General features: G+C 39.3%; 2 protein-coding genes across 2 annotated transcripts; both read right to left on the bottom strand.

Moving 5' to 3' along the window:
• Window positions 1-77,695: 77,695 nt before the first annotated feature.
• On the bottom strand, window positions 77,696-127,790 carry SMG8 (SMG8 nonsense mediated mRNA decay factor). The gene is made up of 4 exons (XM_053707389.1): window positions 126,234-127,790; window positions 123,671-123,816; window positions 121,354-122,235; window positions 77,696-78,709 (listed from the first exon to the last, which is right to left on the bottom strand). Exons 1-4 carry the CDS (start codon window positions 127,759-127,761, stop codon window positions 78,512-78,514), a joined length of 2,754 nt encoding a protein of 917 aa, XP_053563364.1. The 5' UTR covers window positions 127,762-127,790; the 3' UTR covers window positions 77,696-78,511.
• Window positions 113,402-115,194, bottom strand: LOC128653854 (Golgi phosphoprotein 3). The gene has a single exon (XM_053707390.1). It carries the CDS (start codon window positions 115,052-115,054, stop codon window positions 114,182-114,184), a length of 873 nt encoding a protein of 290 aa, XP_053563365.1. The 5' UTR covers window positions 115,055-115,194; the 3' UTR covers window positions 113,402-114,181.
• Window positions 127,791-144,179: the final 16,389 nt, after the last annotated feature.

Genomic DNA, 144,179 nt, shown 5'->3' with positions numbered 1-144,179 from the left:
TATCCCAAATATGAAACTGACTGTCTGAAATAAGGAATGTTGAACATCCTGAGTCAAGGAAAATAAATGTTTGAATACATATATTTAGAACTTTATAAAAAAGTGCCCAACCATAGCTTAGAGTGTCACAGAAAATAAGACTTACTTACCCCAGGACACTCATCTACATGTTGTAGAAAGCCAAACCAGTACTGAAATGAAAATCAGCAGAGGTAATGGTATATAAATAAGAGTATATCGTCGATCTGAAAAGGGAGGTAAGAGATGAATCTCTATGACCAATAACAGAGAACCTATGAAATAGACCCCGTAGAAGGAGATCATTGAATTCAAATAGGCAATACTCTCCTCACATCCCTCTGACATTCACTGCACGCTGAGAGGAAAACCGGGCTCCAACCTGCTGCGGAGCGCATATCAACGTAGAATCTAGCACAAACTTACTTCACCACCTCCATAGGAGGCAAAGTTTGTAAAACTGATTTGTGGGTGTGGTGAGGGGTGTATTTATAGGCATTTTGAGGTTTGGGAAACTTTGCCCCTCCTGGTAGGAATGTATATCCCATACGTCACTAACTCATGGACTCTTGCTAATTACATGAAAGAAATAGCGGTTTACTCTCAATACCACTATAGAGGCTCTGAACAAACTCCTTGTCACATTGTTGCGCTTTCACAGAAGCAGACAATTTGTATATAATTTAGTCTATTATACATAAGGATTACACACTGTAACCACGGATGTTAATTGAGTGCATCCACTTAGATACATAGAGACAGAATTTGCTGTTTACATTTGGGTGTACAGATAGACTACGTTCATACACATGTTGATACACATGAGTTTGGAATTTGAGTGCTGTGAACGTTTTGGTGTTTAATTTGTCTTGAACTTAGGGACATAAGCTAGCAATCGGCTGGCTTTGTTAAATCAAAGCAGTACGCAGGTAGGAGGATGCCCTCGAGCGCATAGCTTGTTTGATATTTATGTATGAATACATGTGTCAAGTGAGGAGTTTTCCTTAATACTCTGCCGAATTGCCTATACCCTTCAGTTCTATTAGTGATATTATACACGCATACCAGGTCCACTAGCCCTTACTTTCTCATTTTAATTTTAGATGCTATGTAGGTGAGACTATAGAATACAGAATTAAGTGGTGGTAGTGATTATACCCATCCCTAATAGCCTACTCCAGCATCTACGTACTTTTTATTTTGTCTGATTATCATTAGGTGTATACTGACCCATAAGGTATACTATAAGTTTAGAAGTTTTGAGGTGAATATACCATTCTCAAAATACCCTTGGCAGTATTATTTCCTAAGGTAACGTTGGTTTAGCATATATGTCAATAAAGTGTAATTTTTAACCTCATTAATGTTTGATTTATATAGTGTATAATTCTATACTTGACTTCAATGTCACAAATCCCATTTTCTTTCCCTAACCCCCATTAATATGATTTAGAAAGAGCATGCCATTTTAAACAACTTTCTAAATTACTTCTATTATCTAATTTGCTTCATTCTCTTGATTTTATTTTCTGAAAAGCATATCTAGATAGGCTCCGTAGCTGCTGATTGGTGGCAGCACATAGATGCCTCGTGTGATTGGCTCACCCATGTGCACTGCTCTTTCTTAAAAATAGGATATCTCAAGAATGAAGCAAATTAGATAATATAAGTAAATTGGAATGTTGTTTACAATTGTATTCTCTATCTGAATAATGAAAGAATACATTTGGGTTTAATGTCCCTTTACAGAGGTCATGTGATCAGAGTGGAGAGAGCTGAACAAGCCCAAGTTAAACCTACAGCCCAGAAGAAAGCACCGCTAAGGGGCACGAAATGCATCAGCAATTTTCTGTTGGAGAAATCTGCATGTCTGTATGTATATTTTAAACGTGCAAATAAATTTTGAATTTTTTATTTAAGTACAAGCTCAGATATTGCCCTTATTTGTGACACTGTGACATTTGAGTGGGTCGATTCACCACTATCAAAGCATTTCAAGTTTGATGAGACTTTTTGTTAAGCTTTGTATTGAACCGGAGCTACGTTTTTTTCGGATACCTCCAATTGCACTAAGCTAACGTGGAGCCAGCAAAGGGTCTGGAGCTTATATAAAATACAAAATATAGAAATAAAGATATAGGTGTTCCCTGATAGATTAGACCAATCTCAGCTAACCTCTAAATTACAAATTTCCCAAAAAGTATTTGTAATATAAAAAGGGTCTGGAGCTAAATGCTGTGATCTCCAGTTGGTGAGGCTTTAAAGGGATAGGAAAGTCAAAATTTAACTTGCATGATTCAGATAGAGCATACAATTTTAAGACACTTTAAAATTTGGTACTATTTTCAAATATACTTTGTTCTCTTGGTATTCCTTGTTGAAAAAGGATACGCACATATCCTACACTAGTGGGAGATAGCTGCTGATTGGTGCCTGCACACATTTGTCTCTTGTGATTGGCTAACTAGAGGTGTTCAGCTATCTGTCAGCAGTGCAATGCTGAACTTTCAGCAAGGTATAACAAGGCAATGAAGCAAATTTGATAGTAGAAATAAATTGGAAAGCTGTTTGAAATTGTATGTTCTATCCAAATCATGAAAATAAATTTTGGGGTTTCCTGTCCCTTTAGATCGAGCCTGCTTTTCAACACTAATTCAAACTTAGTGCTGAACTAAATGTGAGTGTTCCATTTTAGGTTTTATCTGTTGCTCTAATACATTCTTGAAGTCTGGTTCACTATGAGTCGTCTGAGAAAATCTTCCCAAACAACTGGAAGTGATTTTTAAACCTTCTCCTAATCACAAGAGGTTTTGTTTCCTGTTCCTGAGGCTCTTATTAAGATAATTTTCAGACAGTGAACCAAGCCTGGTCTTCTCTTAATCCATCCTCTAAATTTAATAGGATGTTTACTTTACCAGCTTCTAATGTAGAGCTTTGGGAAACTTTTCCAGTGGTGGATGGTGCTATTCACTTTAGCCAAATGCACTACTATTCCCTTAGATGAAAGTACATTTTCAGGAATCATATGGACATGAAATTAGTAGCCTTTCATCAAAAGGCTTTTTCAACAAGCATTCACCTAGATTACGAGTTTTGCGTTAGAGGCTGTGCGGTGCTAACAAGCAGTTTTCCCTCACCGCTCACTTACCTACAGCGCTGGTATTACAAGTTTTCAGAAACCCATAGTTAAAAGACAAAAAGTGAGCGTTGAGCAAAATTTTGCTCATTACCGCACTCCAATACCAGCGCTGCTTAAGGCAGCGGTGAGCTGGTGTAACGTGCTCGTGCACGATTTCCCCATAGGAATCAACGGGGAGAGCCGGCTGAAAAAAAGTCTAACACCTGCCAAAAAGCAGCGTAAAACTCCTTAACGCAGCCCCATTGATTCCTATGGGGAAATAAAATTTATGTCTACACCTAACACCCTAAAGTAAACCCCGAGTCTAAACACCCCTAATCTTACACTTATTAACCCCTAATCTGCCGCCCCCAACATCGCCGACACCTGCATTACATTATTAACCCCTAATCTGCCACTCCGGACACCGCCGCCACCTACATTATATGTATTAACCCCTAATCTGCTGCCCCCAACATCGCTGACACCTGCATACTATTTATTAACCCCTAATCTGCCTTCCCCAATGTCGCAGACACGACATTATATTTATTAACCACTAATCTGCCACCCCCAACGTCGCCGCCACTATATTAAAGTTATTAACCCCTAAACCTAAGTCTAACCCTAAACCTAACACCCACTAACTTAAATATAATTACAATAAATCTAAATAAATATTCCTATCATTAACTAAATTATTCCTATTTAAAACTAAATACTTACCTATAAAATAAACCCTAAGCTAACTACAATATAACTAATAGTTACATTGTAGCTAGCTTAGGGTTTATTTTTATTTTACAGGCAAGTTTATATTTATTTTAACTAGGTAGAATAGTTATTAAATAGTTATTAACTATTTAATAACTACCTAGCTAAAATAAATACAAAAGTACCTGTAAAATAAAACCTAACCTGTTACACTAACACCTAACACTACACTATAATTAAATGAATTCCCTAAATTAAATACAATTAAATTAGCTAAAGTACAAAAAAAACCACTAAATTACAGAAAATAATAAACAAATTACAGATATTTAAACTAATTACCCCTAATCTAATAGCCCTATTAAAATAAAAAAGCCCCCCAAAATAAAAAAAAACTAGCTTAAACTAAACTATCAATAGCCCTTAAAAGGGCTTTTTGCGGGGCATTGCCCCAAAGTAATCAGCTCTTTTACCTGTAAAAAAAAATACAACCAACCCCCCAACAGTAAAACCCAACACCCACACAACCAACCCCCCAAAAAAATACTATCTAAAAAAACAGTTAGCTCTTTTGCCACCCAAAGTCCCTAACCTAAAAATAAAACCCACCCAATACACCCTTAAAAAAACCTAACACTAACCCCCTGAAGATCGACTTACCGGGAGACGTTTTCATCCAAGCCGGGCCGAAGTCCAAAACAAAGCCGAGAGAAGTCTTCATCCAAGTCGGGTGAAGTGGTCCTCCAGACGGGCAGAAGTCTTCATCCAGACGGCATCTTCTATCTTCATCCATCCGGCGCGGAGCATCCTCTTCTGCCGACGGACTAACGACGAATGAAGGTACCTTTAAGTGATGTCATCCAAGATGGCGTCCCTTAGATTCCGATTGGCTGATAGAATTCTATCAGCCAATCGGAATTAAGGTAGAAAAAATCCTATTGGCTGATGCAATCAGCCAATAGGATTGAAGTTCAATCCTATTGGCTGATCCAATCAACCAATAGGATTGAGCTGGCATTCTATTGGCTGTTCCAATCAGCCAATAGAATGCAAGCTCAATCCTATTGGCTGATTGGATCAGCCAATAGGATTGAACTTCAATACTATTGGCTGATTGCATCAGCCAATAGGATTTTTTTCTACCTTAATTCCGATTGGCTGATAGCATTCTATCAGTCAATCGGAATCTAAGGGACGCCATCTTGGATGACGTCACTTAAAGGTACCTTCATTCGTCGTTAGTCCGTCTGCAGAAGAGGGTGCTCCCCGTCGGATGTCTTGAAGATGGACCCGCTCCGTGCCGGATGGATGAAGATAGAAGATGCTGTCTGGATGAAGACTTCTGCCCGTCTGGAGGACCACTTCGCCCGGCTTGGATGAAGACTTCTCCCGGCTTCGTTGAGGACTTCGGCCCAGCTTGGATGAAGACGTCTCCCGTTAAATCGATCTTCAGGGGGTTAGTGTTAGGTTTTTTAAGGGTGTATTGGGTGGGTTTTATTTCTAGGTTAGGGACTTTGGGCTGCAAAAGAGCTAACTGTCCTTTTAAGGGCAATGCCCATCCAAATGCCCTTTTAAGGGCAATGGGGAGCTTAGGTTTTTTTAGATAGTAATTTATTTGGGGGGTTGGTTGTGTGGGTGGTGGGTTTTACTGTTGGGGGGGTTGTTGTTGTTTTTTACAGGTAAAAGAGCTGATTACTTTGGAACAATGGTTGCAAAAGGCCCTTTTAAGAGCTATTGGTAGTTTAGTTTAGGCTAGGGTTTTTATTTTTATTTGGGGGGGGCTTTTTTATTTTAATAGGGCTATTAGATTCGGTCTAATTAGTTTAAATATCTGTAATTTGTTTATTATTTTCTGTAATTTCGTGTTTTTTTTGTACTTCAGCTAATTTAATTGAAATTAGCTAATTGTATGTAATTTATTTAATTGTATTTAATTTAGTTAATTTATTTAATTATAGTGTAGTGTTAGGTGTTATTGTAACTTAGGTTAGGTTTTATTTTACAGGTACTTTTGTATTTATTTTAGCTAGGTAGTTATTAAATAGTTAATAACTATTTAATAACTATTCTACCTAGTTAAAATAAATACAAACTTGCCTGTAAAATAAAAATAAACCCTAAGCTAGCTACAATGTAACTATTAGTTATATTGTAGTTAGCTTAGGCTTTATTTTATAGGTAAGTATTTAGTTTTAAATAGGAATAATTTAGTTAATGATAGGAATTTTTATTTAGATTTATTTAAATTATATTTAACTTAGGGGGTGTTAGGTTTAGCGTTAGACTTAGGTTTAGGGGTTAATAACTTTAATATAGTAGCGGCGACATTGGTGGCAGCAGATTAGGGGTTAATAATATAATGTAGGTGTCGGCGACATTGGGGAAGGCAGATTAGGGCCTCTAGTTATTAAGGTCTGGCGGACCTGATCCGACACAGCGGATCAGGTCCACCAGACTTCGCTGAATACGGCGAGCAATACGCTTTCCGTATTCAGCATTACACCAGCAGCTCACAAGAGCTGCTGGTGCAACGCCGCCCCCTGCAGACTCGCGGCCAATAGGCCGCCAGCAGGGGGTGACAATCAACCCGATCATACTCGATCGGGTTGATTTCCGGCAATGTCTGTCTGCCTGCTCAGAGCAGGCGGACATGTTATGGAGAAGCGGTCTTTGTGACCGCTGCTTCATAACTTCTGTTTCTGGCGAGTCTGAAGACTCTAGAAAATTAAGGACAAACAATTGGCACAGTGTCTAATGCGAAGCTAGGAGTCTTTAAGGTATCAGTAAAACCTTGGTGCTGCCCCTTATAGTACTATTAACTTTGAGGGAAAGGAAAAGATGGGGGAATTAAGAGGGGATTGTTAGCACTCAAACTCCTAGTATTGGTATATGCTGTGTTGAAACAGCTAATACTAAGTATTTCTATAGGTATTAAAACATATGAATTTTATTAACATTATTAAAATAAATTCTATAAGTGGTGATGAAAATCACCCACCTCCACACCTTATAAGAATTAAGTATATAATAATAAAACCATTAAACTAATGTTGTTTACATGTACACCTTACAAATTACACAAGCCATAGGATGAGAGCCCCCCTGTATTCCTGGCCGATAACCGGATACTTCGGCTTCAGGTGACAGAGGCAAACCCCTAAGGCTTATAGTGTAATAAAAACTGTAAAGGTGAAAAAAAAAAAAGGAATAGAATTCGGTTCAAAGCCTCACAAACCTCACAAACGCGTTTCGGCTGTAACACTGGCCTTTTTCAATGTGTGCTGATTCAAAAATGACAAGCCAAATGTCCTGAACAGCTTCTTTATAAACCTGTCCCTATACGTTTGGTAGCCAATCGTTAGCACATATTATTCACACCCTCCTTTCCAGCTTATCAGTTGTTAGTAATTGGGTTAAACTCCCTGCACATACGTGGCGGCATCGGATTGTATAGATATCTCCAGACGTCATTACCACGCCTTCTTGATTCACGCCCTTCTGTCAGATATCTTTAAGTCCTTAATGCGTGATCGAGATACACACTCATGCCGTAATATTATCTTAGATCATTATGTACACCAGATCACTACTCTGTCTTTCATTGTGTATAGATAGTGCAACGATCGTAAACAGTGTTACAGAAAATAGTGCTCTTGCTTCATTCATTAAGATAGAGTTTTCTGCTTTCGCTCATTCTTAAAGGCACATTTTCTCTGTATCCCACAATTTACATCACCCAACATGTCAACCTGAATTTATTGCGCAAATGTTCCTATGGGAGTTACTCTAGTGCCATATGGATCAACAAATTTTCCCAAACTTCTGCGCTAAGTTAGGTATGTTGATAGTGCATAAGTGGCTATCCAACCTATCTGTTGTAACTGTTCGGGTTAAACTCCCTGCACATAAGTGACGGCCTCGGATTGGATGAATATCTCCAGACGTCATTAACACGCCTTCTTTACTCACGCCCTTCTGTCAGATATCCTTAAGTTCTCAAAGCATGATAGAGATACACTTAATGCCGTAATGAAGACTCACCAGAAACAGGGGCCATCAAGCTCCTTACAGAGATTGATAACTAGAGGCCCATGGGTTAATAGATATAATGTAGGAGTAAGCGATGTTGGGGGCAGCAGATTAGGGGTTCATAAATATAATGTAGGAGGCGGCGGTGTCCAGAGCGGCAGATTAGGGGTTAAAATTTTTATTATAGTGTTTGCGATGTGGGAGGGCCTCGGTTTAGGGGTTAATATGTAGTTTATGGGTGTTAGTGTACTTTTTAGCACTTTAGTTATTAGTTTTATTCTACAGCGTTGTAGTGTAAAACTCATAAATATTGACTTTTAAATGCGTTAGGGATCTTGACAGGGTAGGCTGTACCGCTCACTTTTTGTCCTCCCAGGACAGACTCGTAATATCAGCGCTATGGAAGTCCCATAGAAAAAAGACTTTACGAAGTTTACGTAAGTCGTTTTGCGGTAAGGCCAAACAAGTGTGTGGTACACCTAAACCTGCAAGACTCGTAATACCAGCGGGCGTAAAAAAGCAGCGTTAGGACCTCTTAACGCTGCTTTTTTACCCTAACCCACAACTCGTAATCTAGCCGATTGTTTCTGTAGCAGGAGTGTTACTAGTTTCCATTTTGTTTTTAACAGAACACAAAGCCCAAATGCCCATCCTTGTATTTAAAACCAAGACATTGAAGAGTTGTATTCAGGGTCAGACTGGGACCAAAAAGAGGCCCGGTCATTTTAGGATAAAGAGGCTCCCTCCGCTAACCCTTTAACCGCAAACTAAACATATATATGACATTGTATGTATATATACACACACAGTATAATGACTCCAATCATTACATGTAATGGGTCTTTATATGAATAGAAAAAGCAGCAGTTTAAGGATATAGTAATTTGCCTGAAGTTTTGGAATCAATACATGTTATTTCATTGGTTCTATGCAGCATTGTCTTTTCCATAATCGCTGTGATATTTAAGAGAGGTATTTATCAAAGTAAGATAAAACCAGCTAATTTCCATTGTAATAGTAGTAGGCATAAGTTTTTTTTACCAATTTACTGAGCAATCTATCAAAGGTATAAAGTCACACACATACACAGTGTACCTTGTATTTCGATCTATAGAAATTAATGATAACAATTACCTATCTATTTCTGAATTATTTATTATGAGTCACTGTCACATACTGATATTCTGATAAATTATCACAATATCAGTATGTGACAGTGACTCATAATAAATAATTCAGAAATAGAAAGGTAATTTGTATCATTATTATAATTAGTGATAATCAGATTAGGCCCATAAGAGATTATTAGATACTGGCTCAGGCAATACATGTTTAAACAAAATGTGACCTCACCTGCTGGGTGATGACCAATAACTGACAGCTACACATATAAATTATATACAGTTAACTGTTTCCCTGCAAGAATGCAAACAGTATGACAGATTTTGTTACCCACCCACCCTCGCACTTATAAACTTGGAGATCTTTCTGTCGCCATCTTCCGTCTGTCCCAGGGAATCTGGCTGACCTGCTGCTGTCCCAGTGGCACCTCTATTCATCTTGCGATTTATTCTATTTGCCCAGGAAAGATCCATCACAAAGTACAGCAAACACACTCCCAGCACCTATTTCCACAACCTGTCATCCACAGAAGTTTAAACTAAATCCAATTATTTTATGGAGGAGGGATGGTGATCCACTTAGGTCCCAGAGCAGACAGCAATAAGCTCCCCTGACTCCGCTACTGCACGATCCCTAACTTACAGACAGATGTCACACCGTCCACTGCCACCTCATGACCCAAAGTTCCCGCCACTACATCTCCGCTCACTGAGTCGAAATTCCAACCAATGAGAGTACGTGTTAAAAGTTATAAAATTATTAGAGCTACAGGACAGTCTCTTTGGTCACCTGATTTGTTTGTAGCACACAAAGGACATTTTCCATCTAAAGCGGAGGAGAGTACACTGCTTCATTCATTACTATTGGGAATTAAGAACCTGGCCACCAGGAGGAGGCAAAGACACCCCAGCCAAAGACTTAAATACCTCCCCCACTTCCCTCATCCCCCAGTCATTCTTTGCCTTTCGTCACCGGAGGGTGGCAGAGGAGTGCCGAAGTTTCTGAGTAGTCTCTTATGGAGGGTAGTACTCTTTGCAGTGGGACTGGAGTTGTAAGTAGTCCTGTCAGCCTCTCAGTGAGAGCCTGGGCGAAAGTTAGAGTCCCGAGATGCAGGGAGAGTCTTTATGCTACACCATCCAGACTCATATTAACAGCTCCATAAGCGATCAGCGTTGACGAGTTTCACTGCCTGCTTTCTTCACTCAAGTCCATGTCAGGAGCGAGGCTACTAACCTGTCACACTTGAAGGGCCATGTTCCTGTTCCACGGCGTAGATTCTGTTAAGATTGTTTCATTTTTTATTAATAATGATAATATAGAAGACAAGTTCACAGTGTGGTGCCTTTTTATCTTTACAGAATCAAGGGTTAATATTCCTGGAAGGCGGTTTATGGCACAGGAGGGTTATACATGATATTGTTTATTGTGTAATTTCTGCGTTATATGCAAGATGAGGCTCTGGCAATGTGTGGAACTTTCAGGTTACTTGTGGAAGCTTTGGGTGGCCATTTTTCGGTGTGTTTTTCCCTAGTGCAGGGGCGGTCCTGCCAGGCATTCCATGTGACTGGGTGTGGCTATCTATCCTTACTGTTGATCTGTGGTGCAGGAGATGTAGCGGTTTCCGTAGTCCGGGTTCTAGGAGGTGGTGAGTGCCCCGGCCATTGGTGGTATAAAGGTGCCTTTTTAATAAATAAAGTTAGCCTAACCAAACGCGCAAGCGATGAAGGACTCTGACGCGTTGGAAGGCTCTCCTTCCTTAATAAAATCTCATTCCTGTGTTTTTTTGTGAGGAGGTTCTGGTAGATCAGCCTGCTCAACTATGTCCCACATGCCTTGATAAAGTTACAACATCTAAGAGTAAACGGATGTCTAGTACTACTGAGCTGTCCACCTCTGAGGGTCTTCATCCCGAGAGGTGCGTTCCCTACATTCATCTCCAATTGCACATGCAGCGCCCCGGGGTCCAACCGTTACTCCTTTGGGAGAGATGTGTTGGCGTCGGACTCTGCAGACCAACTGGAATCGGTGGTTTCGAAAGTGATCCATGCCTTACCACATTCTTCTAAGCGCAAGCGTAGGGTTTATCATAGTGACCCGGCCCAGGGTTTGTCCTCGCCGATTGAAGATCCAAAGGCTCTATACGATGACAAGGCCCACTCCGACTCTTCGGTGGAGGCCCCTTCTGGGTCGAAGTCCGTGTCATCTAAACCTCCGGCTGCGGAGGAGCCTGTTTATAGGTTTAGGATGGAGAATTGGCGCTTTCTGCTAAAACAAGTGCTTGCTACTCTGGAGGTTCTGGAACCTAAGATACTGGAGGAACCTGCGATTCCTAAGCTTGACAAGGTTTACGAGGACAGGGTAGTACCTCAGTCATTCCCGTTAAGATGGCTAATATTATTAAGAACGAATGGGAGCGATTAAGTTCTTCCTTTTCCCCTTCTTCTTTTTAAAAAACTGTTCCCATTCCGGACTCTCAGCTTGAGCTGTTGGGGACCATCCCTAAGGTGGATGGGGCTATCTCTATGTTCGTGAAGCAGACGACCATTCCCCTCAAGGATAGTTCATCGTTTAAAGAGCCCATGGATAAAAAGCTGGAAAACATGTTGAGAAAGATGTTTCAGCACACAGGGTTTGTTTTTCAGCTAGCAGCAGCCATTGTGGCGGTTGCTGGAGCTGCGACATATTGGTGTGAATCCCTGTGTGAAATGGTTGAGGGGGAGTCATCCATCGACGAGATACAGGAGAAGATTAAGGCACTGAAGATCGCCAATTCTTTTATCTGTTATGCCAATATGAAAATTATTTGCCTGAATGCTAATGTGTCAGGTTTTTCTGTCGTAGCGCGCAGGGCTCTGTGGCTAAAATCTTGGTTTGCGAGGCTGAAAAGGCGAGGCTGTTGCCCCTGCCTTTTCAAGGAAAGATGCTGTTCGGTCCAGGATTGGATTTGATTATATCCATGGTTACGGGAGGCAAGGGAGCTTTCCTACCGCAGGATAAGACGGCTAAGCCTAAAGGATCTACTTTTCGTCCCTTTCGTGCGGACAAGGCCCAGTGCCAGCAACCCATCGTGAAAGCGAACCAGTCCAAGGGATCTTGGAAGCCGGCTCAATCTTGGAACGAGTCTAAGCAGAGCAAGAAGCCCCCCAAGACGAAATCGGCATGAAGGGGCGGCCCCCGACCTGTCTCCGGATCATGTAGGGGGCAGATTATCTCTATTCTCAGACACATGGTTGCAGGACATTCAGGACCCTTGGGTTCTAGAAGTGGTCTCCCAGGGTTACATGATAGGGTTCAGATCCCATCCTCCCAAGGGCAGATTCCTCCTGTCAAACCTGTCTTTAAGACCAGAGAAGAGAGAGGCCTTTCTAGAGTGTGTGAGAGATCTCGCCTCTCTCGGGGTTATTGTACCAGTACCCCTAGCAGAAAGGGGTCTAGGGTACTATTCCAACCTTTTTGTAGTTTCAAAGAAGGAAGGCACGTTCTGCCCGATTCTGGACCTAAAGTGTTTAAACAAGTTTCTGAGTGTTCCATCGTTCAAAATGGAAACGATCAGATCTATTCTGCCCCTAGTTCAAGAGGGACAGTTCATGACGACTTGAAGGACGCCTACCTTCATGTGCCAATCCACAGGGACCACTTCAGGTTCCTAAGATTTGCATTTCTGGACCAACACTTCCAGTTTGTGGCCCTTCCTATTGGTCTGGCGACGGCCCCGAGAGTCTTCACGAAGGTTCTAAGGGCACTGCTTGCAGTGGCCAGATCCAGGGGCATTGTGGTGGCGCCTTACCTGGACGACATACTAGTTCAGGCACCGTCGCTCAGCCTCGCAGTGGATCATTTGAGGGCTCTTCTTCTTCTGCTCCAATCTCACGGTTGGAAGATCAACTCAGGAAAGAGTTCCCTGGTTCCCAGCAACAGGGTGGAGTTCCTGGGCACGATAATAGACTCTATGTCCATGAAGATATTTCTCACAGATCAGCGGCGCAGGAAGCTTGCGTCCACCTGTCTTGCCCTTCAGTCCTCCACAAGCCCGTCGGTGGCTCAATGTATAGAGGTGATAGGTCTCATGGTGTCAAGCATACATGCCATCCCATTCGCCAGGTTCTATCTCAGACCTCTTCAACTGTGCATGTTGAGACAGTGGAACGGCGATCATTCAAATCTATAACCAAAAGAGAGGACCGGGCGTGAGAAGGGCTAAAAATGGTGATATCAAGACCAACAGTCTTATGTACAAGATCAAATGGTATACACTTAATGAGTCCGTAGAAATTGGGTATACGGATGAGGATGATGCACAATCCACAGTCGGGCAGTGAAAATAAAGGAAAAGGGTAAGTACCTTTTAGCTGCAGTGTCCGTAGCTTACAGCGTCCCCACTGATGAGATCTCCAACATGCAAAGATGTAATCTGCCCAAACCTAGGTAAAAGGACCCCCGTATTCTGCCATCGTGTACAGCGACACTCTCCTCCAGTCGGGTGGTCTAGATGGAACTCCACACCAATGTGCTAATCCGATACCTCTGCGCTCAGTGCAAAAACCGGAAGTCCCACTCTCACCCCTAAGATCCGTGCAGGTCACTGGGAGGCGTGTTCACAGGCTTCCAGGCAATACAGGTATCCGACAACAGTGTATCCGAGTTCCAATAGAGCCAAACAGACGGCTGTCACCGTGAAGGTAGTGCTGTTTCGATAGGCACAATGTATTCCAACCAACGAAACAAAAATGAAGATCCATGGAGGAACAAAACAGGTACTGAAATAGACAATATACCTGTTTCGGCTGAATGCCGTACTCACTACTGTTAAAGACTTTCGAAAGTCTTTAGCAATAGTGAGTACGGCATTCAGCTGAAACGTGTATACTGTCTATTTCTGTACCTGTTTTGTTCCTCCATGGATCTTTTAACGTTTTTCCAATAAATGTTATGTTTTATATATATGGACATTGCTGCTTCATTTTTGTTTCGTTGGTTAGATCATTCAAATCTATCACAGCTGATATCCAGGGATGTTCGGACTCGGGACTCCCTCTCTTGATGGATTCGTCTGGAGCAACTGTCCATGGGTACATCTTTCTTGCGACCGTCCTGGGAGATTGTGACCACGGATGCCAGTCTGACAGGATGGGGAGCTGTTTGGGGGGCCAGGATGGCACAAGGAAAGTGGTTCAAGGAGGAGTCTTTCCTTCTGATCAACATCCTACAACTACGAGCGATTTACAATGCTCTGAAGGCATGGCCTTCTCTGGAGTCGGTCAGTTGCATCAGATTCCAGACCGACAACATTACCTCGGTGGCTTACATCAACCATCAGGGGGGTACGAGGAGCATCCTCGCAATGAAAGAGGTGTCTCGGATTCTGGAGTGGGCGGAGTCCGATGACTGCTCGCTCTCAGCGATTCACATTCCAGGCGTGGATAACTGGGAAGCGGACTTTCTCAGCAGACAATCCTTCCATCCGGGGGAATGGTCTCTTCAACCAGAGGTGTTTGCGGAGATTTGTCACAGATGGGGAGCGCTGGACATAGATCTCATGGCGTCCAGACTCAATTGCAATCTACCTCGATACGGGTCGAGGTCCAGGGATCCCCAGGCAGAGCTGATAGATGTCTTAGTGGTTCATTGGGGATTCAGCCTAGCTTACATTTTTCCACCGTTACCACTTCTACCTTGCACATCAAACAGGAGTGGCCCCCGGCCATTCTGATTGCTCCTTCGTTGCTGCAGACGTGGTTTGCGGATCTGGTGGGGATGTCATCCTCTCCGCCTTGGAGGTTACTCTGTTGAAGGGATCTGCTGTCACAGGGCCCCTTTCAACATCGAAATCTAGATTCTCTGAGGCTGACTGCGTGGAGATTGAACGCCTAGTCTTAGCCTAAAGAGGCTTTTCAGAAAGTGTGATTGATACTCAGGCAAGGAAGCCACTCGTCGCATCTACCATAAGGTGTTAAGGTTTTACTTGTCCTGGTGTGAGAAGCATGGATATCCTTGGCATAAGGTGAAGGTATCCAGCATTCTGTCCTTTCTCCAAGATGGTTTGGTGAAGGGTCTTGCCGCTAGTTCCTTAAAGGGATAGATTTCGGCATTATCAGTTTTGTTGCATAGGAGACTCGCTGAGCTCCCTGACATTCAATCTTTTGTTCAGGCTCGGTCTAGAATCAGGCCTGTCTTAAGACAGTCGGCTCCACCTTGGAGCTTAAACTTAGTCCTTAAGGTTTTGCAGAGGGTTCCATTTGAACCTATGCATTCCATAGACATTAAGATTCTGTCTTGGAAGGTTCTCTTCCTGTTGGCTATTGCATCAGCACGCAGAGTATCTGAACTAGCTGCCTTGAATTGTGATCCTCCTTATCTGGTGTTTCATGCGGATAAGGCTGTACTTCGCATTGGGTTGGGGTTTCTCCTCAAGGTGGTGTCTAACTGTAACATCAATCAGGAAATAGTTGTTCCTTCTTTGTGTCCTAACCCTTCTTCAAAGGAGAGATTACTTCATAACCTGGATGTGGTTCGTGCCTTCTTTTGTGGTGTATTCTGGGAAGTGCAAGGGGTAAAGGGCCTCTGTTACTTCTTTGTCTTTTTGGTTGAGGAGCTTGATTCACTTGGCGTATGAGACATAAGCGGGACATAAGCCTCCTCAGAGGATCATGGCTCATTCAACTAGAGCTGTGGCTTCGTCTTGGGCCTTTAAGAATGAGGCTACCTGGTCCTCCTTACACACTTTTACAAAGTTTTACAAATTTGACATTTTTGCTTCTGCAGAAGCTGTTTTTGGGAGAAAGGTTTTGCAGGCTGTGGTGCCCTCAGATTAGGGTCCGCCTTTTGCCCTCCCAGTTTCATTCAGTGTCCTCTAGAGCTTGGGTATATGTTCCGAATAGTAATGAATGAAGCCATGGACTCTCTTCCCCTTTAGATGGAAAACAAAAAATTATGCTTACCTGAACATTTCATTTCCATCGAGGGGAGGAGAGATTGGTACTGATACCTCCCAACATTTAAAATGTTCAAAGAGGGACAATCTCTCCCCCCCATTATGGGCACTATATTGTATATCCTATTAGAGGACCCACACACACACATACATTTACACACACACATTTACACATGCACACACGCATACACTTACATACACACACACATTTACATACACACACACACTTACATACGCACACATTTACACACACACACACATACATTTACACACACATACACACACACATTTACACACATACACACACACACATTCAGGAAAGAGCACAAAGTGTCAGATGTTGACTGAAGATTTGTGCCTGACCTGCTTCATTGATCAAAGTTGAACGACTAAGAGCAGCTTTAAATTTACTTTGTGCATTGACTCTGAACATGTTTTGTTTTCATTTAGATTAGGGAGCTCTTGACTACAGCGTGTGTACAGGACCGACCTCCTCAAATGTGCCCTGACAGCTCAAGTGACTCTCTGAAAAATCTTAAAGGCCAAGCAAACTTTTTTGCTGGTATATTATAATTAACCCCCCACTGCGACCACTGCATTTACAATATATATCACCCAGACCTCCATTATACAATTAAATCCTAAGTGAATCCTCAGTTAAACCCTGCCCAGACCCTCTACATGTACTTTAGTGCTGGGGAAAACAGGTAAGGCTTACCGGTAAGATGTCAGTGACCGGCTTCCAGTGAGCAAGTGACTCTTGCCTGTCAGCTGAGGTCGGTCCCCTCACCCGACACAATTCTTAGCTCTGGCTTCCTGATCTTTATAAAGAAGCCTCATGGAGTCGGCAGGCAGACGGTTACTATCTATGCTAAGCAGCACACCTCACTAACTTGAGCCACATGCTGCAGCAGGTAACATTGTTGGATTACTTCTATACATCACGTGACATTTAGGATCCAATAGAAAGTCTTGTTTATATCACCACTTACTAAGTAACTTGTTTTGTGGAGCGCTGAGTGGCCCAGGGGCGAGGGCAATGCGGGACTGAAAGGTGTCTCTCCGGTGCAGTCCCACTCCCACATGAGTCACGTGTGTGTACTGTGTAGTAATATTAAACACAGGCGCTGCACCGCACACTGTATGCTTCAGCTTGACCCCCACATGATTTGTAGGTCAAGCTGAAGTACACAGCAGTGCGGTTTAGTGCCGGTGTGGATGTACAATATTACTGACTGGCAATTGGTGCAAATGCACAGAGCTACTGACTGGCCTACAGTTTTTCAGTGTGGGCGGGGCTAAGGGTACCGGCGGCCCAACAGCCGCACCAATCAGCCATCATGTCCCAATAAATAAAAATTTGGAGCAAATTAAAAGCCACGGTGAAGGGGTAATAGTGGGCGTGTCTAAGTAACCGGCAGCCCACCGGGCATATGCCCGGTATGCCCTATGGTCAGTCCAGGCCTGGTTGTATTTGATACCGGTGAGATCATCTAGTTCAGGCTGTGACTGCACTGAGAATTTTTAACTGCTCATTTTGCAAGAACACAACTTTGGACCTTTTTCCTCATAGGAGTGTGTCAGAAAGAAAGGAATCATAACGGCGGTGTCTTTGACATCTGGTATGAAGTCGGTGACTTCACAATCCACGTAGCTGCTGTGCTCCTGTTACTCCTGCCGTGAGAGTGAGTCAGCCGAGTTGCTCTGAAACCTCTGCCTGCCTGCCTGCCTGACTTGCTCTGTCTGTGCATTTGACTCTGACACTGACCGTCTTTTCCTTTTCCATTAAGAGAGAGGAGCCTACCGCATTGGATTGGGGTCATTATTACGTGTTTATTGCTATTTAGTGACCCATTGGCGTATAATTTTTCACTACGCATTTACTGTTATCAAGCCATTTGTATTTCGTTTTTTGAGCGCACCTCTGACCCAATATTATGTAGCAGTTGCATCTACTCCTTTGGTGTGACATTTTTTTCTTAGCGAATTTCAGAAGACTCTGTGGATGAAGATTTTTAAAATTGTTTGAAACATCTTAAAGGTATAGTATAGTCAAAATTAAACTTTCATGATTCAGATAGCGCAAGCACTTTTAAGCAACTTTCTAATTTACTCCTATTTTTAATTTTTCTATGTTCTCCTTGTATCTTTATTTTAAAAAGCTGGAATGTAAGCTTAGAAGCTGGCCCATTTTTTGTTCAGCATCTGGTGCTTGCTGATTGGTGTCTAAATGTAGCCATCCAATCGCTACCCAGGTGTTGAGCCAAAAACAGGCCCGCTCCTAAGCTTACTTTCCAGCTTTTTAAAATAAAGATACCAAGAGAACAAAGAAAAAAATATAATAGGAGTAAATTAGAAAGTTGCTTAAAATTGCATGCTCTATCTGAATTATGAAAGTTTATTTTTGACTAGACTATCCCTGTAAGTTGACTAATGCACTTATTTGTGGTCCCATTGTTGACAAAGTGTGTGTGTATCCAATCAGCTCAAACCTATTGGCTGATTGGATCAGCCAATAGGATTAAAGCTCAATCCTATTGGCTGATTGCATCAGCCAATAGGATTTTTTAGCCTTTAATTCCGATTGGCTGATAGAATTCTATCAGCCAATCGGAATTCAAGGGACGCCATCTTGGATGACGTCCCTTAAAGGGAACCTTCAGTGTACGGCTGGGACCGTATGAAGAGGATGCTCCGCGCCTGATGTCTTGAAGATGGAGCTGCTCCGCGTCGGAAGGATGAAGATAGAAGATGACGTCTGGATGAAGACTTCTGCCCGCCTGGAGGACGACTTCTTGCTGCTTGGACTTCTCCCGGCTGGATGAGGATGGATGTCCGGTCTTCAAAAACTGTAAGTGGATCTTCAGGGGGGACGTTGGGGGCGGCAGATTTGGGGTTAATACATTTATGTAAGTGGCGGTGACATTGGGGACGGCAGATAAGGGGTTAATAAGTGTAGGTAGGTGGCGGCAGATTAGGGGTTAATAAGTGTAGGTAGGTGGCGGCGACAGATTAGGGGTTAATAAGTGTAGGTAGGTGGCGGCGACGTTGGGGGCGGCATATTAGGTGTTAATAAGTGTAATGTAGGTTGTGGCAATGTCGGGGCGGAACATTAGGGGTGTTTAGACTTAGGGTTTATGTTATGTGTAAACGTACCTTTTCTTTCCCCATAGACATCAATGGGGCTGGGTTACAGAGCTTTACGCTCCGTCATTGCAGGTGTTAGGCTTTTTTTTAGCCGGCTCTCCCCATTGATGTCTATGGGGAAATCGAGCACGAGCACGTCAAAGCAGCTCAAAGCAGCGCTGGTACTTGTGTGCGGTATGGAGCTCAACGCTGCTATATTGCCCGCAAACGCTGTTTTTTTGCAAACCTGTAATAGCAGCGCTATTAAAGGTGAGCGGTGAAAATAACTTTTAGTTAGTAGCGAGCCAGCCATAACGCATAACTTGTAATCTAGCCAATTGTTAGCTGTAGTTTAATTTTTGGAACAAGGCCAATTATTTTACTCCATCATTTTGGACCAATTTTGGACTTAATGAGTTTAAACAAATTTCGCAGAGTTCCTGTTTTTAAAATAGTAACAATTTGGACAATTTTACCACTTATTCAACAGGGTCAATTTATGTCACTTTTTTAATTTATTATTTATTTTTGAATCAGGCAGGGTACAAAAGACAAAAAGGGAGAAAAAGAGTACAACATTCTTGTAATAACAGTAAGTCCAAATAATTTCCAATTAAAGGTTGTATGTGAACCTTCTTTAATATATTGTTCCTCTTTTGTCAAAGCACTAATAAAAATGGACCATTTCCTAAAAAAACTAATGAATTTGCAATACTGAATTTATCTCTGTGTCTTTCTGTTCAATAATGAATTGCTTTTTAGTAAATTATATTGTTTCTGAAATTTTTTACTCCTGTTTTTCTTTCCACTTATGAAAAATTAAACTTCTTGCAGATAGTATTATAGAATGGATAAATGTATTCTCTTCTGGATTTTTACTATGGGGGGATAGAAAAATAATCTGCCATAGGGAGAATTTAAAATCTGGCTTGTTTATTGCATTTTTAGCCCAGTTTTCAAGTTTAAACCAAAATTGTTTTATCTTAGGGCATTCCTAAAGCATATGTAATAGGTCTGCCCCCTGTAGCTGACAATTTGGGCATCTATTGACATTTACATTATGCCATTTATAGCCCTCCTTGGGTGTGTAATATGTCATAAGTAATGTCTTCAATTGTGACTCTCCAGGATGCTGACAACGTGGCTTCATAGACTTTCATTATGGAGCTCCCAATAAAATTAGCATCTACATCTTCAATTATATTTTGCCATTTATAGGCAAAATTACCTAAATTGTTATCTCCTTTTACTTTGTACCATGGGGACAGTTGGTTATTAGAAATATTATAGTTAATGCCTAATAGTGAGCAGATCTTATGCCAGGCTGTCAATAAATTATATATAGCTTTTTAATTGTTTTTGGGAGGGATTTGGGATTACAGTGGACAATTGAGATAGGTGAATAAGGATAAATTGCATTTTCTTCTAATTCAAGATGTAAAAAGTAATTGCAATTCCCCAACAAAAACAAAATTTATGCTTACCTGATAAATTTATTTCTCTTGTGGTGTATCCAGTCCACGGATCATCCATTACTTGTGGGATATTCTCCTTCCCAACAGGAAGCTGCAAGAGCATCACCCACAGCAGAGCTGTCTATATAGCTCCTCCTCCAACTGCCACTACCTGTCATTTGACCGAAGACAAGCAAGAGAAAGGAGAAACCATAGGGTGCAGTGGTGACTGTAGTTTAAAAATAAAACACACCTGCCTTAAAATGACAGGGCGGGCCGTGAACTGGATACACCACAAGAGAAATAAATTTATCAGGTAAGCATAAATTTTGTTTTCTCTTGTAAGGTGTATCCAGTCCACGGATCATCCATTACTTGTGGGATACCAATACCAAAGCTATAGGACACGGATGAAGGGAGGGACAAGGCAGGTGCTTAAACGGAAGGCACCACTGCCTGCAAAACCTTTCTCCCAAAAATAGCCTCCGAAGAAGCAAAAGTATCAAATTTATAGAATTTTGAAAAAGTATGAAGCGAAGACCAAGTCGCCGCCTTACAAATCTGTTCAACAGAAGCCTCATTCTTAAAAGCCCATGTGGAAGCTACCGCTCTAGTAGAATGAGCTGTAATCCTTTCAGGAGGCTGCTGGCCAGCAGTCTCATAAGCTAAGAGTATTATACTCCTTAGCCAAAAAGAAAGAGAAGTTGCCGAAGCCTTTTGGCCTCTCCTCTGTCCAGAGTAGACAACAAACAATGCAGATGTTTGATGAAAATCTTTAGTAGCTTGTAAATAAAACTTTAAAGCACGAACCACGTCAAGATTGTGTAAAAGACGTTCCTTCTTTGAAGAAGGATTAGGACACAGTGACGGTACAGCAATCTCCTAATTGATATTTTTATTAGATACCACCTTAGGTAGAAAACCAGGTTTGGTACGTAACACTACCTTATCAGAATGAAAAATGAGATAAGGAGAATCACATTGTAAAGCAGATAACTCCGAAACTCTTCAAACCGAGGAGATAGCTACTAAAAACAAAACTTTCCAAGATAAGAGCTTAATATCTATGGAATGCAAAAGTTCAAACGGAACCCCTTGAAGAACCTTAAGAACTAAATTTAAACTCCAAGGCGGAGCAACAGCTTTAAACACAGGCTTAATTCTGACTAAAGCCTGACAAAACGCCTGCACGTCTGGAACCTCAGCCAGACGTTTGTGCAAAAGAATAGACAGAGCAGAAATCTGCCCCTTTAAGGAACTTGCTAACAAACCCTTCTCCAATCCATCTTGGAGAAAAGATAATATCCTAGGAATCCTGACCTTACTCCATGAGTAACCCTTGGATTCACACCAATGAAGATATTTACACCATATCTTATGATAGATTTTCCTGGTGACAGGCTTTCGCGCCTGTATTAAGGTATCAATGACCGACTCGGAGAAACCACGCTTTGATAAAATCAAGCGTTCAATCTCCAAGCAGTCAGCCACAGAGAAATTAGATTTGGATGGTTAAAAGGACCCTGAAGTAGAAGGTCCTGCCTCAGAGGCAGAGTCCATGGTGGAAAGGATGACATGTCCACCAGATCTGCATACCAAGTCCTGCGTGGCCACGCAGGTGCTATCAAAATCACCGATGCTCTCTCCTGCTTGACCTTGACAATCAGACGAGGGAGCAGAGGAAACTGTGGAAACACATAAGCCAGGTTGAAGGACCAAGGCGCTGCTAGAGCATCTATCAGCGCTGCCTTGGGATCCCTGGACCTGGATCCGTAAAAAGGAAGCTTGGCGTTCTGGCGAGACGCCATGAGATCCAGTTCTAGTTTGCCCCAACGTTGAATCAACTGTGCAAACACCTCCGGATGGAGCTCCCACTCCCCCAGATGAAAAGTCTGTCGACTTAGAAAATCCGCCTCCCAGTTCTCTACTCCTGGGATATGGATAGCTGATAGGTGGCAAGAGTGAATCTCTGCCCAACTAATTATCTTTGTAACCTCCAACATCGCTAGGGAACTCATTGTTCCCCCTTGATAGTTGATGTAAGCTACAGTTGTGATGTTGTCCGACTGAAATCTGATGAACCTCACTGCCGCTAGCTGAGGCCAAGCCTGAAGAGCATTGAATATCGCACTTAGTTCTAGAATGTTTATCGGAAGGAGAGCCTCCTCCTGAGTCCATGATCCCTGAGCCTTCAGAGAGTTCCAGACTGCCCCCCCCCCCCCAGCCCAGAAGGCTGGCATCTGTTGTTACTATTGTCCAATCTGGCCTGCGGAAGGTCATACCTTTAGACAGATGGACTCGAGATAGCCACCAGAGAAGAGAATCCCTGGTCTCTTGATCCAGATTTAGTAGAGGGGACAAATCTGTGTAATCCCCATTCCACTGACTGAGCATGCAGAGTTGCAGCGGTCTTAGATGTAGGCGGGCAAACGGCACTATGTCCATTGCCGCTACCATTAAGCTGATTACTTCCATACACTGAGCCACCGAAGGGCGAGACGTAGAATAAAGAACACGGCAGGAATTTAGAAGTTTTGACAACCTGGCCTCTGTCAGGTAAATCCTCATTTCTACAGAATCTATCAGAGTTCCCAGGAAGGAAACTCTTGTGAGAGGGGATAGAGAACTCTTCTTTTCGTTCAGTTTCCACCCATGAGACCTCAGGAATGCCAGAACAATGTCCGTATGGGACTTGGCAATTTGGAAATTCGACGCCTGTATCAGAATGTCGTCTAAGTAAGGGGCTACTGCTATGCCCCGCGGCCTTAGGACCGCCAGAAGCGACCCCAGAACCTTCGTAAAGATTCTTGGTGCCGTAGCTAACCCAAAGGGAAGACCCATAAACTGGTAATGCCTGTCTAGGAAGGCGAACCTGAGAAACCGATGATGATCTTTGTGTATCGGAATGTGAAGATAAGCATCCTTTAAGTCCACGGTAGTCATATATTGACCCTCCTGGATCATAGGTAGGATGGTTCGAATAGTCTCCATCTTGAAAGATGGGACCCTGAGAAATTTGTTTAGGATCTTGAGATCTAAGATTGGTCTGAAGGTTCCCTCTTTCTTGGGAACCACAAATAGATTTGAATAGAATCCTTGCCCCTGTTCCTCCTTTGGAACTGGGTGGATCACTCCCATAACTAGGAGGTCTTGAACACAATGTAAGAATGCCTCTCTCTTTATCTGGTCTGCAGATAATTGTGAAAGGTGAAATCTTCCTTTTGGGGAAGAAGCTTTGAAGTCCAGAAGATATCCCTGGGACACAATATCCAACGCCCAGGGATCCTGGACATCTCTTGCCCAAGCCTGGGCGAAGAGAGAAAGTCTGCCCCCTACTAGATCCGTTACCCGATCGGGGGCCAATCTTTCATGCTGTCTTAGAGGCAGCAGCAGGCTTCTTGGCCTGTTTACCTTTGTTCCAAGCCTGGTTAGGTCTCCAGACCGGCTTGGACTGGGCAAAATTTCCCTCTTGTTTTGTATTAGAGGAAGATGATGCCGCACTCGTCTTAAAGTTTCGAAAGGCACGAAAATTAGTTTGTTTGGTCCTTAATTTGTTAGACCTATCCTGAGGAAGGGCATGACCTTTTCCTCCAGTAATATCTGAAATGATCTCCTTCAGTCCAGCCCCGAATAGGGTCTGCCCCTTGAAGGGAATATTGAGAAGCTTAGACTTTGAAGTAACGTCAGCTGACCAGGATTTAAGCCATAGTGCCCTACACGCCTGAATAGCAAAACCTGAGTTCTTAGCCGTTAGTTTAGTTAAATGAACAACGGCGTCAGAAACAAATGAATTGGCTAGCTTAAGCGCTTTAAGCTTGTCAAGTATATCATCCAATGGAGTTTCTACCTGTAAGGCCTCTTCCAGAGACTCAAACCAGAAGGCCGCAGCAGCAGTGACTGGGGCAATGCATGCAAGAGGCTGGAGAATAAAACCTTGTTGAATAAACATTTTCTTAAGGTAACCCTCTAACTTTTTATCCATTGGATCTAGGAAAACACAACTGTCCTCGACGGGGATAGTTGTAAGCTTAGCTAGGGTAGAAACTGCTCCCTCCACCTTAGGGACCATTTGCCATAAGTCCCGTGTAGCGGCATCTATTGGAAACATTTTCTTAAAAATAGGAGGGGGAGAGAACGGTACACCTGGTCTATCCCATTCCTTAGTAATAATTTCTGAAAACCTTTTAGGTATTGGAAAAACATCAGTGTAAACAGGCACTGCATAGTATTTATCCAATCTACCCAATTTCTCTGGCACTATAATGGTGTCACAGTCATCCAGAGTAGCTAAAACCTCCCTGAGCAACATGCGGAGGTGTTCAAGCTTAAATTTAAATGTTGACATATCAGAATCAGGTTGAAGCATCTTCCCTGAGTCAGAAAAATCACCCACAGAAAGAAGCTCTCCTGCCTCAGCTTCTGCATATTGTGAGGGGATATCAGACATAGATACTAAAGCGTCAGAGTGCTCTGTATTTTTTCTAGCACCAGAGCTGTCTCGCTTTCCTTGTAACCCTGGTAATTTGGAGAATACCGCTGTAAGGGTATGATCCATAACTGCCGCCATGTCTTGTAAAGTAAACGCCATGGGCGCGCTAGATGTACTTGGCGCCTCTTGAGCGGGAGTCCCTTGAGCGGGAGTCAAAGGTTCTGACACGTGGGGCGAGTTAGTCGGCATAACTTCCCCCTTGTCAGTTTTCTCTGGTGATAAATCTTTTAAAGACAGAATATGATCTTTATAACTTAAAGTAAAATCAGTACATTTGGTACACATTCTAAGAGGGGGTTCCACAATGGCTTCTAAACATAATGAACAAGGAGTTTCCTCTATGTCAGACATGTTTAAACAGACTAGCAATGAGACCAGCAAGCTTGGAAAACACTTTGATAAATGTAAACAAGCAAAAAATAAAAACGGTACTGTGCCTTTAAGAGAAACAAATTTTGTTAGAAATTGAAAAACAGTGATAAAAAGCAGTAAATCTTACGAAATGTTTACAGTGTGTATAATAGACTAACAGAGCATTGCACCCACTTGCAAATGGATGATTAACCCCTTAGTTTCAAAACCGGATCAAAAAAACGATATAAACGTTTTTCAACAGTCACAACAAACTGCCACAGCTCTGCTGTGGCCCTACCTGCCCATATAACGACTTTGAAAGGCACAAAAACCCTTTAGAGAGGTCCTAAGTGTTCAGGGGACTCCTTCAGGGAAACTGGATGTCTCAAGCTGCAAAATCTAATGCGCATTTAGGCGCGAAAATAGGCCCCTCCCAACCTGTATTCACAGTGAGAGGGCCTAACAAAACTATCCCTAGGCAAAATCTAGCCAGCCATGTGGAAAAAACTGGGCCCCAATAAAGTTTTATCACCAATATGTATAAAAAAACGTTTAAACACTTCCAGCAAACGTTTCATTTTTCAGTAATGTGAGAAAGTAATAAGAATATTACCTTTTACATCAAGCATGATACTAGTCGTTATTAAATCACTGTAATCAGGCTTACCTTAAATAAATCCGGTATTAACAGCATTTTCTAGCATATTCATTTCTCTAGAAAAATTTAAACTGCACATACCTCATAGCAGGAGACCCTGCACGCCATTCCCCCAGCTGAAGTTACCTCTCTCTTCAGTTATGTGTGAGAACAGCAATGGATCTTAGTTACAACCTGCTAATATCATCAAAGACCACAGGCAGACTCTTCTTCTACTTTCTGCCTGAGGCTAAAATAGTACAACTCTGGTACCATTTGAAAATAACAAACTCTTGATTGAAGATAAACTAAATAAAAACACCACATCTCTCTAGCTACTTCCTTTCTTGTCGAGAGCTGCAAGAGAATGACAGGTAGTGGCAGTTGGAGGAGGAGCTATATAGACAGCTCTGCTGTGGGTGATCCTCTTGCAGCTTCCTGTTGGGAAGGAGAATATCCCACAAGTAATGGATGATCCGTGGACTGGATACACCTTACAAGAGAAATCAGATTATATATCTCTAGATCTGGTAATGCCAACCCCCCCCCCATATTTTTTAGGGAGAAAAAGTTTTTTTAACGCTATTCTTGGTTTTTTGCCCTGCCAAATAAAATATGATAGGTCTGAGTAAAAAGCTTGTATGTCCTTTTTCTTAAGACACATAGGAATGTTCTGTAGTATACAGAGAATTTTTGTAAGAGAGATCATTTTAAAGAGCGCTATTCGTCCTGACAAAGACAAGGTAAGGTTGTGCCAGTTATTCATGTTCTCCCTAATTTTCATAAGTGTACTTGTAACATTTAGTCTATACCAACTGTTCGGTTCTAATGAAATATGAATTCTAAGGTATTTAAAAGAGTTAATTGCAATTTCAAATGGTATTGTTATCTTAGAGTTATAAAAAAAAATTTACCAAAATATTTCTGATTTTGCTGTATTTATCTTGTATCTTGAAAATGAGGTGAATTGTTCAATGCTTTGTAAAAGCTGTGGAATATTTTTAGAGGGATTGGAAATATATACTAAAAAAGATCATCTGCGTAGAGAGCAACTTAAACTTCTTTTTTACCTATTTTGATACCATCAATTTGTTGTTGTATTGTAATTCCAAGAGATTCTATAGCTAAGATGAACAAAAGTGGAGAGAGTGAGCAGCCTTGTCGTGTACCTTTATCTAGTGTAATACTCTGAGATAATTGGCCATTTATTATTAATGACATTTTAAAGTTACTATAAATATTTTACACAAATTGTGTGAAATGACCAGGATAGCCAAAAAAATTTAAAGAAAAAAAATAGATGTTCCTGAATTACCGAGTCGAACGCCTTCTCTGCATCCAATGAGACAACATACATATCTTGCAGTGTGGTCTGGTCTATTGTTTCTTTTGTTTGAAGGTAGTCTATCATAAGTAATAGTTCTCTTATGTTTGCAGAAGCATTCCTACCTTTCAAAAACCCTGCCTGATCTAGATAAATAATCTGATTCAGAGAATTTTGCATTATTTTGGCTAAAATTGATGTTAAAATTTTGTAATCAGAATTTAGCAAAGCAATTGGCCTGTAAGATCCCATGTCACATGGGTTTTTCCCCTGTTTCAGTATCAACATTGTCCAGGATGCAGAGCAGTCGCTCGAGCATGGCTCGCCATCTACATAATAACTTTTAGAGATTTTTTAAATATATGATAATGTTAGGTTTTAAAATCTTATAAAATTAATTGGAGAGAAGATCCGGCAAAGGGGATTTATTTAAAGAGTTTTGATCTATCCTTTTCTGTAATTGGAGTATTAATTTTGGATAACAGTCGCTCAGAGATTAATGGATTCCTAATTCTTTACAAAAATTTAGTTTTCATAGTGAGTTTCCTTGTGGGAATATAGATCTGAATAATAAGCTATAAAAGCTGATAACATTTCTTTAGAATTCTTCTGTAGAATACCTTCTGATTGTATAACCTCAATACCTTAAGTTTTAGATTGATTTTTAACCAGCTTGGTCATAAGTTTGCCGAATGTATTCCCGTATCTATAATATTTTGCTTGTAATTTTAATTATTTTTGTGTATTAGAATAGATTAAAAATATATCTTTTTTGGCCTTAATATATTTGTACCAATTTTCACTAATAGGTCTTAGAAGATAGCTTTTACAGTATATGAGTTAAAGGGACAGTCTAGTCCAAAATAAACTTTCATGATTCAGATAGAGAATGTCATTTTAAACAACTTACCAATTTTGCTTTTTTTTCTTGGTATTCTTAGTTGAAAGCTAAACCTAGGAGGTTCAAATGCAAATTTCTAAGCCCTTGAAGGCCGCCTCTTCTCTCAGGGCATTTTGTCAGTTTTTCACCACTAGAGGGTGTTAGTTCGTGTGTGTCATATAGATAACACTGTGCTCAAGCACTTGGAGTTCAAGTGAGCCAGCTCTGATTGGCTAAAATGGATTTCTGTCAAAAGAACTGAAATAAGGGGGCAGTTTGCAGAGGCTTAGATACAAGGTAATCACAGAGGTAAAAAGTGTATTTCTATAACAGTGTTAGTTACGCAAAACTATGGAATGGGTAATAAAGGGATTATCTATCTTTTTAAACAACCACAGCTTCATCAATTACTGTTGGGAATATCACTCCTGGCCAGCAGGAGGAGGCAAAGAGCACCAAAGTCAAACTGTTAAGTATCACTTCCCTTCCCACAACCCCCAGTCATTCTCTTTGCCTTCAGTGCAAGGAGGATGTGAAGTTTTTTGGTGTCTGAAGAAGATTGGATTTATTCACTTCAATTAAGATTTTATTATTTTGAAAACCAGATTAGGTTTACTCTGATCTTTCCTTCCAAATTTTGGTCTAGCTGTACTCCACGTTAGTCTCTTCAGTAAGGGCAGTGGTTGGCTTCAAAGCAGTTAGGGACTTGTAAGGTTGGCCTTGCTGTGTTTTCCTAACATATTTGCTGCCCATGGTATAGAAAGCCAGAGTAGGTTTGCTCTGAACTTTCTTTTCTCTACAGGTCTCTGTGAGGAGTGGCTTCCTCTCATACCGGGTAGGTTGTCCTCCTGCCGGACGGCTAGATACAGGTAAGTGCCTTTTTGTCTTCTAAGTATGGGAGGCTGTGCACTTTTAAGAGCCCTGCAGATTTTCTTGGGACACAGAATATCCTAGCTAGGATATTAATGATGACAGTGTACAGGCACTTATTGTGAGATGGGAGAGAAACTGTTTCCCCTTTAGTGGTGAAAGGAGTTAACAGTTACATGAGGCTATAATTGTAAATATGCATATGTGTGATCGCTTTATATTTTTTGCGATCTTGTGACTGGATTACTGATTTGCTTATGTGAACTCTGCTCCGTTTTTTTGGAAAGGCGCCATTTGCTACCTTTTACATGTAAGTTAGCTATAGAATATTTTTCATTAGTCTCTACTAAATTCCTATAGTTGAACTTGAGACTACTAATTTAACAAAGTTCTTCTCAGGTGGTACAAGATGTTGTGGCTCCTAAACATGACTTTGGTCAAGGACATCACTGCTAAAAATCTCAGAGAAATAAGAGCATTTTAAATTTTTAGCGCAACGTTTTTAATTTCAGCTGCACAAGTATGGCTTCACCTTTCATTCTTCGCCTCCTTGTTGTAGGATTGGAGCAGAGCCATTTCTGTCATTTTTCTGTGCGCTCACGTGACCCGGGCTCCTTCTCCGAATGAGAATGGGGTGGCGGGCAGGTATACAGGCTCAACCTGTTTGGAGACTGTATGTTTTTCATTCCAGTGGATCGATAGCGAACTGTTAGGTGCTGGGGTGGAGGAGCTTAAGCAAATGGCTGACTTTTCCCGTTTATTTTAGAAGATATCTTGAATTATGAAGAGACTTCTTTTCTGTTTTTCCTTTTAATAAATGCCCCAATATTGTCCTTTTATAATGAGAGGGACTTGGGTTTTTTGTTAGTGTCCGTTTTTAGGTGACCTCCTTGTACATGTTATTTTTAAGGATTTCCTTTACCTTAAGGAATGATTATTTTACTACACGAGTGTATTTTAGAACTGAGTTCTGTTCTTATGTATATAGGTATTTACTGTTTCATTGAAAGTCTATACACCCTTAAAGTGACAGTTTTAATTTTCAAGTGTTTTTATTTTTCAAAATTTTTGCAAAAATATTTTGCTAGCCTCATATCTCTCAGGACGATGCAGTTTAGGCAATGCTACAGCTTTCTCCTCAGAAGTCCCAAGCTCTTTTCTGGTGTCACATACAGTGCCCTGCGGTTTCTCTCAATCTCCTAGAGGAGTTATTTGCTTACAGAATTGTACTCAGGTATCCTCTGGGTACCCGTGGTATTATCTGCTTTTACTATACTTAAGGGAAATCGCAAGTGGAATATTACAGATCAGATAATAGGTTTCTGCTCCACATTCTGCTACTCAGACTGCTCTCTTTCCTATCCCAAAAATCTGTAGAAAAACAAAGCGCAAACAGACTCAAGTGTGGATTGGTAAGGCAAAAAATACCACGCTATTAAATTGCACTTACAGTGTTAAAAGTTTAATCGGGCATTTGTTTAAAACATCAGGGTTCCGGATGAATCATACATAGACAATAAAATCGATATCAGTCCATAAAACAAACTGTGCGAGTCCCTCAGGATAGTCGTCACAGAACTGGATAGTTCAAACCCTTGCTGGCTTCCGTAGTTGCGGCTCTGGTTGCAATAGCCGTGTCAGAGTTTCAGATGCCAATAACTTCTCCACAGAGCACTACGGGTCCTCGGGTAGTCCAAACTGAGCCTCAACGCGTTTCAACCGCCAGCGTGCGGTCTTTCTCAAGAGGTAGGGTGAAACTACCCTGAGAAAGACCGCACGCTGGCGGTTGAAACGCGTTGAGGCTCAGTTTGGACTACCCGAGGACCCGTAGTGCTCTGTGGAGAAGTTATTGGCATCAAACTCTGACACGGCTATTGCAACCAGAGCCGCAACTACGGAAGCCAGCAAGGGTTTGAACTATCCAGTTCTGTGACGACTATCCTGAGGGACTCGCACAGTTTGTTTTATGGACTGATATCGATTTTATTGTCTATGTATGATTCATCCGGAACCCTGATGTTTTAAACAAATGCCCGATTAAACTTTTAACACTGTAAGTGCAATTTAATAGCGTGGTATTTTTTGCCTTACCAATCCACACTTGAGTCTGTTTGCGCTTTGTTTTTCTACAGATTTTTGGGATTCTATTGTACTCCGGGAGGCACGCAGGACACCACCGGTAAAGCGGCAGCAGCAGGTCTCGTATTTAATTATATTTATTTCGTTCATTGGGGTTTTTATGATATTGTTCTCCATTTTGGGTTGCATCTTATTATTCGCATACAACTTGCAGCATTTATTATTTTTTATTTAACTCATATGTATTGTATGTTTAGTATTATATATTTATTCCTTTAGTGTTTTATACTACAACTGATTTCTGCTTTTACATTACTGTGTTATTGATCACCCTTAAGTAGCAGTTAGCGCTGTTCAATCTGTGTGTTTGCTCTCTTTCCTATGTTTGGTGAGCGGTGCCTTAAGAAGTAGGGCATTTGTACTCTGGTAAGAGAATTATGATTCCTAGAGAGGATAGCTGTTCTTTTCAGGATCAATGGACTAAGCTGGTGGCTTACATGGGAGTTTGTATTTCCACTGTGTCAAGTGCGCCATCTTATTGGTGCGATGCCTTGTCTGTTTCCAATTTGGTAGAGATTAATTTGAAGGAGATCCATTTCAGAATTAAGGCTCCTAAGCTAGCCAATTCTTTATTTCTGATGCTACCATGCAAGTTTTTCAGCCAGGAGCCAGGATATCTGGTTTCGCTGTGTTAGCTGCGGGGCGTTGTGGACAGTGGATTTTTCCTCTAAATCCAAGTTCTGGTGCTTCCATACAAGGGTAAGACCTTATTTGGTCCTGGTCTGACAGGAAAAGTTCTGATATACGGGTGGAAATGGGTCTTTTCTACCACAGGGCAAGAGGCATAGACCTAAAGGAGTTAATCCCCAATCTGGGTTTGGTCCAAGTGGGGGGTTGAATCTCTCTGTTTGTCATTAAACATGTATACAAGATGTCCCAGATAGGCTGTGGACATAGTACCTCAGGGTTACTACATAGTAGTAATTTCTTCCCTCCCTAAGGCAGGTTCCACCTCTCAATTGTATATGCTAGTCAGATAACTATGAGGCATTTTTGTAGTGCGTTTGGGATTCCTCTTCCCTGTGAATAGTTCCAGTTCTTGTAAGGAAACAGGGTCTGAATTTTATTTATTCCTGTTTGTGGTTCCCGAAAATGAGGCAATTTTTCGTCTTAAAGTAGACCTAAAATGTCTCAACAAGTTGTCTCAAGATACCGTTCTTCAAATGGAAACCAGTGGTTCCATTCTTCCTTTGGTCTGTCAGTATGTACCAGGGTTATAATACAATGTATTTGTTATTATTCTTTAAAACAACCTCAAATTAAAATGTATATACAAAACAATTTAAATTAATATTTATTCCTAAATTCTTGAGATAAATTTATAAACACATTGAAATATATTTATATAGAAAAGAGATTAGATTATGAATAGACTATACACGCTTATGCTGTTATAATATTCTTTACAAAGATCATAAAAGATATACCTTTAAAATTAACTTTACTCACAATGAATCACATTAAAATACCACAATAGAATACCAGAGTATGGACCGTTAGCTTAACAGTGTTTAGTTAAACAGTATAACAAAAATACTTTAACATCCAAATGATATGCCAATTTAGCTGAGCTGAAATAATCTCTTATTTAGCCACCATAAAATAAGTTTTAAAATATATCACAATAGCTACAAATAACTTAATACACCAGAGTAATTTTACTGCAATAATAAGCCTGACTTAAAGATATAAAATACAAAAAAACTTTTATCTAGCAAACAAGATTGTCTAGCATTGAATATGACTGGTTCTAATTTACACAGGACTATGGATATAACTTAAAATACAAAGTGCCCTCTTAAATACACCAGCTTTAATTAAACTATAGCTATAGAATACCTTTGAATTAAAATAAAAGTATGAAACAACCCTTTATACGTTGCAAAATACCAAATTGAAGTTTCAGTTCTTTTTAGATAAGTCTGGTTCACCTCATAAATTAAGAGAGGTATTTTTCAATATGGATAAGGAAGTTAGCCCAATTTTTGCTTATAGTGACTGTGTACCAAAAAGGCATCAAGGTTATCAGTCAAAATGTTAGCAAGCAAAGACTTCTATTCCCTTGCATGAGGTTATATCATGTGATACACCCCACACATTTTTATTCTAATCATTGGTGAATATGGGATACAACCTTACTGAAGCTTGTCTGATAGGCGCTTCGAAGCTGAACATCTCATAGGCTATTTGGGAAATGCTACCCTGAGCAATCATCACTTTTGGTTGCAATACCATCTTTGAACTATAGGTGGCAGCAGACAAACAGAAATGCAGTTTTACCATCACATATTGCTGCAGTTTGAATAGCTCACCTTAAAATGTTTATTAAATATACTTTAATTTCCAGTATTAACAAGCAGCATGTTCCATGTGTATTGGATTATGTCATACTATTTACCCTGAGTATTTCAAGACTAAATATGATATATATATTTCTCATAATATCTTAGAAGATGCCTTTAAAGTTGCATTTGATTATTATCCCATATTAATACAAATACAGCACATTTCACATTCAATACATCTCTTGATAGTGTTATTTTGAGTGTATGAAAAACACAATTTATATATAATTTCTGGGACAATTTACTGTTTTCTCCTCGGTCTGAAATGAAAGAAACAATGTTGTTATTCTGAAGTAATTTGGTTAAACACTTAAAATAGACAGTTATATATTCACTTTAGATTTAAAGGTATCTTATGCGTTAGACACATCTCCCAGGTTCATATATATATATATATATATATATATATATATATATATATGTTATTTGAATATTTTAAATAGATTTGAATATTATAGACAAATCATTTATATGACTAAGTATACATTCTGCTATTTAAAATCTAAGTTGTCACCAAGTCTGGTAAACAGGAGATCCTGTGTATCCACTCAGCAGGGGATAATCAACTCTTGTATGTAAAGTGGTTCCCCTCCTGAAAAACCTGTTTCTTTTGCATATATTTAGGCTTCAGTCCCAGACCCAGCGACTGCTCCTTCCAGGGGCCTGTAAGTTTATTACCCATCTTGGGCAGGAAACCCATATATGGGCATACATATCTGAGGGCTCCATAATGCTAATATTTACTTTGAAGTGGCCCATTGGTCTTATCTATACAAAGGTCTAAATCCTTTGTTCTCTCCTGCGTAACCAAGAAGAAGGGGGGGTTGGTCTGTTATGGCTACAGCCCACACAACTCATGTCAAGGGAGACATTAGCTGACCTGAAATATCAAAATTTATTTGATACATATGTAGTTTATTTAATGCTATTCACAGATACCCTGACAGGTCTAGGAGGGTCAGTTCATGGTGACCTTAGACCTGGGGGACGTGTATTTTCAAGTTCCTGAGTTTTGCCTTTCGGTCAAACTCTTTTATTTTGTGGCTCTTCCCTTTGGCCTTGCCATGGCTCTCAGAGGGGGCTATATTGAGCCATCTTTTCAACAAACAAACTCTCTTTCAGAGATCTTGTTTTCTTTCTTCATTCCCTCGGATGGAAGTGAATCTGAAAATGAGTTCCCTTGTTCCAGCTACAGGTGTAGTTTCTTAGGGACCATATTAATTTTCTTATCTCTGAAAATATTTTTGACAAAGGTCAGAAAATAGAGGATTCTTCCTCTTGCCTCTTTCGGCACTCTACTGTTTGGCCCTTCTGTGGATCAATGTATGGAGGTAATTGGTCTGATGGTTGCTTCAATGGACATAATACCTTGCTCGATTCCATCTGAGAGTCTGCTGTTATGCATGTTCAGATAGTGGACCGGTAATCTTGTGGCTCTGTCTCGGAGGATAGATCTAGATCTGGCGACATGAGATTCTTCTCTGTGGATCAGAAAGGGGAATTAGTGGTAGAACGCTCGCTTACCTTGCGAGAAGAAGTGGGATCATTGTCCGTATTTTCCAGAATCTTCTTGGTTTTCTCGAGGATCTGTTTCGGGGCACATGCTTCCGGAGACCTTCCTGAGTAATGGTGACCATGGTTGCTAGCCTGTTGGGTTGGTGACTATGGACCTGGGAGGAGTCTGCTCTTCCCATAACCATTTTGGAGTTGAGAGCAATCTTCAATGCTCTGATGGCTTGGCCTCAGTTGTCTTAACTGGCTTTTCAGATTTTAGTTGAACAATTTCATCTCAGTGGTTACATTAACCACCTGGAAGGAACCTGGAGTTCATTTGCCATGATTGGCGTGGATTGTTCGGTGGGCGGACACTCACATTCATTGTTTCTCCACTATTCACATTTCAGGAGTGAATACTGGGAGCAGAGTTCTGGAGCAGTCAGATTTTTCATCCTGGGGAGTGGGCGCTTCTCCCGGAGGTGTTCTCCATGTTATCCCTCAAATGGGGGGTGCTGGAGTTGGAAATGGCAGTACGCCAAGCTTCCAAGTTATGTTAAAGGTCAAGAAATCAGCAGGCTGCTCTGTTATATACCCTGGCGGTTCCTAGGGATTTCCGTCTGAGATCCCTGTTCCTCAGTTTGTTCTCCTTCCATGGGTCAATGCTTGTATCATATGGGAGTGAGCATCGGTATTCTAATAGTTCCTGCATAGTCGCAGGATCTAGGATACTGACCTAGCGGAGATGTAATTCTTCCACCCTGGTGGTTGTTCTTTGAGGTAGGACCTTCTAATTCAGGGTCCGTTCTTTCATTCAACTTTTTTTTTTAAACTTTCTGTTTGGAATTTGAATGCTTAGTTTTGTCTAAGCATGGTTTTTCTGTATCTGTCTTTGAGACCATGATTCAGGCTTGCAAGCCTCGTTACTGGTGTCTTTTCCCATAAGGTATGGCGTAAATTCCCTGATTGGTGTGAATCCGAGGACTACTCTTGGAAGTAGGGTCAGATTCCTAGGGGTTTTGTCCTTTCTCCGGGAAGGGCTGGAGGATGGTTGGTCAGTCAGTTCTCTGAAGTTTCAGATCTCTGCGTTCTTTTTTTCTACACAAGTGTCTGGCGGCTGTGCCAGACGTGTAATCTTTTTGTCATACCCTGGTTAGTATCAGATTTTAACCTTGTTTTAAGGTTTTGCAGCAGGCTCAGTTTGAGCCATAGCATTCCATAGATTTTAAGAAATTTTATCTTGCAAGTTTTCTTTTCTTGCTATATCTTCTGCTCTGAGAGTTTAGGTACTCTTGACTTTTCAGTGTGATTTGCTTTATCTTATTTCAGATAAGGTGGTTTTTTTTATCCTAAGTGGAAATATTGTCTGGGAATTTGTTGTTCCCTCTCTGTGTCCTCTTTCTTATCTCTTGAGAAACGTGTGTGCAGAATTTGGATGTTGTATGTGCTTAATATTTTTTCTTCTGTTTTTGTTTGTTTTCTCTGTACCAGAAAACTACTGCTACTTCTCTTTTCTCTGGTTGAGAAGTTTAATTCTTTGATTTTCAGACTGCGGGGCTGCAGTCTCCTGAGAGAGTTATGCCTCATTATTTGAGGGCTGTCTCTTTTTCTTCGGCTTTCAAAAATGTAGCTTCTGTGGAACAGATTTGCAAGGCGGCAACTTGGTCTTCTTTGCATACTTTTTCCAAATTTTATAAATTTGATATTTTTTCTTCGGCTGAAGATTTTTTTTTTCTTTTGGAGTAAGGTTATATAAGCGGTGGTGCCTTCTCTTTCGGTCTACCTGTCTTGTCCCTCCCTATTCATCTGTGTCCTCTAGCTTGGGTATTGATTCCCAACATTAATTGATAAAGCCGTGGACTCACCGTATCTTAGGAAATTAAAGAAAATGTATGTTTACCTGATAAACCTCAGGCAACTCTACACCTTGTGTTACTCCTTTTTTCTCCATTTACCTTCAGCCAAATGACTGGGGGTTGTGGGAAGCAGGGCCAGCGCCAGTGTAAGGCAAACTAGGCAGCCGCCTTATTGTGCCCTCAGCAGGGGGCGCCAGATCTGCCTATCGGCATATGCAAATTAGCTTGAGGTTTTTTTTTAATTTTTTTTTATGTGCACAAGTGCGCACAGCACACACAGAGTCAAGACACTGTTGCAGGCAGAGGCAGCAGCACGCGCCAGCATTTATGCATGAAGGGAAGTGATACTTAAAGTGTCAGTAAACCTAAAAAATAATGTTATATAATTCTGCACATAGTGCAGAATTATATAACATTATATTAGTGGTATCGTTATTAAAACTTAATATTGCCTTTGAAGTGCAGCTCGCTCCTGCTCTGTCTGACAGCAGGCTGTGACTATACAGCTGGCCCGATGCGCTGTGGAATAAAAACAGACCCGCTCAACAGAGTACAGAGAGTGGGTCTGAGAAACTGTCATATTTATAAAAAAATCAAAGGCAATATTAAGTTTTATAATGATACCACTAATATAATGTTATATAATTCTCCACTATGTTCAGAATTATATAAGATTATTTTTTAAGTTTACTGGCCCTTTAACAGTTTGACTGTGGTGCTCTTTGCCACCTCCTGCTGGCCAGGAGTGATATTCCCAACAGTAATTGATAAAGCAGTGGACTCTGTATCCGGAAATAAATATATTTATCAGGTAAGCATACATTTTCTTTTTTTAGAGCCTTCATATAAGGCTTATATAAATGCTCTAAAAAAAGAAAATTTATGCTTACCTGATAAATACTGTATATTTATTTTGGGATAAAGTGAGTCCGCTGCTTTATCAATTACTGTAACAAAAGCCATAGTGTCTCTTGTTAAAACTGCTTTAGCAGTTTGCCAAAAAAGCATTTTTTAGTGAGCAATTCTTTAAATTTAAAATCCTTAAAGGGACACTGAACCCAAATTTTTATTTCGTGATTCAGATAGAGCATGCAATTTTAAGCAACTTTCTAATTTACTCCTATTATCAAATTTTCTTCATTCTCTTGGTATCTTTATTTGAAAAGCAAGAATGTCAGTTGAGATGCCGGACCATTTTTGGTGAACAACCTGGGTTGCCCTTGCTGATTGGACAGCACCAATAAACAAGTGCTGTCTAGAGTTCTGAACCAAAAATTAGCTGGCTCCTTAGCTTAGATGCCTTCTTTTTCAAATAAAGATAGCAAGAGAATGAAGAAAAAATGATAATAGGAGTAAATTAGAAAGTTGCTTAAAATTGCATGTTCTATATGAATCACAGAAGAAAACATTTGGGTTCAGTATCCCTTTAAGTAAGAATATTGGAAAGTGGAAACGGCGAAAAAACAGAATTTATGCTTACCTGATAAATTACTTTCTCCAACGGTGTGTCCGGTCCACGGCGTCATCCTTACTTGTGGGAATATCTCTTCCCCAACAGGAAATGGCAAAGAGTCCCAACAAAGCTGGCCATATAGTCCCTCCTAGGCTCCGCCCACCCCAGTCATTCGACCGACGGACAGGAGGAAAAATATAGGAGAAACCATATGGTACCGTGGTGACTGTAGTTAGAGAAAATAATTCATCAGACCTGATTAAAAAACCAGGGTGGGCCGTGGACCGGACACACCGTTGGAGAAAGTAATTTATAAGTAATTTTAGGTAAGCATAAATTCTGTTTTCTCCAACATTGGTGTGTCCGGTCCACGGCGTCATCCTTACTTGTGGGAACCAATACCAAAGCTTTAGGACACGGATGAAGGGAGGGAGCAAATCAGGTTACCTAAACGGAAGGCACCACGGCTTGCAAAACCTTTCTCCCAAAAATAGCCTCTGAAGAAGCAAAAGTATCAAATTTGTAAAATTTGGCAAAAGTGTGCAGTGAAGACCAAGTCGCTGCCTTACATATCTGATCAACAGAAGCCTCGTTCTTGAAGGCCCATGTGGAAGCCACAGCCCTAGTGGAGTGAGCTGTGATTCTTTCAGGAGGCTGCCGTCCGGCAGTCTCGTAAGCCAATCGGATGATGCTTTTAAGCCAAAAAGAAAGAGAGGTAGAAGTCGCTTTTTGACCTCTCCTTTTACCAGAATAGACGACAAACAGAGAAGATGTTTGTCTGAAATCTTTTGTAGCTTCTAAATAGAATTTTAGAGCACGGACTACGTCCAAATTGTGTAACAAACGTTCCTTCTTTGAAACTGGATTCGGACACAAAGAAGGTACAACTATCTCCTGGTTAATATTTTTGTTAGAAACAACCTTTGGAAGGAAACCAGGCTTAGTACGCAAAACCACCTTATCTGCATGGAACACCAGATAGGGCGGAGAACACTGCAGAGCAGATAACTCTGAAACTCTTCTAGCAGAAGAAATAGCAACCAAAAACAAAACTTTCCAAGATAACAACTTAATATCTATGGAATGTAAAGGTTCAAACGGAACCCCTTGAAGAACTGAAAGAACTAGATTTAAACTCCAGGGAGGAGTCAAAGGTCTGTAAACAGGCTTGATCCTAACCAGAGCCTGAACAAATGCTTGAACATCTGGCATAGCTGCCAGTCGTTTGTGTAGTAAGACAGATAAAGCAGAAATCTGTCCCTTTAGAGAACTCGCAGATAATCCTTTATCCAAACCTTCTTGCAGAAAGGAAAGAATCTTAGGAATTTTTACCTTATTCCAAGAGAATCCCTTGGATTCACACCAGCAGATATATCTTTTCCATATCTTATGGTAAATCTTTCTAGTTACCGGTTTTCTGGCCTGAACCAGAGTATCAGTCACCGAATCTGAAAACCCACGCTTTGATAGAATCAAGCGTTCAATCTCCAAGCCGTCAGCTGGAGGGAGACCAGATTTGGATGTTCGAATGGACCCTGAACAAGAAGGTCCTGTCTCAAAGGTAGCTTCCATGGTGGAACCGATGACATATTCACCAGGTCTGCATACCAAGTCCTGCGTGGCCACGCAGGAGCTATCAAGATCACCGAGACCCTCTCCTGTTTGATCCTGGCTACCAGCCTGGGAATGAGAGGAAACGGTGGGAACACATAAGCTAGGTTGAAGGTCCAAGGCGCTACTAGTGCATCCACTAGAGTCGCCTTGGGATCCCTGGATCTGGACCCGTAGCAAGGAACCTTGAAGTTCTGACGAGACGCCATCAGATCCATGTCTGGAATGCCCCATAATTGAGTCAACTGGGCAAAAATCTCCGGGTGGAGTTCCCACTCCCCCGGATGGAATGTCTGACGACTCAGATAATCCGCTTCCCAGTTTTCCACACCTGGGATGTGGATCGCAGATAGATGGCAGGAGTGAATCTCCGCCCATTGTATTATTTTGGTTACTTCTTTCATCGCCAAGGAACTCCTTGTTCCCCACTGGTGATTGATATACACAACAGTCGTCATGTTGTCTGATTGGAATCTTATGAATCTGGCCTTTGCAAGCTGAGGCCAAGCCCTGAGAGCATTGAATATCGCTCTTAGTTCCAGAATGTTTATCGGGAGAAGAGACTCTTCCCGAGACCATAGTCCCTGAGCTTACAGGGATTCCCAGACCGCACCCCAGCCCACTAGACTAGCGTCAGTCGTGACAATGACCCACTCTGGTCTGCGGAAGCTCATTCCCTGGGATAGGTGGTCCAGGGATATCCACCAACGGAGTGAATCTCTGGTCTTCTGATCTACTTGAATCACTGGAGACAAGTCTGTATAGTCCCCATTCCACTGTTTCAGCATGCACAGTTGTAATGGTCTTAGATGAATTCGCGCAAAAGGAACTATGTCCATTGCTGCAACCATCAACCCTACTACTTCCATGCACTGAGCTATGGAAGGACGTGGAACAGAATGAAGAACTTGACAAGCGCTTAGAAGTTTTGACTTTCTGACATCTGTCAGAAAGATCCTCATTTCTAAGGAATCTATTATTGTTCCCAGGAAGGGAACTCTTGTTGACGGAGACAGAGAACTTTTTTCTATGTTCACCTTCCATCCGTGAGATCTGAGAAAGGCCAGAACGATGTCTGTATGAGCCTTTGCTTTTGAAAGGGACGACGCTTGTATTAGAATGTCGTCCAAGTATGGTACTACTGCAATGCCCCTTGGTCTTAGAACCGCTAGAAGGGACCCTAGTACCTTTGTGAAAATCCTTGGAGCAGTGGCTAATCCGAATGGGAGGGCCACAAACTGGTAATGTTTGTCCAGAAAGGCGAACCTTAGGAACTGATGATGTTCTTTGTGGATAGGAATATGTAGGTACGCATCCTTTAGATCCACGGTAGTCATAAATTGACCTTCCTGGATAGTGGGTAGAATCGTTCGAATGGTTTCCATTTTGAACGATGGTACCCTGAGAAATTTGTTTAGGATCTTTAAATCCAGAATTGGTCTGAAGGTTCCCTCTTTTTTGGGAACTACGAACAGATTTGAGTAAAATCCCATTCCTTGTTCCGTCATTGGAACTGGGTGTATCACTCCCATCTTTAGCAGGTCTTCTACACAATGTAAGAACGCCTGTCTCTTTATTTGGTTTGTGGATAAGTGAGACATGTGGAACCGTCCCCTTGGGGGTAGTTCCTTGAATTCTAGAAGATAACCCTGAGAAACTATTTCTAGCGTCCAGGGATCCTGAACATCTCTTGCCCAAGCCTGAGCAAAGAGAGAGAGTCTGCCCCCCACTAGATCCGGTCCCGGATCGGGGGCTACTCCTTCATGCTGTTTTGTTAGCGGTAGCAGGCTTCTTGGTCTGCTTACCCTTGTTCCAGCCTTGCATCGGTTTCCAGGCTGGTTTGGACTGTGAGGCATTACCCTCTTGCTTAGAGGATGCAGAATTAGAGGCCGGTCCGTTCCTGAAATTACGAAAGGAACGAAAATTAGACTTATTCTTGGCCTTGAAAGGCCTATCTTGTGGGAGGGCGTGGCCCTTTCCCCCAGTGATGTCTGAGATAATCTCTTTCAATTCTGGTCCAAAGAGAGTTTTACCCTTGAAGGGGATGTTAAGAAATTTTGTCTTGGATGATACATCCGCTGACCAAGACTTTAGCCAAAGCTCTCTGCGCGCCACAATTGCAAACCCTGAATTTTTCGCCGCTAATCTAGCTAATTGCAAAGCGGCATCTAAAATAAAAGAGTTAGCCAACTTAAGTGCGTGAACTCTGTCCATAACCTCCTCATATGGAGTCTCTCTACTGAGCGACTTTTCTTGTTCCTCGAACCAGAACCACGCTGCTGTAGTGACAGGAACAATGCACGAAATGGGTTGTAGAAGGTAACCTTGCTGTACAAAAATCTTTTTAAGCAAACCTTCCAATTTTTTATCCATAGGATCTTTGAAAGCACAACTATCTTCGATAGGAATAGTAGTGCGCTTGTTTAGAGTAGAAACTGCCCCCTCGACCTTAGGGACTGTCTGCCATAAGTCCTTTCTGGGGTCGACCATAGGAAATAATTTCTTAAATATAGGAGGGGGAACAAAAGGTATGCCGGGCTTCTCCCACTCCTTATTCACTATGTCCGCCACCCGCTTGGGTATAGGAAAAGCGTCGGGGTGCACCGGAACCTCTAGGAACTTGTCCATCTTGCATAATTTTTCTGGAATGACCAAGTTGTCACAATCATCCAGAGTAGATAACACCTCCTTAAGCAGTGCGCGGAGATGTTCTAATTTAAATGTCACAACATCAGGTTCAGCCTGTTGAGAAATTTTTTCTGAATCTGAAATTTCCCCATCTGACAAAACCTCCCTCATGGCCCCTTCAGATTGGTGTGAGGGTATGACAGAACAATTATCATCAGCGCCCTCCTGCTCTTCAGTGTTTAAAACAGAGAAATCGCGCTTTCTCTGATATGCAGGCATTTTGGATAAAATATTTGCTATGGAGTTATCCATTACAGCCGTCAATTGTTGCATGGTAATAAGCATTGGCGCGCTAGAAGTACTAGAGGCCTCCTGCGTGGGCAAAACTGGCGTAGACACAGAAGGAGATGATGTAGAACCATGTCTACTCCCTTCACTTGAGGAATCATCTTGGGCAATTTCATTATTTGTGGCAGTACTGTCCTTACTTTGTTTGGACGCTATGGCACAATTATCACACAATTTTGAAGGGGGAGACACATTGGCTTTCATACATATAGAACATAGCTTATCTGAAGGCACAGACATGTTAAACAGGCTTAAACTTGTCAATAAAGCACAAAAACCGTTTTAAAACAAAACCGTTACTGTCTCTTTAAATTTTAAACAGAGCACACTTTATTACTGAATATGTGAAAATATATGAAGGAATTGTTCAAAATTTACCAAAATTTCACCACAGTGTCTTAAAGCATTAAAAGTATTGCACACCAGCTTTAACCCTTAAAATAACGAAACCGGAGCCGGTTACAGATTTAACCCCTATACAGTCCCAGCTACAGCCTTTGCTGTGACTTTACCAAGCCCAGAGGGGAATACGATACCAAATGACGCCTTCTAGGAACTTTTCCAACTACTCTCAGGTCCTCACACATGCATCTGCATGTCTTGCACTCAAAAACAACTGCGCAGTAATGGCGCGAAAATGAGGCTCAGTCTACAACTGGGAAGGCCCTTCCTGACTGGAAAAGGTGTCTAACATAGTGCCTGACGTTAAAAAACGTTCCCCAAGTTTATAAGTGTGAATTATCAGCATAAACATGTATAAAATGTCCAAATAAAGCAATCGATTTAGCCCATGAAAGTGTCTACCAGTTTTATAGCCCATATTAAGCCCTTTATTCTGTTTGAGACTAAGAAAATGGCTTACCGGTCCCCATGAGGGGAAATGACAGCCTTCCAGCATTACACAGTCTTGTTAGAAATATGGCTAGTCATACCTTAAAGTGACAGTCGGGGGGCGGAGCTAGCCGCTGAGAGAGAAAGACGCACTAGTGAGGAGCTCTGCCAAACAGCCTAAATCACAGTTTATTTAACCGGCCAAATCTAGCTAATACTGTTACTAAATATACCCCTGGGACAGTTAGAGGCCAACGAACACTGACAGAAGTTTTTTTAGACCCTGAAACTTGGCACTTTTGGCCCTCACTGCTGCCAGTCACCCTACTGGGGAACATTTGTTTTTTCCTGGCCGTCTTCACCGCCACGGCCTCGGAGGGCCGGGGCTCCGCTCCGAGGTTCAGACGGAGTGCGGCTAACAGAACTAAGAACCAGGTGTCCGTGGCGCCTACAACACCCTACCACCGCTCCCCAATAACAGGGCTAAGGCCGTAAGAGGTTCCGGCGGGCCGACGATAGGCCCCAAGTAAAGCCCACGCACCGCATTGACCAGGAGGCTTGAGTGTCGGCTGACAAGTTCTTTACAACCCAGCGGGAGTCAGTAGAGATCTCCTACCTCTCACCACTGCTGCCCGGAGGGTCGGGGCTCCGCTCCGGAGCAGCAGTTTACATTTGCCTGTAACCTACTGGGGGCTAAATCGGTGGCCGCTTACCTTGGAGGCCCCCCTCTGGCACCGGACCTGTGTTGGACCTGCTGCCCTGCCGACCACGGAAGCTGGTCCGGGCAGGCTGAAGAGAGGTGCCTGTGGGGAAGAAAAGTTTAGAGTATCAAGTGCGCCATTCCTGCAGAGGCGCGAACACCCGCCATTTTGGGGCCCATGCTCCTCGCTCCACTTGAGACCTTCAGCAGCGGAGAGGCACATACTTTGGACTGCAAGGGTAAGATTTAATTGGCTAAAGTGAAAGAACTGTATGCACTCACCCGGTGTCTCCCTAAGCCTTCCCTTGTTGCACTGCATTATCTACCTGATTTGGGAAATTTATACAGAGCCTCATCTCAGATTTTTTGGAGTGTGACACTTTAGAGTCCCTGCACCCCTGGCCTTTGTGTATCTGTATCTCTATCCAAGTACCCCTAATAATCTAGGAGCACCTACACCCAAACCTAAATTCCCTGGAGCCTCCCAGCAACTACTATTACTTTTTATTCCAGGCTGCAGCCTCACATACCTATTAGAGGTTAGCTTTGAAGGGATCTCAGACGCTCTCCATACTTAGCAGCAAGGCACACTGAATATCCTTGCTCTTACATCTTTCCTCAAGGCCATACCTAAATAATCTTAATAATAAAAACCAAAAACTTTTACTGGAACTGCACTTGGACTTAAGGTTACATTTGCAACGCTACATCTCAGGACACTTCCAAGCCCCTTTAAGCACATTACCTACTGGGAGGTAGACTTTGCTCTTAGTCAGTGCTGATCCCATTGACTGAGGCCATTGTCATAGAATTGTTATCCATTGTTCTGCTGCTGCGTCAGCTATTGTTCCTCTGTGGCCCAGCTCAGAGTGGAGTGTTTTATTTTATTTTGCTTGAGTGTTGTGAGCTTACATAACTTGCATTTTTCCTTTCACAGGACGATTGGTATTTCAATATTTAGGCCCCAGTTGCTCCTGCCTGTTTGTCGCACTTATGTAAATCGTTAGCTAATAGAGAAAGCAAACTTAGCCTCTCACCCTGTGCGCTGACCGGCAGAAGTCACTGTACCAGGTACTCTGGGCTTATCTGCCCATTTGTGTGTTAATATCTTTTTCTATCATTGAACCCCCCCCTCTCGGACTCATCCTTTCCGGCCTGCTCACGTGGGCTGGTCACCACCACTCTCCTTTTCCCCTTCCTTCAGGTCGTATCCCTCCTTCCCTGAGTCCGAAGGGCATACCCCCCCTTAAAAATTATAGAAGTGCCTCCCTACATGTAAAAGGGTAATCTAAATAAGGCGCCCGCCTGGCCTCTTTATCCACCTGAGCTGGCACCTTTTGATACATACAAAGTGTTATAGGGTAGCATTCTGCCCATAAACGCCGCTATGGGGAGATAGAGGTTACAGGTGGACGGATGGCCCTACTCCGTTATGTAATACTAATGTGCACGTGTATTATCCTCTTTTTATTTTGTTAGCCTGTTGGGTCCAATAGCCTCCTTAACTATCCCTAATTCAAGCTCATCTGTTCAGTTGGAGGTACTCACTTCTCATACGAAAATGCCACACAACGCCAGGAGACACTCGAAAACACCAGGCTCTGTGAAAAAAACGGTCCTGGATCATTTCACGCAACCTCCCAAAGACCAGATTGAGGATTCCAATGAAGGGCTGAGTGATTCTGAGTCTCTGGGAGATGTATCCCAACCTGACCATATGTCTCAAGCGAGCTCACAACACCTAATAACGGAGGCAACTCTTAAAAAAATGCTTGCAAACCAAACTATCTCCATAACCAAGGAAATTCAGCGCAATCATGCCGAACTCCGTAAAGACATATCTGAGATCGGTGACAGAGTGGACTCTCTGGAAAGAAAACAGGACGATCTTGCCACTGACCATACAAATTTATTGTCCTACTCGGAATCTCTTGTGGACCAAATTAGCCAGCTGGAGTTCAAACTTGCTGATGTTGAGGATAGGGCACGCAGAAACAACGTAAGGTTTAGAGGAATACCAGAGGACATCCAACCGGCAGAGATTCAAAACTTCCTGAAAGATCTCTTTAAAGACCTGCTGGGCCCAACAGAGGGGCTGACAGACACCATGGAAAGGGCACACAGAGCCCTACGTCCTAGAACCGTCTCACAGGAGAAACCGAGAGATGTCATAGTCTGCTTTCACAGTTTTATCTTTAAGGACAGACTCATGCAGGCGGCCTTTCGGAAGCCGCAGACATCAGAAAGATTTAAGGACATACAACTGCTGCCCGATTTATCCGCACACACCTTACAGCACCGGAGATACTTCCAGCCAGTTACGCAAATCCTCCACAGGGAAAATATTAAATACAGATGGGGTTACCATACTAAACTAATAATTACAAAGGACAACAAATCATTCACTGTGACTTCTCTTTCTCAAGGGACTTCTCTCCTTGGTCAATGGGGCCTCATGCCAGTGGACCCACGGGGACCTCCGGCTGCTCAATCTAAGCTGAGAGTCACAGCCCCTGAATGGTCTGTTAAGGAACAAAGGCCAAAGAGGATGAGAACATAACAGCCTACGGATGAAACCCAATTTGAGCCTCCATCCTCTTGACTTTGAGCTTACTTACGCTATAGTCTTCAGACCTGATAGGATAAAATTTGCCTACCACTACCCCTACTCTCATTACCTTGTGTTGTTATGTTAACATGTAACGGAGTAGGAGCTGTATTATCTGAAAAATGTGACTTTTTACTCATATGTGCCCACTTTCTACTGTTTCATGTTAGATTTATGTGTTTACACCGTTCATTGCTTTTTGAAGTTTTAGGTTAGGCCCCTAGGCTCACCTAGTCTTATATATTACAGACATGACACAATAGAATGTTCCTATCTCTGCTCTCGCTACCTTTTGCTGATACGCTGACGCGCCAGGGAGTAGGGTCTGTATTGATTGAAACTAATTGTTCACACTGTTCATTACATTCTGTCGTTTCATGTCATACCTCTGTGTTCACCTAGTTTTATATCTCACAAGTATGATACGATTCATGTTAGGCCCCTGTGTTCACCTAGTCTTATATATTACAGACATGACACGATAAAATGTTCCTATCCCTGCTCCCCCTACCTTTTGCTGATACGCTGACGCGCCACGGAGTAAGGTCTGTATTGATTGCAACTAAGTGCTTACACTGTTATTACATTCTGTCGTTTCATGTCATATCTTTGTGGTCACCTAGTTTTATATTTCACAGGTATGATAAGATAAAATGTCCATATTTCCACCTTCCTCACCTTTTGTTGATATTCTAAAGTGTCACGAAGTATGGTCTGTATTGACTAGAATATGCAACTTCTGATCATATGTAACCACATTCTATTGTCTAATGTCGGCATGTATGTGTAGATTGTTTATTGTATTTACTGCTTCCTATCAGGTTCCTGTGTTCATTTGGTCCATTATGTTTTGGTTACGCCCTCCTCGGGGCCAACAGGTTTACATTTACTTGCACTTTAGTTTACCCTCCCATTATCTATTCACTCAGCTAGCGGAGTGGGGCTGGACCTTCCAGCTCCTCTCATACATTTGCTCTTAGCTCCCCCCCCTATAGGTTAACCCACACCAGGGTTCCACCTAGGTGGACTATTTCCACCTGTGCTGTCGGTACATTTCCGCCTTAAATTCTGATTAATCCCCTCCCTTCCCAACCCCTACATACCTCATACCAAGACTTCGACCTAAGCCTTCCAGATATCCCTCTTGCCCACCCACTCCCCTGGGTTAGTAGTGGACAATGTCCCGATTACGGGTATGCACACATAATTCCAGAGGCTTAAACTCTCCCTTCAAGAGGAGCCTACTCACCCGTATGCTTAGCCACCACAACCCCGACGTTGTGTTTCTGCAAGAAACGCACTGGATGTTAGACGCTCCCCATAGATTCCACTCTCGCTCATATACGACCATAGAGTGCTCTTCATTTACAAAAAAAGCTCGAGGGACTGCGGTCCTGATTCACAGGAGGGTAGCTTACGAGGAAATCGAGGTAATAAGGGACCCCCAGGCTAGATACACTATAGTAGTCTGTAAGCTTGATCATATCACACATACCCTAGTTTCAGTATACCTACCCAATTCCCAACAGCCCGCCTGCCTCAGAAAAATTCTGAGATCAATCGACCAACACAAACAGGGCAGAGTCATAATAGCGGGGGATTTCAACATGATCTGGGACACTAAATTAGACCGCAAGACGTTATCCCCAACCAAGACCTCCTCCCAACTAACTCTCCTCTCCACACGCTTTAAATCAATCATGTCTGAATTTGGATACTATGACATCTGGCGTTCATTACACGCTACAGACAGGGATTTCACCCACTTCTCCCAGGTACACAAAACCTATTCTAGGTTAGACCATATTTTCTGCTCGGCGACGACCTTGGACTCAGTACTCCAATCTAGTATCCCCCTCTGCTCATGGTCCGATCATGACCCAGTTCTGGCGGACCTACACACCAGCGACCCCTGTCTTCATAAAAGCAGGTGGTCTCTTCCGCGCAATATCCTTGCAGACATTCCCTTTAGGGAAGAGCTACGAAGAGATCTTATAGAACTTATTCAACTTAACGACAATGGTCAGACAACTGATGATACACTTTGGGGAGAAATTAAAGCGGTTTCCAGAGGCTATATCATCCGCAAGCAAGCTCGCCTTAGGAAATTGGCTGGACTTTCCTTAGCCCAAGCCCATTGTAAACTTAGGCTGCTTGAATCCACCAACAGAGCTAACGTCTCTGAAGCACTGACCTCTCAGATCACAGCCGTGCGCGCACATATTAATCATTTAGAGTTGCAACGTACTCAAGAGAACCTCACAAAACTTAAGCAGTTATTTTATTATAAAGGCAACAGGGCTGACACTCTGTTAGCACACAAATTGCGCCAGCGGAATAGCACTTCTCGCATACACCAAATTTTTCACAACAACAAGACCCATAAACTCCCCTCACAGATAGGGGACTGCTTCTCAGACTACTACTCTAAACTCTACAATCTTGAGGGCACTGAAATTAAAAACCCCGCCTCCACACAGCAGATTAAAACATTTTTAGAGTCCCTAAACCTACCGTCCCTGACGACGGATCAACAAGAGTCTCTGTCCAACCCATTCACCCAGCTGGAAATTAAGCAGGTCATCCAGCACCTCAAATCCCTTAAGGCCCCCGGCCCAGACGGATTCCCTGCACAGTTCTACAAAACTTATAGTCAAGAACTGACACCGCTGCTCCTTAGGTTTTTTAACACTGCCAGGCACGAGGGAAGAAAGAGAATTCTTGGAGGCCGAGATTATCATGATTCCCAAGCCAAACAAAGACCCCTCCTACTGCCCCAACTATAGGCCCATCTCGCTTATAAACGTGGATATAAAAATCATTTCCAAACTTCTCGCCAACCGAATATGCAAACTTCTGCCTACCCTAGTCAACCCAGACCAAGTGGGATTCATACATAATCGTGAGGGCCCAGATAACACTAGGCGCCTTATCAATATTGCTTGCGAATCGACGAGAATGAACAAGCCTTTCTCGGTTATCTCTCTGGATGCCGAGAAGGCTTTTGACAGGGTCAGATGGAGTTACCTTTGGGAGACTCTTGACGCCTTCAAATTTCCCTCTGACATACGCCTCGCGATCCAAGCATTATACTCCAACCCCACGGCAACGGTCAGGGGGATAGGGTTTCATTCATCTCCATTTCCCATTTTTAATGGCACGAGGCAGGGCTGCCCACTTTCTCCGCTCTTGTTTGCGCTGGCAATCGAGCCTCTGGCAGAAACAATACGTACTGACAGGGGCATGGTAGGAATTACACTTTCTGGCTCCAAACACAACATCGCCTTGTTTGCGGATGATGTGACGGTGTTTTCCGCAGATCCACTTCGCACAATACCCAGACTTCTGGAAACCCTGGAGGCCTTTGGCTCTCTTTCCTTCTATAAGCTAAACACCCCCAAAACAGAAATTTACATGTGGGGTTTCCCCCAAAAATATGTCACAGCCCTCCAAAGACAATTTGACTTCAAGTGGTCTAGCAAAGGGATTACCCACCTTGGAGTTCAAATTTCTAATGACTTGAAACAGATGGTTAAGGACAACTATATACCCCTCTTGGCAGACCTGAGAGCGTTAAAACATGTTTGGGATCATAAAAACATCTCTTGGATGGGCCGTATAGCGTCCCTTAAGATGTCGTTCCTCCCTCGGCTCACCTATATATTTAGATGCCTTCCAATCAGAATACCCACTCACCTTTTGCTACAGTTTCAAAGTGAGTGTACAAAATTTATTTGGCAAAACAAAACTCCCAGAATAGCTCATAAAACTCTACAGTTTTCTGTCCAGCTTGGGGGTCTGGCTTCCCCATCCATAGTAAAGTACTACGAGGGCGCCATGCTCACGCACATCTCCCAGTGGGGAGTGCTTCACTCACAAGACAGGTGGAGAGACATTGAACAAGCCTCACTACCGTTTGATATACACCTAAAAGATCTAATCTGGACTCCGGTCCATAGCCGCAGAACCCTAAAGATACATAACTCTGTAGTTTTGGAGTGCCTGGCAATCTGGGATAAGATCCGGCACCGTAAACTAATTGCGCCGCACCCTTCCCCGATCACCTCTATCCCAGGCCTCTTTACAGGCCTCGCAGAAACACACCCCAATACGTGGGCTAGGTTGGGTGTAAAGCAAGTTTCTGACTTTTGGTCAGAGACAAGTGACGATGGATATCTCTCGTTGTCTAAGGACAGACCAGGGGAAGACATTCCGCCCTACCTCCTATTCGAATTCACTAGGATCAAGAGTTTCCTCTCTAGCTGGGGATTTTTTCCCTCTGCTCCACGTCAGCTTACCCCTTGGGAGTCTGTGTGGAAGGGAGGACGTAGACTCCACAAACCTCTTTCAAGACATTACAGTCTGCTGGACGGTACTGTGCCTCCAGACTTGGCCCCACACTTGCGTAAGTGGGACACTATTCTTCACTCTCGAATCTCGGCTAATGCCTGGCAGGGGTCCCTCACCTTAACCAAAAAATCATTACATTGTGTGACAATGTTCGAAACCTATTATAAAGTTATTTCCCAATGGTATCTAGTCCCCGCGTGGCTATCTAAGATGTTTCCGATATCTTCTCCGAAATGCTGGAGGGAATGTGGCTCCCACGGAAATATGCTTCACGTATGGTGGGAATGCCCTAGGTTGACTCCCCTGTGGAACACATGCTTTCGTACTCTATCTGCTCTTAGGATTCAGCTACCAAAAAATCCTGCCACTGCACTTCTACACCTAAACTTGCAGGCCCTTCCTAAACATCAGCAGATTCTCTGCGTTTATCTCCTGTCATCAGTTAAAACCAATATTGCCAGACATTGGAAAAAAACATCCCCCCCTTGTTGGCCTGATATTCTCAAAACAATGGCTTACTTACACGCTATGGAAAAGGACATATTCTATAGTCTGGACAGAAGTGACCTTTTTGAAATGGTTTGGGCTGACTGGACAGACACATATGACACCACATGGCTTCCCCAAGTTAGAGTATAAGAATTCACGTTTCGTACGCCTCAGGCAATCCCCGGCAGGAATCCCCCCCCCTCTCCCATCCTTATAGATGAACCCCTCCCCCCCCTCTCACCCTTGTTTGATAACTGTTTGGAAATGTATCGTCTTCTATCTCTGAAACTTGAATGTCTCAGCTGTAATCTTTCCATAATACTTCTCCACATGTTATCCAATGAAAAATGCAGGGGTCCTGCGAGTCCCCATTTATTGTTATACATTGTTCAAAATCAATAAAAACTATTTGAAAAAAAAAAAAAAAAAAAAAGTGACAGTCTACACCAACATTTTTCTTACTTAAAAAGATAGATAATCCCTTTATTACCCATTCCCTGTTTTTGCATAACCAACACAGTTATATTAATATACTTTTTACCTCTGTGATTAACTTGTATCTAAGCCTTTGCAGACAACCTCCTTATCTAAGTGCCTTTGACAGACATGCAGTGTAGTCAATCAGAGAAGACTCCCAAATAACTTCACGGGAGTGAGCACAATGTTATCTATATGACACATGTGAACTAGCACAGTCTAACTGTGAAAAACTTTAAAAATGCTCTGAGCTAGGAGGCGGTTTTCAACTGTTTAGAAATCAGTTTGAGCCTAGCTAGGTTTAGCTTTTCAAAAACACCACCAAGGGAACAAAGCAAATTTGATGATAAAATTAAATTGGAAAGTTGTTTAAAATTGCATGCCCTATCTGAATCATGAAAGTTTAGTTTTGACTAGACTGTCCCTTTAAGCAGAAAAGTCTGCTAACTGTTTCCCCCAACTGAAGTTACTTCATCTCAACAGTCCTATGTGGAAACAGCAATCGATTTTAGTTACTGTCTGCTAAAATCATCTTCCTCTCACAAACAGAAATCTTCATCTTTTTCTGTTTCAGAGTAAATAGTACATACCAGCACTATTTTAAAATAACAAACTCTTGATAGTAGAATAAAAAAAACTACAACTAAACACCACATACTCTTAACCATCTCCGTGGAGATGTTGCCTGTGCAACGGCAAAGAGAATGACTGGGATGGGCGGAGCCTAGGAGGGACTATATGGCCAGCTTTGCTGGGACTCTTTGCCATTTCCTGTTGGGGAAGAGATATTCCCACAAGTAAGGATGACGCCGTGGACCGGACACACCAATGTTGGAGAAAAAAAAAAAGTTAAAAGAAAACCAGGAAATAGCCAGTCCAATTGGAGCATGATCTGACAGACAAAAAGGATGGATTGTTGAATTAATTAAAATGTTTATTAAACTGTTACTGACTAAAAATAAGTCTATTCTTGAGAATTAATTATATTTTTTGGACATACAGGAATATCCCTTAATGTCCTGGTTCTGTTCCCTCCAAATGTCTTTTACTCCCAAGTTATTGTAACGTTTCCTAAATTGTCTGTTTTAAATTTTATAGTGCTTGGTGTTATTATACTGATGCAGATACCACTGATCCTATAACCAGCCCTCCTCTGGCTATACCCATGAGCCAGTGTCACTACTGTGTCATTATATAGTGCTGGGTGTTATTATACTGATGCAGATACCACTGACCCTATAACCAGCCCTCCTCTGGCTATACCCATGTGCCAGTGTCACTACTGAGTCATTATATAGTGCTAGGCGTTATTATACTGATGCAGATACCACTGATCCTATAACCAGCCCTCCTCTGGCTATACCCATGTGCCAGTGTCACTACTGTCTCATTATATAGCGCTGGGTGTTATTATACTGATGAAAATACCACTGACCCTATAACCAGCCCTTGTCTGGCTATACCCATGAGCCAGTGTCACTACTGTGTCATTATATAGCGCTGGGTGTTATTATACTGATACAGATACCACTGATTCTATAACTAGCCCTCTTCTGGTTATACCCATGAGCCAGTGTCACTACTGTGTCATTATATAGCGCTGGGTGTTATTATACTGATGCAGATACCACTGATTCTATAACCAGCCCTCCTCTGGCTATACCCATGAGCCAGTGTCACTACTGTGTCATTATATAGTGCTGGGTGTTATTATACTGATGCAGATACCACTGATCCTATAACAAGGCCTCCTCTTGCTATACCCATGAGCCAGTATCACTACTGTGTCATTATATAGTGCTGGGTGTAATTATACTGATGCAGATACCACTGACCCTATAACCAGCCCTATTCTGGCTATACGCATGTACCAGTGTCACTACTGTGTCTTTGTATAGAGCTGGGTGTTATTATAGAGATGCAGATACCACTGATCCTATAACCAGCCCTTGTCTGGCTATACGCATGTTCCAGTGTCACTACTGTGTCATTATATAGTGCTGGGTGTAATTATACTGATGCAGATACCACTGACCCTATAACCAGCCCTATTCTGGCTATATGCATGTATCAGTGTCACTACTGTGTCTTTGTATAGAGCTGGGTGTTATTATAGAGATGCAGATACCACTGATCCTATAACCAGCCCTTGTCTGGCTATACGCATGTGCCAGTGTCACTACTGTGTCTTTGTAGAGCTGGGTGTTATCGCTAGCAGTCTCTTGCCAAGCCACTAACTTTATTCACAATACATATTTTTTTTAATGACTATTATTTAATCAGAAATAAAATATATACTAAGGTTGTGGTGGACATTGCATGGGCTAGTCACGGACACCAGTGTCTGTGTACGGACACCTTGCCTATCCCTGGAGGTGATTTCCCCCCCCCCAGATTCCGAGATGTAATTACTAACTTAAGCTCTTTATTAATCAGTTATCTTAATCAGTAGGTAGATGAAAAACAAAATTTATGCTTACCTGATACATTTATTTCTCTTGTGGTGTATCCAGTCCACAGATCATCCATTACTTGTGGGATATTCTCCTTCCCAACAGGAAGCTACAAGAGTATCACCCACAGCAGAGCTGTCTATATAGCTCCTCCTCTAACTGCCACTACCAGTCATTTGACTGAAGACAAGCAAGAGAAACGAGAAACCATAGGGTGCAGTGGTGACTGTAGTTTAAAAATAAAACACACCTGCCTTAAAATGACAGGGCGGGCCGTAGACTGGATACACCACAAGAGAAATAAATTTATCAGGTAAGCATAAATTTAGTTTTCTCTTGTAAGGTGTATCCAGTCCACGGATCATCCATTACTTGTGGGATACCAATACCAAAGCTATAGGACACGGATGAAGGGAGGGACAAGGCAGGTGCTTAAACGGAAGGCACCACTGCCTGCAAAACCTTTCTCCCAAAAATAGCCTCCGAAGAAGCAAAAGTATCAAATTTATAGAATTTTGAAAACGTATGAAGCGAAGACCAAGTCGCCGCCTTACAAATCTGTTCAACAGAAGCCTCATTCTTAAAAGCCCATGTGGAAGTAGACATGTGCGGTTCGTTTCGGATTAATTCGGTAAATTCGGAGATTCGGATCGATTCGGATTTCCGAATTAAAATACTTCCGAATCTACCGAATGAATCCGAAATAGCTGCCGTATCTCCGAATAAATCCGAATTAGCTCGTTAAAATTCGGCATTTCCCCATAGGAAACAATGGGAGTTTCGGCTGAAAAAAAACTAACACCGCAGCCCCATTGTTTCCTATGGGGAAACACTAAGTCTGCACCTAACACCCTAACATGTACCCCGAGTCTCTAAACACCCCTAATCTGACACTTATTAACCCCTAATCTGCTGCCTCCGCTATCGCTGACACCTGCATTATTTTATTAACCCCTAATCTGCCGACCGAATATCGCCGCCACCTACATTATAACTATTAACCCCTAATCTGCTGTCCCTAACACCGCCGACCCCTACATTATAGTTATTAACCCCTAATCTGCCCCCCCCAACGTCGCCGCAATCTAACTACAAGTATTAACCCCTAATCTGCCGACCCGATATCGCCGCCGCCTACATTATAGCTATTAACCCCTAATCTGCTGTCCCTAACACCGCCGACCCCTACATTATAGTTATTAACCCCTAATCTGCCCCCCCCAACGTCGCCGCAATCTAACTACAAGTATTAACCCCTAATCTGCCGACCCGATATCGCCGCCGCCTACATTATAGCTATTAACCCCTAATCTGCTGTCCCTAACACCGCCGACCCCTACATTATAGTTATTAACCCCTAATCTGCCCCCCCCAACGTCGCCGCAATCTAACTACAAGTATTAACCCCTAATCTGCCGACCCGATATCGCCGCCGCCTACATTATAGCTATTAACCCCTAATCTGGTGTCCCTAACACCGCCGACCCCTACATTATAGTTATTAACCCCTAATCTGCCTCCCCCCAACGTCGCCACAATCTAACTACAAGTATTAACCCCTAATCTGCCGACCGCAAATCGCCGCCACTATAATAAATGTATTAACCCCTAAACCGCCGCACTCCCGCCTCGCAAACACTATAATACATTTTATTAACCCCTAATCTGCCCTCCCTAACATCGCCGCCACCTACCTACAATTATTAACCCCTAATCTCCCGCCCCCAACGTCGCCGCTACTATAATAAGGTTATTAACCCCTAAACCTAAGTCTAACCCTAACACTAACACCCCCTAACTTAAATATAATTTAAATAAAACGAAATAAGTTTACTATAGTTAAATAAATGAATCCTATTTAAAACTAAAGACTTACCTGTAAAATAAACCCTAAGATAGCTGCAATATAACTAATAGTTACATTGTAGCTATTTTAGGATTTATTTTTATTTTACAGGCAACTTTGTACTTATTTTAACTAGGTACAATAGTTATTAAATAGTTAATAACTATTTAATAACTACCTAGCTAAAATAAATACAAATTTACCTGTAAAATAAATCCTAACCTAAGTTACAATTACACCTAACACTACACTGTCATTAAATTAACTAAATAAATGACTCATATTTAAAACTAAATACTTACCTGTAAAATAAACCCTAATATAGCTGCAATATAACTAATAGTTACATTGTAGCTATTTTAGCATTTATATTTATTTTACAGGCAACTTTGTATTTATTTTAACTAGGTACAATAGCTATTAAATAGTTATTGACTAATTAATAGCTACCTAGTTAAAATAATTACAAAATTACCTGTAAAATAAATCCTAACCTAAGTTACAATAAAACCTAACACTACACTATCATTAAATAAATTAACTACAAGTACCTACAATTATCTACAATTAAATAAACTAAAGTACAAACCCCCCCCCACTAAATTACAAAAAATAAAAAACCACTAAATTACAAAAAATAAAAAAATATTACAAGAATTTTAAACTAATTACACCTAATCTAAGCCCCCTAATAAAATAACAAAGCCCCCCAAAATAAAAAAAAATGCCCTACCCTATACTAAATTACAAAAGTTAACAGCTCTATTACCTTACCAGCCCTGAACAGGGCCCTTTGCGGGGCATGCCCCAAAGAAAACAGCTCTTTTGCCTGTAAAGAAAAAAACACAATCCCCCCCCCCCACATTACAACCCACCACCCACATACCCCTACTCTAACCCAAACCCCCCTTAAATAAACCTAACACTACCCCCCTGAAGATCTCCCTACCTTGAGTCGTGTTCACCCAGGCGGGCCGAAGTCTTCATCCGATGGGGCAGAAGAGGACATCCAGACCCCTAAATTATTAACCCCTAAACCTAAGTCTAACCCTAACACTAACACCCCCTAACTTAAATATAATTTAAATAAAACGAAATAAGTTTACTATAGTTAAATAAATGAATCCTATTTAAAACTAAAGACTTACCTGTAAAATAAACCCTAAGATAGCTGCAATATAACTAATAGTTACATTGTAGCTATTTTAGGATTTATTTTTATTTTACAGGCAACTTTGTATTTATTTTAACTAGGTACAATAGTTATTAAATAGTTAATAACTATTTAATAACTACCTAGCTAAAATAAATACAAATTTACCTGTAAAATAAATCCTAACCTAAGTTACAATTACACCTAACACTACACTGTCATTAAATTAACTAAATAAATGACTCATATTTAAAACTAAATACTTACCTGTAAAATAAACCCTAATATAGCTGCAATATAACTAATAGTTACATTGTAGCTATTTTAGCATTTATATTTATTTTACAGGCAACTTTGTATTTATTTTAACTAGGTATAATAGCTATTAAATAGTTATTGACTAATTAATAGCTACCTAGTTAAAATAATTACAAAATTACCTGTAAAATAAATCCTAACCTAAGTTACAATAAAACCTAACACTACACTATCATTAAATAAATTAACTACAAGTACCTACAATTATCTACAATTAAATAAACTAAAGTACAAACCCCCCCCACTAAATTACAAAAAATAAAAAACCACTAAATTACAAAAAATAAAAAAATATTACAAGAATTTTAAACTAATTACACCTAATCTAAGCCCCCTAATAAAATAACAAAGCCCCCCAAAATAAAAAAAAATGCCCTACCCTATACTAAATTACAAAAGTTAACAGCTCTATTACCTTACCAGCCCTGAACAGGGCCCTTTGCGGGGCATGCCCCAAAGAAAACAGCTCTTTTGCCTGTAAAAAAAGAACACAATCCCCCCCCCCCACATTACAACCCACCACCCACATACCCCTACTCTAACCCAAACCCCCCTTAAATAAACCTAACACTACCCCCCTGAAGATCTCCCTACCTTGAGTCGTGTTCACCCAGGCGGGCCGAAGTCTTCATCCGATGGGGCAGAAGAGGACATCCAGACCGGCAGAAGTCTTCATCCAAGCGGGGCAAGAAGAGGTCTTCCATCCATCATACAAGTACCAAAATACAAACAAACACTAAATTACCAAAAATAATAAAATATTACAATAATTTTAAACTAATTACACCTAATCTAAGCCCCCTACTAGCTATTAATATAGCTTCAATATAACTAATAGTTACATTGTAGCTATTTTAGGATTTATATGTATTTTACAGGCAACTTTGTATTTATTTTAACTAGGTACAATAGTTATTAAATAGTTAATAACTATTTAATAACTACCTAGCTAAAATAAATACAAATTTACCTGTAAAATAAATCATAACCTAAGTTACAATTACACCTAACACTACACTATCATTAAATTAACTAAATAAATGAATCCTATATAAAACTAAAGACTTACCTGTAAAATAAACCCTAATATAGCTGCAATATAACTAATAGTTACATTGTAGCTATTTTAGCATTTATATTTATTGTACAGGCAACTTTGTATTCATTTTAACTAGGTTCAATAGCTATTAAATAGATATTGACTATTTAATAGCTACCTAGTTAAAATAATTACAAAATTACCTGTAAAATAAATCCTAACCTAAGTTACAATTAAACCTAACACTACACTATCATTAAATAAATTAACTACAAGTACCTACAATTAAATACAATTAAAAAAACTAAACTAAAGTACAAACCCCACCCCACTAAATTACAAAAAATAAAAAAATATTACAAGAATTTTAAACTAATTACACCTAATCTAAGCCCCCTAATAAAATAACAAAGCCCCCCAAAATAAAAAAAAATGCCCTACCCTATACTAAATTACAAAAGTTAACAGCTCTATTACCTTACCAGCCCTGAACAGGGCCCTTTGCGGGGCATGCCCCAAAGAAAACAGCTCTTTTGCCTGTAAAGAAAAAAACACAATCCCCCCCCCCCACATTACAACCCACCACCCACATACCCCTACTCTAACCCAAACCCCCCTTAAATAAACCTAACACTACCCCCCTGAAGATCTCCCTACCTTGAGTCGTGTTCACCCAGGCGGGCCGAAGTCTTCATCCGATGGGGCAGAAGAGGACATCCAGACCCCTAAATTATTAACCCCTAAACCTAAGTCTAACCCTAACACTAACACCCCCTAACTTAAATATAATTTAAATAAAACGAAATAAGTTTACTATAGTTAAATAAATGAATCCTATTTAAAACTAAAGACTTACCTGTAAAATAAACCCTAAGATAGCTGCAATATAACTAATAGTTACATTGTAGCTATTTTAGGATTTATTTTTATTTTACAGGCAACTTTGTATTTATTTTAACTAGGTACAATAGTTATTAAATAGTTAATAACTATTTAATAACTACCTAGCTAAAATAAATACAAATTTACCTGTAAAATAAATCCTAACCTAAGTTACAATTACACCTAACACTACACTGTCATTAAATTAACTAAATAAATGACTCATATTTAAAACTAAATACTTACCTGTAAAATAAACCCTAATATAGCTGCAATATAACTAATAGTTACATTGTAGCTATTTTAGCATTTATATTTATTTTACAGGTAATTTTGTAATTATTTTAACTAGGTATAATAGCTATTAAATAGTTATTGACTAATTAATAGCTACCTAGTTAAAATAATTACAAAATTACCTGTAAAATAAATCCTAACCTAAGTTACAATAAAACCTAACACTACACTATCATTAAATAAATTAACTACAAGTACCTACAATTATCTACAATTAAATAAACTAAAGTACAAACCCCCCCCCACTAAATTACAAAAAATAAAAAAACACTAAATTACAAAAAATAAAAAAATATTACAAGAATTTTAAACTAATTACACCTAATCTAAGCCCCCTAATAAAATAACAAAGCCCCCCAAAATAAAAAAAAATGCCCTACCCTATACTAAATTACAAAAGTTAACAGCTCTATTACCTTACCAGCCCTGAACAGGGCCCTTTGCGGGGCATGCCCCAAAGAAAACAGCTCTTTTGCCTGTAAAAAAAAAACACAATCCCCCCCCCCCACATTACAACCCACCACCCACATACCCCTACTCTAACCCAAACCCCCCTTAAATAAACCTAACACTACCCCCCTGAAGATCTCCCTACCTTGAGTCGTGTTCACCCAGGCGGGCCGAAGTCTTCATCCGATGGGGCAGAAGAGGACATCCAGACCGGCAGAAGTCTTCATCCAAGCGGGGCAAGAAGAGGTCTTCCATCCATCATACAAGTACCAAAATACAAACAAACACTAAATTACCAAAAATAATAAAATATTACAATAATTTTAAACTAATTACACCTAATCTAAGCCCCCTACTAGCTATTAATATAGCTTCAATATAACTAATAGTTACATTGTAGCTATTTTAGGATTTATATGTATTTTACAGGCAACTTTGTATTTATTTTAACTAGGTACAATAGTTATTAAATAGTTAATAACTATTTAATAACTACCTAGCTAAAATAAATACAAATTTACCTGTAAAATAAATCATAACCTAAGTTACAATTATACCTAACACTACACTATCATTAAATTAACTAAATAAATGAATCCTATATAAAACTAAAGACTTACCTGTAAAATAAACCCTAATATAGCTGCAATATAACTAATAGTTACATTGTAGCTATTTTAGCATTTATATTTATTGTACAGGCAACTTTGTATTCATTTTAACTAGGTTCAATAGCTATTAAATAGATATTGACTATTTAATAGCTACCTAGTTAAAATAATTACAAAATTACCTGTAAAATAAATCCTAACCTAAGTTACAATTAAACCTAACACTACACTATCATTAAATAAATTAACTACAAGTACCTACAATTAAATACAATTAAAAAAACTAAACTAAAGTACAAACCCCACCCCACTAAATTACAAAAAATAAAAAAATATTACAAGAATTTTAAACTAATTACACCTAATCTAAGACCCCTAATAAAATAACAAAGCCCCCCAAAATAAAAAAAATGCCCTAACCTATACTAAATTACAAAAGTTAACAGCTCTATTACCTTACCAGCCCTGAACAGGGCCCTTTGCGGGGCATGTCCCAAAGAAAACAGCTCTTTTGCCTGTAAAAAAAAAACACAATCCCCCCCCCCACATTACAACCCACCACCCACATACCCCTACTCTAACCCAAACCCCCCTTAAATAAACCTAACACTACCCCCCTGAAGATCTCCCTACCTTGAGTCGTGTTCACCCAGCCGGGCCGAAGTCTTCATCCGATGGGGCAGAAGAGGACATCCAGACCGGCAGAAGTCTTCATCCAAGCGGGGCAAGAAGAGGTCTTCCATCCATCAGAAAAGTACAAAAAAACAAACAAACACTAAATTAGCAAAAATAATAAAATATTACAATAATTTTAAACTAATTACACCTAATCTAAGCCCCCTACTAGCTATTAATATAGCTACAATATAACTAATAGTTACATTGTAGCTATTTTAGGATTTATATTTATTTTACAGGCAACTTTGTATTTATTTTAACTAGGTACAATAGCTATTAAATAGTTAATAACTACCTAGCTAAAATAAATACAAATTTACCTGTAAAATAAACCCTAACCTAAGTTACAATTACACCTAACACTACACTGTCATTAAATTAACTAAATAAATTAATCCTATATAAAACTAAATACTTACCTGTAAAATAAACCCTAATATAGCTACAATATAACTAATAGTTACATTGTAGCTATTTTAGCATTTATATTTATTTTACAGGCAACTTTGTATTTATTTTAACTAGGTACAATAGCTATTAAATAGTTATTGACTAATTAATAGCTACCTAGTTAAAATAATTACAAAATTACCTGTAAAATAAATCCTAACCTAAGTTACTATTAAACCTAACACTACACTATCATTAAATAAATTAACTACAAGTACCTACAATTAAATACAATGAAATAAACTAAACTAAAGTACAAAAAAAACAAACACTAAATTACAAAAAATAAAAAAAATTACAAGAATTTTAAACTAATTACACCTAATCTAAGCCCCCTAATAAAATAACAAAGCCCCCCAAAATAAAAAAATGCCCTACCCTGTACTAAATTACAAAAGTAATCAGCTCTATTACCTTACCAGCCCTTAAAAGGGCCTTTTGCGGGGGCATGCCCCAAAGAAAACAGCTCTTTTGCCTGTAAAAAAAAAACACAATACCCCCCCCCCACATTACAACCCACCACCCACATACCCCTACTTTAACCCAAACCCCCCTTAAATAAACCTAACACTACCCCCCTGAAGATCTCTCTACCGTGTCTTCACCCAGCGGGCCGAAGTCTTCATCCGATCGGGCAGAAGAGGACATCCAGACCGGCAGAAGTCTTCATCCAAGCGGGGCAAGAAGAGGTCTTCCATCCATCAGAAGTCTTGATCCAGGCGGCATCTTCTCTGTTCATCCATCCGGAGCGGAGCGGCAGCATCCTGAAGACATCCCACGCAGAGCATCCTCTTCTTTCTTGATCCGACGACTAGGTGACTGTACCTTTAAGTGACGTCATCCAAGATGGCGTCCCTTGAATTCCGATTGGCTGATAGGATTCTATCAGCCAATCGGAATTAAGGTAGGAAAAATCTGATTGGCTGATTCAATCAGCCAATCAGATTCAAGTTCAATCCGATTGGCTGATGGAATCAGCCAATCAGATTGACCTCGCATTCTATTGGCTGTTCCGATCAGCCAATAGAATGCGAGCTCAATCTGATTGGCTGATTGGATCAGCCAATCGGATTGAACTTGAATCTGATTGGCTGATTGAATCAGCCAATCAGATTTTTCCTACCTTAATTCCGATTGGCTGATAGAATCCTATCAGCCAATCGGAATTCAAGGGACGCCATCTTGGATGACGTCACTTAAAGGTACAGTCACCTAGTCGTCGGATCAAGAAAGAAGAGGATGCTCTGCGTGGGATGTCTTCAGGATGCTGCCGCTCCGCTCCGGATGGATGAACAGAGAAGATGCCGCCTGGATCAAGACTTCTGATGGATGGAAGACCTCTTCTTGCCCCGCTTGGATGAAGACTTCTGCCGGTCTGGATGTCCTCTTCTGCCCGATCGGTGAAGACTTCGGCCCGCTGGGTGAAGACACGGTAGAGAGATCTTCAGGGGGGTAGTGTTAGGTTTATTTAAGGGGGGTTTGGGTTAGAGTAGGGGTATGTGGGTGGTGGGTTGTAATGTGGGGGGGGTATTGTGTTTTTTTTTACAGGCAAAAGAGCTGTTTTCTTTGGGGCATGCCCCGCAAAAGGCCCTGTTCAGGGCTGGTAAGGTAATAGAGCTGATTACTTTTGTAATTTAGTATAGGGTAGGGCATTTTTTTATTTTGGGGGGCTTTGTTATTTTATTAGGGGGCTTAGATTAGGTGTAATTAGTTTAAAATTCTTGTAATTTTTTTTATTTTTTGTAATTTAGTGTTTGTTTTTTTTGTACTTTAGTTTAGTTTATTTCATTGTATTTAATTGTAGGTACTTGTAGTTAATTTATTTAATGATAGTGTAGTGTTAGGTTTAATAGTAACTTAGGTTAGGATTTATTTTACAGGTAATTTTGTAATTATTTTAACTAGGTAGCTATTAAACAGTAAATATCTATTTAATAGCTATTGTACCTAGTTAAAATAAATACAAAGTTGCCTGTAAAATAAATATAAATGCTAAAATAGCTACAATGTAACTATTAGTTATATTGTAGCTATATTAGGGTTTATTTTACAGGTAAGTATTTAGTTTTATATAGGATTAATTTTTTTAGTTAATTTAATGACAGTGTAGTGTTAGGTGTAATTGTAACTTAGGTTAGGGCTTATTTTACAGGTAAATTTGTATTTATTTTAGCTAGGTAGTTATTAACTATTTAATAGCTATTGTACCTAGTTAAAATAAATACAAAGTTGCCTGTAAAATAAATATAAATCCTAAAATAGCTACAATGTAACTATTAGTTATATTGTAGCTATATTAATAGCTAGTAGGGGGCTTAGATTAGATGTAATTAGTTTAAAATTATTGTAATATTTTATTATTCTTGCTAATTTAGTGTTTGTTTGTTTTTTTGTACTTTTCTGATGGATGGAAGACCTCTTCTTGCCCCGCTTGGATGGAGACTTCTGCCGGTCTGGATGTCCTCTTCTGCCCCATCGGATGAAGACTTCGGCCCGGCTGGGTGAACACGACTCAAGGTAGGGAGATCTTCAGGGGGTAGTGTTAGGTTTATTTAAGGGGGGTTTGGGTTAGAGTAGGGGTATGTGGGTGGTGGGTTGTAATGTGGGGGGGGGTATTGTGTTTTTTTTTACAGGCAAAAGAGCTGTTTTCTTTGGGGCATGCCCCGCAAAAGGCCCTGTTCAGGGCTGGTAAGGTAATAGAGCTGTTAACTTTTGTAATTTAGTATAGGGTAGGGCATTTTTTTTTATTTTGGGGGGCTTTGTTATTTTATTAGGGGGCTTAGATTAGGTGTAATTAGTTTAAAATTCTTGTAATATTTTTTTATTTTTTGTAATTTAGTGGGGGGGTTTTTGTACTTTAGTTTAGTTTTTTTAATTGTATTTAATTGTAGGTACTTGTAGTTAATTTATTTAATGATAGTGTAGTGTTAGGTTTAATTGTAACTTAGGTTAGGATTTATTTTACAGGTAATTTTGTAATTATTTTAACTAGGTAGCTATTAAATAGTCAATATCTATTTAATAGCTATTGAACCTAGTTAAAATAAATACAAAGTTGCCTGTACAATAAATATAAATGCTAAAATAGCTACAATGTAACTATTAGTTATATTGCAGCTATATTAGGGTTTATTTTACAGGTAAGTCTTTAGTTTTATATAGGATTCATTTATTTAGTTAATTTAATGATAGTGTAGTGTTAGGTATAATTGTAACTTAGGTTATGATTTATTTTACAGGTAAATTTGTATTTATTTTAGCTAGGTAGTTATTAAATAGTTATTAACTATTTAATAGCTATTGTACCTAGTTAAAATAAATACAAAGTTGCCTGTAAAATAAATATAAATCCTAAAATAGCTACAATGTAACTATTAGTTATATTGAAGCTATATTAATAGCTAGTAGGGGGCTTAGATTAGGTGTAATTAGTTTAAAATTATTGTAATATTTTATTATTTTTTGTAATTTAGTGTTTGTTTGTATTTTGGTACTTGTATGATGGATGGAAGACCTCTTCTTGCCCCGCTTGGATGAAGACTTCTGCCGGTCTGGATGTCCTCTTCTGCCCCATCGGATGAAGACTTCGGCCCGGCTGGGTGAACATGACTCAAGGTAGGGAGATCTTCAGGGGGGTAGTGTTAGGTTTATTTAAGGGGGGTTTGGGTTAGAGTAGGGGTATGTGGGTGGTGGGTTGTAATGTGGGGGGGGGATTGTGTTTTTTTTTTACAGGCAAAAGAGCTGTTTTCTTTGGGGCATGCCCCGCAAAGGGCCCTGTTCAGGGCTGGTAAGGTAATAGAGCTGTTAACTTTTGTAATTTAGTATAGGGTAGGGCATTTTTTTTATTTTGGGGGGCTTTGTTATTTTATTAGGGGGCTTAGATTAGGTGTAATTAGTTTAAAATTCTTGTAATATTTTTTTATTTTTTGTAATTTAGTGTTTGTTTTTTTTTGTAATTTAGTGGGGGGTTTTTGTACTTTAGTTTATTTAATTGTAGATAATTGTAGGTACTTGTAGTTAATTTATTTAATGACAGTGTAGTGTTAGGTTTAATTGTAACTTAGGTTAGGATTTATTTTACAGGTAATTTTGTAATTATTTTAACTAGGTAGCTATTAATTAGTCAATAACTATTTAATAGCTTTTGTACCTAGTTAAAATAAATACAAAGTTGCCTGTAAAATAAATATAAATGCTAAAATAGCTACAATGTAACTATTAGTTATATTGCAGCTATCTTAGGGTTTATTTTACAGGTAAGTATTTAGTTTTAAATAGGATTTATTTATTTAACTATAGTAAACTTATTTCGTTTTATTTAAATTATATTTAAGTTAGGGGGTGTTAGTGTTAGGGTTAGACTTAGGTTTAGGGGTTAATAACCTTATTATAGTAGCGGCGACGATGGGGGCGGGAGATTAGGGGTTAATAATTGTAGGTAGGTGGCGGCGATGTTAGGGAGGGCAGATTAGGGGTTAATAAAATGTATTATAGTGTTTGCGAGGCGGGAGTGCGGCGGTTTAGGGGTTAATACATTTATTATAGTGGCGGCGATTTGCGGTCGGCAGATTAGGGGTTAATACTCGTAGTTAGATTGTGGCGACGTTGGGGGGAGGCAGATTAGGGGTTAATAACTATAATGTAGGGGTCGGCGGTGTTAGGGACACCAGATTAGGGGTTAATAGCTATAATGTAGGCGGCGATATCGGGTCGGCAGATTAGGGGTTAATACTTGTAGTTAGATTGCGGCGACGTTGGGGGGGCAGATTAGGGGTTAATAACTATAATTTAGGGGTCGGCGGTGTTAGGGACAGCAGATTAGGGGTTAATAGTTATAATGTAGGCGGCGGCGATATCGGGTCGGCAGATTAGGGGTTAATACTTGTAGTTAGATTGCGGCGACGTTGGGGGGGGCAGATTAGGGGTTAATAACTATAATGTAGGGGTCGGCGGTGTTAGGGACAGCAGATTAGGGGTTAATAGTTATAATGTAGGCGGCGGCGATATCGGGTCGGCAGATTAGTGGTTAATACTTGTAGTTAGATTGCGGCGACGTTGGGGGAGGCAGATTAGGGGTTAATAACTATAATGTAGGGGTCGGCGGTGTTAGGGACAGCAGATTAGGGGTTAATAGCTATAATGTAGGCGGCGGCGATATCGGGTCGGCAGATTAGGGGTTAATACTTGTAGTTAGATTGCGGCGACGTTGGGGGAGGCAGATTAGGGATTAATAACTATAATGTAGGGGTCGGCGGTGTTAGGGACAGCAGATTAGGGGTTAATAGCTATAATGTAGGTTGCGGCGATATCCGATCTGCAGATTAGGGGTTAAATAATGTTATTATAGGGTTTGCGATGTGGGGGGGCCTCGGTTTAGTGGTTCATAGGTAGTTTATGGGTGTTAGTGACTTAGTGTACTAAATGGGTGTTAGTGTACTAAAAACATACCGAATTTCGGAACGGAATAGAACCGAATTCAGCCGAATCCGAATAAATCCGAAACGAATTTATTCGGATCCGAATAAATCCGAAACGAATTTATTCAAATTTTGCCGAATCCGATTCGATCCGAAATTCGAAAAGTCCGAATCGATCCGAACCGAAAACGAACCGAATTTTTTAGCCGTGCACATGTCTATGTGGAAGCTACCGCTCTAGTAGAATGAGCTGTAATCCTTTCAGGAGGCTGCTGGCCAGCAGTCTCATAAGCTAAGCGTATTATACTCCTTAGCCAAAAAGAAAGAGAAGTTGCCGAAGCCTTTTGGCATCTTCTCTGTCCAGAGTAGACAACAAACAATGCAGATGTTTGGCAAAAATCTTTAGTAGCTTGTAAATAAAACTTTAAAGCACGAACCACGTCAAGATTGTGTAAAAGACGTTCCTTCTTTGAAGAAGGATTAGGACACAGTGACGGTACAACAATCTCCTGATTGATATTTTTATTAGATACCACCTTAGGTAGAAAACCAGGTTTGGTACGTAACACTACCTTATCTGAATGAAAAATGAGATAAGGAGAATCACATTGTAAAGCAGATAACTCCGAAACTCTTCGAGCCGAGGAGATATCTTGGAAAGTTTTGTTTTTAGTAGCTAAGAGCTTAATATCTATGGAATGCAAAGGTTCAAACGGAACCCCTTGAAGAACCTTAAGAACTAAATTTAAACTCCAAGGCGGAGCAACAGGTTTAAACACAGGCTTAATTCTGACTAAAGCCTGACAAAACGCCTGCACGTCTGGAACCTCAGCCAGACGTTTGTGCAAAAGGACTGAGCAGAAATCTGTCCCTTTAAGGAACTTGCTGACAAACCCTTCTCCAATCCATCTTGGAGAAAAGATAATATCCTAGGAATCCTGACCTTACTCCATGAGTAACCCTTGGATTCACACCAATGAAGATATTTACACGATATCTTATGATAGATTTTCCTGGTGACAGGCTTTCGCGCCTGTATTAAGGTATCAATGACCGACTCGGAGAAACCACGCTTTGATAAAATCAAGCGTTCAATCTCCAAGCAGTCAGCCGCAGAGAAATTAGATTTGGTTGAAAGGACCCTGAAGTAGAAGGTCCTGCCTCAGAGGCAGAGTCCATGGTGGAAAGGATGACATGTCCACCAGATATGCATACCAAGTCCTGCGTGGCCACGCAGGTGCTATCAAAATCACAGATGCTCTCTCCTGCTTGACCTTGGCAATCAGACGAGGGAGAAGAGGAAACGGTGGAAACACATAAGCCAGGTTGAAGGACCAAGGCGCTGCTAGAGCATCTATCAGCGCTGCCTTGGGATCCCTGGACCTGGATCCGTAACAAGGAAGCTTGGCGTTCTGGCGAGACGCCATGAGATCCAGTTCTGGTTTGCCCCAACGTTGAATCAACTTTGCAAACACCTCCGGATGGAGCTCCCACTCCCCCGGATGAAAAGTCTGTCGACTTAGAAAATCCGCCTCCCAGTTCTCTACTCCTGGGATATGGATAGCTGATAGGTGGCAAGAGTGAATCTCTGCCCAACTAATTATCTTTGAAACCTCCAACATCGCTAGGGAACTCCTTGTTCCCCCTTGATGGTTGATGTAAGCTACAGTCGTGATGTTGTCCGACTGAAATCTGATGAACCTCACTGCCGCTAGCTGAGGCCAAGCCTGAAGAGCATTGAATATCGCTCTTAGTTCCAGAATGTTTATCGGAAGGAGAGCCTCCTCCTGAGTCCATGACCCCTGAGCCTTCAGAGAGTTCCAGACTGCCCCACAGCCCAGAAGGCTGGCATCTGTTGTTACTATTGTCCAATCTGGCCTGCGGAAGGTCATACCTTTGGACAGATGGACTCGAGATAGCCACCAGAGAAGAGAATCCCTGGTCTCTTGATCCAGATTTAGTAGAGGGGACAAATCTGTGTAATCCCCATTCCACTGACTGAGCATGCAGAGTTGCAGTGGTCTGAGATGTAGGCGGGCAAACGGCACTATGTCCATTGCCGCTACCATTAAGCTGATTACTTCCATACACTGAGCCACCGAAGGGCGAGAAGTAGAATAAAGAACACGGCAGGAATTTAGAAGTTTTGACAACCTGGCCTCTGTCAGGTAAATCCTCATTTCTACAGAATCTATCAGAGTTCCCAGGAAGGAAACTCTTGTGAGAGGGGATAGAGAACTCTTCTTTTCGTTCACTTTCCACCCATGAGACCTCAGGAATGCCAGAACAATGTCCGTATGGGACTTGGCAATTTGGAAATTCGACGCCTGTATCAGAATGTCGTCTAAGTAAGGGGCTACTGCTATGCCCCGCGGCCTTAGGACCACCAGAAGTGACCCCAGAACCTTCGTAAAGATTCTTGGTGCCGTAGCTAACCCAAAGGGAAGAGCCACAAACTGGTAATGCCTGTCTAGGAAGGCGAACCTGAGAAACCGATGATGATCTTTGTGTATCGGAATGTGAAGATAACCATCCTTGGTGAAATCTTCCTTTTGGGGAAGAAGCTTTGAAGTCCAGAAGATATCCCTGGGACACAATTTCCAACGCCCAGGGATCCTGGACGTCTCTTGCCCAAGCCTGGGCGAAGAGAGAAAGTCTGCCCCCTACTAGATCCGTTACCCGATCGGGGGCCAATCTTTCATGCTGTCTTAGAGGCAGCAGCAGGCTTCTTGGCCTGTTTACCTTTGTTCCAAGCCTGGTTAGGTCTCCAGACCGGCTTGGACTGGGCAAAATTTCCCTCTTGTTTTGTAATAGAGGAAGATGATGCCGCGCTCGTCATAAAGTTTCGAAAGGCACAAAAATTAGTTTGTTTGGTCCTTAATTTGTTAGACCTATCCTGAGGAAGGGTATGACCTTTTCCTCCAGTAATATCAGAAATGATCTCCTTCAGTCCAGGCCCGAATAGGGTCTGCCCCTTGAAGGGAATATTTAGAAGCTTAGACTTTGAAGTAACGTCAGCTGACCAGGATTTAAGCCATAGCGCCCTACGCGCCTGAATAGCAAAACCTGAGTTCTTAGCCGTTAGTTTAGTTAAATGAACAACGGCGTCAGAAACAAATGAATTGGCTAGCTTAAGCGCTTTAAGCTTGTCAAGTATATCATCCAATGGAGTTTCTACCTGTAAGGCCTCTTCCAGAGACTCAAACCAGAAGGCCGCAGCAGCAGTGACTGGGGCAATGCATGCAAGAGGCTGGAGAATAAAACCTTGTTGAATAAACATTTTCTTAAGGTAACCCTCTAACTTTTTATCCATTGGATCTAGGAAAGCACAACTGTCCTCGACGGGGATAGTTGTACGCTAAGCTAGGGTAGAAACTGCTCCTTCCACCTTAGGGACCGTTTGCCATAAGTCCCGTGTAGCGGCATCTATTGGAAACATTTTCTTAAAAATAGGAGGGGGAGAGAACGGTACGCCTGGTCTATCCCATTCCTTAGTAATAATTTCTGAAAACCTTTTAGGTATTGGAAAAACATCAGTGTAAACAGGTACTGCATAGTATTTATCCAATCTACACAATTTCTCTGGCACTATAATGGTGTCACAGTCCTCCAGAGTAGCTAAAACCTCCCTGAGCAACACTCGGAGGTGTTCAAGCTTAAATTTAATTGTTGACATATCAGAATCAGGTTGAAGCATCTTCCCTGAGTCAGAAAAATCACCCACAGAAAGAAGCTCTCCTGCCTCAGCTTCTGCATATTGTGAGGGGATATCAGACATAGCTATTAAAGCGTCAGAGTGCTCTGTATTTTTTCTAGCCCCAGAGCTGTCTCGCTTTCCTTTTAACCCTGGTAGTTTGGACAATACCGCTGTAAGGGTATGATCCATAACTGCCGCCATGTCTTGTAAAGTAAACGCCATGGGCGCGCTAGATGTACTTGGCGTCCCTTGAGCGGGAGTCAAAGGTTCTGACACGTGGGGCGAGTTAGTCGGCATAACTTCCCCCTTGTCAGTTTCCTCTGGTGATAAATCTTTTAAAGACAGAATATGATCTTTATAACAAAGTAAAATCAGTACATTTGGTACACATTCTAAGAGGGGGTTCCACAATGGCTTCTAAACATAATGAACAAGGAGTTTCCTCTATGTCAGACATGTTTAAACAGACTAGCAATGAGACCAGCAAGCTTGAAAAACACTTTGATAAATGTAAACAAGCAAAAAATAAAAACGATACTGTGCCTTTAAGAGAAACAAATTTTGTCAGAAATTGAAAAACAGTGATAAAAAGCAGTAAATCTTATGAAAATTTTACAGTGTGTATAATAAACTAACAGAGCATTGCACCCACTTGCAAATGGATGATTAACCCCTTAGTTTCAAAACCGGATCAAAAAAACGATATAAACGTTTTTCAACAGTCACAACAAACTGCCACAGCTCTGCTGTGGCCCTACCTGCCCATATAACGACTTTGAAAGGCACAAAAACCCTTTAGAGAGGTCCTAAGTGTTCAGGGGACTCCTTCAGGGAAACTGGATGTCTCAAGCTGCAAAATCTAATGCGCATTTAGGCGCGAAAATAGGCCCCTCCCAACCTGTATTCACAGTGAGAGGGCCTAACAAAACTATCCCTAGGCAAAATCTAGACAGCCATGTGGAAAAAACTGGGCCCCAATATGTATAAAAAAACGTTTAAACACTTCCAGCAAACATTTTATTTTTCAGTAATGTGAGAAAGTAATAAGAATATTACCTTTTACAGCAAGCATGATACTAGTCGTTATTTAATCACTGTAATCAGGCTTACCTTAAATAAATCCGGTATTAACAGCACTAGCATATTCATTTCTCTAGAAAAAATTAAACTGCACATACCTCATAGCAGGAGACCCTGCACGCCATTCCCCCAGCTGAAGTTACCTCTCTCTTCCGTTATGTGTGAGAACAGCAATGGATCTTAGTTACAACCTGCTAAGATCATCAAAGACCACAGGCAGACTCTTCTTCTACTTTCTGCCTGAGGCTAAAATAGTACAACTCCAGTACCATTTGAAAATAACAAACTTTTGATTGAAGATAAACTAAATAAAAACACCACATCTCTCTAGCTACTTCCTTTCTTGTCGAGAGCTGCAAGAGAATGACTGGTAGTGGCAGTTAGAGGAGGAGCTATATAGACAGCTCTACCGTGGGTGATCCTCTTGCAGCTTCCTGTTGGGAAGGAGAATATCCCACAAGTAATGGATGATCCATGGACTGGATATACCTTACAAGAGAAAAAGAGAGAGGTGAGCCAGGAGAGGAGGGAAAGAGAGGAAGAGGGGAGAGAGAAAAAAAAAAAATCTATAAAAATACTATCACTTAACTCTAACATACACATATATATTCCCAGACCATATTCCATCTCATTGCTAAATCTAAGGACACAATTAAGGTACATTTATTTTCTATGAAGTTACCTATACTTTTTAAAAAAAAAAAAACGTAAAAATTGTTCTGCTTTTCTGATATTATTGAAGAAATTGACTTTATTATCCTCAAAAACTTTGAGTGTGGCTAGATAAATAACTGTAGCCCTGATACCTTCCTTTATCATTCTACCACCTATTGGTGTTAACTCGTTTTCTGTTGTTTCATATGAGAAGTCTTGAAAAATCTTTATTTGAGCATCCTCTATTTGAACCAACTGTTTCTTTCTAAAATATTGTAAAATAAGAATCTTATCTTGGAAGTTTAGAAATTTGTCAATGATCGGTCTAGGTCTAATACTGACATCTTTATTGGATACATTTTTACCCATTCTATGCCTTCTTTCCACTATAATTGGAATACATGCAACAGGAATTTCTTAGAAGGGAGTGTACTGGATACAAAATTAACTAAGTCATCATATGTGTTAAATTCAGTGATCCCTATGATCCTAATGTTGTTAATCTACTGCGGTTTTCAAGATCTTCTAGTTTTAACTGCATTCTAAGAATAATTTTTTGATTTTCCTCTGAGTTCTGTGTAAGTCAGAGGCATCATCTAAATCAGACACACGTTGTTCTACCTCTTGTACTTTGTTAGCATATTCTCTGACTTCTGCCTTAATTAAAGAAGATACCTCTGATTTAATTTATATCTTAAGTGAGTCAAATTGAGAAGATAAGATTCAATAATATGTTTGACCAATTGTTGTCTGTCCAATAGTCCATTCATTAACAGAGGGTAGTTATCTGAATAAACTTCAACTAAGGTTTCCGTGGAATTTTTAGTTTTTCTCTCTTTGTTTATTTGCCATTATTAGAGATTTCACCCTAGACTAAGAAGTGGATGATAAAAATCTTTCCATAAAGTGAATTGTGGGTTGTGAGAAAAAAAATAATAATTTCTTGACCCCAGTGAAGATACCAACCTAGGTGAAGGAAGCCGAAACCCATAAAGGCTATTTTCATAAGGACCCATAAAAGCTCTTTTCATAAGGAGCGTGCAGGGCGGTGGAGATAAGAACCCCAGGGGTTTATTTTACAAGATCTGCCTCAGGGCTAAACACGCACTAAGGGGAAAAAGGAAATAAGTCCTAGGGTCTGGATAAAACAGTCTGGGAGTGTGGGACACTTGTTACAAACATTGCTTAATTCTAGTGAACAAGCCAGCCCAACTGAAGGTATCTGAGATTTGCAAAGGTTAACAAGCTGAACATTTTAAAGATTAACCTGGCAAAAGCTTGGTGTTCACCATAGCTCTCCTATCCTGAAAATTGAACCTTGTTACAGTAATAATGATTATACATTACACAAAGAAGGCCGGAGTATCTTTAAAAGGACATAATCCTTGGCTAGTAATAACCAAATAGAAAAATATTACTGCATATACTGTTGCATCAACTAAAGTCTAATTTTGTAATGTTTAACTTATTGAGTTATTGTAAAATCTAAAACTGAGTCATAGGTAGAACATGTTTAGAACTGCATTTCTTTAGTTTTAAACTGGGTTTGTTTTACTTGAGATAAAAAAATTGGAATTGCTATAACACTAGGTTTTGGTATTGAAAAGCAGCCTAATGAACAACACATTAAAAGAAGTAATACCTGGTTTAAATATCAGGGTATATTATTTCTTCCTATTGGTTAAAAACTTTACCTTTGATCCATCTCCACTCCATTATAAAAAGATTGAAAGGTTTCTATATCTATGTTTTGGCTTAACGGACTAAATAAGCACTGACTAATAAACACATTCTGCCATAAAGATTGGTAGCTGTTAATAAGAACCGGTTCAAGATGGAGATTTAACCATAGAACTTCCCTAATTAAACACACATATTAGTCACACATTCCTCTCGCTCTTTTTCACGCCCCTTTAAGTTTGGAAGGAAATAAGTTCACACCTTAATAACCCACATAGAATATTTATAGGTTGATCAACTCTCACCCCCCCCCCCTTTTTTTTGTCACCATTTAAATTTGAAGGATGCCTTCCTTCCTATTCCTAGACCAACTCCAGTGTCCAAGATTTGCCTCTCAGGACAATGATTTTTCAGTTTGTTGCTCTTCCATTTGGTCTATCTAAAGCTCCCAGAATTTTTATGAAGGTTCTAGGAATTATCTTGTCTTTAATAAGAACTCATGTAGTTCAGTGGCTCTATAACTGCACAACATATTGGTTCAGGCTTCATTTTTTCCCTTCAGCTGTATTTCATACTTTCCTTTAAAGAGTTCTCTCTCATTTATCAGGAGTCTTTTCCAGGAGTCATTATAGATTCATTTAACTATGCAGCTTTGTCTAACAGATCAGGGATCAAAGTTACAGTCAGTTTGTTATCTTGGACTCGATTTTCAGAGCTGTCCTCTTCTGAAAGGAGAAACTTAGCCGAGTTTTCATTAAGACAATGTTACAGCTGTAGCTTATGCCCAATAGCAATAATTTAGGAAGTCTCAAGGTTTTTTTATTTAACATTTTCTATATTTTGCATCCCAGGTAAACAGATTTCGTTAGTAGTTAAATCCCTTCCACATGAGTGTTTTCTCCTTCAAATAGTTTTCTACTAGATTGTGGAACAATGGGGTCTCACAGAAATAGATCTGATGACTTCCGTTTCCAAAAGTCATAGTTCGAATTGAATAAATGAATCTGCTCCAGTCAAGCTCTGCAGAACTTGGTTTGCAAATCTGATTCAGATGCCAAACCTTCTCCAATAATTAATATCTTGAGTCTCTTATCTTGACTTATTACAGATTGTATACCTAAAAAAAAATATTATAACAAATAGGTTTCATTGATACTGTATTAAACAACTTATTTAAGCCCCCAAAAAATAGACTTATTTTGGAAAATTGTTTCTTTCCTGGTTTTGAAAACAAATGTTTTAGCTGGCATTCTTTTAGAATTCTTCTTATTGCAAGTTGATTCAGATAAGGATTTATCTGCTAACTCTTTAAAAAAAGAGTCATATTTCTTTTTTTTCTGTTTCATACTAAATGAAAATTCCAAAGTGTCTTGACATCAAGGCTTTGTTCAGGCTTAGTCAGGATATAATCAGTGTCTTAACCAATTTCTCCTCTTTGTAACTTTTTTCTTTTTACAAGCTTTACAGGTTTCTCTTTTTGAACCTGCATGCTTTGAACCTGCATGCTTCTGGCTTGGAAGTTTTTTGCTGCTTTTAGCAGTATTTTCTGCTGGAAGACTTTGATTTTTTTTATCATTTGGGAGATTCAAGCCCATCTCCTTGTCCTAATCCAAATAATTAATTTTATTGTATCTTACTTAATTTAGATATTGTAAGAGCATTACAATTCTACTTTCAAATTACAAAGGTTAGACAATCCTTGATTGTCCCTTGGTGCATGTAAAGATCAGATGGCCACATCAGTTTCTTCCGATTTCCAAGGTTTACTTGGAGGCAGGATAGTCTTTTCCAAAACGCTTTATTGTCCTTTTTTTCTAGATCAATTTTGCCTTCTTGGATTTTTAAGAATGAGGATTATATTGAATACATTTGCAAGGCAGCAACATACTTTAGGTGCCTGCCTTAAAAAAAAATGTTGTCCAGCCCAATTACTTGTGGCCTCCGCAGCTTGGGTATTAGTTCCCAGGAGCAATGGCTCATGGACTTTCATCAAATCTTATGAAAGAAAACAACATTTATGGTTACCTGATAAATTAATTTCTTTAATGGTGAAAGTCCACAAGACCCAACCATTTTAATTTTTTACTTTAATTTTTTTCTGGTTGCAGTTCTAGTTTGCACCTTATTTTCCCTACTTTGTTCTTTCCAACGTTTCTACTTCTCACTTCTTGGCTATATGTCAGAATAGAAGACCAGAGAGGAGGGAAGGATTATGTGCTATTCGAGCTTTGGGAATCTTTGCCTCCTCCTAGTGGCCAGGAGTTGAGTCCCCAGAAGTAATGGCTCATGGACTCTCAACACCATGAAAGAAATGTTTTGCAGGCTAAAGCCCAGATTGGTTCCTCCAAATAAGGCAAATGGTGGGAAGAATTTGGCTATTAAAAAATAATTGAAGGGTTCTTTTTTACTGATCAGGACAGAGAGTCTACCTCTTTCATGATTGAGCTTGAACATCTTAGTTCTTAGACGCCTAAAGTACATAAAACATCTTTAAACTCCCAAACAACTGGATTTGATTTTTAAACCTTCTGCAAAGTCAAAATATTTTTTTTTCCCTGAGGCTCTTATTAAAATAATTTTCACAGAGTAAAACAATAGTAGTAATAATTTATTTCTAATGTAGAGCTTTTCCAGTGGTTGATGGTGCAAATTTCATTTTAAATTGGAATTTGATTTTATTAAACAATGAGATGGAAAAATTATATTATATACTGTTTAATGAAGTAAATGGCTATTTCAACATATAATAGCATAAAGTAACATAACTCAGTTGATTCTTCAGTATCTCCACCTTTATTTTTTATATTAACCTAGCGCTAATGATAAACATAGCCCATGTATTTATTTACATACATGTATAGTACTGAATGGGAGTACAGGAGATAATTCTTCATGATCCATATATCAAGGCTGTATGTACAGTGCTAGATAATCTTGATTTAAAGCACTCTGACGAAACAATGAAACATTTTAATATTTTTAACAATATTTTCAATGTGTCTCAATTTAATATATTAAACAGTCTTATTTGAATACAATAGTACATATAACAAAGTAATTTACTTTTAGAATTGACCATTATGCAACTTATTCTATTACTGTTCACAAAATGTTGTCATGTTAAAAAGACTTAATTTCCAAAATAAATCCAAATTAAGGATTTAAAATGAATGATACAAATAAAAGAAAGAAAAATGAGATGTCTTTTTTTCTGTTGAAACATAATTAATGTATCAAAATTCTCAAGTAACTGCAACGCTTGAATTACATGGCTGGGATCAAACAGGACAATTACTTAAAAAAATGTGCGTCTTAAAGCTGCTTGGAGGATGCCATTGAAAAAGGTATTTTAAAAGAATCAAATCCATCATCTGAATAAAGCAATCAGATGCACATTTGAGTAAGTTGGCTCTACTGGGTGACAGCCTTCAATATGCCTCGCATAACTTTGCAGCTCATCAGTTGTTGGTTTTCCTTTGGAGGGTAACAAGGCCCACGTTCTGTTACATAGGAATAAGGAAATCTTAAAACCCAAAGTCCATCAGCGGGTAGGGTGATTTCTTGCTTCTCCGGAAAGAAGACTGGGCATGGAGGTGGCCCTGCTTGCACCTGACAAGAAACAAAATGATATTTATTAAGCAGTGTTACTGTAATTAAATGTGTTGTACTTTATAAGCAAGTTTGATTAAAGTCAATAAATAACTTAAATGCAACATGTATTTGCTGGTAAAATGTTTATTAAAAGAATAAAACAATATTGTGACAGATTTATTATTGGGTTTGGCTGATTTGCTATAAAACAGTATGATTGTTCCAATCCATCTTAAGAGACCGGACTACTGCAGTTATAGTTAAATACAGTGAAATGTGCATAAGGCTTTACAATTCTACACAGTGATTTGCACAAGCTTATTTACATTTCTCCCTATTTGGCCACAGCAAAGGAGATAAGGAACACTGATTCCACAAGTATCCCCCATCATATTTACCTGAGCCTGCAATAGACAGATGTACGTTAGTTCAGTGCTTGACAAATCTGTTTAAAAATTAGGAGCCAGGCAGTTGGATTTGTATATAGATATATGGAGAATAACCCAAAACGTTAGGAGCCAGTGGCTCCCAGGTTTGTCGAGCCCTGCGTTAGTTCATGCTCAGCGCTAATCAATCACTGTCTGCAAATGGCCACAGACAAAGAATACAGATTCCATAAGCATTTGTAATAGAAGTAACCCTGAAGTACTCTTGATTTGCAAAACCTTGTAAATTGTGCTAACAAAAATCACAGTGTTAAATGTTATTTTCCAATGCAGTGCGTAGTTAATATATGTTCAGTTAAATATCCATTTAAAAACCTCTTCACTGCTGGCTCATTTCTTACCAATGTGCAGAACCCATTGTAAATCTCTGCACAGTAAGTAGTTACATTACTCTGTGCGTATTTTTTCTCTTCTTCCTATGAGTGACCAACACAAATCATGGTTGCTTAAAGGGACAGTCTAGCCAAAATTAAAAAACTTTCATGATTCAGATAGGGCATACAATTTTAAACAACTTTACAATTTATTTTTATCATTAAAATTGATTTTTTCTCTTGGTGTTCTTTGCTGAAAGCTAAACCTAGTTATGCTCATATACAAATTTCTAAGTCCGCCTCTTATCTCAGTGCATTTTGAAAGTTTTTCAAAACTAGAGAACTCTAGTTCGTGTGTGCCATATAGATAACACTATGCTCACTCCCTTGGAGTCAGCACTGATTGGCTAAAATGCAAGTCTGTCAAAAGAACTTAAATAAGGGGGTAGTTTGCAGAGGCTTAGATACAAGGTAATCAAAGAGATAAAGTGTATTAATATAACTGTGTTGGTTACACAAAACTGGGGAATGTATAATAAAGAGATTATCTTTTTATACAAAAATTCTGAAATAGACTGTCCTTTTAAGCAGGTCATCAATTTTCTATAGGCATAAAAATCATTCTTTCAAAACTTTGCAATCATTTTATGGATCCCTTTTTCCTAAAACAAAATGTAGGATTACAAATTAAAAATTACATACATTTTTGACATTTTGCACCATGTTGCCCTTAAAGGGACACACAAGTTAAAATTAAATTTTGCATGTACTATCTGAATCATGAATTTTAGCCCTTTAATTGCTGATCCATTTCCTTCCCTGTGTAGAGCAGTTTTTAAATGCAGTTAAGCCCTACTGTAGGCAATTTTTCATTGAGAAACCTGCAAAATATATATATATATATTTTTTTTTATTTATTTATTTTTTTCAGGAGACCCAGCAGATTTAAAACTATACCATCATTTTATGTATATATTATAACAACATGTAAGAAACCTGTAGCATAGTTGAACAAATTAATTTTTAAAACTAATTTAATCAATTTTGTCCCTAAACTCTGTAGTAAAAAGGTTGTCCTCATAAAGAAGAGGTTTGGGGGGTTTAGAACAAGGAATTTTTGGGGCCTCTGTCTTTTTGATTGCCTTTTACAAGGGCATATACATTAAAGGAAATTCAAACAAGTATATTTGTATTTTTTTTTAAATTGTGCTTAACCCTTTGCCGCTGTTAGGACGTTCCATGCCGTCCTAACTGCGCTGGGCTTTAGCACCATTAGGACAGCATGGAACGTCCTAGCCGTTTGGCTGTACTGAAGCCAAACGTGCTTCCTGAATGGGATCGCGGGCTGGAGGGCATGCCTAGCGTCATAGGCACTGCCCCTAACCAGATCCCATCATTGAAATCTCGCAATCGCATGCACCATCACGTGATTTAAAATTTGTTTACATCAGAACTTTGTTCCGATGTAGACCAATTTGTCCTGTCAGAAAAGGGTTAAACTGTAACCCCCACAACATGTTTGAAACAGTAGATAATTACCTTTCACATTATGGGTCTTTGGGATTACTAGAGTTTAAGGGAACTGAGATTATAGGGTTTGAATATCACCCCATCCAGCACTCTTCTGGCCGGCACCTCTGGGCTTCCGGGGTTTGGAGACGTCACCACGCACATCTGTGGTTACATCACCAGCATCCCTGGATTATCCATGCAATGCCAGAGCACTAGACCATCAGGGATATGGGGTAAGTGCAGGGGGGCCACAATGAGCTCCAAAAACCCCTTCCCTAGATGCCGACCATGTACTAAATACATTGTGCAGACTTTAGGGTACGCAGATATAGCATTAACACTGTTTGCACATGTGCAGTTAAGGAAAGAGACTGGGGTAGCCTGCACTCTTCTGTTCCCTTAAAGGGACACTGAACACATTCTCTATAGTTTTGCATCGATAATCATGATATAATTTTTTTTAACCAAGTTGAATCAGTGCTAAATTACCTTAAAGGCACACTGAACCCAATGTTTTTCTTTCACGATTCAGATAGAGCATGCAATTTTAAGCATCTTTCTAATATACTATTAATTTTTCTTTGTTCTCTTGTTATCTTTATTTAAAAAAGCAGGCATGTAAGCATATGATGAATAGAAAAGTAATAAAATAACACAATGTGAAGTTGTTTACTGTTCCTTTTTTAAAGACATCTTAAAATCAGCAATGCACTGGGACCTAGCTGAACACATCTAGTGATCTGTTAACAAGTTTGTAGCCACCAATCACTAGCTTGCTCCCAGTTGTTCCTTTTGCTGTAAAATACATCTGAAAATTGCACTTGTTCCAATTTCTCTCAGAGAGATATGGGTAAATACTTTTAGCTAATTTATCTGTAAAGGTTTTGTTTACCCCTCCTACCTCACATTCTCTATAGTTTTTGCATCGACAATCATGATAGAATTTTTTTTTTAACTAAGTTAAATCAGTGCTAAATTACCTTAAAGGTACACTGAAACCATTTTTTTCTTTCATGATTCAGATAGAGCATGCAATTTAAAGAAACTTTCTAATTTACTCCTATTATCAAATTTTCTTTGTTCACTTGGAATCTTTATTTGAAAAAGCAGGAATATTAACTTAGGAACCGGCCCATCTTTGGTTCAGCACTTGGGTAATGCTTGCTGATTGATGGCTACATTTAGCCACTAATCAGCAAGTGCTACCCAGGTGCTGAACCAAAGATGGGCTGTCTCATAAGCTTACATTAAAGGATGTGTTTAAGGAAAGTTAAAGGATTTGTGGCATTGAAGCCAAGTGCTGAATTACACACTGCATAAATATAGTGAATAGAAAAGTAATAAAAAAACACTTTATTTAACATAAATATATATATACAGACGAACAATATCAAATTGGATCAATGTAAAGAAATGGGTATGTGTCAACCATTCCTATATAGTCAAATATTAGTGATCCAACAAAATATATTAAAAACAAAAGGCATAAAAATGGGCTATGTGACCTAATTATGATCTCATGAGACTGTGAGTAGAAAGGGGTACATTCTAACAATGTAGTGTACGGTATAGGGCAGTAATCATACAATGCACTCAGAACTATGCGCTCAAAGGCGTCGTCCTGCCTGCGTACTGCTGGGATTGAACCCAGTCAGCCGATTTCTAGCTGGTTGCCCTATATCTTAGATTACCATACACACAAAGTAAGGATTAATTCCTATATTCCATATTTCTCATTCAATGGTTATAACTCTGTATTCACGAGTTACCCCCACATACACTTTTTCAGTAATGTACACAAATGGCACAGCGTGACCTCATCTCACACTGTATAACACCCATACATCCAAACACAAAATATACCATAAGAATCCTCAGTGTATATTCCTTCTACTGAGGCTGCTAGGTTATATAACCTTCCTATCAGCATGCATATGGCAAAAAACGTGTATGGATTAATAAAGGGTATAATGTCTCATTGCCAAAGTGTTTCACTGCCTGACACGTTGTAGCGTTATGTATTAATGACCAAACATTGTATCCAAAATATGCAACATCAAAGTAATGATATTAATCAATCTGCGTGAAACTCAAATCATCACAGAGTATCTATATTTATGTCTCCAACACAATTCTCTCCCAACGGATGGTTAAATTACGCTACAACTATAGTTATATTAAGCAGAGTAAGCCGTGGCTTTCACAGTCATCATTCGCTCAATTAGGACACGCCCACCGACACGTTTCGTCACTGGTACGTGACTTCGTCAGGGCATAGGGGCGGACCAGCTGCTCAGTCCGTCTGTTATAGCCGGACGTTGCCATGATGATGGCATTGTTTGCGGAAGTGTTCCCCGCAATACTGGCGATCATGTTTCTCTGATGTTAACACAGCTTACTGTGCTCATTTAGTAAGTCCACGCTATATTTGAAAGTGAGAGAACAGTTATTTTTATATTTGAAAAATCCCAGAGGGGGATGTAAAGGCGCGCTATTTGATAAAGCAGGGGGATATGAGAAAAATAAAAAAATATATATTTTTTAAAATGTTAGTTGTATCAAAATAATAATTATAACGAACAGTCAGATGGTAATAAGGTTGTAATGACCAAGGTCCCTGGATAGGTGGTATTCCTGGCAGTAAAGTCCCGATAGGCTGCTCCTCTATGTCCCAGAAAGTGGGGGTATTGCTATAGATAGAAAAAGAAAAGAGGGCGCCACATAGGGTGATATCGTTTGATACAGCAAGGGAACAGACGTCTGTAAAGTTGTGCGCTTACCAGAAGCTGTGGTACTGTTCTGTGACAGTACTGTCTCGCCTGCTAGCACTTAAATCAGTGGCTAGTACACTGTCTGGCAGTCGCTTGTGAAATCTTCTTTTTAGATGTCGGCTCGGCCGTTAGAACACCTGCTCGAGTTGTTCAGAAACTTGTGTGATGGTAATGGATAAAAAGGTACCGGACAACTTCCAAATATAAAAAGTACAGGCTTTATTTTATAACGCGTTTCTCGACCACCAAGGGTCGTTTCCTCAGATAAAAGCAAGTATACCTGACGTCTGTTCCCTTGCTGTATCAAACGATATCACCCTATGTGATTATATTTATGTAGGGCAACAATTTGCTAACTGCTGGCGCTTTGAATATGAGTTGATCCATACGTGTGCATCTTATGCAACGTATCAAAGAGAAGAAAAGGAACGTTTTATTCAGAACATTAAGATCGCTTAAACGGTTTAATCCGTTAATTAGTTAGTTACCATTACAATTTTTGCTGGAATGTAATTTCATCATCATGAAGTTGGCAATTATATTTAGATGTTCACTGTCATTACATGGGTCGAATATTGTTTCAGCCCCAATTATATATTGAAGCATATCTTATATTATATGTTAAAGATTATTATTGTTAAAAAATCACCATACAGTTGATATTCAGCGTATGACTATGTAGCTTAAAAAGCAAGTTAATTAATACATCCATTCATTCAAAATATTCCTATAGGCACATCAGTAGAGAGAGATTAAAGCTATATCCTAATCATGTAGCCTCTCAAGGTTATTACTATCGGATATTTCATATTGATACAGTATTAGTTAATTCTACTGAGTAGATGTCATATGGATATAGAAGGGTAGAATACTACATATAGTAGGAATCACTCTGCAGATACTAGGGATATTAATTTCTTATTTTTAGAGGAAGCTTTTATATGAAATTGCCTCATTCAAACCTTTTGGTGATGCAGACTGTAGCTCATGTATCCATCTGCATTCTTTTTGCAGAAGCATTCTGTTAATATCTCCTCTTCTGCCTTTTAATTTTAATTGTTCAATAGCAAAAAAATACACTTGATATTTATTATCCTTGTGTACAGTATTCATGTGTTTTGCCACTGGTACATTACGATTCCACTTGATATCCCCCATATGTTCCAATACCCTTGTACGTAATTCTCTTGATGTTTCGCCTACGTAAATTAGTGGACATTTGCACATTGCCACATAAATGACTCTCTTGGTTCTGCAATTCATAAAATCAGTTATTTGGTAACATTTGCCTTTTCTGGGGTGTTCAAAGTGTTTCAAGGGGGACATATTTTTACAGGCTTGGCAATGGCCACATTTATAGAAACCTCTTGTTTCCTGTAACCAAGTCCTCTGTTTTACTTGAGTGAAATGACTATTAGTCAGGATATCTTTCAGATTCTGAGATCTCCTATTAGCCATTATGGATTTATCCATAATCACTTCTGATAGATCTGAATCCTCCTGTAGCACATGCTAATGCTTCTGAAAAATATTACGAATCTTACTGTTTTTCTCATAAAAAGTATAGTATATAGTATTTGGCAAGCTATAGAATGTTGCTATTCTTGGTGACATGTTACACATTCATGTGTAACATGTCACCAAGAATAGTAACATTCTATAGCTTGCCAAAAATTAATAAAAACATAAAAGGTACCCCCAGGCAGACCAATAGTGTCTGGGAATGGATGCCTGACGGAAAACATCAGTACCTATATAGATAAAAAAACTTAGGGAAATTGTGTATACATTAACATCATATGTTTGTGATACAAAAGATGTCCTTAAGTGCTTAGAGAATATCTATGTACAGGAGGACACGCTATTGGCAAGCATAGATGTTGAAAGCTTATATTCCAATATCTCTCATCCGTTGGGACAAAAAGCTGTCCAATACTTTCTAAAAATGATGAATCCTAGAGGATGTGACGAGGATGATTTCATCATAGACCTCCTAGATTTCATACTCAAACACAATTATTTTTTGTTTGATAACAAAATGTATTTACAAAAGAAGGGCACAGCAATGGGCACTTGCTGTGCACCTACTTATGCCAATTTGTTCTTAGGATGGATAGAACATTCTTACATTTTGAATCAAGACATAAATCCCTTTATGAGATTTATGGACCTATACATTCGCTACATTGATGATGTGCTGATACTATGGATAGGCACAAATGATGACTTTGCTCACTTTATGTGTTGGCTGAATGACAATGTCCATGGAATGCACTATACCTCTACTATTGAGGAGAAACGTATTTCCTTTTTGGATTTGGAGATTAAGAAAGAGAGAGATGGGTCCCTAAGCACCAAGTTGTTTAGGAAAGAAACAACAAAAAAAAAATTGAGATCAATAAAAGACTACCTCCAACAAAATCCAGATTATAGGTACTTTTGATGAGAAAAACAGTAAGATTCGTAATATTTTTCAGAAGCATTGGCATGTGCTACAGGAGGATTCAGATCTATCAGAAGTGATTATGGATAAGCCCATAATGACTAATAGGAGATCTCAGAATCTGAAAGATATCCTGACTAATTGTCATTTCACTCAAGTAAAACAGAGGACTTGGTTACAGGAAACAAGAGGTTTCTATAAATGTGGCCATTGCCAAGCCTGTAAAAATATGTCCCCCTTGAAACACTTTGAACACCCCAGAACAGGCAAATGTTACCAAATAACTGATTTTATGAATTGCAGAACCAAGAGTAATTTATGTGGCAATGTGCAAATGTCCACTAATTTACGTAGGCGAAACATCAAGAGAATTACGTACAAGAGTATTGGAACATATGGGGGATATCAAGTGGAATCGTAATGTACCAGTGGCAAAACACATGAATGCTGTACACAAGGATAATAAACATCAAGTGTATTATTTTGCTATTGAACAATTAAAATTAAAAGGCAGAAGAGGAGATATTAACAGAATGCTTCTGCAAAAAGAATGCAGATGGATACATGAGCTACAGTCTGCATCACCAAAAGGTTTGAATGAGGCAATTTCATATAAAAGCTTCCTCTAAAAATAAGAAATTAATATCCCTAGTATCTGCAGAGTGATTCCTACTATATGTAGTATTCTACCCTTCTATATCCATATGACATCTACTCAGTAGAATTAACTAATACTGTATCAATATGAAATATCCGATAGTAATAACCTTGAGAGGCTACATGATTAGGATATAGCTTTAATCTCTCTCTACTGATGTGCCTATAGGAATATTTTGAACAAATGGATGTATTAATTAACTTGCTTTTTGAGCTACATAGATTCATACGCTGAATATCAACTAATCTTTAACATCTAATATGATAGATATGCTTCAATATATAATTGGGGCTGAAACAATATTCGACCTATGTAATGACAGTGAACATCTAAGTATAATTGCCAACTTCATGATGAAATTACATTCCAGCAAAATTTGTAATGGTAACTAACTAATTAACGGATTAAACCGTTTAAGCGATCTTAATGTTCTGAATAAAACGTTCCTTTTCTTCTCTTTGATACGTTGCATAAGATGCACACATATGGATCAACTCATATTCAAAGCGCCAGCAGTTAGCAAATTGTTGCCCTACATAAATATAAAAATAACTGTTCTCTCATTTTCAAATATAGCGTGGACTTACTAAATGAGCACAGTAAGCTGTGTTAACATCAGAGAAACATGATCGCCAGTAGTGCGGGGAACACTTCCGCAAACAATGGCATCACCATGGCAACGTCCGGCTATAACAGACGGACTGAACGGCTGGGCCGCCCCTATGCCCTGACGAAGTCACGTACCAGTGACGAAACGCGTCAGTGGGCATGTCCTAATTGAGCGAATGATGACTGTGAAAGCCACGGCTTACTCTGCTTGATATAACTATAGTTGTAGCGTAATTTAACCATCCGTTGGGAGAGAATTGTGTTGGAGACATAAATATAGATACTCTTTTTCACGCAGATTGATTAATATCATTACTTTGATCTTGCATATTTTGGATACAATGTTTGGTCATTAATACATAACGTTACAACGTGTCAGGCAGTGATACACTTTGGCAATATGAGACATTATACCCTTTATTAATCCATACACGTTTTTTGCCGTATGTATGCTGATAGGAAGGTTATATAACCTAGCAGCCTCAGTAGAAGGAATATACACTGAGGATTCTTATGGTATATTTTGTGTTTGGATGTATGGGTGTTATACAGTGTGAGATGAGGTCACGCTGTGCCATTTGTGTACATTACTGAAAAAGTGTATGTGGGGGTAACTCGTGAATACAGAGTTATAACCATTGAATGAGAAATATGGAATATAGGAATTAATCCTTACTTTGTGTGTATGGTAATCTAAGATATAGGGCAACCAGCTAGAAATCGGCTGACTGGGTTCAATCCCAGCAGTACGCAGGCAGGACGACGCCTTTGAGCGCATAGTTCTGAGTGCATTGTATGATTACTGCCCTATACCGTACACTACATTGTTAGAATGTACCCCTTTCTACTCACAGTCTCATGAGATCATAATTAGGTCACATAGCCCATTTTTATTCCTTTTGTTTTTAATATATTTTGTTGGATCACTAATATTTGACTATATAGGAATGGTTGACACATACCCATTTCTTTACATTGATCCAATTCGATATTGTTCGTCTGTATATATATATTTATGTTAAATAAAGTGTTTTTTTATTACTTTTCTATTCACTATATTTATGCAGTTTGTAATTCAGCACTTGGCTTCAATGCCACAAATCCTTTAACTTTCCTTAAACACATCCTTTAATGTAAGCTTATGAGACAGCCCATCTTTGGTTCAGCACCTGGGTAGCACTTGCTGATTAGTGGCTAAATGTAGCCATCAATCAGCAAGCATTACCCAAGTGCTGAACCAAAGATGGGCCGGCTCCTAAGTTAATATTCCTGCTTTTTCAAATAAAGATACCAAGTGAACAAAGAAAATTTGATAATATTAAATAATAGTAAATGAGAAAGTTGCTTTAAATTGCATGCTCTATCTGAATCATGAAAGAAAACAATGGTTTCAGTGTACCTTTAAGGTAATTTAGCACTGATTTAACTTAGTTAAAAAAAAAAATTCTATCATGATTGTCGATGCAAAAACTATAGAGAATGTGAGGTAGGAGGGGTAAACAAAACCTTTACAGATAAATTAGCTAAAAGTATTTACCCATATCTCCCTGAGAGAAATTGGAACAAGTGCAATTTTCAGATGTATTTTACAGCAAAAGGAACAACTGGGAGCAAGCTAGTGATTGGTGGCTACAAACTTGTTAACAGATCACTAGATGTGTTCAGCTAGGTCCCAGTGCATTGCTGATTTTAAGATGTCTTTATGTAAAAATGTGAAGTTGTTTACTGTTCCTTTTTTAAAGTGTTAAGTTGCACACTATGAAACAGCTTATCAATGTAACTTAGCTCTGAAAAAATGAGCAATTTCTAATACTCAGAACATAAAAACTTCTCAAGGCTAAACCTACTACTACTTTCACTAATTGGCTTTAACTGAAAACAGCTGCAACTTTATACCAACTATGACACTGGCTAGCCTTGTCGTCTGCCAACTAAAGCCCAAATTGGAGTTTGTTTCCAATTTACTTCTATTATATCAGTTTTGTTCTCTTGGTATCCTTTGTTATGACACCTAGGTATGCTCAGAGTTGCTGATTGGTGGCTGCACATATATGCCTATTGTTATTGGCTCATCAATGTGTTAACTAAAGCATTGTTGCTTCTTCAACAAAGGATTCCAAAATAATTAATCAAATTAGATAATAGAAGTACATTTGAAAGTTGTTTAAAATTGTAATCTCTTTCTGAAGAAAAATGTTAGGTTTCATGTCCATTTTATTTGTTTTAAAAATTTTACAACTTGGCTGATATGTAACTCTATTGCAATGCAACAGAAATGTCTTGTAATTACTTTCCATTTAACTGGGCATGATCCTAAGCATGGTTAGAGGCCAACGGGGTGCAACCTGAAAGCCTGGGGTGGTTTTGCACTACATAGAACCACTACTGTGGTGACCACTATAACTTGCATGGGTTAAACACATACTTACATATAAGCAACAGTGCAATAATAAAAATGTCCTAAGACAAGGGTCGACAAATCGGTTTAAAATTTAGGAGCCAGAGGGGGGCGGAGCCAACTGCTGAACTAGCTGGATGTGACTCGGTGCAGCTCCCGATTCCAGGATCCTAAATTACGGGTCTTTTCACATATTACAGCTCCTTTCTAACCAATATCTATGAGGAGGGACCCAAGAACTGCCATATCGCCGATATGAGTTTTTTAAGGGACAGGAGAGACTGCACCGAGGCATCACTGCTGTCCTACCCTATAGTGACGATGTGAATGAGGTGACCATAAAACCGAGCCACCATTTTGCACTTGAGGGACTACAAACAGTGTAGATGGGTATATTTCGGTAAGACTTTGGATGTACCAACACGCCGGAGAGCATAACTGCCTCACTAGCTTCACAAGAAGGGGGCTGCCATTTTGAGGACAACACGTTCTATCAACGGACTCTCAGTCACCCAGATAGCTTAAGAGAAACTGAAAATATATCCCCTCTCAACGCTTTCTATTAAGCTCCTAACATGGGGATTGCTTCTTATTTTCTAGAGGAGATACGATCCCTGCTGGAGAGGCATCATGCTGCCTTAGCAGACAAGCTGTACGCATCGCCTAACAGCCGAGGCACAAGTCACTTCCAGCAACCCGATTTAAATGAGCCCATTTTGATCGAAAGGGCTGGCGCTTTGGGGCTTGCCCCCTGCCCTTTACACTTCTATAGAAAATCGGGATGTTGGTGTAGTAAAGAAGTTAGCACAGCATGATGAAGTGACGGCCAGAAGAGCAGATAAAGTTATCAACACCCTTAAAACTATGCCTCCAGCCAGCGCAACCACATTTGAAACAATCAGAATTTCTATGCTGCATGGATGGGAGCATGCTGACTAATCTACAAGCGATTCCTTCTCAGAAAAGTGAACACAGCTGTGGAAATCTAAAGCTGCACATCGCACACCCTTCTTTAACAGCAGTGAACCCATATGTTACCTTTCACGCTTCAGCCATTTCCTTGCTAGCTCCACTACAAACACATGTAACTCTCTATGTAATCTCTCCCCTTTTGAGAAGATGGGACCCTGGTGGACAAGAAGAAACATGGCTGCAAGCAACATACCTCACACTGCTTGTGCAGCAGTTAAAGTCTCCCCACTGTTCAGACCCACGGTCACTTGCTTGGGACACCAGTGATTTCTCGCAGCAACTGTCTCACACATACACGGGACTCAAAGTGTGGAGAGAGGGAATAGGGTGAGATGATACTTTTCCTATACACCCCTGATTCCACAAAAACTGAGACCTTCTATTATACCCTCTTACTATTGGGAACTTTCGATGAGGACCTGGCGGACTGAAGCTTTAAGCCCATAATTGTACTGAGGATTTAATGTTTTAGACAATGTTTATATTTAATGTTTATAATAATTATTCTGTTAGCCTACTGCCTGAAAATGATAGTGAGGATCAGAATGTGCTGCTTTGTTCATAGATATTTTTTACCCCATTTAAAACGATCATAATATAGTTAATATAGTTATGTTAGCTTTGTTCGCTACTCACACTTGTTCTGCACTATATGACATTTGAGAGGAAGCGACTTGCATGTACGATCTACACCCATTTTTGGATTATATATTTATTCTAAGCCCTTACTTACTATGGATAAGTAGCAGGCACGGTAGATAAAACGGAGATTTATCCTTTACAGATTACAACATAATCTAATATAAGGTATATACCTTCTTTAGAAGTGCTACATTTCACTGAAAAACACAAGTAAAAATCTATTATATTGTGCAACTGTTCCTGATGGTGGTGTTGAAACATGAGTTGATAGCCTGCATTTCAAGTATACTTTGTCATTTTAGGTCCTACTATTATAAGATTTGGTGAGTTTTATAGAGCGTGTTAGTTCTCCTCTGAAGTGTTTAGCTACAATGCTGTTCTGGCGGTAAAAATAGGCAGACATATGTTAGAATGTTTTCAATGCAGACTTTATATTCTTGTTGTTAAAGTAGCTATACCATGGAGACATTTTGGGCTGGATAGATATATATATATATATATATATATATATATATATATATATATATATATATATATATATATATATATATATAAAATGATGATGATATTTATTGCATTCCTAATTTTTATTTGGGCTTTGTTGTTTGCATATCTGAGGTTTATATTATAGTTAAGTTAGCTATTACATTAAGCAATGGAGACACTGGAGAGCTATTGGGGATTTGAAGCAAAATATATACTGTTTAATCTACTTCCAAATCATATGTTATCTGCAGCATTCATATACACATATCGCACTGTAGAGCAAGGATTCAAAACACAAATTTCTCGATAGTAGTTGTCATTACCATTTGTCACCACTGGAGGGGAGTCACAGCCTAGTTTTAGCTGGATCCACACAGTAAACTCATGCAATCTTGCTGTTCTTACTTCCCTTTGGACCCCTCGCTCTGTAATTCTAGACTTGCTACCTATAAATACAATTTGCAGGTATATATTTGGCATATAGCTGGACATCTCAGAAATCCTCCCCAGCCACCTTTAACCAACACTTGGTATTTATTGTCATACCCTCAAATAAGTGGGATGTGTGTTTGGGGCAAACGTCTAGCATTTAGGTAAAAAAAAAAAAGTTCCCTAGTTGTCCTATAAATATATGACCCATATAATTTTACTAAGTATGTTATTGCAGACATTTAAAAATGTAAGGCAGCTATGGGCTTGAGCGTTTGTTTGGAGCTTTCGTTTATCTGGATATACTTGCATAGGTTATTCTAAAGTTAATAAGTACCAACAATGTCTTAGAACATGACCTACATTCTTGAAATATATTGAATTTTATTATATTGTAAATGTTATTGTTCACTGCACCCAGTTTCACTAGACTGCACTTGTTATGATAATTTATATTTATTTTTTGATTGCTTTAAATGTTTCTAAAACATAAAACTGGGTGTGAGAGTATATGAAAATACTGCATATATGATCCCATGCAACTTATAGATTTCAGTTTTGACAGTTACAATGCATATCATTTTCTTGTTAGCTACACCCATGAGTAATAACTTGGGGCTTGCTATATGCAATGTGTATATAAGGTGTGATTAATAGAACAGTAGACTTCCTTTTTATCCATCTATTTGCCTGTACCGGACACTTGCTTTTTACATATGCGATTCTCACAACAGGTGCTTAGAATGTTAGGAAAGAGCGCTGGGCAGGCTGGACCTTCACTAGTGCTATTATGTATAATCTCCCTCTTCATAATTTTGTAAATGAGCTACTCAACTAGTGTCAAAATTCCTACTATAGATTTCTCAATTTCTTTATGCAGGGTATAGCGTTGGCTCTGCATTCAACTAGCCCGTTCCTATTTATCCTCTGATAATCCATGTCCCCTTGAAACTTTCAGCATAGATATGGCACTTTGTTTATAAATTTTGCTTGCCACCCGCAAGCTGTCACCTCCCCCCATTATAATATACCTCCTACATACACCAGGAGGGTTAAATACGTGGTTCATCTAGCCTATACCGCACCTTAACTTCCCTTTTTATAAGTATATTTTGCAAAACAATATAACATTGACCCTATCTTCACTCCCAAACTTAGCAAGATTGTTTACTATTTTCTTTTGTTACTTTCTTGGGGAAAAAAAAAGAGGTTCTACCTTTAATACATGATCCAACATTTATGCTGTTCTTACCTGATAAATTACTTTCTCCAACATTGGTGTGTCCGGTCCACGGCGTCATCCTTACTTGTGGGAATATCTCTTCCCCAACAGGAAATGGCAAAGAGTCCCAGCAAAGCTGGCCACATAGTCCCTCCTAGGCTCCGCCCACCCCAGTCATTCTCTTTGCCGTTGCACAGGCAACATCTCCACAGAGATGGTTAAGAGTTTTTTGGTGTTTAAATTTCGTGCATTGTTCCTGTCACTACAGCAGCGTGGTTCTGGTTCGAGGAACTAGAAAAGTCGCTCAGTAGAGAGACTCCATATGAGGAGGTTATGGACAGAGTTCACGCACTTAAGTTGGCTAACTCCTTTATTTTAGATGCCGCTTTGCAATTAGCTAGATTAGCGGCGAAAAATTCAGGGTTTGCAATCGTGGCGCGCAGAGCGCTTTGGCTAAAGTCTTGGTCAGCGGATGTGTCATCCAAGACAAAATTGCTTAATATCCCTTTCAAAGGTAAAACTCTATTTGGACCAGAATTGAAAGAGATTATCTCAGACATCACTGGGGGAAAGGGCCACGCCCTTCCACAAGATAGGCCTTTCAAGGCCAAGAATAAGTCTAATTTTCGTTCCTTTCGCAATTTCAGGAACGGACCGGCCTCTAATTCTGCATCCTCTAAGCAAGAGGGTAATGCCTCACAACCCAAACCAGCCTGGAAACCGATGCAAGGCTGGAACAAGGGTAAGCAGGCCAAGAAGCCTGCTGCTGCTAACAAAACAGCATGAAGGAGTAGCCCCCGATCCGGGACCGGATCTAGTAGGGGGCAGACTCTCTCTCTTTGCTCAGGCTTGGGCAAGAGATGTTCAGGATCCCTGGGCACTAGAAATAGTTTCTCAGGGTTATCTTCTGGAATTCAGGGAACTACCCCCAAGGGGAAGGTTCCACATGTCTCACTTATCCTTAAACCAAATAAAGAGAGGCGTTCTTACATTGTGTAGAAGACCTGTTAAAGATGGGAGTGATACACCCAGTTCCAATAAAGGAACAAGGAATGGGATTTTATTCAAATCTGTTCGTAGTTCCCAAAAAAGAGGGAACTTTCAGACCAATTTTGGATTTGAAGATCCTAAACAAATTTCTCAGGGTACCATCGTTCAAGATGGAAAATATTCGAACTATTCTACCCACTATCCAGGAAGGTCAATTTATGACTACCGTGGATCTAAAGGATGCGTACCTACATATTCCTATCCACACAGAACATCATCAGTTCCTAAGGTTCGCCTTTCTGGACAAACATTACCAGTTTGTGGCCCTCCCATTCGGGTTAGCCACTGCTCCAAGGATTTTCACAAAGGTACTAGGGTCCCTTCTAGCGGTTCTAAGACCGAGGGGCATTGCAGTAGTACCTTACTTGGACGACATTCTAATACAAGCGTCGTCCCTGTCAAAAGCAAAGGCTCATACAGACATCGTTCTGGCCTTTCTCAGATCACACGGATGGAAGGTGAACATAGAAAAAAGTTCTCTGTCTCCGTCAACAAGAGTTCCCTTCTTGGGAACAATAATAGATTCCTTAGAAATTAGGATTTTTCTGACAGAGGTCAGAAAGTCAAAACTTCTAAGCACTTGTCAAGTTCTTCATTCTGTTCCACGTCCTTCCATGGCGCAGTGCATGGAAGTAGTAGGGTTGATGGTTGCAGCAATGGACATAGTTCCTTTTGCACGAATTCATCTAAGACCATTACAACTGTGCATGCTCAAACAGTGGAATGGGGACTATACAGACTTGTCTCCAATGATTCAAGTAGATCAGAAGACCAGAGATTCACTCTGTTGGTGGCTGACCCTGGACCATCTATCCCAGGGCATGAGCTTCCGCAGACCAGAGTGGGTCATTGTCACGACCGACGCCAGTCTAGTGGGCTGGGGCGCGGTCTGGGAATCCCTGAAAGCTCAGGGACTATGGTCTCGGGAAGTGTCTCTTCTCCCGATAAACATTCTGGAACTAAGAGCGATCTTCAATGCTCTCAGGGCTTGGCCTCAGCTATCAAAGGCCAGATTCATAAGATTCCAATCAGACAACATGACGACCGTTGCGTATATCAATCATCAGGGGGGAACAAGGAGTTCCCTGGCGATGAAAGAAGTGACCAAAATAATTCAATGGGCGGAGGATCACTCCTGCCACCTATCTGCGATCCACATCCCAGGTGTGGAAAACTGGGAAGCGGATTATCTGAGTCGTCAGACATTCCATCCGGGGGAGTGGGAACTCCACCCGGAGATCTTTGCCCAACTAACTCAATTATGGGGCATTCCAGACATGGATCTGATGGCGTCTCGTCAGAACTTCAAGGTTCCTTGCTACGGGTCCAGATCCAAGGATCCCAAGGCGACTCTAGTAGATGCACTAGTAGCACCTTGGACCTTCAACCTAGCTTATGTATTTCCACCGTTTCCTCTCATTCCCAGGCTGGTAGCCAGGATCAAACAGGAGAGGGCCTCTGTGATCTTGATAGCTCCTGCGTGGCCACGCAGGACTTGGTATGCAGACCTGGTGAATATGTCATCGGTTCCACCATGGAAGCTACCTTTGAGACAGGACCTTCTTGTTCAGGGTCCATTCGAACATCCAAATCTGGTCTCCCTCCAGCTGACGGCTTGGAGATTGAACGCTTGATTCTATCAAAGCGTGGGTTTTCAGATTCTGTGATAGATACTCTGGTTCAGGCCAGAAAACCGGTAACTAGAATTATTTACCATAAAATATGGAAAAGATATATCTGTTGGTGTGAATCCAAAGGATTCCCATGGAATAAGATAAAAATTCCTAAGATTCTCTCCTTTCTACAAGAAGGTTTGGAGAAAGGATTATCTGCAAGTTCTCTAAAGGGACAGATCTCTGCTTTATCTGTCTTACTACACAAAAGACTGGCAGCTGTGCCAGATGTTCAAGCATTTGTTCAGGCTCTGGTTAGGATCAAGCCTGTTTACAGACCTTTGACTCCTCCCTGGAGTCTAAATCTAGTTCTTTCAGTTCTTCAAGGGGTTCCGTTTGAACCTTTACATTCCGTAGATATTAAGTTACTATCTTGGAAAGTTTTGTTTTTGGTTGCTATTTCTTCTGCTAGAAGAGTTTCAGAGTTATCTGCTCTGCAGTGTTCTCCGCCCTATCTGGTGTTCCATGCAGATAAGGTGGTTTTGCGTACTAAACCTGGTTTTCTTCCAAAGGTTGTTTCTAACAAGAATATTAACCAGGAGATAGTTGTACCTTCTTTATGTCCGAATCCAGTTTCAAAGAAGGAACGTTTGTTACACAATTCCGTGCTCTAAAATTCTATTTAGAGGCTACAAAAGATTTCAGACAAACATCTTCTTTGTTTGTTGTCTATTCTGGTAAAAGGAGAGGTCAAAAAGCGACTTCTACCTCTCTTTCCTTTTGGCTTAAAAGCATCATCCGATTGGCTTATGAGACTGCCGGACGGCAGCCTCCTGAAAGAATCACAGCTCACTCCACTAGGGCTGTGGCTTCCACATGGGCCTTCAAGAACAAGGCTTCTGTTGACCAGATATGTAAGGCAGCAACTTGGTCTTCACTGCACACTTTTGCCAAATTTTACAAATTTGATACTTTTGCTTCTTCGGAGGCTATTTTTGGGAGAAAGGTTTTGCAAGCCGTGGTGCCTTCCGTTTAGGTAACCTGATTTGCTCCCTCCCTTCATCCATGTCCTAAAGCTTTGGTATTGGTTCCCACAAGTAAGGATGACGCCGTGGACCGGACACACCAATGTTGGAGAAAACAGAATTTATGCTTACCTGATAAATTACTTTCTCCAACGGTGTGTCCGGTCCACGGCCCGCCCTGGTTTTTTAATCAGGTCTGATTAATTATTTTCTCTAACTACAGTCACCACGGTACCATATGGTTTCTCCTATATTTTTCCTCCTGTCCGTCGGTCGAATGACTGGGGTGGGCGGAGCCTAGGAGGGACTATGTGGCCAGCTTTGCTGGGACTCTTTGCCATTTCCTGTTGGGGAAGAGATATTCCCACAAGTAAGGATGACGCCGTGGACCGGACACACCGTTGGAGAAAGTAATTTATCAGGTAAGCATAAATTCTGTTTTTTTTATTGTTAAGATATTTCTACAACGTAACAGTTATCAATATGTTACTTCTAATATTGGATGTACGTGATTATAATATTTGAAACCTCAATAAAAATCTAAATACAAAAAAAAAATAAAAGGATTTATGAGCCAAAAAGAATATGTAGAAGCCAGACATACTTTTAAAGAGCAAGACATTTGTATATAGATATATGGAGAATAACCCCAAATTTTAGGAGACAGTGGCTCCCAGGCTTCTGGGTTTGTCGAGCCCTCTCCTAAGACAGAGATTTATTTTTTTTGGCACATTAAAGTTCTTTTAAATAATAAGAAATATTTAATCTTGTCACAGAATATTAGATATACCTCCAATTTACACAATAATCCCCATCCTGGTGTTAGCCAATTCCTTTCCTTACGTGGTTGCATTGCTCCCAAACTTAAAGGGACATGAAACCCAAAAATGTTCTTTCATTATTCAGGTAGAGCATAAACATTTTTCCTTTTTGTTTATTTATAACCAACAGAGAGAGTGCAATGAAATTCAAGTACAGACTTTACGCCTCGCAGGGCCAATTTTTCCATAACAGCCATGGAAAGACAAAAAAATAATAAAAAAAAGTAAAGAGCATCATAAAAAAAAAAGTCCCATTTGACACAGTATAACTATATGTTTAAGGAAAGGAATAAGAATTATGGCATCAAAAAGAACAAAAAACTGCACACTCTACTGGGGTTTTTCCATTTTTACAAATTTTTTTACAAATATTCTATACATCTCAATACTCTGATCGTACTCGTGAGAATTTACCTGCATAACAAAGAAGATAATTAATAAATAAAATAAAAAAAAAAAATAAAAAAAAACACTTTTATATAAAAAAAAAAAAAAATTATATTATATATATATATATATATATATATATATATATATATATATATATATATATATATATATATATATATATATATATATATATATATATAAAGAGAGAAATAAAGATCAGTCACCAAATTCCTAGCAGTACTAGTTCAGTGTTTCTAAATGGGTATATTAAATGTTCAATTTCCGTGGGTGGGAGAGTTTTTATAAAAATAGACCACTTTACAAAGAACTTCTTAACATCTGCCTCACTTTGCAAGTCAGTATCCACTTGTTCAATCATACATTGTTTCTTTAAGCTATTTTTTATTTCTTTTACACTCGGGACTGCGCGATTCTTCCATTTCTTTAACCCCTTAAGGACCAGCGACGTACCCTGACTTGATTGTTTTATAGCGCGGTCTTGCCACCAGCGTTGAGACTGCTCTATTCCACAAAGCCTGCTGGAGGGAGTGCATTAATAGCGTGTTCTTGCTAGACTTGTGCTATTATGTCCTCAAAAAAACCTTAACGACCAGTGACATACAGGGTATATTGTGGTCATTAAGGGGTTAAAATTAGATATCTGCCTGCTAGTATTATTAAATTGATAATTTTCCTTTTGTTGGGGGATATTTCTCCTTCATGGGCTAATAACACTACCTTTAGCGGGGGAAAAAAGAAAGAGGAGAGGCCCAACGTATTTACCATCCAATATTGGACCTTCAACCAAAAGTTTCTAATTTTTGGGCATTCCCAGAACATATGTAATAAATTAGCTAAGGGCAGCGAACATTTTGGGCAGGCGTTAAAGCTAGAGTTCAAACACTGTGATCCCTTTTCCGGTGTAAAATATGACATATGAAGGAGCTTCACCTGCGCCTCCCTCCATGTTGCAGAGAGAGTTGCGTTTGCAACCTCTTGAACTGATGCAATAATTACATTGGAGTCAAGCGTTTCTATTCTTAGCATATCGGCCCACTTGTCTCGAATTTTTTCAATAGTTTCTGTACCTTTTATAGAGACCAGAATTTGATATATATAGGAGATTGAAGTAAATCCATTTCTGACTAGTAAGAGCCAATTTTCTATCTTTCCCAATGACCAGTCCCATCCATAATTAGCTGAGAGACTGACAGCGTAGTGTCTTGCCTGCAAATAGGCAAAGAAGTTTTTGTTAGGGATGTGAAATTCCTCTTTTAAGAAATCAAAGGTTCTAGTACTTTTATTCTCAAAGTCTAATAATTGATGTACAAAAACAAGCCCTTGAGTCTCCCATTGCGTAAAGAGAGCCGATTGCATGCCGGCTTGAAACTGTGCGTTATTTAGTAATGGATTATATCTTGATATTCTAGATTCTATAGTTAATAGGTTACAAACCTTTTTCCACATATGGAGTGGGTTGCAGATTGACCTCATTTTCTTTATTACTAGAGGAAGCGCGTTTTTATTACAGTGCACCAGGGCCCTTAAATCGACTGGATATATTATATTAGAATCCAGCTCTAAATTTGTAATATAGTTACTACTAGTCAACCAGTCTGCTATAATACAGGCTAAAAACACCTGATTATATGTACGTAGATCAGGAAGAGAGAGACCCCCAAGTTTCATAGGTAGAGCTAATTTAGCTAGAGAAATTCTAGGCTTTTTGTTCTGCCAAATGAATAAACGTAAAGCCAAATTAAAAGAAAGGATATCCTTAGCTTTGAGAATAGTAGGGGTATTTTGGAGAACATATAGAATTTTTGGTAAAAGCGACATTTTATATAAAGCTACACGTCCTGATAAAGAGAGGGGGAGCATCTTCCAGTTTTTAAATGCTTCTTTTACCTTTTTGAGGACCGGGAGTATATTCAAATTATACCAGTTGTCAGGATTGGCTGATATCCATATTCCTAAGTATCTAACTGCATCTTGAACTATACTGAAAGGAATATCTAAGGCAGAGTGTTTTGTTTGTTTAATCCATAGTAGTTCTGATTTTGTGTTGTTAACCCTGTAGCCTGAGAATGATCCGAATTGTTCGATTATTTTAAGCAATCTAGGGATATTTTTGGAGGTGTTTGAGATATATACTAAGATGTCGTCAGCATATAATGCCATTCGCATCTCCTTCTTATTGACCCTGATACCTTCTAGTTGTTGCCGGATTAGAATGGCCAGCGGTTCTATAGCCAAGTCAAATAAGAGTGGGGAGAGAGGACACCCCTGCCTTGTTCCTCTGCCTAGTTTTATGTCATGAGATAGGTCCCCGTTTACTATGATTTTAGTTGTGGCATTTTTGTATAAATTATCAAAAAAGCGAAGAAAATTTCCCCCCAGGCCGAATCTCTTTAAAGTAAAAGACAGATGGTCATAATGTACTGAATCGAATGCTTTTTCAGCATCGATAAAAATAATAGCCTTGTCACGGGCATCCTCTTCCCCCTTAATCCCTAATTCTTCCATTACTTTAAAATACTCTATGGTAAGGAATACTTCCCTTATTTTAGCTGAAGAATTGCGCTTCAATAAGAACCCGGCTTGGTCTGTATGGATGATTTTGGGAAGGAGGGATTGAAGCCTTCCCGCCAAGATCGTCATTAATATCTTATAATCTGTGTTTAGTAATGCGATGGGTCGATAAGATTCTTTCTTCTTGTCTTTTCCAGCTTTTAAAATAAGGACTGTATTTGAAGCAACAAAATCTGGTGATGGGGTCAGACCTTTAATGTATAGATCATTGAAAAGCGAGGTTAGATGAGTTGTTATTTCAGGTGCCATTATTTTATATATTTCATTGGGAAGAGCATCAGGCCCTGAAGCTTTATTTAAAGTTAAATTCTGGATCGTCAATAGAGTTTCTTGTTCAGAAATGGGAGAATGTAATTCATCCAAAAGATCAGGAGTTAAAGCCGGATGAACCAAGTTCTTCCAGAATTCTTCACGTTCTATAAAGTTTGAGGTTTTAGCAGTGTAAAGGGTTCTATAATAATCTTCAAATACTCCAATCAATTCAGTTGGTGTTTTAAGACACTTTTCCTCTGTTTTAATCATATCAATTATAGGAGATGCTTTCTCCCGTCTAACCAAGTTTGCCAGAAGTTTCCCTGTTTTGTTCCCATAATGATATAATTTAGCCTGAAGTCTTAAATCACTTTGTGTTGTTTTATACAAAAGAAAAGAATCCCTCTCTGCTAATATGGATATATATCTAGACCAGTTCTCTGGAGTTTTCATATATATATCGATTGTAGGCATTTGTTACTGCCTTCAGAAGCTCCCCCTCTCTTAACTTTAATTTCTTGGATCTAGATATGCTATAAGCTAGTATTTCCCCTCTTAGAACTGCCTTGGCTGTTTCCCAGAACACGGCCGGTTTAGTTATGTATTCAGAATTAAATTGGGCATATTCGCGGAACTTGGCGTTCAGCCAATTTTTAAATTTATTATTAGAAGCCAAGTATCGCGGAAACTAAAAAGACCTAGTTCCTTTCTTAAAATTATCAAGCTGGAATTCTAGATAAATCGGAGCATGATCTGATATTGTAATTGGTGAAATTCCAGCTTTTATCTGAGATTTACAAATTCTTTCATCCACCAGAAAAAGATCTATCCTGGATAGTGTTTTGTGTGCTCGAGAATGACACGTGTATTCTTTAACTTCTGTATTCTGAAGTCTCCAGATATCACATACTTTCAGGTTTTTATTTAGTTTAAGGAATAGCTTGGATTCTAAATTCTCTCTTTGTTTTGTTTGGAGTTGAGTCCCGTCTAAGCCTGTCAATTGGGAATTTAGGTGCCATATTAAAATCTCCACAGAGGATCAGATAGCCCTCTGCACATGAGATAAGTTTATTCTGTAGTTTTTCCCAAAAATAAAGATTAAAAACATTAGGAGCGTAGACATTGCAAAGTGTGTACAGAGTTTTTAGAATTTTAACAATCAGGTATCTACCCTCATCATCTGTTTCTATTTTTGTAACTTCATATGGAGTTTTCTTACCTAGCAGAATTGCTACTCCGCTTTTCCTTTTAGATGTGGAAGAAAAAATAACTTCCTTGACCCAAGAAGTCTTGAGCTTGCGGACTTCATCTGGTTTTAAGTAAGTTTCCTGTAGAAAGGCTAAGTCAGTGTTGGGTTTTTTTAAATAAGAAAGTATTACCTTGCGTTTAATAGGAGAAGTAAGACCTCCTATATTCCAGGAGGTCATCTTGAGCTTATTTTTTATACTCCTAGTAAATATTTAGAAAAAAAAAAAAAAAAGCAGGTGACTAAAAACTTCAATATCCCTTATGTCCCATCTAAACCAAGCACTCAGAAGGAGTATGATCCCGCTCCCTCTGCAACCCTTAAGCACAGTTACTTCCATTTTTATTTTTTTTATTTTTTGTAAAACAGAAGAGAAAAAAATATATAATACTAGCTTTACTTTTAGCTGACTCACCTTCTGCTCTGTTCTAGTTCTGTGGGGTAGGTTTCCTTATAGATATTTTCTGCATCCTGTGCTGAATCAAAAAAATGGTTGTGACCATTTAATACTATTTTCAGTCTTGCCGGGTAAAGTAAGATAGCCCTTGCACCTTACTTGATAAATTTTGTACAGTGTGGGGCAAGTTCCCTTCGTTTTGAAGCTGTTTCAGATGAATAATCCTGAAACAGAAGGATTTTTGTACCATCTAGCAGAATAGGTTGATGTTTACGGTATGCCTGAAGTAGTGTAATTTTATGATGGAAATTTAGAATTTTTGCAATAATTGGTCTGGGTCTTATGTTTTCTTTACTTTGATTAAGTGAACCAATTCTATGAGCCCTTTCAATAATTATCTGGGGGTGAGAGTCTGGAATCTGAAGTAATCGGGGTATAGTATTTGAGAGCAATTTTTCTAGGTCTTCATATTGTTTACTCTCTGGGACTCCAATAACCCTTAGGTTATTTCTTCTCGACCTGTCCTCTAGATCTTCGATCCTATTTTGCATTTTCGTTAATGTGTTATTTGTTAATTCAAGTGCAGATTTATAAGATGAGGTCATATCCTCAAGGTCAGAAATCCTTTGTTCTGCCTCTGAGATTCTATGAGCAAATTGTTTAATTTCAGTGGACAGAGAAGCAATATCCTGTTTTATTTCTACTTTAAGAAGATCAAATTTGGGAGTTAAAGCAGTCAGTATATTATTTACCAGGATTTGCATATCTAGGGGTTCCATTATATTTGGAGGATTTGCACCTCCTGTTTGTGTCTCTACCAGAGGTTCAGGAGTAGTTTTACTTTTTTTGTCTTTCCTCCCCGCCATGGCTGATGGAGAAGATTTAGGGTGACCATGCAAATATTTATCCATAAATAGTTAAGGTACCCCCAAAAATACCACGTGCGTTGTGGGTGTGTTTGGGGAAAAAAAAAAAAAAAAAAAATGTGAAGTGCTCTCGTGAAGTGAAAAAAAAACAAAAAAAAACGGAAGGGGTGGGAAGTGTCCACCTGAGTGACAATTTATTATAGTCAAGAATGTGTTTTTAGTGAAGATAATGCGATTTTGTGATTATATCCTCCTATTCAGCCGTGTGAGGAGTCAGTATTTAGGCTTAAATTTACCTGAACTCTCAGGTCAAGAATTAGTTCCTCTTATAGTTCTTATTTACTAGAATGGCAGATTTACTTTTATCTTCCCCTAATCCTATAGCTACTGTGTTCCCCACTTAGAGCCAAGATTTAGTGCCTTAAAAGGAGAAGAAAAAGAGGATATTGATCTATGTATTTCTATCAATTCTTTTCAATATCCATAGTTTTCACTCAGCCTAGCAATATACAGCACTAAAAGTATGTGTCTGTGATTCCTTTCATATGTCAACAAAAACAGGAAAATTAAGATTTAAGACCTAGAGAGGCAACAAAAGATTACTTGTTTAAGAACTACTTGCAATTTGAGTCAAAAACCAGAAACATTAACTCACTCTATGCCTATCCCAATAGCAGAGGGAGAAGAGAGATGGGGTATATCTCTTCTCCCCTTTCTTTCTTTCCCCCCCCCCCCCCTCCTTTCCTCTCTAAAGTTTAGGTTTTTTTTGCCGTTTTGTATAGCAACACTATAACATAATAGATACTTTTAACAGTATGGAATAATATTTAAGCCAACATAATTTTCCTTTCTTTTCTTTCTCCAGTTATCTCTTTTAAAATCAGGAGCTTCCTATTAAGGCTTAAGATTGTCAGCTGAAGCAGAGATTTAAGACCTTTATGAGAGGATATTGAGCTATATAATTTCAACAGATATTTTTAGTAACCAGAATTTTCACTCAGGATACCACTGCCTAACACGTAGAATATATATATATATATATATATATATATATATATATATGATTCCTTTAACAAATCACCAGAAATGGGGAAATTGTGACTCAATACTTAAGGGCATACCCATAGATAGTTATAAAGCTTCTTATAGTCTATTAGCTTCAAGGCAGAGTTAGATTACACTATACCTACAGCAGTGCTCTCTATGCTTTTTAAAACTAGTACAGATAATGGAAAAAAAAAGAATTTCTTTTTTTTCTTTCCCCTTTCTTTCCCTCTTTGATAGGCAGAAAGATATAGGGGGAGTGAAAAAGCACAGTGTATCAGAATATTACATTATTATTTTTTTCCCCCTTTTCATTTCCCCTTTCCTCTCTTTAGAGACAAAACATTTGCAGTTTTATGAAGCAGTAATGTATCACAATGTAGCGCAATATACAACAACATAACAGAGTATATCATGGAATGTCCTTTAAACAGTATAGGGTTGTATTTAGCCCAGCAAATTTTTCATATCTCTTTTTCCTCCCTCCAGTTATCTTCTCTTAGAGGTATTTAATATTTCTTTTAGAGTTATTTCTTGTAGTTAGACAAAGACCCTTCTGCCCTCAGTCAGATATTTGTTTTCTTTCTGCTTTCTCTTCTTTCTTTCACCCTCTTCTTCTTTATGGGATTGTCCTTTTATATAAGGGCCGCTTTTCCCCGTCTACACGATTGACCCCTTACACCACTTTTAGTGGTATGCTTTGTTAATATTCTTGCCCACTAAATCCTCTAAGCACCTCTGCAGCCTGTTGGTCCTAGGGCTTTAAGAAATACTGAAAGTCAAACTGGTAATACAAGCAAGCTTGCCTCCCCCCACACGCTGCTCACCTGTCTATCGTATCACAGTATCCAGTAGTGGTAGACCTGCTTCTAATCCTTTCAGGTCCCTTCTCAAGATACCTGGCAGTCTCTCCTCCTCTCGCGCAGCACCGGTGGGAGAGGAGAGAGCGATTATGGCAGCAGCCTTCACGGCCTATGCAGGAACCTTCCGCGATCTTCACCCTTCCACCTTGAGGGCTCTAACTCCTACCCCTCTCTCGCAGCACCGGTGGGAGAGGGGAGGATCCAGCAAGAGAGTGCGGAGGCTGAACCCAGATGCAAGCAGCCCGCGGATACCAATGTCAGCCCGGTATCGCAGTCGGCTCACAGGAAAAAGGTGCCCATTCCGGCAAATGCAGGCGAGTATAGATTAGGAATCCAAACGTGGCTGACAGACTTGTTATATGTTGGGGTATATTCTCCTATGGGCCACCTGCCCAGCCGGGTCCGTTCACTGTCTCAAGCGAGCCCACATAGGCAAAAAAGGAGAGAAGGAGACAGCTTGCAGCGGGGGGGGGGGGGCAGTCCACAATTAGCAACGGGGGCCAGTATTCTCTGGGGTAAACACAGTAGTAGATGGCCGTTAAGATCCCTGCAGCAGACGTGCTCATAGGGGAAAATAGGAAGGACAGATGAAATAGCAGATACACCTGGCCGTGCTGAGTAGGAGCGGAGAAGGCCACCAGCTTAGCAGGTATAATATAGGGATTCTTAAACGTGACCAATTAAGGACAAAGGTTTGCCAGTTAGAACAAATGTTTGTTAAAGAAAGCTTGAATATCAACAGCATTAATTCCAAAATAAGTTTTTTTTTTTTTTTTCCCTTTTGCTTGGTTTAGTCTGTTATACAGCGAGATGTAATAATGCTGTTCAGGTTCCAGAGGCGTTGTCTCAGACTATCCAATTAGCTACCCCACTGATCGGGGTGAGGCGCGAGAGAAACCGCCAGCAGCTGTAGGACTGGAGCAGAGAGCTCAGCAGCTTACACCTTGCTCCTCCTCCACCGGAACCACTATAGCCAGAGCATAAACATTTTAAACAACTTTCCAATTTACTTCTATTATCTACACATTTAAGTATATTTAAAAATTGTATGCTTTAACTGAATAATGAAAGAATTTTTTTTAGTTCCATGTCCCTTTAAGGAGGTTGCTGACTTCTTTATTGTTTAATCCAAGTTGCACTAATCAGTTGTTTTCTCTATCACACCACTTTGTTTATTTACCATGGACCAGCTCTTCATAATTATATAACTACTATATATAGTGTATATTATATATATATATATATATATATATATATATATATATATATATATATATATATATATATATATATATATATATATATATATACATATACATACACGAACACCGTACAAGAAATAGAGACTATTGTTTATCATACCAACAGATACGATAACACTATACAGAGATACATTTGAGACAAGACAGGAATGCGGTCTGGTACAGGAGGATTATGAGGCTCTTCTCCCTAGAGAGCACTGGGATACAAAAGTTGGGAGTGACCACGCTGTTTCTTCGGTTAAAGACTCTAGGTCTACAGGTGTAGAATCTGCACATGGCTTGACAAACTCAGGAGCCAGGGACCCACTGCCTTCTTAAAATTAGGCTCTGGCTCCCTGGTTTAGAGTGCACAAGACACCCATGGGTGCCTTCATTTCCCCCGGACAGCTGAAAAAAGCCACACCACAAATTAACCAGGATCCTTTCTAGGCGGCACAGCTGTTAAATACAACTCCAACTTTTGTGTTATATAATGTGTGTCTAATAAACTTAACACCTCATATTTTATGCAGTTTTCTCACCACATGGCTATTCAAATACCCAAACAATCTCACGTAGTTCTCAGTCCCGACCTCTTTCTACACAGCGCATCTCTGGGGCAAGTAGCATGGCAGGCAACCAGATAGCGCTGTGCGACGCTTACCGCAATAAATTCCCCAGACAGCTCTCCAACCTGAAAGACTTGCATCTGTTGTAATCACAGTCCAGGTAGGATGAACAAAAAAGGCCCCCTGAAATAAACACTGATGGTCTAACCACCAAGTCAGAGAGAGTTGAATGTTGGGATTTAAGTATATCAATTGTGATATCAGAGTATAATCCCTGCACCATTGATTCAACATACAAAGCTGCAGAGGTCTCATATGAAAACGAGCAAAGGGGATTGCGTCCGATGCTGCAGTCATGAGACCTAAAACTTCCATGCACATAGCCACTGAAGGGAATGATTGAGACTGAAGGTTTCAACAAGCTGAAACCAATTTCATTTGTCTCTTGTCTGTTAAGGACAGAGTCATGGACACTGACTATCTGGAAACCTAAAAAGGTTACCCTTGTCTGAGGAATCAACTTTTTTGGTAAATTGATCCTCCAACCATGTTTTTGAAGAAACAACACTAGTTGATTCGTATGTGATTCGGCTAAATGTAAAGACTGAGCTAGTACCAAGATATTGTCCAAATAAGCAAACACTGCACACTGTTCTCCAATTACAGATAAAAGGGCACCGAGAACCTTCGAAAACATCCTTGGAGCTGTTGCTAGGCCAAATGGAAGAGCAACAAATTGGTAATGCTTGTCTAGAAAAGAGAATCTCAGAAACCGATAGTGGTCTGGATGAATCGGAATGTGAAGATATGCATCCTGTAAGTATAACTATCAGGACATATAATGACCTTGCTGAACAAGAGGCAGAATAGTCCTCATAGTCACCATCTTGAAAGTTGGGACTCTTACAAAATGATTCAAAAACTTCAGATCCAGAACTGGCCTGAATTAATTTTCTTTCTATGGGACAATGAATAGATTTGAATAAAACCCCATGTCAGGAGAATCACGCTGTTGCTTTAAATTAACAGATTCACACTATTGCTTTAAATCTATCTACAATCTGATTGGTGCCTCTGCCTTTAAAGTTCCACCTCCAACTACACCCATTGCTTTGTAATTTTTCATTTACCTCTAATACCAGTGGTGTAAAACTGAACGGAATTCTAAAGCCTCTAATCCTCTAAAAAACTATACTAAAGCAAAATAACAAGCCTGCTCAAATCTCACCTGTGATATCTTCTAAGGATCCTGTGTGAAAACATTCCTGCAGCTTCTTTGAGGATCGCTGCACAAATCTATCATTAAATTCAAAAAGGACATTTTATTACTTGCTTAAACCTTTACAAACTCATCTCTCTCCTAACTTTAACTTCCAAAGGATCTCCATAACAAAAGTCTTACCAGGACCGGTATTCAGGTTAACGGTTGCACTGCCGCCTCCCATCTGTGACGTCACACGCCACCGGACCGCGGTAAGGGATTTTCACTAACAATCTTTCTCCTTCAGAACCGCGTCTCTCACTTCTAGTGATTTGAAGGGAGTTCAGTGTGGTATACCCCCGAAGACTTAACTCTGCTGATTGCCTGTTCCTTCGCCTGAGTTTGAATCCTGCTACTATCAAGGTAACAAGATATTATGTTGAATTGAACTGTTACATTCCTTTTCACTAAAGACGGCTAATTACTCAAAACAAAGTTATAACAGTGACTGATACTTATTGTCCGTTTACAAAAGGGATTGATAGAGGAATATTGAAAATCACTGACTTTCTAACTGTTACTAATCCTCAAACTCATATTATACTAATTCTGAATTTGCTGATATTTATAATTTATCTCTGACATAGAGAATAAATTACCTTCTGTATATGAAGTAATATACAGAGTTCCTGACTAACTCACTTAATAAGCATTGGACCCTTTTCTATTCAATAAAAGGGTTTCAGATTTATTCAGTGATACAAATTTATTTAAGGTACAGCAGTTGTGTTCCTTATCAGGAGTTCCTCCTTATACCCCAGACCCTGTTCCTGAAACAGAACTGGTATAAATACCCCTAAAAGCTCTAGATCTGAAACACACTTCAGAAAAGCCTGAGCCTTCACCGGATTTGCTGGAACGCGCAAGAGAAAAAAAATCTTCTCACAGGAGGTCTTACTCTCAATCCTATTCGATACCCTTGAGAGACAATACTCTGAATCCACTGACTTTGAACATATATCTTGCCCAAATATCTTGGAAAATTTTCAATCTGCCCCCAACCAGCTGAACTGGATCGAGGGCCGCACCTTCATGCAGACTTGGGGGCTGGCTTTGGTTTCTTAAAAGGTTTGGATTTATTCCAACTTGAAGAAGGTTTCCAATTGGAACCAGAGTCTTTAGGGTAAGGGTTGGTTTTCTGTTCCTTATTCTGTCGAAAAGAACGAAAATGATTAGAAGCTTTAGATTTACCCTTAGATCTTTTATCCTGAGGCAAAAAACTCCCCCCCCCCCCCAATGAGATTTGAAATAATTGAATCCAACTGAGAACCAAATAAATTGTTATCTTGGAAAGAAAGAGATAGTAATCTATACTTGGATACCATGTCAGCATTCCAAGATTTGAGCCATAAATCTCTTCTAGCTAAAATAGGTAAAGACATAGATTTAACATCAATTTGGATGATATCAAAAATGGCATCTCAGATAAAATAATTAGTATGTTAAAGCAAGCAAACAATGCTAGACAAATCAGGATCTGTTTCCTGTTGCGCTAGGCTATCCAACCAAAAGGTTGATGCAGCCGCAACATCAGCCATCGAAATGGCAGGCCTGAGAAGATAGCCAGAATATAAATAAGCTTTTCCTTAGATAAGATTCAAGTTTCCTATCTAAAGGATCTTTAAAAGAAGTACTGTCTTCCATAGGAATAGTAGTAAGTTTGGCAAGAGTAGAAATAGCCCCATCAACGTTGAGGATTTTTTCCCAAAACTCTAATCTAGCCGCTGGCAAAGGGTACAAACTTTTAAACCTAGAAGAAGGAATGAAAGTAGTACCAGGCTTAACCCATTCCTTAGCAATCATATCAGAAATAGCATCAGGAACTGGAAAAACCTCAGGTGTAACCACAGGAGGTTTAAAAACAGAATTTAAACGTTTACTAGTTTTGATATCAAGAGGACTAGACTCCTCAATATCCAAAGTAACCAACACTTCTTTTAACAAGGAACGAATATACTCAATCTTGAAAAGATAAGTAGATTTGTCAGTGTCAATGTCTGAGGTAGGATCTTCTGAATCAGAGAGATCCTCATCAGAGGAGGATATTTCAGTATGTTGTCGGTCATTAGAAATTTCATCAATTTTATGAGAAGTTTTAAAAGACCTTTTACGTTTATTAGAAGGTGGAATAGCAGACAAAGCCTTCTGTATAACATCAACAATATAATTTTTCATATCAACAGGGATATCATGTACATTAAATGTTGATGGAACAACAGAAACTGTACTAGTACTGATGGAAACGTTTTCTGCGTGCAAAAGCTTATGACAATTGTTACATACTACAGCTGGAGATATAATCTTATCTAATTTACAAAAGATACACTTAGTTTTGGTAGAACTGTGATCAGGCAGCAGGGTTCCAACAGTTGCTTCTGAGACAGGATCAGATTGAGACATCTTGCAAAATGTAAAAGAAAAAACAACATTTACAATTTCCTTATATATCAGCTTCAGGAATGGGAAAAAAGGCAAACAGCATAGCCCTCTGAGCATAAAGAAGACAAGAGACATATAGGAAGTGGGGTGAAAAAATAAACTAAATTTTTTGGCGCCAAGAATGACACACAACGCAAAAGGAAGTTAAGAAAAAATTGTTGGCGCCAACAACATCCGGAAATGATGCAACTTGCATCATCACAGACGCAACCTCGTGCAAGAAAACCTGGCTTCAACCAAGACACCGGAAATGACGAACTTGCGTCAAAGACGTAGCTCTGCACCAAAAAAATTCATGCCAAGAATGACGCAATAAATAACAGCATTTTGCCCGTGAAATTAAAAGAAAAAAAAGTACATTTTAAAAAAAGGACTATAACTCAGGTAAGACAATAACAAATAAGTAAAATACATATATTTAAAACTTTATATTAATACATAAAAAGTGCCAAACCATAGCTGAAAGTGTCTTAAATAATGAAAACATACTTACCGAAAGACACCCATCCACATATAGCAGATAACCAAACCAGTACTGAAAAAGTATCAGCAGAGGTAATGGTATATAAGAGTATATCATCGATCTGAAAAGGGAGGTAGAAGATGAATCCCTACGACCGATAACAGAGAACCTTTGAAAAGATTTCCTGCAAGGAAAACCATAAAATTAATAGGCGATACTCCCTTCACATCCCTCTGACAAACACTGTACTCTGAGGAATTGGGCTTCAGAATGCATAAAAGCGCTTATCATAGAAGAAATCATAGAAATCAAGCACAAACTTACTTCACCACCTCCATAGGGAGGCAAAGTTTGTAAAACTGAATTGTGGGTGTGGTGAGGGGTGTATTTATAGGCATTTTGAGGTTTGGGACACTTTGCCCCTCCTGGTAGGATTGTATATCCCATACATCACTAGCTCATGGACTCTTGCCAATTACATGAAAGAAAAACAATTTATCACAAGCAGGAAGAAGAAAAAGAAAAAAAAAAGAGGAAGAAGAGGAAGCCAATGCATATTACAGTACATTATTCTATATCAACCTTACCCAATCATTATATTTTTTTGGTTCTTAACCCATTATTTTCATCATATCTTATAATTTACTATTAAAAAAATTAAAAATATGAAGAAAAAATGGGGAAAAAAACAACACACTTTTTCTAACTTTGACCCCCAAAATCTGTTACACATCTACAACCACCAAAAAACACCCATGCTAAATAGTTTCAAAATGTTGTCCTGAGTTTAGAAATACCCAATGTTTACATGTTCTTTGCAAGTTATAGGGCAATAAATACAAGTAGCACTTTGCTATTTCCAACCCACTTTTTTTCAAAATTAGCGAGTTACATTGGAACACCGATATCTGTCAGGAATCCCTGAATATACCTTGAAATGTATATATATTTTTTTTAGCAGACAACCCAAAGTATTGATCTAGGCCCATTTTGGTATATTTCATGCCACCATTTCACTGCCAAATGCGATCAAATTAAAAAAAAAAAAAAAAAAAAAAAAAAAAAAAACGCACAATTTTTCACAAACTTTAGGTTTTTGTTTTTTTTTGGGTTTTTTTTCAGGCACTTTAAAGATCATCATTTATTTACTTATAATAAAAAGCTAGTATACAGATATGAGGGAATCTGATCATTGCAAACAGTTACTCAACATTTTTGCTCTCTGTATTCGAAGAAAAAAAAAAAAAAAGTTAGTGCTTTGTCTATAAAGTTCCACCATCATCCCTTCTTGTGCTGTATGGCCCTGCAAAATGACTTAAATGTGCTCAAGACCTTCTGACACTCATCTGGATGATTTATATAAGCTATATACAGAATAAATTGAACAAAAATAGAGTGACAAGCAGCAATATAGAAGAAAAACATGAATTTTCCACAAGATCAAACAGTGATAACCTGCATAATTTTATATATAAAAATGAAATCTCAGTTTAGTGTTTTATAGAAACTTTGTAATTGTTTGAGCTGGTTATTACTTGCCAACATATGCATGCAACATCTCATAGGTGCGATTGCGTCCGAGGCTAAACAGACAAAGACAGGCCTGGAAAAATAACTTATTAGTACATAAAAACTAAGACAAACAAAAACCCACAAATACAAAATGGCTGAACAGCTCATGTTTGAAAGCATTTATAAGTGAATGACATTTCATGATATCTTAAGTTGGGATCTAAACATTATGGACTTGTTGAATCTAATATAGGGTGCAACTGAAAAGTCTCAAATAACTTTGCAAGGAGAGAAAATGATTATTACTATACAACAGATACTATTTACATTTAATGGAATGTTCATCATCCCAAGATGGCTTTCAAACACCATAGGATCTTTCAACACTATACTATTGTTAACATTTAAAATTAGTTAGTTGAAGTGTATATGGACTATACAGAAACAAGAAGCAAATAATGAGCAGCTTTAAAAAAACAACAACAAAAAAAACACAATTATTAAAATTGCTATAACAAGCATTGACTGGAGACTGTAAAAAGTAATGTAGACAGGAAAAAGCAGTTATAAACTTTGGTGATTCAAAGGCCTTTTTTTTTGTAACGTTCTCTCTGAAAAAGTCTGCAAATCCTAACTGCTGCACAAGCACTTGAGGCAAGCTCATCAAGCAATGGATAAATGTGCCTTGCTACCAGCTAAAGAAAATAAACCCTTCAATAGCTAGAATACAAGTTTACAAGTTAAGGAGTAATGGAATGCCAATATGGCAATAAAAACTTCTCTTTCAACAGGAAGGTTTTTTCGTACCAGCAGCATCCTGCATACAGACACAAATTAATGTCCTCTGAGCTGATTAAAAAATAAGCAAAAAAGGTACAAATTACCAAAAATATCAAGCAGAAACAACTGGATTTACATAAAATGAGCACTCCAGTCCACTGTATTTACTTGGTAAAGGTAGCTACCACGGCCCAAAGGATTTCATTAGCATTTGCCTTTGTACACTCAACTTCTGGGTCTAGATCAAGCAGTTGCCGCACTCTCTTCATGGCCAAGTCGTATTGATCATCCAAAAGGGGAGCAAATGCATTCTCAATGACGTCGGAAGAATGGGCTAGGTAGATAAGGGCCAGCAAACGTTTGTCCATACGATGAGGATCTTTCACCCATTTGTCAAGAACTGCTTCCTGTACTTTCTTGATGAGACGCTGCTTGATATTATTATTGGTGAGAGGATGTGTGGTCATGTCAAAGAGAAGAAAGTTTTGCTTTTCTGTTGTCAAAACACCCTTTTCTACAAGGTTTTTAGCTAAACGTTCACGCACATTTCTTAACTGGTAGTGTAGCTTCAATGGATTCCATGTCTCTCCACTGAGGAGTTCAATCCAACTTTGTACAGTCTCTGGAGCTGGGGTTTCCTTTATATGCTTTAAGGCTTCATCAAGCATAACATCTCCCGTTGGGGCGTCAGATTTACAAATTACCTTTCTTGAGAGTAGACTTTTGCGTCTCATACCAACAGCTTCAAGAGTAATTCTGCCCCTAAATGCCAGTTCAATTAACATACAACCACGTAAGCCAGCAGAAATGCAATCATTCCAAAATGATGTATATCCCTCCCTGTCCTTCAGCCCCAACAGCAACACTTCCTCCATCAGGGTAAGCCTGGCCTCCTTGTCCCCGGCCCTCTCGTCCTCGTCCTGCTCCTCATGGCCCTTGTCCTCATCCTCCCCCTCAGCTGCTCTCTCCTTGTCATTCCGGGAGGCCTCCGTGCGCCGCTGCACCAGCCCGGAGCTGCGCTGGGTAAGAGTGGTCATGATACGGCAGGATTACAACGGACAGCAGCGGGTCTCTATGTGCACAGCAGAGATTGGGGAGGGCTATCTGCCGCCCCGAGCAGAGCTCATGAGGCCGAGCTACCCTGCGCCTTAGTCCACTATACCCCTTTAGCTTGCTACAGCTATCCGCAGGAGGCAGCGAGAAGGTGCTCTGCCAAAATGTTGTCCTGAGTTTAGAAATACCCAATGTTTACATGTTCTTTGCAAGTTATAGGGCAATAAATACAAGTAGCACTTTGCTATTTCCAACCCACTTTTTTTCAAAATTAGCGAGTTACATTGGAACACCGATATCTGTCAGGAATCCCTGAATATACCTTGACATGTATATATATTTTTTTTAGAAGACAACCCAAAGTATTGATCTAGGCCCATTTTGGTATATTTCATGCCACCATTTCACTGCCAAATGCGATCAAATTAAAAAAAAAAAAAAAAAAAAAAAAAAAAAAATCGCTCACTTTTTCACAAACTTTAGGTTTCTTACTGAAATTATTTACAAATAGCTTGTGCAATTTTGGCACAAATGGTTGTATATGCTTCTCTGGGATCCCCTTTCTTCAGTGTATTATGCCCAGCAGTGAAGGGGTTAATTTTAGCTTTAGTGTAGTAGACAACCCAAAGTATTGATCTAGGCCCATTTTGGTATATTTCATGCCACCATTTCACTGCCAAATGCGATAAAAAAAAAAAATACGTAAAATTTTTCACAATTTTAGGTATGTCACTGAAATTATTTACAAACAGCTTGTGCAATTATGGCATAAATGGTTGTAAAAGCTTCTCCGAGATCCCCTTTGTTCAGAAATAGTAGACATATATGGCTTTGGCGTTGCTTTTTGGTAATTAGAAGGCCGCTAAATGCCGCTGCGCACCACACATGTATGTCTAGCAGTGAAGGGGTTAATTAGGTAGCTTGTATGGAGCTTGCAGGGTTAATTTTAGCTTTAGTGTAGAGATCAGCCTCCCACATCACACCCCCTGATCCCTCCCAAACAGCTCTCTTCCTTCCCCCACAATTGTCCCCGCCACCTTTTTAAAAAAAAAAAAAAAAAAAAAAAAAAAAAAAACATAATTCTGCTGTGTAGGATCCCCTCATAGCCCCCAACCTCCCTGATCCCCCCCCCCCAAACAGCTCTCTAACCCTACCCCTCTACCTTATTGTGCTCCATCTTGGGTACTGGCAGCTGTAGTGTAGCTGCCCCCCCCCCCTCAATATCCAACTCCCCACCCCCTCCCAGATCCCTTAGGCAAAAATTCCCACCCTCCACAGTCCTTTCCCCCACCGTAATGGAAAAATTTATGGTTTCATAGTGTAGCGTTCCCACCCGGCCCCGCCCCCGCCCCCCCTCTGACTTAGAGCCTACCATCGATGGCTGCCCACCCGCCTCCCACCCACCCACCAACGATCATGGCCATCGATGGCCGATGCAGCGAGGGCCACAGAGTGGCTCTCTCTGCATTGGGTGGCTAAGAAATGTTATTGCAGGATGCCTCGATATCGAGGCATCACTGCAATAACATGAAAGCAGCTGGAAGCGATAAGGATCGCTTCCACCTATTGGAAACACCAACAACGTACAGGGTACGTCCTTGGTCAATAAGGACCTTTTTTTTGTAGGATGTACCCTGTACGTTGTTGGTTCTTAAGGGGTTAAAGGGATAGTAAACCCAATTTTTTTTATTTCAGGATTCATCTAGAGAATGCAATGTTAAGCAACATTCTAATTTACTCCTATTATCATTTTGTTTTCTCTCTCTTGGTATCTTTATTTGAAAAAGAAGGAATATAAGCTAAGGAACGGCCCATTTTTGGTTTTAGCACCCTGGCTAGCGCTTGTGATTGGTGGCTGCATTTAGCAAACCAATAAGCAAGTGCAACCCAGGTTCTCAACCAAAAATGGGCCGGCTCTTAAAGGGACAGTATACACTTATTTTCATATAACTGCATGTAATAGACACTACTATAAAGAATAAGATGCACAGATACGGATATAAAAATCCAGTATAAAACTGTTTAAAAACGTACTTAGAAGCTCTCAGTTTAGCTCTGTTGACAAGGTAGCTGGAAAGTCCACTGCAAGTGGGAAATAAGACACTCCCCCTCCCCCTTCTTATGCATATGAAAAGACCCTTTACACAAGCAGGGGCAAGCTGGAGAAGGTAGCTAAGCTGATGGTATTCTCATAAAACTTTGGGGCTTGGTTAGGATTCTGAAAATAAGCAAAACTATAAAATAATTTAAAAAAAGAAAAAAAAAAAAAAAAAAACTTTATGGGCTATATAAAATAGATCATCTACAAAACATTTATGCAAAGAAAAAATGTGTATAATGTCCCTTTAAGCTTACATTCCTGATTTTCAAATAAAGATACCAAGAGAACGAAGAAAAATTGATAATAGGAGTAAATTAGAAAGTTGCTTAAAATTGCATGCTCTAACTGAATCGTGAATGTAAAAAAAATTGGGTTTACTATCCCTTTAATACCCCTCCCTATTTTTTTATAGACGGTTATAAAATGCAATGTCATCCTAATCTTGTATTTAATCCCTTAGGTACCAGATTAAAATGGCACTGCTTTTTATAAGATTCTGTATTTATTGGAGGGCTGATTAGGCATAATCTCTGTATATTCCCTTTGAAAAAAATATTTTATGTTTTCAGTATTAATGAGCACGTGTGCATACATATTTTACTATAAAATGTATTTCTGGCTCCTACATTTATGGGCTCGCTCCTAAGAACACATTTCTCAAGCCCTGTATAGGTGGGCTTATAAGTACATTGTATATTATTACTAGCCATGAGCAAAAATTCAAAATCAGTATTTGTTATATTAACGAAAGCCGAATATGACCACAGGCAGCAGTATTTAGCTATTTCAGCGCCAGATTTATTAGTGTAAAAGTGGAACCCACAAGTATCTATATTTGAACAGATACTTGCGTTTCACTTTTATTACACTAATAAATACAGCGCCAAAAATAGCCAAATACTACTGCCTGCAGCCATATTCTGCATTTTTTCTCCCAAAAACTGGAACCTGTCCTTCAGCCAGGGCTTGATAAATATATTTATGTTGTAAAACCAGCAAAAAAAAGAGGGTCTACATTTTTATCTTTCACAGGGCACATGTAAATACCCACCCCAGAAAAAAAACACAACTGGAATCATATCTCCTAAAACGACAATACCTAGAAAATGTACCCTGGAGCCCAGAAAACGAAAGGCTTTTAGAGACACTTTAGAAGGCTTTTACAGACACTTTAAAAACAAGACCTTGACAAATTTATTCGAAACCCAGGAGCCAGACTAATAAATCAGGACTAGGAGACATACATTTTTGGTTAGTCCAATAAAAAAAGTATTACTACTGCTATCTTGTTATTTTACCTACCGAACTACCAATTACAAATGGTGTTATTCTTAAAAATAAAAAGAGGAATTACCCAAGAAGTACCTATATTGCTCTGTGTGAAGTTAAACACACAGTAGAAACACCGCTCAGGACTAGCACAGCATGTCTGCTGGTACCAAACATCTGGAACCAATCAGCAGCGATAGTTTCTCATCTGAATCGTGCGACTAGCACTGCTAATTGGATCAGCTGCGTTTGCCGATCTGGACCAGAAGTGCTGTATGTATGTATGTATGTATGTGTATATATATATATATATATATATATATATATATATATATATATATATATATATATATATCTTGAGTGGTATAGGGCTTGACAAACCCAATTTATTTGCATTATATAATGGATTAAAGCATGTAATTTAATTTTTTTTTTTACTATAATGCCCCTTTAAAACACATATATGAAATGAGACACCCTCTCACGGTTTTCTAGGGGGCCCACATGTACTTTCTTTGTTTTTTAGAAAAACTAGAAAATCACAATTATAATGGTTCTGTTATCTCAATACCAAACTATAAAACATTAACCAAATGAATTTATATTCTAACCACCTACAAGCCGCACTACCTACTCTTATTCTTAGTCACCCAATTTTGTTTTGCTCTAAACCAAAACACTGACTACAGTTTTCCAACATTTCATTGTACAATAGTGATTTCCATAGAAAATGTTTCCAGCCAGGTGGAATGTTAAAATGAGCCGTTATATATCTATCCAATGCACAAATTAAATGAATTGCATAAATTTAACAAATGTATTTAACAGTAATTGGAGCAAAAACCACTGAACATTTTGCTGGGTGGTCAGTAAAATCAGCCGGGTAATGCACCCATTAAAAAGGCCCTGGGGAGAACACTGGTACAATCTTACCGCCTTAGGTAAGTATGCCATAGATCAGCTGGCGTGTTCTTTATAAGGTGTACCCTGACACTGGAACGCTGTTACATATTCCACATACACATATTCAATTCTTTAAAGGAACTTCACAAATGATAAGACTAGCAAGCTCAATTCTATGAATAACTAATGTATTGCAATGCATTAGGCAAAGTTTATCAAACAGTTAAAACTATCAACCCTGCAATGTTGTGTGTTTAACTCTCACAAAGGGATTAAAACACATAAAGTACTGCAGCTGACTCAATCAGCAGACCAAGTCGAACAAGCCAGTTTAACTACTGATTGGGTCAGCAACAGTTTCCGCTCAAAACTAGCAGTTCTCTGCAGTTCCAAAGGACTTTAACTATGCATTTAACCCACTTGTAGGGTTAAATACATTGCAATGTAGGGTTGATAGTGAAAAAATGACATGCTCTACTTGAAAACTTGTATTGTTTAAATAAAAAAATAAAATAAAAAAAGACAGATAATTCCTTTATTACACATTCCCCAGTTTTGCGTAACCAACACTGTTAAATTAATATACTCCAAGGGAAGTAAGCACATCTATATGGCACATATGAACTAGCAGTATCTTGCTGTGAATAGTTATACAAATGCACTGAGATAAAGGCGGCCTGCAGGGGCTTACAAATAGGCAGAAATGTATTATTATTATTATCGGTTATTAGTAGAGCGCCAACAGATTTTGCAGCGCTATAAACATAGGCGATATACAATTATAGGGATCAAATGTGTAGAGGGCCCTGCCTAGAGTCGCACTGTTATAGTCAGCTCTTGTGAAGGTGATCTGCAAGCAGTTGGGCTCTTAGGCTTACATGCTACGGGGGTTCATGGCGGATAGCAAAGCAGGAGAGGAACTGGCATTAGGGAAGGTTAGTGTAGGTCGTATGCATCCCTGAACAGAAGAGACTTTAGGGAGTGCTTGAAGCTTTCAAAACTAGGGGAAAGTCTTGTGGAGCGAGGCAGAGAGTTCCACAAGATGGGAGCCAGTCTGGATTAGTCCTGTAAACAGGAATGTGAGATGAGAGGAGGGATTTAGAGATTTAAAAAATATGTGTGTGTATGTGTATATATATATATATATATATATATATATATATATATATATATATATTATATATATATATATATATATGGACAGTCAAGTCCAAAATAATACTTTCATGATGCAAATAGGGCATGACATTTTAAACAACTTTCCAATTTACTTTATCAGCATTTTGACAGTTTTTACCACTAGAGAGCATTAGTTCATGTGTTTCATATAGATAACATTGAGCTCATGCACTGAGTGAGCACTGCTAAAATGCATGTCTGCCAAAAGAACTGAAATAAGGGGCAGTCTGCAGAGGCTTAGATACAAAATAATTACAGAGGCAAAAAGTATATTATATCTGTGTTGGTTATGCAAAACTGGGGAATAGGTAATAAAGGGATTATCTATCTTTTTAAACAACAAAAATTCTGGAGTTGACTGTCCCTTTAATATAACAATGTTGGTTCTGCAAAGCTGTGGAATGAATAGTACAGGCGTTTATCTTTTTAAACAATTTTGAAGTAGATTGTCATTTTAAATAGTTTTGGAAAGGAAATGTTTTTCTTTGCTAGCTGAAAGGATACCTAAGACTTACAAACCAGTAAGTACTGACTTATATAGGGGGTCAAATAGATAACCTTTGCTAATATAGTACATAACTAAGTAGGATATTTCTGGTCACAACATTTCTGGTACCTTTAATACTTTTCAGCTAACATGGTGTGATGAATGTAAAATGTGCACCGAGAGTTCCACTTCCACAGAGATCAGCTAAGTACAGCTTTATCTATCTAATAAATAAATAACCTAAAGCAAAGGGTAGAACTTAACTGGGGAAAACAGGTATGTTTAAAAGATAAAATCATCTGACAGTGAATTTAAAAGCTTATGTAACATATGTGGGATCTTACCTGAGGAGTTAGTATGATCTGTAAAGGAGCATCTGGCACCACAACAAAGATTCTCATGAGCTGAGCATAATGGGGTTTAAGTCCTCGGCCCTGTGATGGTGATAACATATACAAGGGCATGTCACTGTTCAGGGCTTTGACTGCTGATTCTTTAGGACCGCTGCCTATTACCTTCATAATTTTATCAGGACCAGAGCACATGAACCTACGTCCTCTAGAATCTTCATATTCAAACCCAACAAAAGCTCTTGCCATATCATCTCTTCTTCTGCCTCTACCCATCACCACTGCATTCCTTTTTCCAGGAATGGACTTATTTGGAGCAGGCCAGGAGTTGGTATCCAGGTCCACTTCATCTTCTGGCTTTGTGCGAATAACAATGTCCCAAGGCATTAAATAACATGTCCCTGGGATGAAGCCAAGATGGTCTAGCCCTGTATGGAAGTTATAAGCCTTAGCAGAACCAAGTTTTACTAATGACCAACTGGAAAACTTGGGCAGTAGTCCTTTTGGACAATTATAATGCATCATGCCAGGGAGATACTCTACAGTAGAAGCTTGGCGATCAACTAAGCTTGGACGTTTTTCACTTTTGTCCTCTGTACCCTGGGCAGGAGCTTCTGCATTATCACCCCCTGCTTGTGGGTCAGCTGGGTATGCTCCAAGGCTGTCAGTGGACTGGCCCAAGCTAAGTGCTAGGCTCAGACTAGTACTTTCTCCCTGCGTGTGAGGCTCTTTATCTTTCAGCTTTTCTACTTCCAATTCTCCATCTTGTGGAGTGTGATTAGAGTCATTCTTGGCAGGAGCTGGGTCTGGAGTGCTTGGTTGGAATATAGGGAAGTTGATATGATCCAGTTTACCACAGCATTTCTCCTCCAACATCTGTACAATACAAAAAATTTACAAAAATGTCAAACACATCAAACACATATATAAAAACTGTATATCATTTCTCTTGGGAGGGCTTAAGCGGTGTAATGAAAGTAGAAATTATTTTTGGAGGAAGAAGAAATACAAGTAATCCCTTGTTTGATGCAGCTAGATGTCGAATTTCTAAAAATATAAACATTATCTTAAAGGGATATGAAACCCAACATTTTTCTTTCATAATTCAGACAGAGCATGTGATTTTAAACAACTTTCCAATTGTGTAATTTAGTTTATTCTCTTGGTATCCTTAGTTGAAAAGAATACCTAGGTAGATTGATGAGTAGCAAAGCATTACTGGGAGCTACTACTAATTGGTGGCTGCACCACAAATGCCTCATTTTATTGGTTCACCAGATGTGTTCAGCTAGCTCCCAGTAGTGCACAGCTGTTTCTTCAATAAATTAAACCAAGCGAATTACCGACATTGTGTGCCCTAAGCGTTAATCTCAGTTAAGACCGATAATGGTCCTGTATTGGTTTAAGTAAGGTATGTGTATTGGGTACATGATTCCAAGTAGGATTTGATTAGGAGTTAATGTTTGATTACAAAGGTTATACTCAGTTATTTAATTTGCTTTGTATCATCAGGTTGATTAATTTATTATAAAATGTTATAAGCATGGTTGTTTAGATGGAAAAAAAAAAAAAAAGAGAATTAAGCAAATTTGATGATAAAAGTAAATTGAAAAGGCGTTTAGAAATGTTATGCTCTGTCTGAACCATAAAAGAAAATGTTTTGGTTTCATGTCCCTTTAACTACCCTATTACAATTTATGACATTTAGACTGTGTGTGATATGTTTTAACCATCCTATTTTTATGGTGACTTAAGAATATGAATATCCCATTTGGTTTGATTAAGATGGGCTGGGACCTTTGCAATAAGGTACAACATTTAATTGTTTTCTGAGGATAATTCAAAATATATCATGTAAATATATATGAAATGGTGCAAAATATCTTTGTTATTTGATGAGTATAAATAAGACGTTAATACCATAGTTTGGTGACCACTCTTTGCTTTTGTAATCTTTTATCTTATACATAGATTTTTAATTTTAATTCATAATTTCTTATTTCTGTAGAATAAAAAAAAAACCTGTAAATGATTCTGCATTTTTGCTTATTTTGGAAAGTTTACCTTATATAATGATAGAACAACATGTTTTAATAATAAAGCTTAGCAAACAAATCTCACTATTATTTATTAATATCTGAAAAATATATAGGTTTTTTGTTGTAGCTTTCTGACATGTCATGATATATTTATACAATAATATATTTTTCTGCAGTGTTTAAATCAGTATCAGTCAGAAGCTGAAAACAAGTTCAGTACTGAGCCATTTCACTCCCCTGTGCTGAAGGAGTTAACACAAGAGTAATTATACCTGATAAAAATCATAATTGGCAGACTTGATGTCGAACGGATCTTCTCGCGGAGCTTGTTTTCTCCCACAGTTACAGCTTCCAGTTGATCGTGCTCTGCTGTTATGATATAGAATTGGAGGGTTGCGCTCTGGTTCTATTTTCTCTCCTGAAAGTATAGATGTTTTAATAAATATGTTTGGATTCTGAACCTAAAATTTGGAAAAATGATTGTATAATGTTAGGGTTGACAAATGTATCTGAAACTTAAAGGACCAGCCACACTTTTTTATTTTTAGGAACCAGGAATTGAGGGTTTGAGGAAGTTTGTCAACCTCTAATAAGCAGCTAGCTCCCTGTAGTGCATTAGTGGTTCTCAGCATACCTAGGTATGTGTTTCAATAAAGGACACCAAAAGAATGAAGTAATTTAGCTAATAGAAGTAAATTAGAAAGTTTTTTAAAATTGCATGTTTTATTTGAACATTTTATTTTTTTCTTGAATTTAATGTCCCTTTAACAGATAACAGCTGCAAAAAATGAACTCAATACTAATATAATGACAATGGTTAGCCTTGGTGTCTGCAGTCTCAAAACTAGATTGGCTCCTGCAAATATGGCAAATGGTGGGTGGCGTTTTGCTATTGAAAAACAATTGCAGCACAAAAGGTGGTAAAATGGTTTTAAAACATTTACACTTTTTAAAAAAAAAAAAAACTAACTATATTATTATTTAAACAGCAGATTAGAAGGAGACAAACAGAGGAGGAGGAAACTGACAGTGGGAGGCACAAAATACACATGTTATAGACAGGTCGTAAAATTAAATAAGGGATATCTAAAGTTTATTTTCAAGACCTAGAGATAAACCGGACATTAAAGGGATACTGAACCCAATTTTTTTTTATTTAATGATGCAGATAGAGCATGCAATTTTAAGCAACTTTCTAATTTACTCCTATTATCATTTATACTTCAATCTCTTGCTACCTTCATTTGAAAAAAGCAGGAATGTAAGCTTATGAGCCGGCCCATCTTTAGTTAAGCACCCTGGGTAGCGCTTGCTGATTGGTGGCTACATTTAGACACCAATCTGCAAGCGCTACCCAGGTGCTGAACCAAGATGGGCCGGCTCCTATGCTTACATTCTTGTTTTTTCTCTCAAATAAAGATACCAAGAGAACAAAGAAAATTTGCTAATAGGAGTAAATTAGAAAGTTGCTAAAAATGTCATGATCTATCTGAATCATGAAAGAATAAAAATTGGGTTCAGTATCCCTTTAAGGATATTGCTAAGAGCAGAAGTGTCTCAGTTACCAAGACATTTGTTTTCTTCTAAGAACTTAAAATACAGTCTCTCTCTAACCCTTGAGAATATACATTTGGCAACATTAAAATAGTAAAAGTCCTGATGTTAAAATGAACATTAAACACCTCAAGATATTCATATACATTGTTTATTTACATGTAGTAAAACAACTTTGCAATATACTTTGATTATTTATTTTGTTCTCCTTTTCTGTAACTTAAAGGGACACTGAACCAACTTTTTTCTTTTCTGATTCAGACAGAGCAAGCAATTTTAATCAACTTTCTAATTTACTCCTATTATCAATTTTTCTTCATTCACTTGCCATCTTTATTTGAAAAAGGCATCTAAGCTTTTTTTGGTTCAGTACTCTGAACAGCACTTTTTTATTGGTGGGGACAACCCAAGTTGTTCACCAAAAATGGGCCGGCATCTAAACTTACATTCTTGCATTTCAAATAAAGATACTAAGAGAACAAAGAAAATTTGATAATAGGAGTAAATTAGAAAGTTGCTAAAAATGGCATGCTCTATCTGAATCATGAAAGAAAAAATTTGGGTTCAGTATCCCTTTAATACTGAATATTGTGGATTTCCTATTTATGTTAAACATGGAAATGCAGACAAAGCTATATTCCAATCATTGGTTGCACACTCGTAAGCCATTTATAACCATTCCTAATTGGCCTCAGCAGAAAGGGTAACCCTAAGTTACAATATGTGCCCACTGTTTTAAGGATATTAGAATATTACCCTTATTTTTTCAATATTTAAACAACTTATATAGTTTTTAAAAATACATGTACAAGTTATTCTCAGGCTAATATTTGCTTTGCATACACAACATTAAAACAACTGATTTATTTAGTGTTTAATCTCTCTTTAAGGAGCACCCAACCTAAGTACAAGTAGCTCACAATCATAACTGACCATTCCAAGCAGAGATCATGACGACAAGAGCTAAGAACACTACTCTCTGACCAGAGGGAATCTGATACCTCCTGGCAAGCAAACAGATATATGCATTTTTCAACTTATGGATACTATGGACTGAACTGTGGAATTATTTGGTACACCGAGATAAAAAATATGAAACTACTGAAGTTGATAAGCTTAAAACTTGATTGTCTTGGTCTATACTGAAAGTCAGACAATTTAAACAGACATAATGTTGGTTTTTGAGTATAATGGCCAGATAAAAAAATAAAGACACACACACACAACAAAAAACAACACATTTTACTAAATATACTAAATTATTGAAACAGACAAAATTACCAGATTTGGGAAGCAAGTGGAATTTATGGACACAGTGCTGATCAGTCAAACTCCTTTCTTCACAAAGTTGATGCCCACTACTCCAGAACTTGTAACAATCCTCATTAAGATGAATAGCATATTTCTGGAAAGCTGGTCCCCGGGCATGTTGGCTGTACACACGAAGTGCTTGTGCCAGTTGGTTTTTATGGACTGTTGTGGTGTAGTTGTGTGGTAGATTGGACTGATAAGCACTATGTGCCAATGGAAGTGCTTTCTGGCAACGATTTTCTGAGAATTTAGTATCAGCATCTAAATAACCTTCCAATACTTTCATATTAGCCAACAGCTTGGGAGGAAATGCCCCAGGGTAAGCTGGTGGATCATCATCTTTATTTTCAATGATAACTTCATAAAGTTTTAAAGCTACATTTACCCATTTCTGGTAAGTAGGAAGCTCAAAATGAGAGGGCTGTGGGTTTCTTCCTACACTATCATCAAAACCTTTTTTATTCAGAACCAGCTCTACATGTTGGAAGAGGAATTCCCTTAATGAGCAGTCCACCAATTGGCCAGAGAGACTTGTATTACTTTCTGCAGTGAAAGTCAGTTGACGACTATGGCGCATCATCTGATACCGCCTTGGCCCGGATATGGGCAACAGGGACTCAGTGTCTTTCAAGGTGCAGTTGTGCTTCAGCCCTTCCAGTAGCATCATGATAGGGTCTTCATCCTGCTCTGCTACAATGTATACAAAGGCCTGGTTGGCTGGAACAGTGAAAAGGCAGTTAATACTCTGGTTTGTGAGCACCCTACTCTTCCTGAAGATGCGATAGATCTGGTCCTCTAGGGCATGTTGCAGCCGCCTCTTTGGGGAATGCTTCTTGGGCTTCTCAGCAGTAGGCTGCCCCTGCCCCCTGGGCTCCACTTTGAGAGCACCATTGAGTTGAAAGACAAAAAGTAGCCTGGGTGGGCAAGGTCGGGCATTAAGCTTCCAGTCCAGCCCTACTGCACAGTCCTTGAGTGGAGCCTTGAGGGAGGGCAGCAGCTTTTGCCTCAGGCTGTCCAACGCCCGGAACAGCTTCTCGTAGGTGATGTCGAAGCAGCAAGTGGGGTGCACGAGAAGCAGGATATGACTGACACAGAAGAGATAAAGCAGCCGCATGCAAAGAAGCTTTTCCTCATCTTTCCACCACTCATGTGCCTCGGCATGCGGTACATCGCGTCCTAGCTCCTCGCACGCTCGGAGAAGCTGGCCGGTGTCGGTGATACCGGTAAGAAGCAAGTAAAGCACACGGGAGTCGGCATCGTAATATGCCTGCAAAAGGCTGCGCTCTTGAGGCAGCTCGGGCAGGCAATGAAAAAGTGGAAAGATGTGGCGGTCGCACAATGAGTTTACCAAGCTGCATTTCTCCCAACTCCCCTGCATCTGAAGGTCCGTCTTCCCGAACAAAGCTACCACGCACACCTCATCATCCTTCCAAGCAGGCTCTGTGTCACACACCAAAAAGTTCTGTAGCAACACCGGACCCCCCACCGATGCCGCCATCCTTAGTGATTTAAGGAATCCACTGGGGGACAGTATCCAAGATGCACAGCCTAGAACGTTGTTTAGTAAATGTCCGTACGGGAACACAGGCTAAGCGGAACCTAGTCTTCTCACGTCGTATGTTCAGGGCGCCATCTATTGTATGTCAGGTAGATACTTGGGGACTCAAATGTAGTATATAACAGATGAAATGTTACGAATTATAGATACATTTAAGCATTATGACAATATGGATGTATTTACACAGCCACATGCTTTGATGTTTCGTGTTTATTATACTTTTGCTAAATCGTTTTTCTTTTGCTTTAGCATTTTTTAGCTGTTTACATGGGCGTTTACATGAGTTTTTCCAAGGGAGGGAGTGGGTGCAAGCTTTCTCACATTAGTGGCATCTACACTTGTGGACAGAGACAAACAACTAACAGAAGTGCAGAATAATGGTAGTCCTTGATAAGTTAAAGGGATAGGAAAGTCAAAATTAAACTTGAATGATTCAGATAGAACATGTCATTTTAAGACACTTTTAAATTCACTTATATTTTCAAATGTGCTTCGTTCTCATATCCCTTGTGGAAAAAGAATACTCACATATCCTACACTAGTGGGAGCTAGGTGCTGATTGGTGTCTGCACACATTTGTTTCGTGATTGGCTAACTGTATGTGTTCAGCTAGCTGCCAGTATTATATTACTGCTCCTTCAGCAAAGGATAACAAGATAATAAAGCAAATTTGATAATAGAAGTTAATTGGAAAGTTGTTTAAAGGGACAGTATATACCAATTATCAAATAACTGCATGTAATAGATACTACTAAAAATAAGCATATATTCTGGTATAAAACTCCAGTATAAAACTTTTTAAAAACTTACTTAGAAGCTCCCAGTTGAGCGCTGTTGGTGAGGTTAGTCTGGGACACCCACTGAAAGGGGCTGGGAAAACAAGAATAGCAGACACCCCCCCCCCCCCTTCCCTGCATATGAAAAGACAGATAACATAAACAGGAGTCTGTAAATGCATGTATACATCTGACACTGTGGGGCTTGGTTAGGAATCTGAAAATCATCTCAATGTTATTAAAAAATAAGCAAAACTTACAGATGGGCTATATAAATGGATCATCTACAACAGGGGTGTCAAACTCATTTTAGTCGCGGGCCATTTTCCATACAAGTACAACTCACGTGGGCCGCACACTACCTACATATCTTGTCATTGCTAAACAGTGCAGTGGCATTTGCTATAACTGTATACATTTCAAAAGATTGTGTTCTGTAACTCCTAATTAACTTACTCTGGCTTTAGAAAATGTGCTCTAATGCTTTTAAGAAGGTGAGACACACGCTCCACGTGCGACCCACTGTTTATAATAGTGATAGACATACCTGTTGTACATAATATAAAATAAATACATAGAAATATATATAAAGTATGTGATTTTAGTTAAAGAGAAAACGATGGAAAGGAATGGACAGAAATGATGTGGGAAATCAGTGCTACCATAGTAATGAACTGCATGTGTTGAAGAAATCATTATTCACTTATCTGTCTTTTTCTTTTTAATAACGTATGTTTTAATGTATGTGCATCCCTAACAGTAAGCGCACTCGCTCTTTAAGTAATAAGCATATTATAATTAATATTTTTCATGGAGGTGGCGTGGGCCGCACAAAATTAGGTTGAGGGCCGCATGAGGCCCACGGGCCGCAAGTTTGACACCCCTGATCTACAACACTTTTTTTTGCAAAGAAAAATGTAGTGTACAATGTTTCTTTAAAATTGTATGTTCTATTCAAATCATGAAACAAAATGTTGGGGTTTCCTGTCCTTTAAAAAAAAAAATTGCAACTGACAAGTACAATTTGAAAGTTAATAAATTAAAGTCAATATAAAGTTTAATGAATGTGTGCCCGGTTTTTAAAAATAGTATTAAAATCAGGGGCACTTTAATTCATTACAATTTACATTGCAGCATTTTTTTTTAAATACTTACCTTTTCTTTATCAAACCCAGACCAACGATCCTCCGGCTGTTTCTCATGTTGTACTTACCTCAGCAATGACGAAACCGGCTTCCTCCAGTCACGGCGTGGCTTCACGAGCAGGACGCTCTGGGGTGCATGCCATGATTGGAGGAAGCTGGTTTCATCATTGCTGTGCTAAGTACAACATGAGAAACAGTCGGGGGATCGCTGGTCTGGGTTTGATAAAGAAAACGTAAGTATTTTTCCTAAAGAAAAAGGTATTTAAAAAAAACAAACGCTGCAATGTAAAGTTAAATGAATAAAAGTGCCCCAGTTTTTAATAGTATTTTTAAAAACTGGGCACTCATTCATTAAACTTTACATTCACTTTAAGGACCACATATAAATGTATAATTATAATTAAAGGGACAGTATACTAAAAACAAATGTTTTCCCTTAATGCATTTCCAATTTTTTTTTTACCAACTGCAGAGTATAAAATGTATGAGAATTTGCTTTTTAAGGTTTATTTGTGTATATTAAATAGATGATTTTGTGTTTTGAAGCCACAACCTAATAAACTGACTGTAGGTATAATCAGATCTCATTACTTTATCACATTGTGTACATATACATGCTTCTTTATATTTGTCCGTAAACTAAAGAACAATACTTGGAGAGAACACTGGGAAATTAACATTTTATTACTTTATCTCTTCTATACTCCACTGGGAGTGTAATTTCTTCTGCTGGCTGTTGGGATACCACAGGCTAAATGAACTATTTCAAATGCCAATATAAGGGCAAAGGAAATACTTGTAAACTATTTAATACATCCCAGCAGGTAAAGTGAATAATTGGGAACAAATTAAAGGGGAGAAAAAAAATTAAGTAAACTGTCCCTTTAAACCCACACATAATAATATACTTCCTAAAAATGTTCAGTGGCACAGGGGATTTAGGTAATGTTGCAGGGTATTCTCATCTTCTGTTTTCCGCTTAAATGTACATTGTACACGAATTTTCATATAACTACATGTAATAGACACTACTGTAAAGAAGAATATGCACAGATGCTGATCTAAAAATTCAGTATAAAGCCTTTTAAAAACTTACTTGGGGGGCCGGAGCTGGTTAGAGACTAACATGGCTGCAAAAGAGTGAAGCTCCCTAATACAATCTCCAGAAGGGACAGACAGAGGGACTTAAAAGGACACTAAACCCATATATTTTTATTTCATGATTCAGATAGAGCATGCAATTGTAAGCAACTTTCTAATTTACTCCTATTATCAATTTTTCTTTGTTCTCTTGGTATCTTTATTTGAAAAAGCAGGAATATAAGCTAAGGAGCCAGCCCATTTTTAGTTTCAGCACCCTGGCTAGCGCTTGTGATTGGTGGCTACATTTAGCAAACCAATAAGCAAGTGCAACCCAAGTTCTCAACCAAAAATGGGCCAGCTCTTAAAGGGAAACTAAACCCAAATTTTTTCTTTTGTGATTCAGATAGAGCATGCAATTTTAAGCAACTTTCTAATTTACTCCTATTATCAATTTTTCTTTGTTCTCTTGCTAACTTTATTTGAAAAAGAAGGCATCTATGCTATGCTTTATTTGAAAAGCAAGAATGTAAGCTTAGAAGCCGGACCATTTTTGGTTCAGTACCTGGGTTGCGCTTGCTGATTGGAGGCTAAATGTAGCCACCAATAAGCAAGCACTATCCAGGGTGCTGAAATAAAAATGGGCCAGCTCCTTAGGTTAGATTCCTGCTTTTTCAAATAAAGATACAAAGAGAACGAAGAAAAAAATAATAATAGGAGTAAATTAGAAAGTTGTTTAAAATCGCATGCTCTATCTGAATCATGAAAGAAAAAAATGGGTTTAGGATCCCTTAAAGTACACAATTCTCTTACCAAATAAAGATAGACACTGCAGTTGATTGACTAAGATTGTTGAAAGCTCATGATATCACTGACTATCCTGCCTGAAAATCCCTACACAAGTGAGGCCTACTGCGTAATATGACAAAGGCCTGAGATAGCATATGCCTATGGCCCAGCTTCTTTACCTCTGAAAGCAAATCACCCAAGACAAAGCAGTACCAGATCGCCTCCTTCTGCAAGCAAATTAACAGCTTTATAGACGACAGAGATCACATGGATAATACTGGTGCGGGAATTGCCACATCAAAGGTCGCAGGGCGTGAGTATCCACTAGTTATAACTACAACAAGCTGCTGTTACTTTCCATATATACCATAACATATTTGACTTATTGCACAATACAGAGCCTGCATCTTCGTATATAGTGGAATGGCTGGACATTAACTGACAGTATATTTACAGTAGATGCAAAACTTTTTCTCACACTCGTGGGTCACAGTTAAGCAAGGCATATTCAATGTTTATTAGACCACAGTTAGACCGTGCCTTTCTTGCATATAAGACGGAAATGACCTACAATTCTGTCATCTTATTAGCAAGATACAATGCAGAGTTTTGAATATTTCCTTCATTTCTCAATTGTATCTGAGTAAAGAATTTGGATAAACTGAGGCGTCAGTCACTGCACCAGAATCCCGTTATCAGTCAGAAAATGGTGAAACTTGTAAGGACACCTTGGTGTCACAACCTGAGGACAACAGTCCCCTTATTAATGCTGATCTGTGTTCTCTTGCCTCCAAAAACAGATTTTACAGCATTCGTTACTCAAGTGGGACAATTAATTAAAGATGGTTTGGCCTAGGTCAAAAAAGATGTCACAGATATAGGCCAAATAGTTCTTTATCCTGAACAATATACAGAAGAAATTTCCACTTCATCAGACTTAATGGCTCTGCAAATACAACAACAAAATACCACAATACTACAGCTTCAATCAAAAGTTGAAGACTTAGACAACAGCTGCAGTCACCAAAACCTGAGAATAAGAGAAATCCCAGAAAGTGTGTTACCATCTCAGATACAGGAGTATTTACAAAAAGTATTCCACTTTCTATTAGAGAATGGAAATACATCCTCCATTTTACAAGATAGAGCGCAAAGATCTAAACCAATTGAATTAGCTCCCCCAAGAGATATCATCTTAAGATGTCCTAAATTTGATGACAATGTAAAAATCATGGCAGTAGTGAGAAAAAAAGCACTGATTACTTGGCATGGTCAGGGCCAGATTTACATCTCAGGTGCCTGTAGGCAAAAAACCTGAAGCGCTCCCCCTCCCTTTTTAAAAAAAAATATTTTCTGTAGTGTTGTGTGTCCCCCCACCTCCCTCGATCATTAGTTATGGCACCCCAAACCCCCAAAACCATTTTCTGTAGTGTAGCTGCCCCATCACTCCCTTTCCCTTTATTATTATTTTTTTCTGTAGCGTAAGGCCCTCCCACTCCCTCCCCCCTCCACTGCTGGGCTGCCACTCGCCTCCCACCCACACCTCCAGCCGGCACCACAGTGTCACCGTCTTTAACGATTACGCATCTGCCCTCATATGGAACCGGAGCGCCGATCGGGCTCCAGTTCCATATGCGGCAGATGTCTGGAGCTTCATAAACTCCAGCTCTCGGCTAGCGGTATGATAGCCAAAGTACCACAAGACGTGTATATACATCTTATTGGGTGAAGGGGTTTATTTACTCACAGTTAATGGAGGATGTTACTTCTATTTTCACCCCAGGTGACAGTCCTTCTCCTCTTTTTTTCTTCAGTTCTTCTCTTGTCTCCTCCCTGCGCCGTCAGCTCCACTATCAGGGTCAGTGAAGTGGCGCCTCATTGGATGGCGCCCGGAGCCCTGGATAATGGCTCTGAGCCTGTGTGTTTTAATTTAAAAAAAATAAAATGCAGATGCATAGTAAACTCATACAGGCAGGGGCCCTTTGCTGCATTGCGCATGTAGGCACATGTCTACTGTGCCTAATGGGAAATCCGGCCCTGGACATGGTAACACCAAACAAATATATGCGGACTTGAGCCAGTGACTTTGACTCAAAGTAAAGAAGCTAGATACCCCGCTCTACACTTAAATGATCTAGATATCTCATAATGCTGGGGATTTCCCTTTTCTATTAAAGTGGTAAAGAACAACAACATTGCTATATATAGAGATCAAGAGGATGTGGAGCAATTTTGCTCTCAGCTAAACATCTCTCAGCCATCCCTGCCAAGGTTATCGGACACTTCTTTAGATACTTCAGGGAAATAACGTCTCACACCCAAAACCTCAAAGTCCTTCTTGGACAACAGTATCCAGGAAGATGCAAAATCCTCCAGCACTGAAAAATCCGGCAAGATTGCCTTCAGGAAATTCCACGTGAAACCCTTATGAAAACAAATGGACAATAATAGAGACATTGTCACATATGGAAGCTAATACAGGCCCAGATGAGTATATTATAAAAAAAATCCTGTTATAATGTATAGTATTATCTACAGACATACATATTTTTCCTTTGTAATCACATTTACCATACATCACTTCTTAAATTCACAGGGAAACTTCTAAGAGCTTGTTCTAGAAATTTCTCTAGCCTTATCCTCCCTCCTCACAAATTTTACTTCCATCATCCAATATCACATTCCAAATCCCTACGGAGTAGCAATTTTGTTTGTTGAATTTCAATCCCCCCTTCCTTTTTAAAAAAAAGCTTAATTCCCTTACCTCAGAAGTTAAAAAAGGAACCTGAATTGTGGGAGGTGATTTCATTGTTAAAATGGACCCTCTCTTAGACTCTTCCACCGCACAAACACATATTTATTTTAGACCCCCTAACACTTTAAACTATAGTATACATCAGTTAGGACTAGTAGATGTGTGGAGATTACAACGAACCACACAATATAATTATACTTTTTTCTCCCACCTATGGTCACTATAGACCTGTATTGACTATATACTAATTGATCAAACTAACCTCATTCTTACTAAAGACACAAACATAGGGCCTACTGTTTGGTCAGATCATTCCCTGATTTTGTTAATGTTGAACTGGCCGGAAGCTTCTATAACCCCATATCTTTTGAAATTAGACAAATCGCTCCTACGAAACCCTGCCACACTAAAAAAAAAATAACTAAAACTATGTAGGAAAACTTTCAACATAATGCACTCCCTAAAATATCCCCTTTGACTTTCTGGGAGGCCCATAAGGCAATGATGAGTGGCGAATGCCTTAAACAAAAGGTCATTTTAAAGAAAACCTATGGACAAAAAACTAAAACATTACTTATGGAGTTAACAAAATAAAAATGAAATAAAACATAAGAATGCCCCTAAAGATTACCAAGTCTTTACATTGCTACTTTCCACTAGGAAGGAATTGAACCAAATATTACTTAAAGGGACATGAAACCCACAATTTTTATTTCATGATTTAGAAAGACCATGCAATTTTAAACAACTTTCCAATTTACTTCTAATATTTAATTTGCATCATTCTCTTATTATCCTTTGCTGAAAGATTTATCTAGGTAAGCTCAGGAGCAGCAAAAAACCTAGGTTCTAGCTGCTTATTGGTTGCTGCATGTATATATACTGATTGTCATTGGCTCACCCATGTGTTCAGTTAGAAACCAGTAGTTCATTGATGCTCCTTCAACAAATGATACCAAGAGAATGAAGCACATTTGATAATAGAAGTAAATTGGACAGTTGTATGTTCTACCTAAATCATGAAAGAACATTTTTGAGTTTCATGTCCCTTTAAGGAAGCACAACGAAAAGCGTTACACCTCAAAAAAGGCATACTTTTATGACAATAGAATAGGACCCAGATTAGCAAGGACACTCAAAGCAAAATCCCTCAACACCTATATATACAAAATAAAATCAGAGAATAGTAAACATATACATGATAGCTTGGGAATAGCTTATCATTTAAGCAACTTCTATAGTTGCTTATATAATCTACCTGCTAACACATCTGCAGATCACTTACAACAAAAGACTGATTATATAAGAATAACAAATCTAGCAAAAATACAACCCACTAAAACTGACATTTTGGAAGAACCTATTCAGACCTTCATATAGGAAAAAGCCCGGGGCCTGATGGCCTTCCAAATTCATACTATAAGAACTTCAAGGAAATACTTGCCCCACCCCTTCTCTCCTTGTTTCATTCACTTGATGAAGTGCACCACTTTTTTGCAGAAATGTTGGAAGCTGATATTTCAGTTTTTTTTAAACCAGACAAACCCCCAGATGACCTGGGCAGTTATAGACCCATCTCACCCCTATATATAGATATAAAGATATTGGGTAAGATTGTAGCTAAAGCATAAGCACAGTTTTGACTGAACTTGTCCATATGGACCAATCTGGCTTTGTTCCACGTTGGGAAGCAAAAGACAACACTATAAGGGCACTTATATTGATGTCATATGCAGAGTCTCATCACATCAAATCAGTCTTTGTATCCACTGATTTGGAAAAAGCATTTGATTGCACCAGTTAGTTATATTTAAAACAAGTATTGGCCGCTTATGGGTTTGGTCCAAAAATTATAACTTGCATCCTTTGCCTTTATTCCCATCCGTCTGCAAAAGTGAAGGCTAATGGAATGCTTTCACACCCTTTTAAAATTTATAATGGTACCCGCCAGGGTTGTCCCTTATCACCAATTTTGTTTGTCCTATGGAGGTATTAGCTGAATGAACAAAGCTATTACTGGCATACCACTAGGTCCCCAGGAATTCAAAAATGCAATGTATGCAAATTACATTTTTTTCACTATTACATCCCCTCACCAGTCACTCACAAAAGTTATATTTTGACCAAATTTTGCAGTCTTAAATTCTAAATATATTCCTTCCTCAAACAGATTTTTCATCTTTAGGTGAGATTTGTTCTCTAAGACTTCAAACTAAAGCTATTAAGTATTTAGGAATTCATCTTTCACCAAAACCCAATATTCTTTTTGGAAAATAATTATACCTCCTTACTTAACAAAACATTAAAAGACTTGCAGACTTGGGGCTTATTTCCATTGAGCCATAAAAAATGGAGCCCTAAGCTACCGAAGTGGCCGACAGCTAAAAGTAGTTTATGGCTCTTTTTAAGTACTAGGTTTCCATTTAAATATTCTGTGCATTGCATGCAGTTGCTCTTTTCGTGTCGGTGTAAGTTAACGTGTTAACGCTTCCATCCGACCTCTGTTTTTTTTTTAAAAATCCATTAGTTGCTATGGTAACCCGACCTTAAACTATCAAATTTACGTGCTTGCATATATTTTTATATCTAAATACATACTGATATTTTCATAAGAACATAAGTGCAACTATTCCTATACATGGGACAACAATAAATATTACATATTACAATTTTTTTCTACATTGAAACACTGTAATTATTTGCAAGTTTTAAAATTTAAATGGGAAATAGGTCTCGAAAAGCTCCTTTTTCCTCTTTTACACCTAGTTGAGCTGGGTGTAATTGTTTTCAATGTATCGACTACCTCTGACATTGTAAAAGTTTTGCGTTTTCATTCGAAACCTAGTATAATTTATTGCTTAACGGCTTCTAATACTTTCTATGGGACATGAAAATGTTGTGAAAATTGAGTTACCAAGGTAACAAATCCCTTTTACAATAGTTGGTGTTACCCTCTGGTAGAGCTGTTGTAGGTCTCCTATGAAGAACATGATGCTTATTTGTTATGGCAAACTTTCTGTGATATAGGAGACTTCTCCATTTTAGGTGTTAGAATTATGGTGATTTATTGGGATAATGTTAGGTTTGACTCAATATTAAAATTGGTGCTGAAGTCCCTGTCTTTTTTGAAAGGTTACTGTCCCTTCTAGTATGACTTAGCTTTTTTTGAATACCTAATTTGCTTTGTTTTCTTGATATCCTTTGTTGAAAAGCATGCCTAGGTAAGCTCAGGGGCTGGGAACTAGCAGCTGATTGCTGGCTGCACATATATAACGCTTATCTGTGGCTTACCAATGTGTTCTGCTAGCTCCCAGTAGTGCATTGCTACTCCTTCAATAAAGGATACCAAAATCGGAAGCAAACTTGATTAAAGTAAATTGGAATATCCAATATATAAGTTGTAATATCTATCTGAATCATGAAAGAAAAAAATGTGTGTGTTTCATGTCCCTTTAAGAGGACTTTTTGAGTTGAGGTCACCCCAAAGCACACATTTTTATTGCTGCATTTTCCTGTGGCCACAAAAAGTATGGTACGCATTCTTAGTTCTGTGTGTGGGGCTTAAAAACTAGTGCAGTGGGCTGCATGAGGCCCTTGGGCCACCAGCTGGCCATCCCTGATATATAGTATACTGAATGGTTTTTTTTTCCCTCTATGGAAAACTATAATAATACAGTGGCACTGTATACCCTATTTTGAGAGAGTTTGTATGTATGTATATATAATTTTACCTAATTTACCTTTCAGGATCAAAGCTTTCCACCTTTATGGAAATATATAGATAGACAGACAAATATATCTTTCTATTATACATTATAATCAAAGAGGCTATATATTACTGGCTGTAATATTTATATATTTTTAAATAATTCCATTAATCCATTCACAATGTCATGCTCCCCCAGAGGTTTCTGTAAGATAATTTTGGCATTTTTCCTATCTAATTTATCACATTTTCTTGGTTTTGTAGTTCTGAAAATTTGAATTTGTTTCTGCGGAAATAACAGGCCTTTTCTTTACTGTAAGAATACTATAAAATAAACAAAGTTGAGAAATAGACATAAAACAAAATTTATGCTTTCCAGATAAATTCCTTTCTTTCCTGGCAGGGAGAGTCCACGACTTCATTCCTTACTGTTGAGAATACAACACCTGGCCACCAGGAGGAGGCAAAGGCACCCCAGCCAAAGGCTTAAATATCCCCCCACTTCCCCCATACCCCCAGTCATTCAGCCGAGGGAATGAGGAAAAGTAGGAGAAACATCAGGGTATAAAGGTGCCAGAAGAAAAACAAAAAGGGAGCCGCTCAAAAAAGTCTTATGGGCGGGGTCGTGGATTCTCCCTGTTAGGAAAGAAAGGAATTTATCTGGTAAACATAAATTATGTTTTCTTTCTAAAGGCAGGGAGAGTCTACAACATCATTCCTTAATGTTGGGAAACCATACCCAGGCTCCAGAGGACACTGAAGGAATAACGGGAGGGAACAAGAAAAGGGGTGGACCCTAATCTGAGGGCACCACAGCCTGCAAAACCTTTCTCCCAAAAGCTGCTTTGGCCGAAGCAAACACATCAAATTTGTAAAATTTAGAAAAAGTATGTAAGGAGGACCAGGTAGCAACCTTACAAACCTGATCCATAGAGGCTTCTTTCTTAAAAGCCCAGGAAGAAGCAACTGCTGTAGTGGAATGAGCCATAATCCTCTCAGGAGGCTGCTGTCCCGCTTTCTCATAAGCCATGCGGATGACAGTCCTCAACCAGAAAGACAAGGAAGACGTAGTGGCCTTCTGACCCTTACGTCTACCCGCATAAACGACAAACAAAGATTAAGATTGTCTGAACTCCCTAGTAGCCTGAAGGTAAAACTTCAAAGCACAAACCACATCCAGATTATGAAGCAAACATTCCTTCGCTGAAGAAGGATTGGGACACAAGAAAGGAACAAAATCTCTTGATTAATGTTACAATCTGACACCACCTTAGGAAGGAAACCTAACCTAGTATGTAAAACCGCCTTATCGGCATGAAAAACAAGGTAATGGGGGTCACACTGTAAAACCGAATTCTCAGAGACTCTGTGGGCAGAGGCAATGGCTAATAGAAACAAAACTTTGCAAGATAACCGTTTAATGTCAACAATATGCATCGGCTCAAACGGAGCCTGCTGCAAAACACGAAGAACAAGATTGAGACTCCAATGCGGAGCCACAGATCTAAACACAGGTCTGATCCTAGTCGGAGCCTTAATAAAGGGCTGCACATCCGGAAGCTCAGCTGATCTCTTGTGTAGCAACACCGACAGGGCCATCTTGGAGAAAAGATAAAATTCTGGCAACCTTAACCTTATGCCAAGAACAACCACGTTCCTCACACCAGTGCAGGTAAGTACGCCACACCTTATGGTAGATGCGCCGAGTAACCGGCTTACAAGCTTGAATCAAAGTGTCTATGACACTATCAGAGAAACCTCTCTTGGCTAAGACTAAGCATTCAATCTCCATGCAGTCAGCCTCAGACTCAGAGAATCTAGATTTTGATGTAAGAAGGGACCCTGTATCAGCAGGTCCCTGCGACAAGGTAACCTCCATGGAGGAGATGAGGACATCACCACCAGATCCGCGAACCAAGTCATTCGCAGCCACGATGGAGCAATTAGAATCACTGATGCTTGCTCCTGCTTGATGTGGCCACCAGAGGAGGGAGAAGAGGCAATGGAGGAAAGAAATATTCATCAACAAGAATAATATAAATCATATATTGACATAAAAAAATCATTTCTTTAAAGCTTATCTAACAAACTATTTTCCTCAACCAGATTATTCAAACCTGCCATGCTTCATTTATATGAATTTTAATTTTCGCTGGGAATACCATATAAGCATTATACCATTTTTTGATAATTGTAGTACATAATTGGGCCATTTCTTTTCTGCATTTTAACATTTCTGCTGAGTAATCTTGGAAAAATTAGAATTCTTGCTTCCCCTAACATTTTTTTGTGTAGAACGCTAGTATCTGAGCTTTGTCTTTAAAGTTTAGTAATCTAGCTACAATTGGTCTTTTGTTATAAGTGTTAGCTTTCATATTCTGTGTATATTCTTTATTTGCCCTAATTGTCCCCACCCTGTGAGCTACCACAATTTTAGCTTCCCTTTCAGGCATCTCTAATAATACTGGTAATTTCTCTGAAATTAATAGATTTAGGTCCTCAAATTCCGCTAGTTCTGGGAGACCAATGATCCTAATAATGTTTCTTCGTAAGCAATCTTCTATCTCATTTAATCTCTCTTGTAATCTTTTTATTATCATTGCCTGTTGTTTAACCTCTGTTTGCTGTGTATATAAATTATCCTCCACTTCAGATTCACGAGTTTCAGCTGCTTCTAATCTGTTATTAAATATATGTACTTCATTAGATAGACCAACAAAGTCTGCCCGTAATTGATCAAATTGGGGTCTCATCAGCTCTGTAATTCTATTTGCAAGCTTTTGTACATCAATATTGTTTGCTATAGTAGATACAATAATTTCCTCTATAGTATTATCTTGAGATGCTGATACATTGGATCTAATTCTCCTTTCTTTGTGCCTGGACAACATTATGGGTGATTTATTTTTCACTGATGTAACAAATTTCTCCATTAATTAAAGGGACACTGAACCCAATTTTTTTCTTTTGTAATTCAGAAAGAGCATGCAATTTTAAGCAACTTTCTAATTTACTCCTATTATCAATTTTTCTTCGTTCTCTTGCTATCATTATTTGAAAAAAAGGCATCTAAGCTTTTTTTTTTTGTTTCAGTACTCTGGACAGCACTTTTTTCTTCGTGGATGAATTTATCCACCAATCAGCAAGGACAACCCAGGTTGTTCACCAAAAATGGGCCGGCATCTAAACTTACATTCTTGCATTTCAAATAAAGATACCAAGAGAATGAAGAAAATTTGACAATAGGAGTAAATTAGAAAGTTGCTTAAAATTTGATGCTCAATCTGAATCACGAAAGAAAATTTTTGGGTACAGTGTCCCTTTAAATAAGTGAAAGTGAAACACACATTGTATACTGTGAAAAAGTGGAAACCAACCACTTTTAAAAAAACAATAGTGCACAAAGACAATTAAATAGAACCGGACAATTATATATATATATATATATATATATATATATATATATATATATATATATATATATATATATATATATATATATATATATATATATATATATATATTAAATAAGTGAAAGAAAATAAATAGATTTATATATATATATATATATATATATATATACACCCTGTTCCAATTTATTATGCCAATTATATCTTTCTCATTTACCTAAATAATTGATGTAAACAGTCAGCATAATTCTTCAAATTTTATTGAACAGACCTCCTAATGATAACAGTATTTATTTATTTTTTAAATAAAAAACTTACAATGCACTGTTCCAAATTATTACGCACAGTAAGTTTCAAAACACTTTATAGGTTGTAAAGAACTGAAAATTGTCATTTGTTGTGTTTGCTCAAATCAAAAGGTATTTCAATCAAACTATGAACAACATTTTAACTTTTTAAACACTTTAACAGGTCACGTTACATTTTAACATAGGACCCCTTATTTGATAGCAGCTTCACAAGTCTTGCATCCATTGAACTTGTGAGTTTTTGGACAGTTTCTGCTTGAATTTGTTTGCAAGATGCCAGAATAGCCTCCCAGAGCTGCTGTTTGGATGTAAACTGCCTCCCACCCTCATAGATCTTTTGCTTGAGGATGCTCCAAAGGTTCTCAATAGGATTGAGGTCAGGGGAGGATGGAGGCCACACCATGACTTTCTCTCCTTTTATCCCCATAGCAGCCATTGATGCAGATGTATTCTTTGCAGCATGAGATGGTGCATTGTCATGCATGAAGATGATTTTATTACGGAAAGCATAGTTCTTCCTTCTGTACCAGGGAATGAAGTGGTCAGTCAGGAACTCCACATACTTTGCAGAGGTCATCTTTACACCTTCGGGGACCCTAAAGGGGCCGACCAGCTCTCTTCCCATGATTCCGGCCCAAAACATGACTCCACCACTTCCTTGCTGACGTTGCAGCCTTGTTGGAACAGGGTGGCCTTTCACCAACCATCCACTACTCCATCCATCTGGACCATCCAGGGTTGCACGGCACTCATCAGTGAACAGGACTGTTTAAAAATTAGTCTTCATGTATTTTTCTGCCCAATGCAGCCGTTTCTGCTTGTGATCATTGGTTAGTGGTGGCCGAATGGAAGGTTTATGCACAGTTGCAAGACTCTGGAGGACTCTACACCTTGATGTCCGTGGGACTCCAGAGGCACCAGTCAGCTTCAAATATCTGTTTGCTGCTATGTAATCGTATTTTAGTAGCTGCTCTCTTGATCCGATGCATGGATCTGGCAGAAATCTGCTTCCTCAAAGAAGTTCCTTATGTCTATCACCACCCCTCCTTAGGGGGACCACCATATCTATGAGCATCGCCCTTAATGGACGGTATTATGGTCAGTCGGTTTAGAAAAAAGGGTGGTTTTGAGAATACACCCTTCATCAGTGACACATTTAAAAATGCACAAATCCAGAAAGTGTATCTTGGAATTATCACTTTCACTCTTTAGTGTTATCGATTCTTCTACATTATTGAGAGAGTGTATCCATTCTGTTAGTTCCTGTTGGGTGCCACCCCAAACAACAAACAAATCATCAATGTACCTACGATAAAATAGGACTTTGGAATTCCGTTCAGAGAAGATGTACTGATTCTCGAACCACGCAATGAAAAGATTGGCGTAGGATGGGGCCAAACTCGACCCCATAGCCGTACCGACCAGTTGTAAATAATATGAGTCCTCAAACCTGAAATAGTTGTGGGTGAGACACATCAATAGCCAATCCAGGAGGACCTCAATTGGAGGGCCATCATAGCTGGTACTTGTTAACAGGGCTTGTCTGACTGCCTGTACACCTAAATTGTGTGGTATTATTGTGTAGAGGCTATTGACATAGAGAGTGACCAAGATACAATGTGCTGGAAAAGTTCTATTGTGGAGGAGTTGGATCAGTTGTATAGAATCCAAGAGGAATGCCTCAGTACTTTTTACCAAATCTTGCAGATGGAAATCGATATAAACAGATAAGTTCTGAAATAGAGACCCTTCAGCTGATACTATGGGTCATCCTGGAGGATTACTTAGGTCTTTATGTATCTTGAGAATGGTGTAAATTATAGGATACATGGGATAGTCAGTCCTCAAAAATTCAAAAGTGTGTTGATCAATATGGCCACTGTTGAGTGCAAAAGTCAAACTGTTGTCCAACTTCTTTTTGTACAGAATTGTAGGGTTATGTGCAAGTTTCTTATACGTGGAGGCATCTTCCAATTGTTTCAATAACTCAGTCCTATAGTAAGAGTAATCAAGAATCACTATGGCTCCACCCTTGTCAGCGGGACGAATTATGATTGTGTCATTGTGTTTTAATCTTTCTAGAGCACTCCATTCATTTTTGTTCAGGTTAGTTTTAAACGGGGCTTGAGTCCTACACCCTTGTTCGATATCTCTGATGCAAATTTTCGTTAAAGTTTTTATGGTGGGGTGTGTATTTTTAGGTTCAAAACTAGAAGGTTTGAAAGGTCCTGACCTCGCCTTGGTGTCAGCAGAATGTTTGAAAAAATCTTTCAGCTTTAGAGTCCTTTGCAGTCTGTGTATGTCTACCAAATGATCAAAAACATTAACCTTAGGTGTGGGTACAAAGTTCAAGCCTTTACTCAGAACATTCATCTCATCATTGTCTAGA

This window comes from Bombina bombina, chromosome 3 (assembly GCF_027579735.1).
Source record: "Bombina bombina isolate aBomBom1 chromosome 3, aBomBom1.pri, whole genome shotgun sequence".
Taxonomy (NCBI): Eukaryota; Metazoa; Chordata; class Amphibia; order Anura; family Bombinatoridae; genus Bombina; species Bombina bombina.
The sequence above is the reverse complement of the archived record's forward strand: the minus strand, read 5'-3'. Positions and strand labels throughout refer to the sequence as shown.

Coding starts and splice junctions, on each gene's coding strand:
- LOC128653854 (XM_053707390.1), bottom strand. CDS start 115,054: ATGACCACTCTTACCCAGCGCAGCTCCGGGCTGGTGCAGCGGCGCACG.
- SMG8 (XM_053707389.1), bottom strand. CDS start 127,761: ATGGCGGCATCGGTGGGGGGTCCGGTGTTGCTACAGAACTTTTTGGTG. Junction 123,817..126,233: donor CCACTTGCTTCCCAAATCTG/GTAATTTTGTCT, acceptor CTATACTTTCAG/GAGAGAAAATAGAACCAGAG. Junction 78,710..121,353: donor AGATCATACTAACTCCTCAG/GTAAGATCCCAC, acceptor GTTTCTTGTCAG/GTGCAAGCAGGGCCACCTCC.